We start from the raw sequence: 135,211 nt of genomic DNA, 5'->3' as shown, positions 1-135,211 counted from the left end.
AAATCACTGTTATTAAGTCATGACTGCTGCTGGCCTCTGCCTTTTCTTGAAGGTTATTGACTGCTGCTGTTGGTAACAGTTTTTTTTTTTTTTTCTTGCTTGGGCTTTCCTTCTCTCCAGGCAGCTGAGCTCCTGGGCAGCTCATTTATCTGAGGCAACCCTTGTACCCAGGACATGGTGCTTGCTGAGGTGGCCAGCATGATGTGTTGGAAGTGTCCTGGAGAGGACATTGTAGCAGTTCATACGGTGCCACTTGCCTCCCTCTGGAGAGCTGCCCTGCAAAGCCTGAAAGACTGCTCTCTGATCTGAGGGAAACAGCTACCAGTGTTCCTAAACACCCTGCAGAGGTTAGATCTGTTGATCCTTCTTCTTAGGACAGCAGCTGAGCTCTTTGCTTTGTTGGATCACTTCAGCACAGGCTGGGCACCAGAGGAGCCTGCAGGATGAGCTGTGGATGGTGCTGACTGCTCCTCACAGCACATCTGCAGGCACACAAAGGACCCTGCACTCTTGTGTTTCTGTTATGCTCATTTTGAACATGTAATTTCCACATGGCTATGGGTGTTTGCTTTTTTCCATTAACTCAGAACAGCCATCCCTGAGTAGCACCAGAGACCAAATGAAATGCCTGCCAGAAGCAAATCTAGGAGAGGTTCCACTGTGTTTTGCAAGAGAGACGACAGAGATCCTATTTCCATGGCAGGTTGCTGGAATGTTTGCTGCTCCTGCCCTAGCAATGCTGCTGAGGTCACACTGGGGCTGCAGGCCAGATTTGGCCTGGGTGGAAGCACCAGGCTCTCCTTGGCTTCGCAGAGGACAGTGCCTACCCCATCCTTGTCACTCCTCCCAGTGCTGGATGAGTGCAGGAACCTTTAAGGAAGCCCAAAAATCTGTGGGGCTGAGATTTCACATACCACCAAAACCAGCTTCCAGGTGCCTCAGAGGCTGCTCTGCTGCTGGAAACATCTTTCTCCCCAGGTTGCTGGGTACTCCACATTACACCAGGGTTACCCCAAGGTTACTCCATGGTGAGGCTTGCCCAGAGAGCACTGGGATGACCCAGCTGCACAGCCTGGAAAGGGAGCATTGGCTCTACTCACTCTGAGGAGGCGAGCAGCACCTGCAGGGACAGTGCACAGATGCTAGCCCCTGGGAAGTGTCCAGCCCCTGGAGCTGCTTGGACAGAATGGAAAATACCAAGAAAAAGAAGGGAAAGGATGGTGTCTGACATGGTGTCTGCCCCTGTGGCCTGGGAGCACTGTAATGGAAATTCATTAGATCTGTGCAAAATGGAGACAACACCAAACCAACTGTGCTTTCTGAGAGTTTTTATTTGCAGTAGGTCCAAATCCCATATTTCCTGTTTTGTAAAGACTGAATCTGGGCTTTTAGCACACCTCACTCCAGGTACCTGTGCTGGAGAGTGGCAGCTGGGGCAGTAATTTAGCCTTCACAGAGCAGAAGACAGAAAGTAGTTGAGTACAATGAGCAGCTGGCACATGGCAAGTTTTCTGTGCTGAGGAAATATTTTATGCATTTTCTTCAAGAAAACAGCCCTGAGGAAATGTGTCCCATTGAAGCTTGCTCCTGTGGACTGCCAGAGAAGATGGGTGCCCTGTGGGAAGGTACTGCCAGCTTGGATCTCCCATCCTGTGACAGGCAAGGAGATTGTGGCACGGTGGCGTTTGCAGGTGGGGCCACCTTCCTGTCCCTACTTTACTTTTTGCTGTCACTAATTAATTTTTGACTACCCAGATTTCCCATATTGGTGGCAGTGGGCTGTCCACTGTGGAAACTGAGGCTCTCCAGGGTGATGGAGAGGAGCTGCAGGTTCTCCTGAAACCCAGTGCAAAAGAGCATCTCGGGTTGGTGCATGATTCAGCTCAGCAGCTTCTCTTTGTGAAAATGTGTCATAATTTGAATGTATTTTCCCTCTCCAGGTCTCAGAGTATCATCTTTCACTCTTGCTACTTCTGACATGATAACACTAAACAGAGAGGGCTCAGCTCACGCTCATGTATTACAGTAAATTTCCCTGTGCTCATGGCCAACACTTGAGTGGGGACAAAGGGTTGATCCCTCTCCAAAATCACTGACCAAGTCCACTGCCCTGCTGTGTGGCTCCTGGAGATGTTTGCTTTAGGCTGGGAGACCCCAAAGCTGGAAGCCCCAGGAGCATCCTTGTAAAGGGCATGTATGCCTCCTCAGCTTCCTCACTTGGTGGTATGGCAAACACTGGCCAGGGTCCTGCAGGAAGGAGAAACCCAGGAGGGAGCTGGATGGGAGGCTGCAGTGGGAGCTCCACCAGGGCCAGTGGTGCTGAGCAGCCACAGTGATTCCCCTTCATTTCTGCCTGCCCTGGATGCAGCATCATGTGTTGGGCTTGTCACATCCAGGCAAATTAATTGTTTTATCCTTAATTTGGCACAAGCTGACTTACAGAGCCAGGGTAGCTTCCCTGCTGTGGACTTTCTGGATCTGCCAGATGGAACCCTGTGGGGCTGGAAACGCTCAGCCCTGACTTTGACCTTAATGCACCAAAGATATGGTTATCCTAATACAGCACAGCTCCTCTTGCATCATTACTCCCCACTGCCTATGAGCTTCTTGATAGAAAGAGGCTTCCTCTGGGGGCAGGCACCCACATCACCCATGCTGAGGAGGCTCTGTCACCTCCAGCTTTTCCTCTGTGTGCAAATGCTATGATCTCTGCAAATCTGAATTTCCCTGCAGCTCTCCAGCTCCTTTAATTCCCTCTGTTTTCATAGGGATTATAAAGCAAATCTCTGCACCTAGATTCAGGTTCTTCTGTTTGCAAAGCACTGGGAACAAAGGAGGGGTGGCTGTGATTCCAGGCAGCAGCAGCAGCCTGGTGGGATCCCATGGGAATGAGACTTGGCAAGGGCCTGAAGGTCAGTGCAGGCTCCTGGGGGTGCACACAGAGATCTCAGCGAAGTTGAACAGCAAAGAGGTGCAGGGTAGGAAAAAAAATCAACAAGTGGTGGATTTATCATCCTGGGAAAGGCAAAACCCAAGACAGTGTTTTCTGAGTTTCCTTACTCAAACTCTGCTTGCGTACTTGAACAAGAAGAGGGTGTTGCACTGCAGGCAGCTGGGAGCTGCACTGCATGGGGCAGTAGGAGAAGGAAGAGTCATTTCAGATCCACCACTGGGCAAAGGATGCTACCAATTTTCTTTTCTCCCCCAAAACAACATTCAGAAGATGAAGAGCAAGCACTTTCACTGACACCTAGCAGACACCTGGAAGGACAACTCAGCATCTGTGCAGCGCTGTGGGAGGAGGCCCAGACCTGTGTGAAATGATTCCTGCCGTTGCTTCTGTGCTTGGCAATGCCTGGGGCCGGGGACAGGGCTGGCGCTGCTGCACTAGGCGCTGTATGCAGACAGCAGCATCACCCCCGCTCTGTGTGCTCACTGCTGCTGCTGCAGCCCCATGGCCCCGAGCCTGGCCGTGTGGGGCAGCGTTTGCGACGTGTCCCGGCGATGTGCATCGCCGCCGGGCGAAGGGAGGCTCGGTGCGTGCGTAGGCAGCGAGGCACGGCCCGCAGGGCACAAACGTGAGGGCTTGCTGCCATCTCTTGGCTATGCAAATCAGGAAAGGTGCAGCGGAGTTACCGAGGGTCCTGTGGCAACTTGCATTGGCCAGGGAAGCGTTGCTCATGCACTGCCTGTCCCTGCTCGGTGCGTTTTCACCATTATTCCCAGTAACACCTATCGCTCCCATTGCCAACTATTACTCACCTTACCCATGTGAAGTGGCCCTGGGTTTGATGGGAGAGCACTGACCTGTGCTCACTCTTGGCCAAGGGGACACTGTGCTGGCTCCCAACAGCCCAAGCTGAGCCTTTAGGCAAGCATACTGTGTTGTGGGACACCAGAACCTCTTTCTTCAAAACAAAATCCTTGACCAAGGATCTGTTTTTCACCTTGCAACCCACCACAGACAAAATTTGAGAATGATTTATTGAATGATGGAAAGCCTCAGGCACAATTGTTTTCTTGACTGGTGCACTGCAATGTCTGCAGCCATGTAATTAGCACCTTCCTGGGTTTGAAAACTGAGGCTACCATCAGCAAACAAGTGAGCACTATGTTTTGTATACAGTGCTTATTCTGTGTGTGTTGCCTGGGACTGAATGGCAGCAACCACCACTGAGCACAACAGGTTTCAAAAATGAGCTTCAGAAATCTCACTCCATCCATCACCACAAACCCCAGCAGTGTGATTTCTCTCAAAGACAATGGGTTATGCTTTGACAGCTCCAGGGCACCAGCAGCCATAGAGGATATTTATTGGTATGGCAGCCTTTCTTTTTCATTTGTTTGGGTCCAGATAGCTCATCCATGGTCCTTCGCCTTCAAAAAACAAAAGATAATAGAAATTGTTGGGAAAATGTCAGTGAATACTTTGGGCTGCTGAAGGTGGATGGAGGAAATACAACCTGATGGCTTACTTCCCATGTGAGGCTGGAGCTGAGCTGCCCCACTCATGCTGCAGTAGCATGTTTTGAACCCCACCAAGCTTGCTTCACGTTGTGTGATCCCTTTCCCAGCTGGGAAGCATTGGCCATTGGCACTTGGTTTGACTCCATCACAGCCACAGTTCTGCCCAATGGTTTGTCTGCAGCTGCATGATGAAGGGCTGAGACACCTCCCCAGGGGCTCACTCTGATTTAAACCTCTCCTTTAGTGTGAATACTCTTGGGAGAACAGCACTGTGAAAACAGACCTGAAAAGCTATCATGGGCATTTGTTCTGCAGGTCACTCCTATCCCTCCCATGGCGATACAGCCAATATCTGAGCAGCTGTGAAAAAGGAAAGAGAAATTGCCTGGGGAGATGAGCAGGTCAAACCCTGCCTGGCATTTTGTTGATGCAGACGTGATCCATTTGAATGTGACATCTCTGGCAGTGCCATAAGCTGCTTTCCCAGATATAAGGTTGTCAATATATCACTTTTCTAATACAGAGAAATAAATTTTAGTGGTGCTGCACTGACAGAAGGGAAGGAGGGCAGAGGGAGACATGGATCTGCTCTGAGCTAATAGCCTATGGCTGAGAATATGAATGTTGAACTGGTGCATTTCAGGCTGTTTTCTTTGCCTCTGCCCAAATCAACAGTGGTGAGTCATCACGGCAGGCGCTATCAGCTGCCATGCTGCTTGCAGCGCTTCACAGCACAGACTGCTGAAACCTCCTGCTTTCCTCTGCTGCTGGCAGGAGCAGGACTCTGATCCCACCCATCCTCAGCACCAAAATGAAGATCACTCAGTGGAAATGTGGTTTCAGGAGCCAGAGACTCTATGTTCTGTTTTCAGTCCCAAAAGAAGTGGTGCTCTGCTCCTGTCCTGGGGTGGGAGACTGCAAAAGATTGGGTAGACTCAGGCTGAACAGGATCTGGGGAAGAAGAGCCATGAGGTGGGCAGCCCATGGCTGTGGGATGGCTGGCACACCCCACAGATGCAGCCCCGTGAGGCTCTGAGTGTCGTGGTGCTGGTTTGGATATGGGAACTCTGCAAGAGCTAGCAAAGACAAGGCCTGGGTTTAGCCTCCCCTGCCACCCCTTGTGCTTTGGCCACCCCTAGGTCACCATGGCTGCTCCCAGAACATCCTTCCCTGTAGATACAAAGCCAGAGCTTCCCCTACCCAGCCCCAGCTCAGCAAGGATTAAAGCAAAGCAGTGCTAGGGGGTGCAGGTACATACCCACAGCAGCAGCTACAACAGCAAATGAAACACCCTGGCAGGACTTGGGAAGACTGAGTTTAGTTTACTGTAGAAGGAAGCATTGCAGTAGCTGTTCCAGGTCAGCAGAGATGTTCTTTGGCTTTGGAAGTCCTTGTCACAACAGCTCCCTTCTGCCTCTTGCTTGGGAAGGGAAAGGCAGGTGAAGTTAAAGCAACAGAGCTGAAAGCTGCTGCTTCAACAGAGCCTGGGCTTTGCCCTGTGAGAGCCCTGGCTGCTCAGCTCGGATGTGGAGGACAAGACAAGTTGCTCTGCTGCCCAGGGGCTCCCTGCAATCCCAGCAGTGGGATGGGGAACATGAGCCAGCTTAACCATCGCTGCTAATGCCATCAGCCTGGTCTGTCTCTGAAGGCTTTCTGCCTTGAACACCAACCTCACACATTAGCCAGCCTGGCAGGCTAACCAGATTTCTGCATCCAAAGCTGATGCTGATGGCCACTGATTGGAAAGCACAGGCAGTTAAATAGGAAGGTGTTTCCTACTCATTCCTTGCTCACAGGAGATAAGGCTGCACAATAAGAGGAGTAAGAGGAGAGATGGAGCAGGGCTGATTTAGCAAGGGGTTTGGTCTTATGGTTACTACAGCCTCAGGAATTTGCAAATTAGCTGTGTGGGACAACTAATTATCTTGTCAGGCAGTAAGTTAAATAGTAATTCAGTTCAAGTACATTTCTCTCTCCTTTTTCTTTTTTTTTTCCACTATTTGGAGGCACTTTAGCACCTCTGTGTGCTGTTGTGGTGCTGCACAGGCTGCAGGACATCCATCCCCCCAGCTTTGCAGGAAAGTAGGATCTCAGGTGATACCACACAGCCTTGCTTGCTGCAACAGGAAAGCAAAGCAGGGTAAACAATTGGGGTTTAGGGTTTTTTTGGGCTGGTTGGTGGGTTTTGTTTGTTGGTTTGGTTTTGCTGGGTTTTTTTAGCATCCCACAGGACCCTGAATTACATCTCAAGGATGGAGCCAAAAGACAAGCCAACAGGAGCCTTCAGCCTGCTATACTGGGGCAGTGGTCCACAAGGGCCAGAGCTAGCTAGAAAATAATAGTCTGGATGTTTTTAATAAGAGACACAGGTCTGAGCAGTATGGAAACTTTTGGCTTGTACAAGTGCCCTGCTCTTCAGTATTGTATGCTTCTGAGGTGAGTACCCAAAGCTGTGTGCACTGGATAGGGCATACTTCCCTCCCCACCCCTACTTTGTAAACATTTTAGTTTGTGGGCTCAACCCTACTCTGAGCAATGTCAGAGTAAATCTAAAGTTCATTAAATCTGTTAGTTGCTCCAGGTGTAACAAACTGCAGGATTTGTCCCTGCATCTGATAAGGGATCCACAGCCTGGGCAGGAGAAGGAGATCTGAGATCAATGTTCCATTTTCTCCTATCAGTGCAAGAGTTATCTACTCCATCCACCCCAAGCCAAGGGAGAGGGCAGCAAGGGGATAACTTACACTATTGGTGATCTCAGTCCTAATGAGGCTAAACCCCAGCTAATTAAAGTCTTCCTATTAGATATCCTGTGCTGCTTTGCCCTAACATGACAGCATGGGGAATTCTTAGCTGAAGAAGCTGAAACCATTTCTGTGGAATACCTTCCAAAATTAGTGTAATATGTGATGCCTGATGGGACTGGGTGAGTCAGGTCACCGTGATGGGACTGTGAATGGGCTGCAATTTATTTGCACTAAAGTTTAAATAAGATTGATGGAGCCATAAAAACATTATTGAAGAGGCTTCATGGTGGAGCCTAGGGGAAAAATGAAGAACAGCAACAGGATTTGGGGTTTGTAGCATCCTCCCACCTCCCACCCATGGTGGGGTCATGATGGTGATCACACTGTGGGGTTGTGATGTAGCCCAAGGTGGATGCCTGGGACTTGTGAGGGTCAGCAAAGCTCCGTAAGGAGATTTCTCAGGAGATTAGAGATGGACTGTGAAGTTGTACCTAGTAGAAGTTCAAGGTCAGTCTGAATTTTCTGGTTTAGATCTGAGGTTTTGTCAGAATTGGCCTTGAGGAAGGAGACTTTCAAATCTAGGGAGGGCTGAGGCTTAGTGCAGTGGAGATAACTGGGTGGGGATATGGAGGTCCCAGATGAGTTTTGCTGCAGATCCTGAATAGCTGAGATCTCAGACTGGCCCTTTTCAACTGCAAATTCCTATTCAGTTGCCTTCTAATTCGTTTTGTTAGCAAATACCCAGAGCACCAATCCCAGGAATATTTCCCTCCCTTTCACCCACTAAGGACTTAATGGCCAAAGGGTGAAACTGTTGTGGTCTGAAGGAGCAGGAAAAAAGCTAGCCTGAGTCAACTTGCTGCTCACTTAGGCCATTCATTTAAAACTTCCCATAAGTGGAGAGCTCAAAGTTCTTCCTGCATTCTTTGAAAAAGTAATATGAGAGCAGACCAGAAGCAGCTCTTTGACTCCTTGAGGTGGGTTGGGGCCATAGAAGAGAAAGATGTTTTGCAGCAGAAACCAGCTGAGGGTTACTGGTGCTCAGACAGTTCAGAGGTGGCTTGGGATGCTGTAATACCTCTTGGAGAAGAGCGTTCATGCTTGTGCAGGAGAAACCAAATTCTCTTGCTGGCAACAGTACCTGGAGAGTGCCTGCAACAGCAGAGATGGCAATCAGGAAGGCAAATGGCTCAAGGGTCCAGGCACCCTTGCTGAATCTGAGGCTGTCCTTCCACATCACTTTTTCTCCAGGGCAGCTGAAGCTGGTTCCCCACTCCTCACCCCACCCGTTCTCAGCAGTGCTGGTGCCTCTGCCCTTGGCACTGTGCCACAAACCCCAGCAGCAAACTCTGCCAGGCTGGAAACTGGAGACTGCCCATCTGCCACAAATGCTTTTGGAAGCAGAGCAGAAGAAATTGGATGGATGCTATAATAAAACTACAAAGGGGTATTGGCTTTGGTTTGCTTCTCAGAGATTAAGAAGCTCTTTCAAGTGTCTTGGGATTCATTTATCACCTGGATGTAGACCAGCACAGGCAAGTACTTTTATGGTGCAAGATATATCTAGAAGTCTGTCTTTATACTTCACAGCTGTGAGGTATCAAAACTTCAGCTTTGTAATGATAGTTCAGTTGAGAGCAGCAGCAAGTATATTTGGAGCTGTGGCAGTCTGCAGCCACAGGCTGAGCACCTGTGGGCTGCCAGCAGCTCCTCTTTCACAATGCTCACCACGCTGTCACATCACTGCTGTGCTTCAGGGCAGGGATGGCCTGGGAGGGGTAATGAAATCCTGCTCTAAAACACTTGCAGGCATCCCATTTTGGCTGAGCCCCTTCCATTTGGGTTTGTAGAAAGGTTTAGCAGCAGCTGCTGCCCTGAAGTTTTCAAAGCAGCATGTGTGCAGGTGAAATGTGCAGTAATTTCCTCCTGAAAAATCTCTATCCAACTGTGCTGAGACCTCAGCCTTAGGGCAAGAGCAAGCAAGACCCAGGATACACCAGGATTTCCAGCCCAGGTATTTCTATCATTGCTGGATAGAAGGTGTTGAAGCAGAATCCTTCTGAGTAATTCAGTCTCCCTTTGTAACTGGGTGTGTGAGTCATCAGTATGTTGAAACATTCTCATTTGAGTAAAATCTGGTATTTGTTTCACCAGTAGTGTTGATGTAGAGGAGACATGGAAATTAAGTGCTACATGCTAGAGATCAATTAGCTTTCACTCCCCCTGACAACGATATTGGTATTTGGCACACCTGTGCAGCCACATCTCTGCTTACATGGTCCTCCTGCCAGCTGCAGAGCCCATTTCCTCTGCAGTGAACCTGGAACTGCAGTTTCTAGTTCTGCTCTCTCCCCATTTGAGGTTTTCATGGGCAGGAAGGAAAATCCTGGACAGAGAAAGTGGGTTGGTGTTGGCCAGGAAGGGCTGGAGCTCACCTGCTGTTCCCAAGACCTCACTTCCTTATCCCGAGGCCTCTTTTGGGTAACCAAAGGAGCCAATTCACACCATGTGTGTGGTCTGCAGATGGAAACACATCACCTGCCCTGAGAGCTACACCCCTGGGGTTGTTAACAGCTTAAGGGCAGAAGGAGAAGCACCACCACAGGTACCTCGAAGGGAAGTGCTGAGAGATCTGGTGCAGAGGTTTGCAAGGCTTTATGCTGCTCTACCAGAAGAATTGTAGAATCGTAGAATGGTTTGGATTAGAAGGGACCTTCAAAAGTCATCTAGTCCAACCCCCCTGCAGTGAACATGGACATCCTCCAAGTGGTATTTTGAGCAGTAAAACACATTTCTTGGATGCATTATTTAAAGAAATAGTCACCCTCACATTTAGGGGGTGGCACCTGCCTGGACTTCCCTGTGCCTGCTGTTGATGTTGCAAGCAGATGGAGGAGGCTATTGCTCAATGCCTGTGACTAACACATCCCTCCCCACCCACAGCTCTCATGGAAAATGGGCACCTTCCATCACACCCCATCCCTGCTGGAACCTGGAACACAAAACTCTGTGTGAGTAGACCTTGGCCAAAACACCTGAAGGAAAGTGGGGGGCAGGGGATTCTTTTCAGCCTGATAGTTTCCCTGAAGTGGCTAAGGGGGTGGAGAGGAGCTGCTGCTTATGGAGGAAGGATGTGCTCAAGAAATTTCTTCCTGCTAGAAGAAATAACTAAGAGTCTGTTGTTGGTGGCATCCATGCTGGGCTCTGCCCTTGAGAGGAGGGCAAAGTTCTGGGGGCCAAACAGGTGAAACACAAGTCTCTCTCCTGCCATTTCTCTCTCTTCTGGATCCAGAAAGTCAAACATTGCTGCATAAAGGATACTGGCACCTTTTCCTGGCTTGTTTTCTCTTCCATCTTGTGGCCACATGGATGCAGACTGAGTTTGGTACAGACTAGCTACAAAAGTGATTTCAACTGCTGACAACAATGAACTGAAAAGAGAGAGGCATGTATGTTCTGCCCCTTGTTTACAGCCAACTCACAGATATTGTCATTTCCAGTCACCTGCATGACTCTGCTTCTTTTAACATTAGATATGCTCAGGGGCTCCTGTCCATTCTTTCTTATGTCAGGCAAGGCTCCAGTATGGGCAGGGGAAGGCCATCCCAGTACCCTTCAGCCTCCCCAAGGGGCCGGTGGCTGGGGATGCTGCTGGTGGGGAGGGGAGGAGAGGGCACTGCACCCAGCTTCAGGTGCAGGCTGGGGCTGGATGCACAGTAGCAGCATGTTGGGGACCGTTAGACATGCTGGTCCCTGCCGGGATGCTGGTCCCTAGGGAGGTGCAGAGGAACTTGCCCGGTCTTCGAAGGTGTCTGTGAGCGACAGCAGGGAGGGCAGCAGTAAGAAACTTGACGTCACCAGCTACGGCTGCTGGCTCGGTCTGGCCTGCTGGGGGCTATTTTTAGTGTTATCTCAGCAGTGCCTCCCTGCCAGGGTTTAGTTGCTTAGCAGCCGCTGCGCGGCTGGCGTGACGGGGCCGGCGCGGGTATCGATGCACCCGTGCGGAAATCACCTTGCGGCTGCCACCCGGCCGCTGCCACCCGGCCACTGCCACAGCACCCAGCACAAGGCTGTGAGGGGCTAGGGACAGAGGTTTGCTGCCCCAGGGGCTGATCTTCCCCTGTGTGCAGCAGCCACAATCTCACCGGCCCTGGGGGGCTGTCTGCAGGCAGCAGAGCCCTGGTGCAGCAAAGTCCTTCCCTCTGGGTCTGCTCTGTTTGGGAATAGGCTCAGAATATGCCTCTGCAGAAGTCTCCAGCCCACAGTCAAGAAAACACAGTGTACAAAAGATTGGCAGGATGCTTTGTTTATTCTTTGGTGAGCCATTTTACTTTCAGATAATCTGTTTTCTCTGACATATATAGAATTGCATGTTTCTAAAACTGCCTGCCAGGATTGCTGGTGTCTGATGGTGGAATTATGTTTGTCATAAAGTCAGTGATACCCTCGGTCATAAAAGGGCTCTCAGAAGACAAAGCGAGTTCTTTTCTCAAATTGAAAACTTTGGTGCTTCAATTATATCTGCTTAAATTGATTAAATCAGATTGTTGGGCTACAGACAACTCCATAAATACATTAAATAGAAGAAAAAACTCTTTTAAGTCTCTATGCCCTCGACAGGCTCCTTTTAAAGCTGGAAAAAATCCTGAAATGAGTTATTGTATGTACAAATACAATATACAAGAAAGACTTTTAGGCACTGGTTTCTAAAATGGCAGGAGCCCAATGATACACAATTGTAAGTGTGTCCCAGCCACTGGCAAAGTGATGTCTGCACAGTCCTGCAGCCTTCCAACAGTCAGAATATTGCAGCTCCTCCTAAGATTTAGCTGCAAGAGGTTATTTAGACAGCAAAGTTGTCCTTCAGCCTCTGTTGAGGGATGGTCTTGCTCAGTGGTGGTGTTGCATAGTATCTCTTCTGATAGCCACTGTGCAGAGGGACAGCCAGCATGGCTTAGCCAAGTGTCTTGCCCCAATGAGCCTCCACACAGGGACAGACAGGTTTGGAGATTCGTTGGCAAAGACATGGGCTTTTGTGGATGGGCAAAAAGGGACCTCCACCACCTTAATGCCATCCTTGACTGTGGTCTCATGCTGAGTGCTCTCTTTTGTGAGCTGTTGTAGAACAAGAACTTCCTCAGCAGGGCCTTGGCTGAGGACAGCAGCCTCTCATTAGCACCTTTAATCGTGTTGAGATTCCAGGATAATGCAAAATAATTCCTCAGGAGTAGGAAAGCTTTGACTTCAATGCTGTTGGCAGGAGAGGGTTTCTGCTGCATGTCAGAAACTGTCAGGAGTCCTGCAGCATCCAAACCAGGAATCAGATTCCATCTTAGGCTGTCACCCTCTGTTTGATCCAAATTGGTTATACTGATGTGTGTTTTATGCCTTCTGACCTGTGATCAGGGATAAGGGGTGGGAGATCTGGGTCTCAGCCTGAAAGCTCTGTGCCTACCTGTAGACTTTTTGATTTTGCATAAAAGGAAGAAATCAAGTATGGATTCAGCTGCCTTTGCCAGCTTGGTCCACAGATCATGCATTTTTAGAAAGCCATCCTACAGGCTTGGTGTAACTGGGAGTTATGGGACACTACTCTTGATAAATGTCAGCCAAGAGTTAAGTAGGGTAAGGGAATGGAGTGGTCCTGTGTTTCCTGCAGGTAATGGTGGCAGCAAAAAGCCTTCCCAGTGGCCTGTGTTGCCACCCAGCTATCTGGCAAGCTGGACCATGGCTCAAACAGTTTGAGGAAAAGTGTAATACAGTACCACACAGTAAAGGAAGCATTTCAGCCTGGCTATGGCTTGCACCCTGGAGTAATCTTGACTCACTTAGAGGTTAAATGCCAGTTCCTGAGCTACTGGAAACTCAGCATTTCAGGAGAATCATTCTCTTAATGTATGCTTGAGTGATGGAGGTGTTTCCTCTCCCTTTGTCCTCTCTGACTGATACACAGTAAAGGATGTAGAGCTGTTTTTCCTACCAGTCCTGGGAAAGGTAGATTTGGCAGATAACTGTAGCAATGGCCTGGGAGTCCTGACCAAAGCAGAAGTGTGTGTGGGTGTATCTGCTGTGGTCCTGAAAAGCCATGGAGAGCCTAGTACTGCTGTGTCTGTGCTCCTGTTCCTCCACAAGCACAGGCAGCTCATTTTCACTGTCTGGCACATGGCTGCATGGCTGGGCTGGATCAACCCAGTGTGCACCCAACTGTCTGCACAGGCATGCCCTGAGGTGTTGCTGGAAAGGCTACTCCTTGGGTTTTGGCTCCTGTTAGTCACGTTAGTGCTTGCACACGTGTTGATTCTTTTCAGGCATTATGTGACACTAAAGCATCAAGTTAAGCCCCTCTGCCCTCGTGAGGGGGTGTGAGAGCAGATCTGCATGCTTTGCCTCAAAACATTGCAAAACCAAGCCCATGCTGGGCCTTTTTGCGTTTTTAATGGAACATTTTCTGCATTCAAATGCCAGTTGCCTCTCCCTTGGTGGAACAATGCCTTTGCTCTGCCACCTGCTGCCAGCTGCTGCTATAGCCAGGGCTAGGCTTTGGGGTGCTGCTCTTTGTTGTAAACCAAACTTGAAATAAGAAATACCATCCAGGTGTTTTAGGGCAGAGCTTTATCCTACTACTTGTTTGTTGAATGCTCTTTGTTTTGGCAAGGGTGTCAAGAGTGGGCAAGGAAAGGTTAACGTTTCTCACACGATTCTCAAAGGGAAAGGCCAACTGTGCATATGCCATTCTAGAAATGCTTGGGGCAAGGAAAGGCGTTTTCTGCCCAATTACGAGGCCTTTTTGATGCAAATGCTATGAATGTGTGGTAATATTTGGCCATCTGCTGCTGACAGTAAGAATTGCACGGGCATGGTGGAACCCAGCCCCTTAACGCCGGCTTCTGCAGGAGCCACGGTGGGGACTGACCCCAGCACACCACAGAGGGACTGGCATCAGCCCCACGTGATGGATGGGGGTGACAGCCTCCTCGGGACTTCCTGACATCAAGAAGAAACCGAAATGCATGCTTGGGATCCCCACCTTGGACTGTAACATATTCTGTGGGTGGCAATTAGCAGCTGACCCTGCTGGCCCGTGGCAAGCTTTCCCCAGCTTGTTGAGTACTTGCTGCTTTCCATGGCTGGAGGTGCACTTGCCAAGCACCTGCAACCTATTGGGTGATGGACTGCACACAGGAACAAGGGCACAGTGTCTGAGTGAGAGAGGAGAGAGGAGAGGTATGAGAAGAAAGAAGAAAGAAAAAAACAAGTGGAAAAGGTCTGAATGAAAAGAAAAGGGGAGAATCTTGGTTTGTGTGGTCAAGGCAGTCCAAAGGAGATGGAGGTTGAGGCAGTAAGGGAAACCTGATGAGGGAAAACATGGAGACAAGAAAAGGAGAAAGGTGAGGAGGAGTGGAAGTGAAGAGTCCTTCTTATAAGACAGGTTAGGATCTCCTGTCCAGGACATGATATATAGAAACTCATCCCTTAAGTCCCCTGTGCTCCTCTCTGTCCACATAGTCTATGGGGCAGGGGTTGAGGAGAAGGTGTGGGACTTTTCTGCTCCTGTCCCAGCCCTGCCAGCATCAGTATTTGTGTGTCACACCCTGACCTTGATATGCCTGATGGGCAGTGGGATGCACTGTCCCTGCATGGGCAGAGTGGGGTATTTCAGTGCCCTTCCAGACTGCTGCCTTTCCCCATGGATTGGGGGAAATGGTGGGCTTAGCTCTTACATTCATGAGCTGGAGTCAGTCTGAATGGAGAGCTGGGGCAAACATGCTGTGTGCTGGGGTGGCAGCAGGGACATGAAGCCATGACAGCAGAAGTCTGGTCTAACTTTGCTTCCACTGCTTTTCAGAACTGAAAGAAATTGGTTAAAGGTTGCATTGACAGTTTTGTTTTTCATTTTCTTTCTGAGGCTGCCCACCCAGTTTTGTGTGCCAGTACAAACCAGCACTGCAGTGGCCCCTGCCGGGGTGGACACAGGGACATGGGTGCCCTGACTATGTCACATAGGAGACACCTAGTGCCAAAGTCCTCACAGTCCTGCTCTTCCCTCATCACATGCAGGTACTGCAGGATGTTGGTATTGTGCTACAAAGAAAGGTTGTGTAAGCGGAGGTGATTTTACAGCCTGCCCAGCAGAAGGCAGTCAGGTGAACCCCAACAATATCTAATTATTTTATCCTCTTCCCATCAGAGGAAGCTATCAGAAGTTCTCCTCCCTGCCACCCTACAAAAGGTACTGAGGAGGTGGTTTACGAGATGAAAAAAGAGGACTTGGCTTTTAAATTCACAGAAACATGAGTCAGGAAAGGTTTCTAGAAAAGACAGATACAAGAATAGCACAGGTGGTTTATTTTGTTCTTTCCTAAATATGTTCATTACTGATTTTTCTGCTGATTTTTTTCTTAACAGAGAATTTTGCCCTGTGAGCCCACCCCTAACAGAGACAGGGCCAACTGGCATCCCTGTGACACCACTCCCACCTGTACCCATCAAACCCTGAGTCTCAGCTGTGGTCATGAGCTGGGAACAGAGGATCATGTCCTTCAGTGAGAGCTAGAAATGGGCAAGGGAAGACAACGAATACACAGCAGGGAAGATGAATCAGTGGAGTTCAGTAGGAGTGCAGTCCCCAGGCCATCACTGAGAGCCTCCAGCATGAGGAGCAGTCCTCAGAGTGCATGTCACTGTTAGCCTGGCTGTCTTGTGGGAGAAGAAATTCTCATCATCTGTCAATAGGCATTACCTGAAAATCCCTAGTCCCTGGTTCTGCCCTGATTCACTGCTGCAATGAATTTGTGCCAGGTAGGGACACTGCTGATTGCATCTCTTAAATTTTTTTTTCTTTACTTTCAGCAGTTTGAAAAACCACTTTTATCTTTGAGAGGCAGCACATTGACTCATTTCTGCTCATTTGCTTTCCAATTCAGTTTTCATTTCACGTTTCTCAGCATCACATCAGAAGCTATTTGTCCTGGCTTCAGCTGAGATAGAGTTAATTTTCTTCCCAGCAGCTGGTACAGTGCTGTGGTTTGGACTTAGGATGAGAACAGTGTTGATAACACCCTGATGTTTCAGTGCTTGCACTAAATCAAGAACTTTTCAGCTTCTCATGGGTCCTGGCTCAGGCTCCACGTGACTCTGTGACTGTCTTGTTTCTGTGTTTTGGAAGCCTTTCACCCACATGTTCTCAGAGCAGACTAAGATTGGCTCTACGCTTCCTTCCAATAGGAATATACAGGTGCAATCCTAAAAAGTCTTTCTAAAGATACCTACATACTTATCTATAGACATGTATAAAGATGAAATTCAATGTAGTAGAAACAATGAGGAGAAGATCCAGAAAGTTTCCACAAAGCAGAAGAACCAACCAAGGGTTCATGCATCAGAAAATTTCGTTTCAAGGTGGATTTCAAACATAGAGCACAGGTGAAGATGAATTTCCCCTAGTCCATGGCTGAGGGATCCTCCAGCTGTGGGTGGGACTATGACATGGTGCAGGGTTCTGTGTACTTCCTTGTTCTTAGGCCAGTGGCCTGAGCATCCCCCCCCAGCCTGCAATGGTAAAGGTGTTCTTTTGTGTGTTTGCTGTGGGGAATCACTCAGCTGCACTTCAATCCATTGCTCCCTGCTCTAGAGGTGGCTCCATGGCAGCAACTGCAAAAGAAGCCCTGGGTCAGAGAGAGGCAAGGTTAGACTGAGGCAGACACCGAGTCCCTTCTTGCCACAGCACAAATGGTATTACTCACACATGCTGAACAAGATCTATCCCAGGGCTTATGAAGACTGTCAGCTTTGCACCAGTGGATAAAAGGCATCAAGGAAACCTTTTTTTTTTTTCCTCTCAATGTGTTGTCTTTTCTGGGCCTTGCCCATTTGCCAGGGCTGTGCTCTCGTGCTGAATGCATTTTGAAGCTCTCTTCAAGTGCTGTGTATTTAATTGGCTTCCAGGCAGGCACCTTGTGTGACACAGCCTGTCTTGTTGGCAGTCTGTGAAATATTGGCCATTGTTCTTTTTCATTTGGCACACAGTGTCCAAGTCCAAGCCAGGTCCAAGTCACTGATGACATCATGATCCCTGGAAGAAAAACTTCCTTGAGAAGCAGGGCCAGTAGATGCAGCTTTGGGCTAACTACAAAACAAATCCACTGTTTTTTTTGGGGGGAGGGTGTGTGTGAAATAAAAAATACACTCAGAAAGATAAAAATGAATATATAGGTTGATTACTAGCTAAAGATGTGTTGGATGAGCCCCAAATCAATACAATTGTACTTTTACCCTGTACCTGTGATTGCAGCTGAAGGATGAACCCCAGCACCGAGTGAATTCATCCTTCATCCCCCTCTCACAGGGGCAAGCTGTGGTCCAGAATGACTTGCCAGGATTCAGCAGCTTACCTGAAAGGAGGTAGGTCTCCTCAGCCAGCCTCCTGTCCTGGAAACCCATCATCTCCAGGGCAGACCCTGCTGGGTCCCAGGTCTGACCATGGTTTCCCTTTTTCTTCTTTTTCTTTCTTTATGTTTTCATTTGGTTGGTTTGTTTATTTAAGCTGACTGCTGGTAGCAAACAGTAAAACCCTAGTGTGCTGACACTGCTGCAAGGATGATCATAGATTCCTCCTGGTTTTCAGGAAACATTGAAAACTCCAAGGCAGGGAAGAGTCAGCTGTGAGGAAGGGAGGAGGAACGTGGTAGGAGCTACTCAGCTGTCCTGGGAGACTTGCATCCTTTAGCTAATAACTGAAGTAGGGCCTAACAATGGAATTAATTTTAAATTGCCTAAACAATCAAGGAGCAATTACTTTCTTTAATTACAAGAAAGAGGGAGGAAACAATAGGATTTAATTTCAATAAAATTTCAACTGCCTGGGCTATGATTTTTATGTCACACAAAAGTGACAGAACTTGTTGCTTTGTGCTCTGTGTGCCTGAAAATACTGTGCTTTATCTTCACTGCTGACATCAGAACCCATGGTATGGACTTTGCTTAATACTCAGCACCTGGCTGAAAAATAAACCAGAGCCCTACACTTTGTTTTTAAATTACAATCTGAAGTCTGTACAGCAGCAGTATCTGCTCTCAGTGCCAAAGGTCACTGGGAGAACCCTGCACTAAGCTGAATGATGCCCTGTTTGCTTTGATATTGTTGTTTAATTATAGCTTTTTAGACCCTCCCCAAGTATGGTGATTCTTTTACAGAGCACACAGCTAATTAGATCTCTCCCTGGAGGGGCTGAAGGCTCATCAAGAGGGATGTGAGTGGGACCTTTGGGTACTCTCAGGCTGGAAGAACTTGCTGAAATGTGGGTGAACAGGGAAATGAGAGCAAAAGTAAGAGCTGGATCAGCTGGCTGCTGGAGCACTGCAGGCAAGCTGGTGAGTGGCACAGCTGCAGAACAGTTTTAGCTTGCTTCTCCCTGCTTTTTAAAAGCCTCTGTTTATATTTTTTTGCTACTATTTTTAGCACTATTCCAGTTCGTTAGCTTCTAACCTTCCTGCTGTAATGACTGCTGCAGAAATTGTCGTGAAGAAATTTCTTCTGACTTTGTGAATACGTTTGTCCAACATGAAATAATGAAGGTCTGAGCCAAGCTATTGAACAACAAGGAAAAGACAAAATATTGACTCACCAATTCAGTAAGCATCATCTGCTGGTGTGCTGAACAAGGCAGGGGTCCTATGAGAGAAAAAATCTCCCTTGATCAGGTTATTAAGGAGTATCTCATAAGGCAAAGAAAGAGGAGGACTGGAAAGAGCTGCATGGTCTATAGTAGGCCTGGTAATTTTTGAATACTTGACTTTGCAGCACATGACTCTGTAAGACTCCCATAGGCAGGCACACAAATCCCCACACCTGTATTTCCAATGCATGCAGATCAGTGGCAGCTTTATTGCTGGCATTAGTGGTTCCCTTTATTCTCATCTCGTTGCTTTTATTTAGTATAACCCCTTCTGACGTCCTGAGTCACTTCAGGGGAGGAGGACATGAGGATCCAGCTTTAGCTTCTCCAGGCAGCTCTCTCAGTCCCATGCCTTGGTTGTTGTCAAGGAGATGTGTCTCTGGCATGCATCTTCTCTGTGGTTTCTCCTATGCTTTTCCATTGCTATGGAGACTATCAGAAACTCATTTAGCAACTCCCAGTGCCCCACAAGGAGTGGGTATTTCATAACTCACTGCTCAGAACACAGGATACTGTTTAATTTTTTTGCCTCTCATCTGCACTGTCCGGCCTGGCTATACCAGAGACTGTGCTGAGATGTTTTGAACTGACACAGCACAACTTTAAGAGCATGGCTATAAAAAGGTCTCTTCAGTAGGGGCAGTTTTGAACCTGAGGCAAACCTTGCATGTGGGAGGCAGCTGAAGGCTTGCTTTGGCTACTTGGCATGGATCTTGAAGATCAAAACTCACTTATTCCCCAAGCCTTCAGCTTGCATTCTGCTGAGTTCTTAGGTCATTGCTATTTCCTCTAAAGAGACCATTTCAGGTCAAAAAGTAAGTGCTTCCATGCTGCAGGTGAACCATAGCTCTGGAGACCTTAGGATTTCCTAATAATTTATTTTGAGGAGACATAATTACAGGAAAGGCTACTAAGAAACAAGCAGGAGGGACTGAACTTGCTGTAATAAAAACAGAAAAGCTCCCAAGTTTGAGGACTGGGGCAGAGAACACAGGTATGGTGGTCTTTCATGGATACTACATAAAGCCAAATGGATGAAATCAAGGAAAATGCCTAACTACAATGGGGCAAGAGAGAGGGAAACACAACCAATCTGTTGGCTACCACTGCAGGGCAGAAGAGAGGGAACCACGCAGCGGGGCTGGTGGTGTGGAGGCATGCAGTGAGAGGGAAGATTGGTGACTTGGATTAGCCAGCTCCCAAGACTGCCAGCATCCTGACACTGCAGATGAAGGCAATGTCACCCTCAGAGCACTACCTGAGTTTGTGTCAGTCAAACGGTGGAACTTTGAGTGCCAGGGAATGGTGAGTCAGTTGTGCTAGAAGCAGCAGCATCCCAGCAGTAGGAGGGGCACTAGGAGGAACCTAGGCATGTGCTGGCTCTGTGCACTGAAACCACTCTGACCAGTACAGAAGTGTAGGCTTTACCAAGAAAACACAGACAGAAGAGAAGTTATCATTTGGGGTTTGCAACAGCTGGTACATAGGCAAGTGGTCACTGCTGGGTTGAAGGGCCAGCAAGCAGTGGGTCTGAGCACACCAGAATGTGCTTCCTTCTGGGACAGGAGGGAGAATAATCCTTGCAGCCTAGTCCAACAGAGCCTCAGTACCACGGGAAGACCCTTTCAAAGAGGATGCAAGTAAGCAGGCAAAAATCAGAAATAAACAGGAAAGCCTATAAAATAACAAAGTTCCACATTTAAGGTGAGAGCTATGGCCTCTCTCAAGAGCTTTGTGGCAGTTCCCAGCTCCCTGCCCTGTTTGGCCACTCCAGAGCACAGTCTGCCTTACTAGCATCATCCTCAGCTCCAGTTTACATCCATACATGGGTCTGTGCCCTACAGGAACTCAGGAACAGATGTGCCATCATTTAGCTGCTGGGCTAGAAAGCCATAGGAGGGCTCTGAGTTGGGGATAGTAACTCCATTACCCTCTTTGGGTAAATCAGAGCCCACCCATACCCTGAAATCTGTAATTAGCCAAATAGTCTCCAAATCACCACCTTAGTGCCAGGCAGACCCATAAATATTCAGCAGGCACTAGGAACAGCTGAACTCAGCTAAAAGGATATAAATATATAAATAAAATGAATCAATTCAGGCATTTTACAAAAATGTACATCAGATTTTCATATTTTACTAAGGCACATGATCTGTAATGATGCAGGGTTTGAGAACCCAAAGGAACCACATATAGCCTGTCATGATGCAAATCATTCCATTCACTGCTTTAAAAAGCAGGTATTAACATGTGCAGCTGCTTTAAGGTGCTGATGTGCACTGATCACCCTGATGCACATTGAGCTGGGTTTCCATATGCTGGATATAATTCTTTCAAACTCAGATGTCTTTTTTTTTCCATCATGGATTCCAGATTTAAAGGATGTTGATCCAGCTACATGTCTGTAGAATCATGGAGTCATGGAATTGTTTCAGTTGGAAAAGACCTCTAAAATCATCAGGTCCAACTGCTGACCTAACACCACCGTGCCCCACTGAACCATGTCCTGAAGTGCCATGTCTACATGGTTTTTGGACACCTCCAGGGATGGTGACTCCACCACTTCCCTGGGCAGCCTGTTCCAATGCCTGATCACCATTTCAGCAAGGAAATGATTTCTGATATCCAATCTAAACCTCCCCTGGTTCAACCTGAGACCGTTTCCTCCTGTTCTGTGTGTATGTATGAATACACTATACATACAAATGTCTTTCAGAGGGGTACTTAGACCCAAACAGCAGTTACCTGTGCAGCTCTGGTTCATACTATTCCATTTCTCAGTATCATTTTTTTGTCTCCTCACAGGTTTTCTCCTCAGCATTTCAGCACGCAGCTTGTTCTTTAGCTGTGTGTTTGTTGAAGTGTGCAGCCAGGATTTATGGATTTGTGAATGTGTCATTATGGGGTTGGTGGGTCTGCATGCTTGGAGCTGAATTCCATTTATCTGGAGAGTAGGTGTTTAACTAATGACCACATCAGACAGGGAATATAAATGCAGGGCAGCTTCCAGTGTCAGTGTTACAAAAACATCTGAATGAATGAGCTGAGAGAGCAAAACATTGACTTTTTTTATATTCAGTGAACAGAAACAACATGAAAAAGCAGCATGGTGAAGCTCTATCCTTGTGCATTACTGATTATTTCAGGGTTAACTTCATTCGTTCTGAACAATCACCATATCTGCAAGACTGAGAAACACAAGTCCAAGGAACTGAGAGAACTGAGTCACTGCAAACCACAGGCTGAAACCAACCTAATATTTCAAATAAGAATTTAAAGGAACTTACATGAAAAACAACAACAAATTTGTGTCACTTGGCAGTTTATTTCTAGCTGAATGAAAGGCTGATCCTGTTTCTGGAGAGGCCTTTGGGTTAAAGGGATGTAATGCTGCTGTGTACATGAGCTGTGGTCCAAGGAGATGGGCAGTAGTTTAGTGGAAACTGTGATCTAGAGAATCAGTCAGTGAGAGAAAGAGAACAGAGATGTGCTCATTCTGCTTCAAATGCTGAGACTCCCACTGACTTCAGGCTCTTGGACTCTTCTATAGCAGAATTATTAGACTTAATCTTGTGTTGTGTGATATCAAGGTCTTTTCATGCTAAACATAAGGGAAGATGCAATTTATGCCTAGAAAGCTTTATACAGAGTTTTATAGAGCCACATCTCCTTTTCTACAGGAGAAATCACAAGTATTGGGGACTTAAAAAGTATCACTTATATGTAATTCACCAAAAAACCCTCCAAGATCATGTCAGTGCTGCCTGATGAGATCTGCTGTCTTTCTTCTGTTTGTTTCTGATTAAAATCTTGGAGTCCTCTCTGTAAACATGCAAAACCTGTATTTTATGAAGGCTGCAAAAGAAAAACTTGCAAATTGGGAAAAAGACAGTTTTCAGGGATAATGTATGCTTTTTATGTATGAGAGCCCACAATCTTTTTTTCATCCTGGCCTGGAGATGAGTCAAAGCTGAGTTATTGAAGGAAGCTGTGGTTTGTAAGGCTGTTGTTAGAGAAGCTGGAAATTGTAGTGATTTAGATAGGGCACTACAGGAAGATGATTTGGTGGGTACAGTGCATGTAAGTTATTTGGGAAATCAGATTCTCCTTTACATAATGCCAGACAGCTCTCCCACACTGAGCTTTTCACGGGCTCAGATTAATATCAGGTCTTTGCACTGAACACGTCTGGCAATAGAAGGCAATTTATTCTCACCTGATTGAACTTGAATTGTGCCATCATTTAGAAATGGACACAGCCTTTCTCACAGAAATAACATGCAGTAACAACTATGCAGGTGAGATTTCAACCAAGTAGTGCCTGGGGCCTCAATTGCCCCTGTGGAGACTTTGAACCCTCCTGGGTTTGCTCTAGATAGTGCCAGCTGACTGTGGCCACAGGGATGCCTATCCTCTGCAGTGCCAGGCAGAAGGGCCACAGTTGAACTGGAGCAGGGTGACTTCTGCTGCTGACCCTGGGCTCACCCCAGCTTTACCCAGACCAACTCCCTTTCTTTTCTGCTGATCAGTGTTTTTCCACCCCGGTAGAGTGTTATCAAGCAAACCTGAGGTGTGAAAGACTTCTTTTTAGCTGGTTTCTTAAGGAAGTGGAGGCTATGTGGTCTCCCTAGTAAGAACTTTTGGTCTCATTGCCAACTCTGAGGTCAAACACCTCAAAATGTGAGTTTCCACAAAAACACCCTTTGGAAGGACTGCTGAGAAATGTGTGCAGAACTGACAGTCTGCTTGCCTTCACATATAAAATCAGTCTCCTGGAAGACTGGCCAGGTCAGAGCCGACCAGTGGATGGTGGATAAGGACCTTCTGCTTAAATCTCTGAATCTGGTCCTGTGGCTCCTCCCTGTTGTGTTCTGATCCCATGTTTTATCTCATAAAGATTAGTTATTGAGCTGTCATTCAAAGTATGACCCAAGAAACTTCTCTAGTCATGTTGAAGTCTATTCTATAGGCTTCAAGGAAAGATGGAGAGAAGGACTTGATAATGTTGGGACTTAGAACACATGAAAAAACAAGTGGAAAAATAAGCCTAGAAAAAGCAGATGAAATTAGAAAAGATTAAAGGATAAATACTTTGGGGAAGTTTACTGTGTGTTTCACTTCTCATTGTACTGCACCTCTTAGAGCAATTTTTCTTTTAATGTTCATAGCACTCCATTATCAGCAATAAGCACCAAACTGAGCTAAATTAACAAGCTGGAATCATTACTTTGTCCAGACAAATTCCCCTGGCCTTATTATGCTTTAAGGGCTTGATACTTTCCTGGCTGCTTCTTTCAAACTACCCCTTCCACAAACATGGGATAAACATGGGAGAGAGCACGAAAATTAATGTGAGAGAGCAGTTATATTAACAGATGGAAATTCTCAGTTTCACCAGAAAGGTGAAGCATCAAGTACACTCTTAATTTGTCAAAGGACCTCACAGTGCAATAACCTTTTACTATTGGCACCCGCAGTAAAAGAGAACTGCTTCCTACTCCAACCTTGTCTTCTTTTCTGCAGTGCAGTACAGTGAACGTCAGCTCTGTTCCAGCACTGTGCAGCATTTCCTAATAAGCAATTGCTCCCAGTCCTGATTCAGCTCTTCACTCTTGCAGGATGCAGTGGTTCTCATTAAGCTTTTGCCCAGGCTCTCCAGAAACAATGCAAGCAGCACAAATCTCCCAACAGCTGCCAGTCAAAACAGCCAGCTCTTGCAGCAACATGAAGCTATTCTGCAGCCACGCCGTTTGGCATGCAGATAACAGAACAGCTTGGGCAGGACCTCGGGTACAGCCCTGTCTCATTGAGCGGAAGAGAGAGGACTGCTGCTCGTGGCACACATTTTATTCACCATGAGTAAAAGCATACTTGATTCTCAGCCAGCACCATCTACCAATCAAACATGCAACTGCTCCACAAAGAGTTTGATTTTCAGAGATGTTGAGATGTTTTTTTAACTGAGTTGCTAATGATGCTGTCAGTCCAAGTGGGTAAAACAGTTCGTGCCAGACTATGACTTCCCTTGAAGGCATTCTGTGTGGCTTACAAAACTTATCAAAACATTGCTGCAGTTTCTGCTTTTCTGAAGACCAGCATGGAAACTGTTGCTTTGGGCCATAAAATAAGACTGGATGAGGAACTTAGTGTCATGGTTTAGTTGATTAGATGGTGGCTGGGTGATAGGTTGGACTTGATGACCTCAAAGTTCTTTCCCAACCTGGTTAATTCTGTGATTCTCACCCATTTTTACCCTGGCTGAAATTTAACAGATACAATATGGCTGACTGTATTAACAAAAAAATACTACTTTTCTACCATTTTCCCTTGGGCATTTCAAGACCTAAATATTTAAAGACCTGGAACTGTTTTAGGGGCTGTGTTTGTCAGGTCAAAGTAATTCCAACGATGACTCGTTTAGGGACCAGTCACGTAAATGGAAGTGTTCAGTTTATATATTACATATGATTGTTGCTGGTAATATGTAAATGATATCTATGACATTTAAGGAAACATAGTTAATAAACAGCAAAGCATACTGCTAAAACCAGAAAATGAAGAAACAGCTTATGCACACAAGCAAGGTCTTCTGCAGTCTGTGAAACAATAAATTTATAATGAGTGTCTACAACAGGAGCTCAGATATTTGTTCATATACTGTACATAATGTTACCCTACCCAGGAGACAGAAAATGCCTTAAAGATGTAAGACCCTTCAAGAAATTCGACAGTGCAAAAGTGTGAGTTCTAAGAAACTGAATGTGTTGTATTTGTTGCACTGATGCAGAGGAACACTGTGGAGTAAAAGTTATCCTCTAAAAGACCTTGAGGAAACGGAACAGATGGTTCCATGTGCTATCCAACTTCAATTCAAAGTGGCTTTATGAATACTCAGAATAAGTAAAAAAAAAAAAAAAAATCCCTTAATCTTTTATGTAAAAAGAAGATCAAAGACTATTTTTGTTAATAGTATTCAAATCACAGTGCGTTTATCATGGAATTCTAAAATGTAAGATTGACTTATTTTGCATTGGTAAGATTTTCAACCCCAAACTCTAGAATGTTTAATGTGCCCTGCTATGAGGACTATTTGTACATTGGATTTCTGTGTTAATACACAGATAGGATGAGGAAAAATACCAGTTTGGGGATGAAACAAGAGAGGTCCCAGCAGAGAGTGCACCGTTTGTCCATGATGGGCAGTATCTTTGCTCAGCAGCACGATCTCCATTGCTCACTATACCTGGCAATGGTTTAATGAAGAAAACAGCAGGAATCCTGAGGGCCCTACGCCCATGCGCTGATGGGCTGTGCCTGTGCCACCAGCACAGAGTGTTCTGGGCACCCTGGGCTCTCTGTGCCTGCACAGATTGGCCATACATCACATGTGCTTTGAGTCTGCTACGTCCAGAAAACAGTGCATAGGGCCACTCGATTGAAAAATCTGGTAGGTGATAGGTGAGGTGACTGATAAAACAGAATTCTGCCATTAAGCAGTAGAATTGGCAAGTACAGAGAATAACTGTTCTAGGAATCCTTTATACTTTTTAAGAGGGATCCATCTACAACATACAGGCTACAGGATCTTGGCATCTGGTACGTCCATGGTCTAGTTAAATACTCTTTTGCTCTTGGCTTCTGTCCTGTTTCCAGAAGAGGAAATAGCATCTTCTTCCCTCTCATGGTTGGTGATTATTTTTCTCTCAATCTGTAGCTTTGTTAGGGATCAGAGAAAGCCAAGGGCTAAAAGTGACTTGCAATCCTCAGCACATGCTGGTTTTTCTAGACACAGTGCTTAGTAAGGAAATAAAGTAGTAAGGGCTAAAAGATGCAATATGGTGCTTACTGCCCTCTTTCAGCACATTAAAATACATACAACCTGCACTTTATTCCAATTAAAAATAATACTAAGATTAATACAGCTTTATTTTATATATTTAACAGAGAAATCATTACCATGAATTACAAAGCAGGAAAAGTGTGGTTCATAGTATCTGTCACTCCAGAGCCCTGCATTGGGATGCATGTGGACAGTTTGATGGAGTGGATTGAGCATATGCCCAGGAGTGAGACAGGAGATGTAACTCTGCAAGTGTCATCAATTAATTTAAAACAGATCTTTTAAGCCTATTAAGACTGTATTTCTGTTCAGAGAAGGTCCAGAGTTAGATAATTTATTTATTTATTTATCTTAACAAGACTCAAGAATCTACAGATACAACTGTTATCAGTTCTGGACACCAAGTATCTGAAACTGAAGTCCCAAATTTGAGGACAGAAAATTAGAAGGCAGTTTTGAAAACCCTGGCCTCACCTTCCTTGGGCTTTTTCATTCATGAAGCAGTATCTGAATGGCCTTATCCATCTTTGCAAAGTGGCTGACTGAAATGCGCAGCTAACCAAGTGCTCTACAAATAATTGTTGCTCTGTCTCACAAATTTTGATGAGCATTTTAACTATTATCTATAATGCTATTCAAGGTTTACAGGATCATTATCTTTGTAGAAACAGATCAAGTATGTCTTTTCATTTGGAAACTATATAGCATTTTACTGTTTTAAGGCTGTGCACAACAGCAGTTTAGAAAGCTAAGCATCACTGATTCATTTTACAAATGGAGACAGCTGCACTCAGAAGAAGGATCTGCATTAGACCACACGGACTGCAACAAATACACCACCAGAATACAGGATTTCTGATACAAAATTTACCCTACTGAACACTAAATCAGTGGTTTTAAACTCTTGCTACATGCGGGCAGTTGTTGGTTGTAGCATGCCAGCTTTCTTTGTGCCTCCCCTTGCTAAATTAGTTTGAAAGGTAGTTAAAAATAAATTCCTAGTATTACCTTGTCCCTCAAGTGATTCATGTTGCTACCAGTGGGATACTACTCAGTTATGAAAGAAGAAGAAAAATCATCACCTGGTGCACTATTTGGGGCAGAGGAGCTGCCAGAGTTTGCTGGAAAGGGGGATCAAATTTGCAGCAGATATTGTTGCTATACTTATAAACTCCTAATTTTGCCACATCTTGTGTAATTCTGGATGTCCACATCAATTATAAAGGGAAAGAAAGATCTATCATGGCTCATGGAAGCAATTGTTTTTGCAAACTTGATGCCCTGAAGATACCCAAGTGTATGCCAGTTGAAACGCAGCCTGATGGGCACTGGATGGTCTTGCATCACAACAGCATTATGTGGCAACACAGCTGTGTGACATTTTAATTTTTGTCTTGATACTGACTTTGAAATCTGTACACGTCTTGTGTGCATTGCTTATGGACTGTAAGCCAGCAAGACCATACTGGCAGGATGACGGCTGCCCAGCAGAATCCAAGGGAGGTGGTAGCATGCCATCTGTCTTAGCTAAGCCACCAACAGAACCAAGGCCTATTAGGCACAAGGGAATTTTAAAGTCTCCTCAGGGTTTTCAGTGATCTCAAATCTAGGATATTGTAATTAGAAAATGGCTTTGATCTATCCAGGTTGCTTTGCTGACTAAACTATTATGATTTGTTCATAACTAAGGAAATATTCTATAGCGCAGGCCCCTGCGTGCAGAGGTGAGGATGTCCCCAACTTCTTAACAGAGATTAGCAGCACGGCACGGGTCCTCTAGCGCTCTTCACAGCCTCGGGGCCCTGGCTTCTCTTGAGGCTCATGGGTCTCATGCTTTCTTCATGCACTGGGCACCTTGTTTCCCTCAGGACCCAGCATCTGGGATCCTCTGATTCCCCTTCAGAGCTGGGGACTGAGAAGCTCCGCCTCCCCTCATGCTGCTGGGTCCTCGGTCCTCTGAGAGTGCCAGGATCCCCCCAGGACCCAGGATCCCCCGGATCCGTTCACGCTGGCCAGGCTACCATCCCCTGCCTCCTCTCATACCCAGCGACCTAAGGTACCCCTCACAGCTCAGGGGATGTCACTGGCGCTAACAGGGGATCAACCTCAGGTTCCTCTCCAGATCTAAGGGGCGAGGCTCTCCCTCTCCTCTCACGCCCCGGGGCGGCGACAATGGCCGCCCGCTCCCCCACGCCTAGTGACAAGCCGCACGAACTCCCGAGGCCCCTCGGGGCGGGCAGCCGAGGGCACCCCTCGGCCGGCGGGGAAGCCTCTCCCACGACTACCGGGGGCGGAGCACCCCCGCCCCCGCGCCCCGGCCCCCGCCCTCCCAGCGTGCCCCGCGGAGGGGGCGGGCGGCCCATGTCCGCGATCCCGGCATGCCGTGCGGTCGGGCACTAGCCGGAGCAGTCGCCGCGGCCGTGTCCCCTCCCTCCGGTGTGAGACAGCAGCCGCCTGCGGAGCGCGAGTGAGAAGCCGCCGCCCGCGTCTCTACGCCCCGCTTCCCCCTTCTCATCCTCCTCTTCCTTCTCTGCCGCCGCTCCTGTTCCGCGCCGTTGCCCGGCCGGCCATGCCGTCTCGGGCAAGGTAATGAGCCGCAGAGCCCCGGGGTCTCGGCTGAGCGGCACCGGCAGCAGGCAGCACTACCACCCGCGGGGCTGGAATGACTGGCAACCCAGGTAGGCAGGGCTGGGGCAGGGGGCGCGGCCTGGCCGCCTGCGGGCCGCGGGGGCCGGGGCAGCGGGACGCCGCGGCTGGCCGTTCGGCCCGGCCCCGCCGCCGGGCCTGGGGCTGCGGGGCGGCGCGGGCCGCGGCGGCTCGGAGCGGCGGCGGAGCCACTTCCTGGCTGTCGGGCCTAGTGCGGGCCGGTTCCGGGCCTAGGCGGCCGAGAAAGGGTTGGCTGTGGCCGTGCCCGGGCGGGAGCCGGGCCGGGGCGCGGGGGGGATTTCCGGATCCGTGTCCGCCGGCAGCTAGAGGCGGGACAGGTCTGTCACCGCGCGGGGCTCGGTGGGACCCCGGTCTGGGCTCTGAGCTGGGGGGTGGGAGCGCGCCTTCCTCTCCCCGCGTCTCCCGGTGTCCCTCCTCGCCGTGGTCTCTTGCGGCCCGGGGTGGCTGTAACGTGTCTGACTGGTATCTAGTGTGTGACTACTGCCAGCGGCTGAGATCTCTCTCCCTGCGCATCGCGGTGGGAAACGCTTCCCTTGGAAGCTGGAGCGTTGGGGGCCTGTAGTGAGGTGGAAAGCTGGCGGTTGAGCTTGATACCTGCTTTTTTTTTTTTCCAGCCTGTTTTTCACCTGACAGTTAAAGAGAGAAGATCAGAGGCTGCAGAAGTACTCGTGGTCTTTCGGGGGTTAATAAAATAGCACAGGGTTATTATTCTTATTTTTTGTCTGGGGAAAGTAGTTGAGCTGTAAGTAGCTTGGGGTGAGAGCTTATACAACATTCGATTTTATGGTGTGTTTATACCTGGTGCTTCTTAGTAAGTGAAACTGAAAATCTGTTGACCTCTTCAGTCAGTGATTCATGGAATTCACAGAATCGTTTTGGTTAGAAATGACCTGTAAGAACATCGAATCCAATCATTGTCAAACTGCCAAGGCTGGTGCTAAACCATGTCCCTCAGCACCACATCTCTGGGGCTTTTGAACACCTCCAGGGATGGGGATTCAACCACCTCCTTGAGGAGCCTGTTCCAGTCTTTGAGAGCCCTTTCATAGAGTCATAGAATTGTTTCGGTCTAGTACAGAGTGTATTTCAGGTCTTTATTATTTCTAATGTGTTTGCTGTACTGCTCAGCTTTGCTGTTTTGAGTCAAATCTGTGTGGAAATTTTAAACAAATGTGGTATTTCTTAAATTCCCTTTTTAATGTGGAAGAGTTGGAGGTTTTTTTTTTTTAGCATTTTTGAAAGTTTAACACATTGTGGGATTCTGCTCTTAAACTTTCTGGCAAAGAACAGAGTGACATGCGCTGGGGGGATGTTCTTACAGATGACAGTCCCAGTCACGTGTAATTTGGACTGGGAAAACTGGGTGGATGTGAAGGTAGATCTTGTGCAACAGATGGAACTTTAGTATTTACTATGAAGGAAGTATTCCTTTTGCTTGAACAGGTAGCAGCCCAGCCTCTAGAGTTAATGCTAGAGGCTGTTAAATTCTTAAATGGTGTGTGGAGCATGGTTACTTAAGTTCCAATTTCTTCTCTTATTGAACTACTTCGTCAAACAGTAGTTTTTCTTCACTTAAAACCTCACAAACCTCATTGATTACTTCTTCTTACAGTATCTAGATTTTTAGGGGAGAATGATGAAGTCTGGTCTCTTACTCCTTTACTACTATCTAGCTTCAGATATCTGGGCTGCAGTCTGAATTTCAGGACTCTTAAGTCTTGACTTTCTCACCTGGGAGAAACTGGGTATACATTTTGTGTCTTTGCAGCAGATGGCTCTCATAAATGCTTTCTGACTGGATATATTAATTTGTCACAAGTTGTAGTTGGGTCTAATCTAATTGGGGATGTCCCTGCTGACTGTGGGGAGGTCAGACTAGATGACCTTTGGAGGTCTCTTCTGGGCTGGGCCATTCTACGATTCTATGTTTTAGCCTAAAAAAAAATGCATCTTACAGGCACAGAAAACCAATTTCTTCCAATATAACATTGTCTGCAATAGGTTCAGTTGTGTTAGGGGTGGATGTGAGAGTGTAGCTGCAGAAATGCTTTGCCTGGTGATAAGGCTGGTTTAAGAAGTTAGACTGTTAGCTCAGTGTCTGGTGCTGGTCCGTTCCTCATGCTGCAGTTTGATGCCTCCTTAGCTCTTGAGTACAGCTGCTGTAGGATGGACTGCAAATATAATCATTCCAGAAGCCACAGCAGAAACAAAAAGCTTCTAGAGAAAGTGTGGCAGACTGGATGAGCTCCATAGCATGGATAGGGCTTAGTTCTGTTTCCATCACACTCCTAAGATACAGGTAACACCTCTTCACTGACCCTGTCACTCGTAAGCATTCAACTTTGTCTTTTCCTTTATTAATTACTTTTAACCTAGTAAGAGAACCCAAGAATCAGAAGTGTTCACACAGTCCCAAACAGAGGACTTTTTTGCCCTTAGACAAACCCACAACACCAAATATAACCACGTATTCTTTCCTTCCTCTTCCTTTTCTGTAACTGTTAGTTTCATTTAGCTTAGGTGACATTGCTGGTAAATGCTTTCTTGTAAGGTGTGGAAGAGGGAATTCAGATGGCTGAGGTAATGAAAACTGCAGTAGTTGTGTTTTTTTTTTTTTTCAAGTCCCTAAAGGGCAATAAAAGGAACTGCTAATGCATGGGTATAGTCAGATGGGTTGAGTTTTCAAATGGGCATTTTTGTATGTGTAAAAAGGACTGATTATCTTTGTTAGGTCCAAATTCCTCTCAATTTTTGGTAATGATAATCAACTTTGAGACTTGGGGTGAAAACAGTGTGAAACTGAAAGTTGGATGCCACATCCTTCTTTAAGGGAGAATCATTTTTAATTACTTAGATAATTTTTTTTTTTTTTTTGGTGCTTGCATGAATGCAGTTGTATCAGTCAGATGCATGTGGGCTGCTTTTCCTATATTGTATTGGTAGAGCTGTGCATTACAGGCAAAGAAATTGCACTGAGATATACATCTATATATATCTATATATATATATAGGCATATTTGTTTGTGCACTGAGGTATACCAGGCTCCAGATTAACAGCAACACAAAAACTTTTAGATAAATGTCAGATATATGTGGCAGAGAACAGTGAAGTTTTGTTGAGAAGAGATGGTAAGATCTTATTCTTTCTACTATTTATCTTCATAGTTTTCTAGACCTTTACCTTTTCTTATTTTTTCCCCTTTCCTTTTTGTTGGACAGATCTTGCTGCATTTTCCCTAATATGACTTCTAGGGGAAAAAATAAATTGGTGTGCAGGTCTTGTGTGTAAGCAGAGTTAATTCAGCAGGGGACTAAGGGTAATCATATACTGAAACAAGTAATACTTCACATCGATAGGAGATGCTCTGGGTGGCAATGCAAGTGTTGTGTGCTTGTGGTGGTACTAAGCAGGGATGTGAGTACAGTGTGCACTGTGGCTTTCTTAAGTGAAAGTGAGACAAGGAAGATAAGGTTTTAGTTAAGAGGACCTCTCTGTCTCTTCTATCATAAATGTAGGTTAGCAGTGGAGTGTATGGAAAGGTGAAAATTTTTCACCTCTGAGAAGTGTCTTGCTACTGAAAGTGAAGTGTATCCTTCTCATGCAGTGTCAGTTACAAAGTTTTATTAGCACAATGCCTGCCCAGACAAGCTGCTGCTTAGGTCCCTGTAGGTCTAGACACTGTAAGACAAGACAGTAAAATATGGCTCTCTTTCCAGGTGGTTTATAACCTAATCAGTACAGCAGTATTGGCCAGCACTTTACAACTGAAGGACTCTGTGTTTAATTAAAGACAGAATGGGAAGTATTGGAAGGGAATAAAGAAACTCATCAGAGCAAATGGGTTGAGAAAGTGGTGGTTAGAGCAGTGTGTTTTACGTGGCTGTGAAAGGCAGGTGCATGTCTTCTACAAAAGGCATGAGTGGTTGTGGAGATTCTCTCTTCACAGTGCTGGACTAACAGGTGGAAGGACAGAGTGTAAGGGAAGTTGAGACAGACTATTTCTTCTGTGTTTGCATGTACAAGGTACACCAAGTGTTTGATAGAAATAGGCTGAAACCTTAGTTTGAACAGGTCTGTAGCTGAGAGACCTGGAAGTTGACACCATTGAGGTTTTTGAGCATGTTGCTGAAGTTACCTGAGAATGGGTGTAGAATCATGGTAGGGTGAAAGCTGGTAAGGCTTCTTCATCTCTTCAGTGATAGCTGAGAGAGAGCATGAGTAAAATAGGTGTGTACATAGGGAGAGAATGAGAGGAAAACAGTCTGCTATGCTGAAGGTGACTTAGCGTTATGAGGTGCCATTGTGAAGAGGTCAGTGGAAACCTAGGGAAGAGATTCAGTGAACTGTGTGTAGGAGTTGCTGAACAGGAATGGGTTCAGTTCTGAAGTGGCAACAAGTAATTGACTATGTTGATCAGGTTGGGAAGGTATGAGATGAAAGAGCATCTCTGTGTTTTGGTAAAATGGGGATCCTAAGTTTGTAATCTGAAAGCCTTTGTTATTCATGTGATAACAGAGGAGAATAAGATGTGAGAAAGATGAAAGAGGAGGAAAGTGTCAGTGGGAAGAAAAGGAGTTTGGAGAGCGGATAGTCTTCAATACAAGAAGAGCTGTACTAGATCAGACCAATGATTTAGTTAATATCCTATATATAAAAAAATAGCTATTGGAGGATGCCTATGGAAAAACAAGAACCATATGAAAATACGTGTTTCCCTGACTTTCCTTCCTAATGCCCTAATTCCCTCCTAAGGACATTGGTGAGCTACTATGTAACAAAAGAATGATACAGAATCAAGAGGTGATTTGAAAAGCCACTGTGAGTAGAGGTAGTTGTCCAGCAGTGGAGATGGCAGAACTGTGGCAGGAAAATAGTTAATTATTTCACTAGTGGAAAACATGGCCACTTACACTCCTGTGCTCTCTCAGCACAAAAGCAGGCTTTTGGGTTGGCTCAGCCAGGCTTGGGCTTGGGAGGATGGACCAAGAGCATGGCAAAAGAGGACTGTTGTTGCTCTGCACGCTAGAGGAAGAAAGGTTGGAAACTTGGTGGTAAGCTGCTAATTTGAGTGGATGCAGGGACTTATTTTAAATGTTTTAATTGATAAGATTTTAAGTAATGAAGAATTTGTCTACATTATAGAAATAAGCTTGGCAAATAGATCAAATAAGTGAAATTGACTGACTTCAACAATAATACAACTCATGGGGCAGAGTTGTCTCAGAATAAATCCTTCATGTAGGTCCCGTACTTAGAAATAAAATCAAGTAGACTGACTAAGACAAAAATTATTTTGTCTCAAAATAATACCCATATGGCAGGGTCATTCTGAAAGAGCTGCAGATAATGAATAGAATACACCAGACTTGGACAAATATTCTTCAGGCTTCCAAATAATTAAAAAAAATGATATATTTGTTGATTGACCTATTTTTCTTTTTTGAGATAAAAAGATCTTTTTCTAAACAAAGCCTGTTGTTGTCAGCCATGCTTTCTACAGGCATGCAAACTAGCTACTCACATCGTGCTGATACTTTTGATGGCATGAGATACACAGTTAATTTTTCCTTTTCTGTGTCCCTGGAGAACAAAATTAAGTAGCTTTTTTTTTTTTTCTCTTTTAAGGGAGGATTGCTGGCCATTTTTGCTGATTTAGTGTGAACTATTTTCTTCTTCTGGACTATTTAGTGTGAACTATTTTATTTTTATGAGAGTGAACTATTTTCTTTTTCTGGCTGATAAAGGCAGGTTAAAACTCATGCTGTAAAAAAAAAAAGAATGCATTCTTTTCTGTATAAAAGATACAGCTAAAATGGTGTATGCAGGAAATTGCTGCTGCTGGTGGTGATAATCAGACAGTCTTCCACCCAGAACCAGGCACAGATGAAAACTGTCATGTGAGCTCTTGAAGTACTTTGCTTAGTCTCTATCAATAAGCTTTTCAGGTGGAAATGAAACAGTGTCTCATAAAGTGACAAAAAGGCTTTTGAAGCTGCAGTAGGAGGTGATCATAGTCATGCTGATCCTTGCAATTTTCCATTCCAACTTGGTCTATTATCACATGTGTATTTACTTGTACTTTTGTTTGCCTGTTGCTAACATTCTATGTCATGATCAGTATTAGTGTTTGTTCACATCTGCGTCGGTGCCACCCTATGTAGCTGATCAATTTGTTGTTACATCGGCAGGTGATGCTAAGCATTGCGTCTGTCATATAACTTGCCATCTGCTTGCCACAATGTAATTGAAGTGGAAATACCACCATGTGAACAGGAAAAGTGCCCTCCTGAAATGTTGGAATGAGTTGAGGTAGCCAGGAGCACAGTTCTTCCCTGGTGGAATGGCTGCGGCATGCCTTAAAGGGCTGGAGGGAGACAGAGAAGTAATAAGTTACAAGACTTTGGCAAGTGTCTGTCTGTAGAGTGACTGTGTTTTGAGCCCTGAGTGGCTCTTTCAGAGTCATGAATGCTACTGACAAAGAAAACGGTATTTTACAGAAACATGTTTGAAGAAAACATGCACTCTTCCTGTGCAATGCAGACCATGCTTCCCTGCAAGTTTGCAAAGGAGCGTCCTTTGTCACCAGGGTGTCTGGGTTCCTCGGTAAGGAAGCGCAGGTGACGGGTACTGGGATCATGTTGCCAGGTCTTGATAAGCCCGTGCCACAAACTCCCAGTGCTGATGCAGGACCCTACAGTACAATTTGTAAATTGGCTTCCCACTTGAGAAATGGTGGAGTCACTGGACAGCCTGAAACGCACCAGCCTCTGAGCTGGTGGGCTCTGCTGCTGGGGTGAATCTTGCTACCAGTCGCCTTCAGTTCGTAATCTTCCTTCAAAACAATACGGTCTGTGGCAGCCAGCTGGGTCACAGAACCTAGTTCTCTGGAAACAGGAGATTTGTATGAAGCGTTTTTTCTCTGCCTCATAAAGAAAGGACAGAAATTACCAAGTATCTAAGCTCTACATTTATCGCAGTGTGAACAATGTTTTCAGCAGGAACTATTGTCTCCTAAATTGATACATAGGAGAGGAATTATATTTTTAATTAAATGGTGCTCACCTTTTAGTTGTGTGACAGTGTGGAGGTTAGCTTGCAGAGAGCTGTTCCCAAAGACAGAAGGAAGTGAGCATGTGATATTTTTTTTTCCCAAGGAAACAACACGTTTCTCTATTTTACCACAATGGAAAATGTTATCAAAATGTTCAAAGGCTGTTCAGTGGGAAGTGAGGTTAGCTGGGAGCATGTATAGTCCCTCAGTTCATTTGGTACCCAGAACAGTCTTAAATTGTACGTTTAATCAGCTTGCTTTCAGGCTCAGAATTTCAGACTTAATGCTTGATGATTGGAGGTGATACAGCCTACATCACCTTAAAGATGATGCTCTTTGGGGAGGGGGAGGTACATGAGTAAGAACCTATCAATACTTAAATTTACCAATTGAAAATTTGTTGTCCTTTCACTGAAAGGCTAAAATAATTTGAATACTCCGTAGTAAACTTTGATGTTTCTCAAAGTGAGCTGGAAGTCTGAGTAAGTTTTAGGGCAGGGAGAAGTCAAGGGGTCCATAGCTGACTGAAGGGTTGACCCATTGTGTAGGCACATTTAATGTTAACAGTGTTTGAAGGTATAGTGCAGAACTTTGTTGTTCAACACAACCTAGGTAAATGATGAAGGTCCACCTGTGTAAGTATGTTTACAATGCTATTTGACAGGACAACGACTTTTATAGGGCTTTGCCTCATGGTAGCATAACCTCTTCCAAGCAAGTACTTGACAGAGCAGATGTGAGGCCACAGTGAATGCTGAATGACAAAAATCTTAGAGTGTATATCTAAAGGTCAGTTTGCTTATGGAACAGAGAGGAACAATCCCTGTCAAGCAAATCGAGGGTCAGCCTTTCACTGTGAGAACAGGGCAAAAGAACAATCTTCTTTTGAACCCTGCTCTAAATTGTCTTTTAATATTCTCAAGAGAATGAAGTCTGGGTGTTCTTTAATTACAGTTTTGGCAAATATCAACCTGTTAGCAAGCCTTCAGGCCAGCTTAAGTAACAACTGCTTTTCAAACATTTTAGCTGTGTTTTTCCCGTTTTGCTTTAAGATGTGTTTATCTCCTGTTCCCTGATTTTTGTCTACCAGCTCTAATCACAGTGTTCTCTTGGAAAGTAAAAATCACTTTTTCTCAAGAACGTGGTGTCTGTCCTTACACAAATTGTAGTTAATTTGCAGTTAATAGGGAATGATGCTTTATTAAATAATCAAATGTCCAAAGCTTAAAATAAAAATAGATCTTTGGAGTTTTCTTAGAAAAAGATTTCTGTAAATACTTTCAATAGTGTGATTCCAAGTATACTTGAGTTGAACAGAATTCTGTTGGTACATCCAGTGTGAAGGCTTGGTTTCAAAAATGTCATCTTTTTCCTTAAAAGTTTATTCTGGGCTTTTAAATCAGTTTTCTGGTATGAGAGTGGTCTAAACTTGATGCAGATTTTTTTTTTTTAACCTACTTTTTATCTGCAAATCTTTACTCTAAAAGATAACAGCTCTTAACTTACATTCCAGGTTTTCCCACAGTAAAGCCTATTCTTTTATTCTGCAGTTTTTGTTTTGCAAAATCTTAATGTGTGACTCTTAACATTGATTATTGGTTATGTGCTAGTGACATTAGTGCTATCTAATAAGTGTGTTTACATTGCTCAATAAAGCCCTTATTTTATGTAAATGTTGATGTGTGCATTAGTAGTTACTTTCACAAATGGTAGGCATGGTATATACTTAAACCCAGTTGTATTTTTTTTTCCACTTCTGGGAAATAATTTTTCCTTGTATAGGCATCCAACTGAAGAGAGACTTGAGAATGTCTTGAGAAAAGGCCCTGCTGCACTAGAATGCATTTCCTTTGCATGTTGCTGTGTTAATTAGTCAATTCTAATCCCAGTGTGAATTTAAGGTCACTTTTTAAGAAGCATACAACCTTTTTGGCACAGGAAAATACATTTGGGATTGTCATTTAAATACGTTGCATTTATAAGTGAATGTGAATCCCACTCCTGTTACACCCCTACATAAAAAAAAATATTTTTCTCTTTGTAGAACTGACAGTGCATCAGCTGACCAGGACAATTTAAAATACTCTTCATCCAGAGATCGGGGCAGTTCTGCCTCCTATGGATTACAACCCTCAAATTCAGCTGTGGTGTCTCGACAAAGACACGATGATATCAGAGTCCACACTGACATACAGAATGAAGAAAAAGGTATACAGATTGCTGTTTCATGTGTGACTTGTGAGGGGACATTGAGAGAAAGGCAGTAAACTTGAAATAGTGGAGAACTGTGATTTTTTTTTTTTTTTTAATTTGTTCAGAAAAAGTGAACTAGCGTACAGCTCACGGCCACAGTATCACTATGGTGAGAAATTTATCAGGGATGAAAGAAATACTGTGGTTGATATGAATAGAGAGAAAAAGATGCAGCTGTATTAGGACAAGAATGCAAGAAAAGAGTTACTGCATTAAGAGAATAAGCACTTTTTTCCTAAAGAATAGCATTCTGGAATTGTTTGGTCTGCGAGTTGCAATTTTGTCCTGAATACTATCAGGTGCTTCTGGTATTGAAAATAGACCACCTGATTAAATGGGCTCTTGCTCTGAGAGACTGCCCATTGCAGCTTTACTGCAGCAAGGTGGAATCGTTGCTTGGGAATCAATCTGTATTTTGTTATGATGGGAATTTTAACTTCATATGAACGTGCTGTATGGATCATAGAGTTTTTTCTGGGGTTGTGTTTTGGTTTTTTTTGGTTTTGTGTTTTTTTTTTTTTTTTTTTTTTTTTGAGGCTGGAAGTACTTTCTTTACTTGGAATTTTTAGATACTTCCTAATGTCCTTTTAATCTTTATGAAAAATGAATTTATGTTCTGATTATGAAAATAGTGCCAAATACAGATATTAGATGGGAGAACTTTTTTTTACTTGCAGAGTCACTTTTTAGACTAAGTTAATCTTAGTTGGTCAGGGCAGACTCAGAAAATTCTCACAGGAATATTAGTGTGGGAGTTTTTGTTGAAGAACCTAAAAAGCATTTGCACTCCCCTGCTTCTCTGCATTGTAACTGTCTGCAAAGAACTGCTGCATCTTGGGGGAAGTTACAACTGGGTGCACCGATGCAAATTGATTTTCCTGTAGGTAGTAGGCACTGTTATTAGGAGGCAGGCACATGAAACAGGTATTTGTTTATCTGCATACCTTGAGAGCCTTCAGATCTGGTTAACTTGAAGAGAGAAACTCCCTAGAAAGTGAATGTATTTGATGATGTCCTGCTAACATGGACGATTTTACTGTGTTTCGGACTGGCGCAGGTTATTCCTGTACTTGGAAGTGTGCTGGTATCTAAAGTGCTGGCAGTATAGTGAAGTATTAAGTTTTGGACAAAATCAGTAAAGCAGTCTGAAGTTCCTGGGAAAGTGCTGTTTGAAAAGAATAGTGCATCTCTCTCTCTCCTTCAGGTGCTATATCTTTGAGGGCATGTCTCTGCTAGCTCAGCACTTTAGCTGTGGTTTTTTTCAGGTGTGACTTGCAAAGAAAAGGTTAAGATAGTTGATACTATAAAACCAAATTCCAAATATCTCTAGTTTGTTTTTATTTTTGAAGACGTTTTTGTAACCTTAGAGAGGCAGGATAGTTTGTTTGCTTAACAAGATTTTTTTTAATTTTTTTTTTTTTTTTAAATTCAACGAATCTGGAGTCTGCTAGCATGGAGTTTTTGTTTCAAGAACTTCTAGCTTTGCTGTCCTGGATAAGTCCATGTCATAAGGGCCTAGAATCTTTGAGAAGATATTCTACATCCCACCCCAAGTTTTTGATGTTGATATAATGACTTCCAACCTGATAATTTCTGGACATTGTTCAGCTCTGAAAACTTGCAAGAATGGGAAGTTCTGCCTCCCTTAGCGGCCTATTTACTGCTTTACCATTGTCCTGGTAAATAATTTTCTCATATCCAGTTAGAGTTTCCCTTGCTGACAGAGGAGTTGGAAGATTTAAGTTTTTTAAACTAAATAGAAGGCTTACAGGTTTTTAATCACAGGTATTTTCCCTTCCTGTAACGCTTTCCTCCCTTTTGATTTGCAACTGATGTGCTCAGAGTTCTTACTGCAAAAAAAGATACTGCAGTAGTGTTCATATGTCATGATATCTGCTAAAACTAGTAACAGTGACATAGGTGATCATATTCTTATTTGTTCTCAGATTTAACACTGAAATGAAAATAAATAAATAGTATTTGTATATATTGGGATTTTCAAAAACTTTTTAGACCGGGAGATAACTGAAGTGAGTTACAATGTAGTATTTACAGCCTTACAGCCCCAAACCCTGATTGCCCTGCTACTTTTCCTCTAAATGACATCTTGTTTTCAGCTGTTAGCAAAGATGTATCATTTATATATCAAATGGGAGAAAATAGGTTTGTGTTGAATTCATTTAAGATCATGTCAAATACGCTGTAGCAAGTATGCTCTGGCACACAAAATACTCATCTTTTTTGGGGGTCTGCAAAGACATGTAGTATGAAGTAACTTTTAAGAACTCCAATAGTATCTGGTAGTGTGTCAGTTTTTCGTTAGTTGATGTATGTGATCTGAACAGATGATTATCTGACCCTTTCAGTTAAACTGATTTCTTTGTTGCTTTGAATTTTAGTTACACACTTCTCTTTAGTCATAATTACTGCTTTAAAAAGTAGTTTCTTTCATAGGACAGTGTTGGTTTGTTATGAGAATTATAGAATCATAGAATCAACCAGGTTGGAAGAGATCTCCAAGATCATCCAGTCCAACCTATCACCCAGCCCTAAGCAATCAACCAGACCATGGCACTAAGTGCCTCATCCAGTCTGCTCTTGAATGTCTCCAGTGATGGCGACTCCACCACCTCCTGGGGCAGCCCGTTCCAAATGGGAAAATGATGTTAAGGTGACATGCATGGTAGTTCATGTTTAAAATATTGTAAATCCAAATACACACAAGTCATCTTTAAATGTAATTAATTGTAACAGACTTCACAGGAATTTCTGTAATGGTAGGTTAGCCCTGTGTGCATAGAAATAAATTGCCACTGGTAGCTCACAAGTCCTTTTTATCAAAAGCTTTGCCTTCAGGATGACATTCTTTACATCTACTGAAGTCCAGATTCACCTTGATGTTTGAACTTACCTTTTTTGTCCATACTGTAGTCCTGGTGGGCTGTCTCATTTTACAGAGAGCCACATCTCCTTTTCCTTAGGCATCTTTTATATACTGATACAAGTGGAATTGTGGAAATACCTTTTCTGAAAGAAACCTTGCATGTCTGTTTTTGTTCCGGGTTTAATTTTATTAGTTGATTCTCCCCTGTCTCAGACAGGGAAGGTCTTTCAGAAAGCTGCCTGCATGGCTGCCTCAAGTGAGCTCCTATACGTTGAGTGAAGTGTTGGGAAACAGTTTCACTCCTTCACAGTGCTGCAGAGGAAGAACCTGCCCCTCAAAGTGGTGTGGCAGACTGGAACAGTCTTTGGTTTCAGCGTTTGAATAATTTAAGTTATTGTGGATCTAGGAGTAAATATAATTGCATTACTCAAAAGAACACTTTTGTTTCCTTTTTTTTGGTTGTTGTTACCAAAGATGTACCAATGTATATCTTTAGTGAGAGAATGTAGGATTGAGTTTAAGATGTCAGTGTTAGTGTGTGAAAATATTGACTGTTGTATGTTTAGGGAGAGTTGCTCGTTCTGTACGTGTAAATAAACTGTAGCTTTAAAAATACATTCTAATTTTTTTTTTTTTAGTGGTGGTTTTACTGAGCCTGTGTGGTGTATTTTTCACTAAAACAGTGGAAATTGATACACATGACCCAGTATATGAATGTACCCAACCATGTAGACTAGCAATTTGACATGAAGGACCTTGTAAAATACATAGTCAAAAGTGGTGATAAACCCCCAAATACGACAAAATTGATGTTAAACTCCTATGCTTCACAAAAAGGCTGATTCCATCTGAGTATGTGACCTGGAAACCTGCAGGGCATAACAAAATGTCTTTGCATGTCAAAGTGAAAAAGGAAGGTAAAGAAGGTGGCAGAGAATAGGGCTGCTAGTTTTGCATATGAGTTGGCTATCTGGTAACACAGAACCCTACTAAAGACGTGGTCTGATAGCTTGTTTGAATCTCACATTGGTTTTTCCACAGGTGGCTACAGTGTCAATGGAGGATCTGGGGAAAATACTTATGGTCGGAAGTCGTTGGGGCAAGAGCTGAGAGTTAACAATGTGACCAATGCTGATTTTACCAGTGTTCCGCATGGGAATCGTGCTTTAGCCACAAAAGACATGAGGAAATCACAGGGTAAGGACACCACAGATTTTCAGAAAATAAGATCTCTTTTGGCAACCTCTTGTGTTCAGAATATGAAAGGAGTTCACTACGATGAGACAGTCTACATGTTTGGGTTTGTGTTTTGGTTTTTTTTTTTTTTTGGTACAGGATTAGATGATGTTGATGGAAGCTGTCATCTTGTATTTAGTGTTCCCTGCATTGAGACTTCCTCCATATGTTAGGCATGTCTCAGCTGTGTGCCTTATGCTATCAATCTCTCAGTTTCCCTTAACTAGCTTTTGAAGTGGGTTAACCAGAGTTGTCAGAGATCAGGGGCTCCAAGAAGGAGAATTTACTTTTAAATCTGTAGAAAATAGATATCTGATTTAAAGGTTGTTAATTAACAAGTCCTTACTGTGGGAAAACCTGCAACGGTGAGCTCAACAGTTATCTATTCTCACTGGCCTGCAGGTCAGCTAGTCATCACACCATACTAGCTGATTAGTCAGGAGATGTGTACTCCTGAATCAGCCACAGTTCATGCTCCCTCTTGCTTAGATGAGGGTTAGAGGCTAGGAAGGAACTGGAGGCATCATAAGAATGTGGGCAGGGTCTTTAAAGATGTAGCAAGGAAACTTGGAGTTGCCAGGGGATGCAAGAATGCAGGAGAAATGCTTTTGAGATAAGAGGCTTCACTTTTCCCACGATTTGGTTTTAAATAATAGTTTCCTTAAGAGAAAAGAAAGTTACTCCAAGGACTTCTGAGTGAAAATAGAAACTGTTATGACTAAGCACTGTCATCTATTGCATCACTTAGTATAAGTGGTAGTTGAGCCACGGGCAAAACCTGTGACTGCTTTCTGCCAGGCACTTTCAAAGTGTAGAGGACACAATGTTTCTCCTCAGGGATTTATGTTTCAGAGCAGGTAAAAGGTGAAAGAAGAGTGTTCGATGTGCTTCTTTTCAGAACTACTGAAGTGCAGTTGTCATGACTGCTAGAAAGGACTGATCTTTGAAATGATTTAAACTCAGACTTTATAATCCCATTCTGATGTCTTGATAAAAAAATTATTAATTCCTTTTTGTGTCTTAAATTATGTAGAGGAAAGAGAGACTTCTCAAGTGGAGGACTCTGTAAATAATATGTTTGGTAGTCTGCTTGTGCATGAATTTGCTATTGGTTCTAGCAGAAAATTCCAACTGTCCTATGTATGTGAGCACCTCTCAAAATCTTAAAGTGTTTGGTTGCCTGGAATATAGTTCCTAGGTAGCTGCCTGTGACTGGTATATGTTCTGTCCTCTGGATGTTAGGGCTCACGAGTTCCTCCTTTTTAGCTGTGCAGTCTTTGTGATTCATAGAATCATGAAATTGTTTTGGTTGGAAAAGACAGAGATCCATTGACCTAGCACCACCATGGTCACTAAGCTGTATCCCAAAGTGCCATGTCCACAAGTTTAACACCTCCAGGGACTGTGACTCCACCTCCCTGGGCAGCCTGTTCCAGTGTATGACCACTCATAAAGACATTTTTCCTAATATCCACCCTAACCCTCCCCTGGCACAATTTCAGGCCATTTCCTCTTGCCCTATCACCTGATACTAGGGAGAGGAGACCAACCCCCACCTCACTGCCACCTCCTGTCAGGGAGTTGTAGAGAGCAATGAGACCTCCCCTTAGCCTCCTATTCTCCAAACTAGTTCCCTCAGCCATTCCTCATAAGACTTGTTCTCCAGACCCTTCACCAGCCTTGTTGCCCTTCTCTGGTCATGCTCTGGCAACTCTATTTCCTTTGTGTGCTGAGGGGATTGGTGTAGATTTCAGCAAATAAGTTTGATTTTTCTTATCTTCAAAATCTCGTGGGATTATGGTGCAACAGAGTCTTTTTTTTTTTTAAATCCTTCTATATTCTCATGTTTGATAGTGTGCACTAAGCAATGCTTAAAATAGCTGTCCTCTGTGGGTTAGCATGTGGCTGAGTACTTGCTGGTTTCTCACAAAGTGGAAGTCATACAGATGTTCATTAACTGCTGCTTTGATTAGTGTAGCTTCAGTCCTGCTCCTGGGTAGTTTTTTCTTTTTTTAAAATGTATTTTTAGGTTAAGATTGTAGCTCAACAGCCAGCTAGCAGTTGTTCTCTTAGGGAGTAGTGCCAGTGTTCATCAGATATTAACTGATAATAAACAAAGCTGCTTTTAATAGAGAAATTTGAACAGCATGGCATGTTCTAGCAGCAGTGAAATGTGTGTCTCATTCCAGTATCCTTGGTGGTGGTAGTTTTATTTATACAGTTCTGGTTTTAGGATTTGTTTCTACGTGGAACAGCACAACCACATCTCATAATAAATTACAGGCTACCTTGAAAAGATCACAAACAAAAAGATAAACACAGAGAAGACAAAACTAAAAAGTTGCAAGCTGTGGATGTAATGAATTTGAGGCTTATACTTACTGTTGTCTTTTCACCTAATACTGAAATGTTCACTGACATTTTTAGGAACAGGAGAAGGAAAAGTTTTTTAAACAGCTGGTGCACCCCTGCATGCTGTATGCTTTTGTTCCTCAAGAGAGGAAGAGTAGATCTGTTTTTCTTTTCAAAGCAGAACCTTTCTATGTATCACAGGGTTGCTTGTGTGTAGTCATTCTTGTGCCAAGCTGGTGCAGAAGGTTTTGTTTGTTGGTACTGGCTTGATCTTAGATCAGGTTCTTCGCTTCAAGAAGCAGCTTGCTTTTCCACGAGATCTTCTTTAATTATTATTTGTTGCATTATCTTTATGTATTCAGTCAGAAGTCTGATTTAACCTTACCATGCCACTTTTTTTTTTCCTTTCAATTCCATTTATGTAGAAAGAAATTAAACCCAGGGTTTTGTGTAGAAGTGAAACAGTTCTGCTTAGTTCCAAATGTGTCCTACCCAGGTGTTTGGCTGTCTGCTTGAAGAAATGAAATATTTTTGTAGCTAAAGTAGACTTTATATTTAATTGTCCTCGTATTAGGTTGAAAAAAAAAATTCAGAATGCTTTGTTTTTCCTTTTTTTCTCAAACTGACTTACTGAGCTAACAGATGCACATTTCAGACAGTAGAGATGTTAGTGCTGAGGAGGAAAGCAGTAATGGTGTTTTTCAGAGCGATCGTTGTCTTATTCTGACGAGTCTCGACTGTCAAATCTTCTTCGGAGGATTACTCGGGAAGACGACAGAGACCGAAGACTGGCTACTGTAAAGCAACTGAAAGAATTCATTCAGCAACCAGAAAACAAACTGGTTAGTTGGTTTCCCTTTCCCATAGCACTGGAGTCTTTCTCATTTTGTAGAACTGTCATTTTAAAAATCTGAGTATTGGGATATGTCCGTGAGGAATCCCTTGTTTACAAGGAATTTCTTTCCGCAACAAAGGTATTCCTGGATTGCATTTCTAGCATTCAGGACATTTTTTATTGCTTGATTACTTATGATGTATTACCTTAAAGCAAACTGCTGAGTGCTTGAGCTGTAGGAATAAATATGGTATGCATGTGCATGTTTTGGTTTTTCTGACTGGTCTCAACACCGTCCTCTGGATCCTTCAGTGAGGTAATAGTGGAAAAGGAAGCAAAACGTGTTGTTGTCTTGTTCAAGAATTGTTTTTCTGTATTAAACATGCAGATATTTATACAGTCTTGGAAATGGCTCATCTTAAGAGTTATTCCTTCCAGCTAAACACCTTTGTATGTAGATTCCCTTTCATGGAGAGAGGGGAAAAAATAGGTCTTTGTTTTCATTACTTTTTTTTTTAATGAGTTGTTGAACTCTCTTCATGCCCCCAAGTGTTTCTTAAGAATTTGGGGATGTGCATGTGTGGAAAGTATCCCACTGTGGGCAGATGTTTTTAATGTTGTTTATTTTGAAGTGAAGTATTAAGAGTATTTTATCCCACACATCTCCCCCACTGTTTTGGAGAGCTTAGGAGTTCTCCAGGTATTGGAAAAGCAGGAAGTGATGGTTTAATGCTCTGCCACTCATTTACAAGCAGTGCTGTGATGTTCCAGTTGTGGGTTATGTGTCTATCCATATTTATAAGTAGTTGGTTCTTTCTCTAGTGGTAATTGTGCTCTCTTCCAAAAGACATGAGGCTAAACTTTGTGAATTTTCTATTGCGTGCACTAAGATATAAGCAGACCACATGTAAGCCTAGGTAATGCTTCAGCTTTCCTCTGAAACAAAACCCTTGTTAATAGAAGGGTATGGGAGCTAGATGCTTTCCACAATAACTCCCTGGTTATTTTTTTGTATTGCTTCTGTTATTCTCAATGTATTTTTTCCACATTTTTTTTAAATTGTAAATGCATTTCATTTAGGTTTATTGGTGTCTCAGAACACATTTCAATTGCCATTCAAATATCTAACTTTGTGCTTGACAGTGATCAGAATTTAAAAAAATTGCAGCTGAGATTTTTCTTTCGACTTCTCCCAGCTCACTAGTGAAAACAAGATCAGATGTCGAGGGGTATCCACAATGTCAGGCTTTAAACCATACACTGAACAGTGCTTAATCTGGTAGCTGCTGCAATTCTTGACTCTATTAAATGCAGTTTAACAGAGTTCTTTTCATGATCAGAGTTGAAATTTGTGTGATAGTGACTTTTACCACTTTACTGATTAATACCTTTGTGAAGAAAAGAGAAATGACCTGTTTTTTTCTGGTTACCTTTACTGGGAAGCACTGCTTCATCAATGTCTCATCCCTCAAGAATATTCCATTTCTGTGAAAGCCAGGATTGCCAGAGGAGAAATTTTAATACTTCAGATTGTATTAAATATTCTGATAAAATTGATGATTAATGTAGGAGACGAGATCTTCAGTAGACCCTACTGATGAGCTGTATGGTAGATCTTACATTTGTGATGTGATGTTATCAGCAAGAACTAAACTTAGAACAAACCTTGATAGCAGGCTGCCAGTGTATTTTTGTGGCTACTGTAAATAAATATGAAATACAACATGTAGTATAATATTGCAGTATTGCTTAATATAGTTCTTGCTCGTCTGCAGTGCTCATGGAGAGCATAATAGCATTCTGTTAACCAACAGAATTGGCAGTGGTGTTCTCAATGTGGGTGTAAACAGGCCCTAGTTTGCAGAAGTTATCCTGCTGTTATTACGCTTGTGCCTTTTATGGATCTTGTATTACAGGTACTAGTTAAACAACTGGATAATATCCTGACTGCCATTCATGATGTACTCAATGAAAGGTAAGCTGGATTAACAAAGCAGCTTGAAGATTTCAGAGAGGAAAAATACTGACAGCATTAGGTTTGGGTTTCAGTGTAGAAGTGGATGTGGAGGAACAGAAGTTAATTCACTAATTTTGCATGGATGTAAGATTGCAGCAACAGCACAGAACTGGGGGAGACTCAGTATTCTCTTAGTAACACATTGACACTGTTAGACTGTCTAGAGTGCACTTCACATGGAGAGAATTTGAATGCCCAAGTGTGACTTTTAGTTATCAGGTAGTATGAAGTTTGTCTCAGCTGTATTTTAATCATCTGGGTGAGTGGTGTACTGCTGTGGTTGTCTCATTTGCAGATTGAACTGAAGTTTTTTGCAACCTGATCTAATTAATTTAAAACGAACGAAGAGCATAAGTAGAGGGAGCTCAAGTGTGTGGGAGCTTTTTGGTGGTTAGTTCAGTCTAATTACCCAAATCAGTGGTGTGTTCAGGATTTTCTTCAAGTAGAACATCTTATTTATTGCATTGTTTTATTTAAGTTGGTTTATTCTATAGAATGATATTTCACATATTTTTATGTAGTAGAGAAGCAGTTTCATTCAAGCATAGATTTTGCTGCTTTAGAAAATGTCTTGTTTTGTTCTCATAGTTTCTTGTCTGGAGATTCCACATTTATTTATTTTTTTCCCTCCCTAAAAATACAGTAGCAAATTGCTTCAAGAACTGAGACAAGAAGGATCATACTGTCTTGGCCTTCTTTGTGCTTCTCTGAGCTATGAGGCTGAGAAGATCTTTAAATGGATTTTTAGCAAATTCAGCTCATCCACAAAAGAAGAAGTTAAACTTCTCTATTTGTGTGCAACCTACAAAGCACTAGAGACAGTAGGAGAAAAGAAAGCCTTTTCATCTTTAATGCAGGTAAAACCTCACATTAAAAAAGGTTTATTAATGATTTTTTTTTCCCAGCTCAATACTTGAATCAACATTTTAAACTGGAATAAGTACTGCTATGCTGACATAATAAGTAAATATAATTACAACTGGGGGGGGAATTCTCTGACTAAATGGGGTTCTTTGATTCTGATTAGATTAGAAAGGAATGTCAAGTCTTTGCAGGACGATGTGTATTTTGATGCAACTATTTAGTATATATTGCTGATCCAAGAGGAAGGATCTTGTTGAGACTTAAAGGTACCTTGAGAATCCAAGGTACACAAAACTCAACCTGTTGATTGCTTTGTGCTACCTCCTACTTAGAATTTCTAACTTGAATTATAATTAGATCTGAAAGGAAGTAGGATTGTGTGCAGACAAATCTGGTCCTTTGGCTCAAGTTCTAGGGTCTGTTAGTCTGGAAGTAGAACAGCTATGTCCAGATCTGTGCTACAATTTAATATTTACTTTACAGAGCCAAAAAGCTTCAGCAGGAGAAACAAGAACTTAGAACAATTAGTTGTTCTGTGGCTAAAGAATTAAAGAAAACAGACTCCCCAGGCCTTGGGCCTGCTGTATTTCAAGAAAATGTTGCTTGAAATGATTGTTTTCATGCAGTATATGGGATGCCTTTTGCATTTTTCCTTCTTATAGGAAGACTATTGAGATTTTGTTTGAAGAAAAGTAGTTTGCTAAAAAGTGTTCAAGGCTGAATAAATCTAATACCGTAACTTTTTCACATGCTGTTTTAATAAACTGAAACATACAGTGACTGCTTTGCTTTCTAGCTTGTAATGACCAGCCTGCAGTCCATTCTAGAAAATCTGGATACACCAGAGTTACTCTGCAAATGTGTCAAGTGCATCCTTTTGGTGTCCCGATGCTACCCACACATTTTCAGCACCAATTTTAGGGTAAGGTTGCTTTGTCCTCTGGGCTCTCATTCTCACATAGAAATGTTGGTGCAGCAAATTGGATAATTAACCTTTTTTTCAAAATTGCTTTCCAGGACACAGTGGACATACTGGTTGGGTGGCACATAGATCACACTCAGAAACCTTCATTGACACAACAGGTATCTGGTAAGTGTGGCCAAAGGTCCCTGCTGTTGTCTGGCTCACAGATGAGGTGGATTTGCTCCCAGGAGTCTGGTCGTGCTGACATGCAAGCTGATGTAAAAGGAAAATGAGTTTCTGGCTACGTTACAAGAGACTTTGTTGCTAATTTTTTAGTATGTTTGCATCTTCTGGTTTATGTTGTATCTGGAATAATGGATTACTCTATTCAGGTTGCATTAAACATCAATTATTCTCTGTGACTTTTAAATGTTTTTTTTTTTTTAGTTTGATAGATACATTAGTTCCCAGAGTATATATTGGTATCTTCTGATGTGTACTTCTAGAAAATCTTTGTCCTAAGGATACTGTTCTGACATTTAAGAAATTGGGTAACTCCTTCCTATAGCTATAGCTGTTGTCTGGGAGTTACTCATGGCAAGTCTCTTAGGTTTTCTGTCATAGTCCTAGATTCTGTCCATGATGTTTAACAGCTGTGGGGTAGGACTTAACCTTAAAATGGATTTGTCATGGGGAAAGAAGAGAGAAACACAATTTATTTCTTTTAGAAACAACTTGTGTTGAAATTTTCATGCAGATGACTTTATCTTTCTTCAGCAGTTTTAACCTCAAAAATATGCAACTAAATTTAATTTTTGTATGTTACTTTATTCTTCTGTTTAAATTGACCTGATGTTTTAATGCAGGATGGCTGCAGAGCTTGGAGCCCTTTTGGGTGGCTGATCTTACTTTTTCTACCACGCTTTTGGGGCAGTTTTTAGAAGATATGGAAGCTTATGCTGAGGTAAGTAACATTCTATGGTGTATACCAGAGTTAGCTGTTGTGAATTTCTTAATAAATCCACTGTTGTGATTCTTATGGATGTATTAGATTTGTAAAAAATATGGTGGTTGTTTTCCTGGGGAAAAGAGGATCAAATTACAGAGTGTCCTTAAGGCATATACAATGACAGATCTCCAGGAATCCTCTTGAACCATTTGAATAACATCATGGCCAGGCTCTCAGCCATTGTTGCAGTAAAAATAAAAGTAATTAACCAACCAGGAATGAACACGTTCATTTTAAAAAAGATGTAGTGGATACCTTTCACAGTCTTTCATTGGTGTTTTTTCTATTTGTCCAGATTCAGAGGTTTTCAGAAGTAGTGATTGTTGAGGGGAGGGAGATTCTTAGTGCCTTTTTAGATTAACAGTAAATCTGTCTTTTCTTCTTTTTCAAAGTAACAGATTATATCATGCAGGAAATAATGCAGCAGGGACTGGTAGAAAACTGAAGTATATTCATTTGATGTATTTTGTTTTGACTTTAACTTTTGCTTTAACAGGACAGAGAGTTTATGTGACACTTTTCTTAAAGAGCTTTGGTTTGGGGAAGGGTGTGTTGTCTTTTTCTTGAGGACTGTGTGCTCATATGTGCATATACTGTATTTTATACATGAACATGCAGATCCTGTGGGTAAAATTGTGCTTCCAGCAGCGTGATCCGTTTCACACGAAGCAGAATAAATAATTAGATTTTATTAGTGTACTTACATGTACATCAAGACTTCTGATGGCCCAGCTTTATGAGTTAGGATTCCCAGAGCTCTTTACAGCCTGTGCTGCTGTGACTGCAGGCCCAGGGCTATTAGCTGGTGCCGTAAGTCACTGCTTATCAGCTTGCTGCTGAACTGGACAATGTGCACATTCTTAGTCACGGAAGAGTCCTAAGATAACCTCTGTGAACTTAAATTGTGGAGGAGGTGGTTCCAGTGAGTATGGTTTTATCTTACAGTAGAGTAGACCAGGGCTATATCTATACTCATGAGATCAGCACTTCTGGGAATGTTCCCAGGCATTGATGCCAACTGGCAAGGAAGTAGCCTGCTAGTAAACTCATGGTCTCCAGGCCAAGTTAGCTTCATGTAAACAGTGTGATGGAAATGGCCACTTGAACACCCTGACTCCAGTTTGTGGATGGGAATTGTTTGGGAGAGTGGTAAAGGTGTGCAGACAACTATTGTAACAGTGCAGCAGCATGGGCAATCATGTTCCAGGGGCCAAGAACATCATAAGCCTCTGTTTTCAATTACAAGATAGAGTCAGAGTGCTCTGTTTCAGTGGCTAAACTGAGTGGCATCCCATTACTGATGTGTGACTTGCTAGGCATCATTGTGTGCCTATATCCCATCTTCCTATGTATGTGCAGTTAGAGATACTAGATAGATGTAACTGGATGGTATCTATATGTCTGGAAAATAGATGAAACATTTTCAGTCTCGTATTTTGATCTTTTTATGCATGTGTTATAACTGCCACTGATGTGTGCTGATATATAAAACTCTGTGCTGTAGGACCTCAGCCATGTGGCTTCTGGGGAATCTGTAGATGAAGATATTCCTCCTCCTTCAGTGTCACTACCTAAACTGGCTGCACTTCTTCGGGTTTTCAGTACTGTGGTGAGAAGTATTGGGGAACGCTTCAGCCCAATTAGAGGACCACCAATTACAGAAGCATATGTAACTGATGTAAGAACTCAGGGGGTTCTTTTTGTTTTTCTTTGTTGCTGACATGATTTATCACCATATAATAATGCTGCTGAGTTTGTTTAGGTTTTGTGAATTTGTTCCACTTTAAGCAAATGTATTTCCTTGAGGAAATATACTATAAGAATTGTATGAGATGTTAAGGTATGGATTATGATAATAGCACATGGGAATCACATACAGTAGAAACTCTGTGGTTTTTGGCATTTCAGCTCCACTCAGCTAGATTTATGATTATGTTACCTGTCTTTATGACCATAATGTTACCATTTATTTAGATTGCTCTGATGATATAAAAACTGAATTCAGATGATGAATTTGACGTTACAATATGTAGGGTTTTTTATCCGTGTCAAAATTGTATCAATTAGATCTGATAGCAAAGTCCTCTTGTTCTAAAGCATAGTATAGGATAGTGTAAACTCAGAATAAATGCTATATAATATGCTAAGTAACTGCTGTATTTCTATAACAGCAACTGTAGAGGATGTGAATGATAAAAAAAATGTAAAGAAGGGAAATAAAAAAAAAAAAAAACAAACCACCTTGCAGTCAAAATGTTGTTGTTGTGTGAGCTGCACAACTGGAATTGATGCCCTTGCAGAGCTCTGTGAGGGACAAAACTCAGATAAGTGTATGGATTTCTCAATTAAAGCTAAGACAGTTATGTAACTTGTGTCTTAAATCTGCTGAGGGTTCTTGGAACCCTCAAGGAAAGAAAACTAGACTTGTCTTTACAGTAGGAGTTCTTTTGACATCTGTTGGAGCTGAACAGAATGCTGCATAATGAATGTAGGTTTTCTAGTTGTTTGCAGGTGTTTAACTGAGAAGGAAACCAGGCAGTTGAAGTTTTTTTTTTTTCCTTATGCTTCTGAAGGGTAATGCCGTAGTGTGTATTATTCAGAATGTTCTGTTGACAGAATTTACCAAGATGCAGAGTCAGCAGTGGAACAGGCTATAAAACAACTGAATGTAACAAACCAGTATGAAGTCCTTGTCTCTCTTTCATGTAGTTTAATGTAGGTGTGTTTAACTTTGCAGGTTCTTTACAGAGTGATGAGATGTGTGACTGCAGCAAACCAAGTGTTCTTTTCTGAAGCTGTACTTACAGCTGCCAATGAGTGTGTTGGTGTTCTGCTTGGCAGCCTAGATCCCAGTATGACCATACACTGTGACATGGTCATCACCTACGGATTAGATCAAATGGAAAACTGTCAGACCTGTGGCACTGATTATATCATTTCAGTCCTGAATCTGTTGACCCTGGTTTGTACATATTTTTATTATTGCTGATTTTGCATTGGAAGATGTTATTTTCTGAGCAACCTTGCTTTATGTGTGCATTAGATAAGCATTTAAAACTTCTCTTCTGGATCACAAGCAAGAGATTCCTCTTCTAAATTCCTTTCTGTAAAGCTTGTGGTGCCTGCTTTTTTATGCAGTTGGCTTGTTGATAAAGTGGCATTTAGTTTTAACTTGAGTGTTCATGTTTTGGTTGACTGCTTTTGTGTGTGTGTGTGTCCCTTCTGACCTGGCTGTTGGATGGTGCCATTTTCTTGCCTGTGCAGTTGATAACACCACCTGATGGATTTCAGAATCTTAGTGCCTAATGTATTCTCTTTATTTACTGTGCCATGATCTGGGAAATCAGACTTCTTCAGAAGACAGCTCTTAATGTACAGACCACAAACTGATAAACCCACATCTGTCTAATCATGCAACAGTTTGTCTCAGCTATGGTGTTAAAGCCTTGAAAAAGCTAATTCTCTGTGACTTTTGGAAAGCAAATACAAAATACTTGCATTACTTGGAAGCTGTTTTTTTTTTTTTCCTAGATACAGTATATGCAAGCCAGAAAAACAGTATTTTAATTTTTAATAATCTACTCTAATAGAAATTAATCCACGTAGTTACAGATATTTATCATTTTGTTTTTTATCCCCAGATTGTTGAACAAATAAATACAAAACTACCATCTTCATTTGTAGAAAAACTGTTTATACCAGAATCTAAACTACTTGTTCTTCGTTATCATAAGGAGAAAGAGGTAAGAGTGAGTGAGTTCTACGGGTGTGTTACAACAGCCTTCTAGTATTTCCTAGAGTATGTTTATTAAGCTGTAAAACTTAATTCATCTTAAATATTTTTTTTGTCTACCTGTATATGTGGGAAACCTCTGAGAAGGGCAGATGGGGCTGGTTCTTGGTTTGGCTGTTTAGATTTGATAAAGACTTGGTAAGTTGTCCATCTCACCAGATAAAGAAGCACTTAGCTGCTGTCGCTTTCATACTCGGTACATTTTGTGGATGACCCAGAAAGTAATTGCTAGATTGAGTAAGTAAGTAGTACTGAAGTATAGAAAACTGAAGATAGGAATGTGTATCAGACTAAGTTATTCAGAGATAAAGAAGCAGGATTTTAATTCTATGTTGGTGATTTAATACATTTTATGATTTCATCTCAATCAATTCTGACTCTGTTTTATGTTCTCAAGGTGGTTGCAGCAGCTCAAGGTGTATACCAAGCTGTATTGAGCCTGAAGAACATTCCTGTTTTGGAGACTGCTTACAGGTTGATTCTAGGAGAAATGACCTGTGGTCTAAATAGTCTTCTCCATAGTTTACATCTTCCAGAAGCCTGTTCTGAAATCCAGCATGACTCCTTCAAGAAGCGCATATTCAATGTAGATAATGCAAAGTTTGTTGTTATATTTGACCTCAGTGCCCTAAGTACTATTGGAAATGCTAAGAACTCATTAATTGGGGTGAGTCAAAACTCTGCAGATAAAGTTTGTGCAATAAGTGTAAAACTCTATAGTAGATGTTAAGTAGAAAAGTGCTATCTCACCAATAGTGCTCATGTCCATAATTAAAACAATCACATTGGCTTCCTAACTTTTGTTACAGAAAAGCTTCCAGTTTTAAAGCTTGGCAATCAGGATGAGTGGACTGAATCTCTAGTTGGTACATTATGAAAAACAATTTCTAGGGGAGAGCGTCTTATCAGGGTTATTCATAGATTGGTTCTGAGGTTGTCACAGTAACTCATTTTGAAAAATCAAGACAGGTAAAATCAACTTTAGTGTGACCTCTGGCAGCATATCAGCCATGTGAAAACACTTGTTCCACATCTTTTAGCAGGCTGTTTAAAATAGGAAAGAAAATAGTTACAATTAAGGTCAGAAAAATAGAGTTAAATTATTTCCCTTGGGAAAAAGGAAACCATAGTAATAGTATGGAAATGCTATTTATTGTTGTTCTTTGCTTATGTTGCAATTGTTTTACAGATGTGGGCCCTTTCACCGACTGTGTTTGCACTACTGAGTAAAAACCTGATGATTGTTCATGGTGACATAGCAATCCATTTCCCTGCTGTCCAGTATGCAGTACTCTATACCTTATATTCACACTGTTCCAGGTATGAAGATCAAGAATTTGTTAGCATTTTAAGAGCACTAGGATGGACTGATCTGAATAGAATAGATTTGTTGGAGGGATGAATTAAACAGGTTGTTAGAATTAAATTTTTGTCCAAACTTCCCTAATCAGTTTTTGCTTTGAATTACAGGGAGCCTGTATCGCAGCCAAGAGAGCATATCCTAGCTTAAAATTTGGCATTTCATTTTATTTTATTAGAAGTCTTGTGTTTGAATAGAGATAACTGAGGGAGAGCTCTACTCAAAGTAAATAAGGAAAGGTGATTTTTCTGTTTTGCTCACTGAGGTCTAGGAGAGGTAATGAAATGTAAACAGATTTAAACATGTTTTGGACCTCGTTAGTACAAAACCTTGTCACAGGAAGGGGATAACTGCTTTTACTGTTAACTCTACATTTCTTAGATGTTGTGACTTTTCCACCAAAGGTACCAGCCACAGCTGAAACCAGGTTACTGTGTTGCATGGACTGATGTAAACTTGTATCTTTGCTCTTTAAGGCTGAGGATCAAAACAGCTGGATTTTGACATAATGTGGTTACTGTGTTGGTTGTACATTTCCTTTTGCTGTTGGGTATTTGGGTTAATTCTGGTTTATTTGTTGTTGTTATTTTATCCCTCTCCTGCATAATTTAAGGAAGTATCCCTAATCTTGGTGTGGTTTTATGTGTTCTGTTTTTCTTTGCCTTTTCAGGCATGACCATTTCATATCCAGTAGCCTCAGTTCTTCCTCTCCCTCCTTGTTTGACGGAGCAGTTATAAGCACTGTAACCACAGCAACCAAAAAGCATTTTTCAATCATACTAAACCTTTTGGGGCTACTGCTTAAGAAGGATAACATTACTCAAGATACCAGGTAACTAACATTTTCCTATTAATTTGGAGATTTTTTGTTTCTAGTAGAATGCCTTCATTCAGAAACCAGGGTAATTTTCATCTGTAAAACTCAGGGTAAATTTACCTAGTCAGTTGTTTGGCTTTTTGAAACATCTGTAATGAAATACTTGTGGAAAAAGTATCTGCTAATTTTCATTATGCATGAAAACTAGAAGAATTCAAACCATTATAAGATCTATACAGTAAAAGTGGAGTTACCAAACTTCACTGGAAAAAAGTTCTGCTCACTGCAAGTATCCTTTTCTATTAGTGTTAACTGGGAATGCTGGGGGCAGCTTTCATGTTACAAAACCTGTTTAAAAAGTAGTTACAGATCAACATCTGTAACAAAGTAGTTCAAGTTCTAGTGAGAGCTATCTTTCTGTAGCTATAAATGGTGACTAAAACTTCTGTTTTTTGAAGGAAACTACTTATGACATGGGCTTTGGAAGTGGCTGTTCTGATGAAGAAGTCAGAAACATACGCACCATTATTTTCTCTCCCATCTTTTCATAAGTTTTGTAAAGGACTTTTAGCAAACAGTAAGACACAAGACATTTTGACTTATTAACTGTCTTTTACATGGCATGATTGAGTACAGAAGTGACCTTGTCACTCAGCACTGATAGCTGAAGCTACTTAGCTTTATTTACTGTTCAGGGGTGCTTTGGGATTGTATTGCTCAGTAACATCCACTCCTATAATTTTTCTCCAATAAATCCCTACCTATTACTTATATAGCCATTTAATTTTCTTAACGTTTGTGATTGTGCAAATCTACCAAAAATGTCAGTGATGTGCCAAGTCTTACTTGTAAGATGGAACTTTATTTTATCAAAACCATTCCATAATGTCATGTATTGTTTCGGATTGCAGAAGTTGGCAATAGGAATATGAGAATGAATGGTTTCAGTAGCACAGTGTTAACAAGAGCAGTAAGCTCCCAAGGCCAGGAATTGCTAACATGACTTCAGCTTTTTCTTACTGAAATTCGTGTGTTGTGTATAATGCCAGTGTATGAGGATCATAGAAGGATTCATTTGTTAGCTGTTGAACTTTGTGAGAAGAAAAATTAAAGACAGTCTTAAAACCATCACAAGGGCCCATAAGTAACATGTAGCACGGGTGACTTTTTGTCACTAAACATTTACTTGCTGTAGAAAATCAGTCAGAAAAGTGTTGCTTGAAGCCTGTATTGTCTCCTACTAGCTATGCTGTAAAAGTGTCTGTAGGTGCTCAATAGCTTTTTATTTTTTTTCTTTTTTGTCTTCTCTATTCAGCCCTTCTGGAAGATGTGAACATTTGTCTTCAAGCATGTAGTAGCCTCCATGCCCTCTCCTCCTCCCTCCCAGATGACCTTTTACAAAGGTACCTCCACAGAATTCTGTCTGTTGTTGGCATCATGCTGTTAATGGAAAGGTTACCACTTTTTTTTCCTTTGTGATGCAGGTGTGTTGATGTTTGTCGTGTTCAGCTAGTACACAGTGGTGCTCGTGTCAGACAAACTTTTGGAAAGCTTCTGAAGTCAATTCCTTTAGATGTTGTGTTGAGGTAAGTTGCTCAGACTAACTTGAATGCAGTGAATTGTTTTGTTTTTCTTCAGGGATGCTTATCTGAAAAATGATGCCAATTGATTGTCATCATTCTGTCTTAATTTGGAATCAAAAAGCATGAAGTGTCTTGTTATCCCTTCTACTTTGTTACAGGTTTAAGAACAGTAGGTAGTACAAAAATTAATTAAATCATGATTATAATTGCTGCACTTCTTGCAACAAAGATGAATACTTGTAAGGTCTGTGTTCCCCAGAGTGTCAGTATTACTGTGTCCTGCTATTTATCTCCAAGACCTCAACTCTTAAAGCACTTTGTCTTGGTTCCAGAGTATGCTTATTTCCAATTGTTGCATATATTAGATGTGCGTGTAACTTTTTTGCCCACCTTTTTTGGATTTATTGAAGTACATTATAGCATGAGTTGTTATTTGTTTTTTTTTCTTTTCCTCAATCCCTCTTCCTGCAGTAACCGTACCCACACAGAAATACAAGAAATTTCTTTGGCTATAAGAAGTCACATGAGCAAAGCTCCAAGTAATACATTCCACCCACAGGATTTCTCTGATGTCATCAGTTTTATTTTGTATGGAAACTCTCACCGAACTGGGTAAGAACTTTTTTGAAAACTGATACCCATGGGTGTTGAATTTATAGTAAATGATTGCAAGCTACAGTTAGTTTTAAATTTGTAATTAGCTTTACAAATTACATTGCTTTACCTTCAGTCTTCATTTACACATGTCTTGAAGTATTCATAAATATCTTCAAGTACACATCTTTTTGTATATTTGTCTATGTACATTGCTGCTTGGATATAATAATCCTGTGAGAGATGAGTCTGAGGGCAGTAGGGGAAGCGTGTGCAGTATGAACTTGTTACTATGTCAACTCGTGTAAATGTAAGTGATGCTTTCTTTCAGGAAGGATAATTGGTTAGAAAGATTATTCTATAGCTGTCAAAGACTAGATAAGAGAGATCAACCAACCATCCCTCGGAATCTGCTGAAGACTGATGCTGTCCTTTGGCAATGGGCTGTGTGGGAAGCAGCTCAGTTTACTGTTCTGTCAAAGCTACGAACTCCTCTGGGTAGAGCCCAAGATACATTTCAAACAATTGAAGGTAATATGAAAAATGTACTTTATTTTCAGGGGATTTTTTTTTTTTTTGTAAGCTTGTGCAGCTAAGAGCTTCATGTCAGGACAAGAAGTGCAATGGCTTTATTTTTCAGTGATTATAGGTTTTTAGCATGTTTCAGACACATCAAGAGATGTAACAGCAGAAGAGCAGTTGCATGATTGCCATTAACTTTTGAGATGCTTATACTTCAACATTGCTATACATTGCCACATTTCAATAAAATACTATCTGATAACATTTTTCCCTTGTTTTGCTAAAACATGTAGGTATTATTAGGAGTCTTGCAGCCCATACATTAAACCCTGACCAAGATGTTAGCCAGTGGACTACTGCAGACAATGATGAAGGACACAGCAGCAACCAGCTTAGGCTTGTTCTTCTTCTGCAGTATCTGGAGAACTTGGAAAAATTGATGTACAATGCCTATGAAGGATGTGCCAATGCCCTTACCTCTCCACCCAAGGTTTGTCTGTCTTAGGGTGATGACCTGAAACAGTCTATTGAATGAGCAGTGTTTTCAGTGTTGTTCAGGTCTTCGCTGTGGAACTTCAGAACAATTTCTCAAAGTTTGAGACTCTTAGTTTGTCTGGCTTTGGCTGGGTCTGTGAATGTGTGAAAGCAGGTTTTATTTCTGGACTGTCAGCTTATAGAGTGGTGCAAATCTGTAACATCCCTATTTTGTAGCACTCACTCATTTGTAGATTGTCAGCAGTCCTGTTATGAAGTAACAAAAATATCTGGGGCTTTAATTTGCTTTTTTGAAGAATGTAACAATTATTTATAAACAACATAACCTTTGGTGTAGTTCCAGCTGCAAAACACTCTTTACTGTTAAAATAAGATGTTTAATTACCAGACTTTGACATGACAGCACTATGTAATTAATAGTGAGTTTACTGCAAGATTTGTAGCTTGGCAGTATGCCTGGCCAGTTGTGTGCTGTGCATGAATGGAGTGAGCGATGCAGAATTTGGTTTCTTCATCTCTCTTCAATTGAAAACACAACTGGAGAAGAGAAACAGTTCCTTACTTGGATTGTTAGAAATTGTTAAATACTTTATGTAACTCTTTTGATTCATGCAGATTGGTGTTGTAAAACTTCTCTTTTCTGCCTTTAAAGGTTATCAGGACGTTCTTTTACACCAATCGCCAGACATGCCAAGATTGGCTAACACGGATTAGACTTTCCATCATGAGAGTTGGATTGCTGGCTGGCCAGCCTGCTGTGACAGTCAGGCATGGGTTTGATTTACTCACAGAAATGAAAACTAATAATAGTATCTCTCAGGTACTCTCTTTTCAAACTCTCTATATAGATTATTGCAAAAATATTCCCACCTCATTCTAAAATAATAAAGCTTAGGCAGTCAGTAACTATTAAACCAACGGGTCTGTAAAAGATTGTTATTTAAAGCCACATTTTAAACTTGTGTATTGTCAGACTTTTGTGGTGAAGTGATACTGTACATTGTAGGTTAGGGTGTGCTGTATACATATCATCAAATACTGCACATAAATGAATCTTACAGTTTGATCTAAGAGCTTTCTTTCTAAGTGGAAGGTTCTGATTAAACCTCATGAAACTTCTGTTGTATGAGGCCTTCCCAGTCTTGTGGCAGTGTAGTGTGTGAGTGGGAAGGGGATGTATTGCAAGGGTATCCTTCCTCTACAAGGAATTAGCAGCTAAGTACAGTGGTGGGATGCGTGGATAATGTGGTCAAGCCTTCTTAAAGGGTGCACAGTTTCTTCAGTGCATGACTTGATTTGCTTAAATATTTTATCAGAGGAGCTTGGATAGATATTTATTGCTGCCTGCTTCTTTGTGAATTCTCATATTTACACAGATTTAGACCATCTAGTGGTGGCTGACTACTGACCTTTAGGCTGTGGATTCATAATGGGTGCATATGCAGAGCGCTTCACTTGTAGATGCATATAATGAAATACTGCTTTACCCTTTCCAAGTATTTAACCTTCTATGTGGTATAGCTCTTATTTTGTATTATATTTGTTAAAGCTTTTGGTTTCATTTTAGGGAAATGAATTGGAAGTGACAATTATGATGCTGGTAGAAGCATTATGTGAACTTCACTGTCCTGAAGCTATTCAGGGTATTGCTGTCTGGTCTTCTGCAGTAGTTGGGAAGAGTCTTGCTTGGATCAATTCTGTAGCTCAACAAGCAGAAGGGCGGTAAGTTTGCTCAGCTAACTGGATGGTACAAGCTAGGACTTTTTTTTTCCTTCTTAGTCCTAGTCCTGCCTTTTAAAATTGTGAATCAAGGCTACTGATTTAAGTTCCATGCTAATTAAACTCCTTGTGTCTTTCAGAGATACTTAATGCAGCCAGCACTTTTAGATATTACAACTTTTCATTTTCACTAAATGACCAAGATTTGAATAGAATATAAAGAGTGTTCCTACAGTGGGTTTTTTCTTTATTTTTTTTTTATACACAGCAACATCATGATCATATTATATTCAATTGTCCATTAATTTAAATATATTCAATGAAGTTTCTGACCAGTGGCGTGATCTGATTTACCTGCCACAGTTTGCAGAGAGAGGGACTCCAAGGGAGACATGCTTTGCAGTTTAGTTCAGCTTTGAAAAAGTGGCTTCACATCTATTGAAGTAGAATCTTTGGCTGCAGATAGCAATAAGTGGGTCAATGTTCCAGACAGGGTATGCCTTAATTTTAGTGTTTTCATCTTCTTAAAGGAATGCACCCTTTCTGCTGTGCGAAATGAAAAAGGGACACTTTTCATTATTGATCTGCTGTGTAAAAGGTTTTGAACCAACCAAAACCCTGATGCTTCATGTTTGTAATGATCTTTTTTTACCATTTATGAAAGATTTCTTAAAATAACATGCAGCTTTGTACTATGTGAGAAATTTAAGATGTGAATTGTTGACCTAGACCCAGTTTTACAATCCTCTGTTAAATGCTCTGTAGTTAATCAGCATTCAGCTTTACTCATTCAGACAAAAAAAGTGTTACAGTTGAATGTAAAACTTCTTTATCTCCTTCACTCTGTACTTGGTTTGCAGTTGTCATTAAAACCTGAATGGAAAAGCTTTTATACTATGCTATAGCCTGGAAATTCAGCTGCTGAACTTGTATTCTATGCTAATTGCTTTCTTTTGTTGAAGGTGACATGTGAGCTTTGAGTCTTGTGGTTAAAAAAAAAAAAAAAAACCAAACAAACATTTGAAATAGTCTGCTTACCAAAACCCAGAGCTGGTTCTGTAAAATACTGACTGAAATATTAAATCATCTTTTAAGGTTTGAAAAAGCAACTGCGGAATACCAGGAGCACCTGTGCTCCATGACAGGAGTGGATTGCTGCATAACAGGCTTTGACAAAAATGTTCTCAAGCTGGCCAATTCAAACAGCGTGAATAATGCCAGCCCAAAGCATTCCTTGAATGGTCAGTATGTATTATTTTCTTTTGCAGAGAAATACAATTTTGTAACTGTATGGAGAGAATATTCAGTGATGTAGCCATGGTAGTAATATTTAATTCTTAAACCTGAAAACCTGTTTCTGCCTGCAATTAAATTGAACCACTTAATGCTATTGAAACCAATGTCATGTGTAGATAGGAGGCTTTGCAGTACTGAGGTCTAGCTGAATGAAACTAAAAATAATAGGTCAAATATGAAATTTAATTCTGAATTATTTTTTTCATCATAAATAGCCTCAAGTTATGATATGATTGTATCATCAATGCACTAGTTGCTGAGAGTTTTTAACTACTGAGACTTTGCTGCTGTATTCTGTTTCATCTCTGAAAAGAAAGCTTCTTTGTTCCTAATTTAGTTCTTCTGTTTTCCTGCCTTGATGGTTGTTTACAGATGCAGGCTAAATTTTTTCAAAACCTCATTTGAAAAGGTTCAGTTTGTTTGTTTGTTTTTTCTTGTTAAAAAGACCCCAAAAAACATAAGTGGAAGAAGACTACTGTCCGTGTTGACATATTTGATTGTTTCTCTTCGCAAAAGACATAGATATAGCAATTCTGTTACTCAAATGTAATTTGAAAATATTTAAGCATAAGTATATATTTAAATACATATACTATTTTCTCATTTCACAGGGGAAACTAGAAAAACTGTTCTGACTAAGCCCAGTGACTCTTCCCCTGAAGTGATAAACTACTTGGGTAACAAAGCATGTGAATGTTACATTTCCATTGCTGACTGGGCTGCTGTTCAGGAGTGGCAAAATATGGTCCATGACTTGAAGAAAAGTAATAGTAATACCTCAATCAATCTGAAAGCAGATTTTAACTACATAAAGTAAGGATATCATTAATTTTTTCAACAGTACCTTAGAGGCCAATATCTTAAGTGAAATATTGAAGTTTTAATTAATTTTGGAAAGTGAGTATCGTTGAATTAGAGGCATAATGAGAAGAAAGTTGTATTCTTGGGAGGGGCAAAACTTGGCCATGGTATTTGCTAGCCATATAGACAAGTAAAGAGGTTACATCATTCCAAATAGTTATTGTGGCTTTCTGACTGCTGAGGTTTCTTAATATTCAGTTAAAATACCTTGTCATTGGAAGTAAAAGATACTGAGTTTATTCTACTTCTACTAGCAGACGGTGTGTCCTCTCAGAAACTTCGTAGTAAAAAATACAATGCCTGTCAGTGCTACAGTTCTTTAAAAAGATTGTAATTAATTTATGTGAAGTAAAAAGTATGTGAAGGACATGGTCTTGACTGCTTAGTTTTTATTTTTTTTAAATGGAATTTAGAGCTGCAGTTTATGCATTTGTTCCCTAACCCCTGATATTTGTCTGGTTCAGAAAAAAAATTTGTGACATTGAATTAGTCCATCAAGTTTTAAAGGTCTTTTCTGTTTTGTTAGACAACTTGATTACTTTCTATTTCTGTACTATTGTGGTGAACATAATAAAATCCTTTTGGCTGAAATTTCTTGACCTGAAAATAAAAGCATAGAAGGAAGCTTTGAAATAAAATCTTGCAGGTCTGAAAAGGTGACTACTCCTGTCAGAGAAAGGGACAATTCTTTTTCTTGTTGTGGTAACTCAGTGTTGTGCATTCCATTAGGAGAGTAAGTGCTTGTTATGAAGGTGCCAGTGTGTCATTTTGGAGTGTTCATGGGTTGGTACTAAACCCCACAGTGCTTCTGGTAAACATCACCACTGCTTGCTGTACTATTGCAGAGGTCTGATTGATTTGACTGGTTTGACTTAGTTTTTTTTTCATCCACATAATTACTGGGAGCAAGACACTTTATCATCAGAAAACTCTTGTAAAGAGCTTCCAAGAATGCATAGCACTTTAGTTGTGCTGCTCGTGGGCAGGCTGCATTAATGAGGATCAAAATAATTCAGCAAAAAAGGGGAGTTTTCATATGCTGAATACTTTTCTAATGGAGATACTTAGATAATCCCTTTTTGATACTTTTCCCTTCTGTATTCTGAGCCATCAAGCCTCTTAACCTTTCAGTGTCTTTTTTTTTTTTTTTTGGTGTAGCTCTGTAGAAGTCTAGAATGTCCAAAGTGTTTCCTATAGAAAAAAGGCCAACAAATCAACCAACAGTTCAATGTGCTGGTTCAGGCTGTTAAACAATGTAAATTTGTGTAATCTGTGACCTGCACAACATTCCAGTCTTTCTGGAGTTTTGATCTCATAAACAGAAGAGTTGAGACCATGGCCTCATGAAATTCTGCCCCCAAAATGACTTTCCTGTGCATGTCAGGGGAGAAAGGTTTTGACTTTTGTCTTTAAACTCTTTCAAAGTCAAACTTTACTTCCTGGTTATGGTGGAAGAGCACTATATATAGTGTGATGATAATATGATCACCTTGGTAGCTGGAGAGTTTTGTTTTCCTTTGATACTGACTTTACCCACTTAGTGTACTTCTATTGCCTTTTATTGAGCTATGTGAGAATGGCGATTTTTTGATTAGAATTTGTCCTAAGAGCTCTGTAGGATTTTGAGTTAGGCTTGAGTCTTTCTCTTTTGCTGTATAAGATATTTAGCAACTGGAATGAAGTAAGAAATGTGAATATAAAACTGTAAACATTGAATTGCAGGTCTTTGAGCAGCTTTGAGTCTGGACAACTCACTGAATGCACTGAACAACTAGAATTATTACCAGGAGAGAATATCAACCTACTTGCAGGGGGATCCAAAGAAAAAATAGGTATAAATGCATAAGTTAACATTACTTCAAATACATGAGTAAATATTTCTCCATGTATCTGTCTGTCATTTACAGACTGAAACTTCTGAATGCAGTTTGCTGTGTTCAGTGGACAGACCATAACCTTTATGAACTGAGCTCCAAAATGATGGGCAGTGGTCAGTCTAAATGTTGCTACAAGTGGTATTTTCTGGAGTTACTGTGTTTGTTTATAAGTAATCCATCATCAGTTTTTAATTTGAATACCTATATATTTTTAAAGTTTTTTTTCCAAACTTCCTTACTCTCAAAAATGCATTCTCAGTCGATAACATTGGGCAGTTCTGGTTGGTTTCAATTGTTTAATCTCCATAGACATGAAGAAGCTCCTTCCTAATATGCTAAGTCCTGATCCGAGAGAACTTCAAAAAGCAGTTGAAGTGCAGCTTTTAAGAAGTTCAGTGTGTTTGGCAACAGCTGTAAACCATGGGGAACAGGAGCAAAAGTGGCAGTCAATATCTGAGTAAGTTGGAATGTGCTGTGAGTTAATGCAATATTCTGTGAAAAAACTGGTCTGCTTTCTTAAAACTTCCTTTTTGAAAAGCATGCTCTGTTTCATACTTCAGCAGCTGTGGAAGTTTGCTACCAGTTTTAGCCATTGTGAGTTAAGAGCTTACTGAGGAAAACTAAAGTGATGTTTAAGTTGGAGCTCTGATGTTCTTTGAGTTAATTAAGTGCTGCTTCTGTCAGTTTAATAATCAATTGTCATATTGCAATTCGTGTGTGAGACTAAGATTTTCCCATTATCTCTTTGAAGATCTTGAATTTGGTTTGTCTTTGATTATTTTGATACCACTGTTTACTTTTAAAGTCTAGGTAACCAATTTGACTGCTCGGCTTCTTCTGTTTCAGAAATGTTATTAAGTACTTAAAGCAAACCTCACGAATTGCTATTGGACCTTTAAGACTTTCAACACTCACTGTGTCTCAGTCTTTACCAGTGTTGAGCACTCTTCAGTTGTATTGTTCTTCTGCTTTGGAAAACACTGTATCCAACAGGCTGACATCAGAGGTATGTCTGTGTTTAAAACTGAAGCTGGAGTATCTCCATGTCATCAAGTATTGAATGTAGAACATGTTTATTGGTTTGAACATAGTTAATCATGCTGTAAAAAGCTACCACTCCCCCTTTATTTATTTATTTTTTTTAATTACAACATGCTTTGACCCAAGTTTTTGGTGTGGTTATTTTCTTTTTTAATTTACATCTGAGTTGGATTTGTTCTATGCTTTTAAGTATGCCACTTAGAGTGTTGTAAAGTTCTATTGGTGGTCACTTTTTAGAGAAGTGTCTATTTCTTCTCTGCATTGTGACACTTCATTCCTACAACAGACATGTAATTTACTTTTAAAAGGGTCTTTAAAATATTGATCAAAACCAAATGACTTCAGCTATTAAAAACTCAATGCCAAACTTAAACCAACATAAATGAGCTAGTTCTGATTTCTAGTGATGTTGTTTAGAGAACAGTCCTGTTTGATTCTGAGCTGTGTTATCTTCTAAAAAACGAAGCACGTCATTCTAGAGTTGTATAAAGAATGTTTGTGTTGTGTTAGTTACCAACAGAGAAGTTATTAATAACAAAGAAGAACTTTTTCTCTGCACTAAAATGGCCTTTGGTTTTAATAAATAGAAATACATTTTAGTGAAGGTGTCTGTCCATACAGCTATGCAACTTCTGTGCCTCTTTCAGGACTGTCTTATACCTCTCTTCAATGATGCTTTGAGGTCATGCAAACAACATGATGTAAGGCCATGGATGCATGCACTGAGGTACACAGTGTACCAGAATCAGTTGATGGAAAAACTTAAAGGTATATAAGCTTTCATTTTAGTGTTGTGAAAGGTAAACTCTGAACTTGAACCTAAGTCTTCTACTGAAGGCTCTATTTTTTTCTGTTATTTGGATGAATTACTTTTAAAAGCCAAGTTTTAGTTATTCAGGTGTCTTGCTTTACAGTTATAGCTCAGTGGTCTCAATTGTGACTGTAATGCAGACAGTTTTAAAAAAAAAGAAAATTATGCTGAAATGCTTGGCAGCTCTATATTCACTATTCACTTTACTTGCTCATCTATTCATACTTTAAGTGCTTTCACTTTTGAGCACTTCAGCACTATCAATAACTGGTCTTCTGAAAAACAGTCACAAAAGCCATTTCAATGTGGAGTATGATAAAAGGTACTGGGAGAAAAACCAGAGAAGTAGATTTCTTAGTAGTTAAGAAGAATGCTTATAGTGAAAATTACTCTTTTTGCTCAGCAGATAATCTATGGATGTATTTTTTGGGGGGTCAGGTGGGGTATATAAATGTTCTAAGCAGAAATGAAGTCATCTAAATTTCTGAAGGAGGCGTTAGGAAATAAGAAAGAGCTGAGCAGTATTTTTTTTTTTTTCCTGAGGGCAGAAATTATTTGTATAACCCAGGTGCAACATTGTTTATTCAGTGATTTTTGTTTACAATGCCTTCCTTTCTTCTTCAGAACCAACAGTCCCAATTAAAAGCCATCTAATGGAGCTGGGCTTAACAGCAGCGAAGTTTGCACGGAAGCGAGGAAATATCGCCCTGGCTACGCGGCTGCTCGCCCAGTGCAGCCAAGTTCAGCTGGGGAAAACCACCACTGCACAAGACTTAGTCCAGCACTTTAAGAAACTGTCTGCACCAGGTCAGACAGATGAAAAATGGGGTCCTGAACTTGATATTGAGAAAACAAAATTATTATACACAGCAGGTGAGTATTTGCTAATTATGCTGTAGATACTTGAGCTTTTTGTCCTTATGACCAGACAAATGCCCCTGACCTTGAAGAAATCATAGTAGGACAGGATCACTGGGAACTCATTTCATCATGTTAGCTGTTGTCTCAGTCTGAAGGTGTTTTCACAAGTCTTTTCTTTCTTGCAATTCTTTTATTTCAAAAGGTAATACTTTTTGTAAAAACAGATTGTTGAATCAATAGCTGAATATACTGATTCTCAGAGGAAGTATTGTGAATCACGTTAACACTCTGTTGAAGATGTGCTTTTCATGATATGCAGGTCAGTCAACACATGCCATGGAAATGCTGAGTTCTTGTGCCATATCCTTTTGCAAATCTGCCAAAGCTGAATATGCAGTTGCTAAATCAATCCTCACGCTGGCTAAGTGGATTCAAGCAGAATGGAAAGAGATTTCAGGACAGCTGAAACAAGTATATAGAGCTCGACAGCAGCAGAATCATACTGGTCTGTCTACCTTGTCTAAAAACATATATAATTTGATTGACCTCCCAGCTGTTAATACACTGGAAGAAGAATATCCTAGGATTGAAAGTGAATCTACAGGTAGATTTGTTCTCCTCCTCCTTATTTTTTTGTTAAATTAGTTACTGCTGATTACACTGAGGGATATTGGTAAAGAGTGGGTGCTCCCTTGCTCATATATTTCTTTTCCTAATAGACATAAAAGCACTGTGAAATTTGTGCAATGGGTAGCTATTAATAGTTAAAAACCCAAAACACCTTAATATTGCAATTTTTTTATATCTTTCACATTCTAATTATTCAAGTGATGATGGCCTGAAGAAGAAACTGGAATAAATTTTTTTTGAGGGGTCATGGATTGTATTCTTTCAGTCCCTGTATTTGCTAAAGTTGGAATCAGATCTTTTCAGATTAAGCATTGACAAGGTTTATATTTTGAAGGCTCTTATAAGTGAAAAGCAGTTACCTTAGGTTTTCTCATGATCTTTAATCTATACTTAATTTGAACACTTCTGTTGTTGCAACAAAATGTACTCTAATTCCCAATTTTTGGCAGACTTAAAATGTCAAGATGAAGTTCTTTGCTTAAGCAAGGATTTCATAAATTGCTTAGTTCCCCTCTGGTGGAGTCAGAATTATTTCAGAGCTGTTAATGGATCATAAAATTGTTCAGGTTGGAAAAGATCTTTAACATAGAGTCCAACTGTTAACCCAACACTGCCAAGTCCACCACTAAACCATGTCCCCTAGCACCTACATGTCTTAACTACCTCCAGGGATGGTGACTCCCAGCACTGCCCTGGGCAGCTGTTCCAGAACTTGACAACCATTTTGGGGAAGAAATTTTTCCTAATGTCCAATCTAAACTGGGTTTTGTTTTGCAGCCACTGTCAGGACTGAAAAGTAGTTGTTTCAGAAAGCATTACACTCTTGGGTACTAACTTGACTGAAAAAAGAATATGTTCTAGTGTTACTTTCTATGTTGAATAAATTAGAGGTAAGTTTTGGGTCATAACATACATTGCTCTTTTTCTTCCATGACAGTAAACATTGGAGTTGGAGAGCCTGACTTCATCTTGGGACAGCTGTATCACTTGTCTTCAGTACAAGCACCTGAAGTAGCCAAGTCTTGGGCAGCCCTGGCTAGTTGGGCTTATAGATGGGGTCGGAAAGTAGTTGATAATGCCAGGTAAATTCTTCCTGATGTTTAAATTTATGTGGCACAATTAATGTTCTTAAGATAAACCATAGCTTTGTATTTACGGCTGCTGCTTTTTGTGGTCTGAAATCGCACGTGAGCAGAAAGCTGAATGTTCTCTTGTTTACTTGCCTTCTGTAAAAAAAAAAAAAAAGAAAAAAAAAAAAAGGGGAGCTTAATTCTGAGATAAGGATGAAAGTTCTTCTTCCTTCAAGAAGTTTTATATATACAGTCTCAATGGGTTCAGTAGCTCTACAGATACTAAAATACTGAGGATGAATAATTCATTAAATGTTACAGTCAGGGAGAAGGTGTTCGTCTGCTGCCCCGGGAGAAATCCGAGGTTCAGAACTTGCTTCCAGACAACATTGCGGAGGAAGATAAAGAGAAGATCTATGGGATTCTGGGGCAGGCAGTGTGTCGTCCAGCTGGGATTCAAGTAAGTGCATGTTTGCTTGCTTAAATGTCCAACTTCAGTGTGAACTTCACTTTTTTTTTTTTTCCCCCCTCTACTGTTGTTAAATTTAAAATTCGGACAATACAAGAGTTGTGTAAAAAAAACACCTATTAGCTAAGTGGCAACATAGCTGCTCTATGGACTATGGTAATACCAAGCAGTGGAGTTACCTAGGCAAAAAGTGGATTAGGAACTGATATTGCTTGTGAAAATGGTTGGAGGGTTTAAACAAATCTGTTCTCCTTTTATTTGCATTTAGGATGAAGATATGACTCTCCAAATCACAGAAAATGAAGACAATGAAGAAGATGATATGGTGGATGTCATATGGCGTCAGTTATTAACGAGCTGCCCCTGGCTTTCAGACCTTGATGAAAATGCAACAGAAGGGTTAATTAAAGTATGGAGGAAAGTTGTAGACAGAATCTTCAGTCTCTATAAACTCTCCTGCAGTGCATACTTTACTTTCCTCAAACTCAATGCTGGCCAGGTTAGTGGTTGTGCTGATGAGAAAATCCAGTGACAGACTTCTAAAGGATCATGTGAATTAGATATTTACCTTAGAGGAGTATTTTCTTTCAGGTTCCTCTTGATGAAGATGATCCTAGACTGCACTTAAGAAATACCTCTGAGCAAAGCACTGATGATGTTATTGTGATGGCAACACTAAGGCTGTTACGATTGCTTGTGAAACATGCTGGAGAACTTAGACAGTATCTAGAGCATGGGCTGGAAACGACACCTACTGCTCCTTGGAGAGGTAATTATATGTTTCCTAGCTATTAAAATTAATTTTGATGCATTGTCTTGAAATAGAAGCAGAAAAGTATTGATTGCGCTTCTGTAAAATTTGTATTTAAGCATGATGGAAAGAGCCTGTCTTTTACAGAAGAATTTAATTAAAGATGTTCATGTCTGCCATGCATTCTGATCTTAGAACAGTTAAGCAGCAAAGAATCTGATCCACTCACCCACATGAAAACATTGAAAGGAGGAAGGAGATGTAGTTTGTTTAGCATTACATTGTATTCCCACCCTAAAAAAAAAGATGGGTTTTTTGTTTGGTTTTTTTTTTTTTCCTTAGCTGCAGTTCAAAATGCAGATCAGATAAAGATGTGTGGCTACAACCAGATGTCTTAGGAGTAGTTGTTTGTCACTACACTACTGGTGCTGATTGCTCAGGGACTTCGCCACAGAAGGCTATTGAGTTGAAGTGTGGAAGGCAGCAGAAGAGGAGGCCAACTATTGCAAAGTTGTAATTTCTTTTCAAACATCAGTTTTGCTAACTTCAACTATTCATGTGACTCTCCCTAATGAATGACAGAGATGATGTGCAAAACTCAATTCCTAGTGCTTGGCTAAAGGATTTCTGTACTGCATTCGATGTGACCTGCATTTGATTGGTAAAAGAAAAGAGGCTGTTGCCTGTACCATCAAAGACAGTTAAAAAGTTTTTGTTGGGGAACTAGACATTTCTATTCTCTCAGTTCAAAACCAGCTTGCTTCTTAAAGTAAGATGAAATAAAAATCTGCATCATTTGAAGTAAAATGAAGTAAGTCAGCATGTTTTCTTCTTGTGTTTCTGCAGGTATTATACCTCAGCTTTTCTCTCGCCTGAACCACCCAGAAGTGTACGTTCGGCAGAGCATTTGCAACTTACTGTGCCGAGTGGCTCAAGATTCTCCTCATCTCATCCTATATCCTGCAATAGTGGGGACCATTTCACTTAGCAGTGAATCCCAGACCTCAGGTATGGAGGGGGAAAAAGATGTGCAAACATACTTTAGCTGTAGTCTTCTTATATCCTGAATAAAATGATACTGAGAGGTTTGATTTAATTAATATTTTTTCCTCCAATAACTCTGATACTTTCTATTTTAAGAGTATTGCTGTTATGGGACCTCACTGATACTTTTAATTTGATTTGCCAATAAGTTTTGGTCAATAAGTTTTTTCAGTTTTATCATTATGTACTTTGCCAGTGCTCAATGCAGTATGAGTTCTTCATGCTAAATGAAGTATGGAATGATGTACCTTTCAAGGCCAGAATAACGTAGCTGGTATTTTAATCTCTATTTTTAATTTAGGAAGCAAGCTTCCATCTGCTATCCCTACCTTGCTAGGTAATATTCAAGGAGAAGAACTGTTGGGTGGTGAATGTGATGGAGGGAGCCTCCCAGCTTCTCAAGAAAGCAGTAAAGATGAAACAAAAGTTGGATTAAATGAAGATCAAGCAATGATGCAAGATTGCTACAGCAAAATTGTGGAGAAACTCTCTGCTGCAAATCCAACAATGGTATTGCAGGTATATAATCCAAAGAGCTCTCTGTGCTCGTTTGAACCACAAAATGCATAATTTGTGTCTCTTGTGGGCAGACCTGCTGAAAGTTTGGTGCATCTTTGCTGTAAGGCTGTCATATATTTTTTTTTTCATCTGTTTGTCTACAAAAAAAAGTCTTAATCCTAGTATGCTTACAAGGCAGTGAGTGTTGATTTATTTTATACAGGTTCAAATGCTAGTGGCTGAGCTGCGAAGAGTCACAGTTCTTTGGGATGAACTTTGGTTGGGAGTTTTACTGCAGCAGCATATGTATGTCCTCAGAAGGATTCAGCAGCTGGAAGATGAAGTCAAGAGGGTCCAAAACAACAACACTTTACGGAAGTATGTCTTTGTGTATTTTTCAAGTGGGAATGGTAACAAATGTTTGTTCTTGAGGAAGCATATGGTCAAAGCCGTCAGCAGTGTTGCTGCTGCTGAGTTCATGCTATCCTAGCTGCATTCTGTAAGCCAGTGGCCTTACTTCAAGAACATTTTGATGGCACAGCTAGTACTTTGAGCAAAGAGAAACTGCTGTCTACCTGTGAATCCATATTGAGATTTCCTTAGTAATAAAATGTACATTAAGTTACAGATTGGAGTAAACAGAGCGCTTAAATCTGTTTTCAAAGTTCAGCAAGTCTCTTTCTTTTCCTTCTTTCTCCCCACTTCCTCATCTGGGGTTCTCCTCTGGATGGGTTTTTGGAAGAGGAAAGCCCTGTACTGGGCAGCTGCCTAGGCTTTTGAGAATGCTTCTTGAATTCTATCCTCCAGGCTGATACAGGAAAACAGCAAGTTCCTTAGAGCGGTTTGAGCTCTGAGCTTCTCCTCAGGGTTTCCAATGGTGAAGTTCAAATGTTTCAATTAAACAAAAAAAAAAGGTGTAGTTCAGCAGAACATATGTTTAATGTGGAATGAAATAATCTTTTTTTAGTACTGTCATCCTTGAAGACCTCATTTTACAGATGTAACAGTTGTCATTAATTCTTGTCTCATTTGTAGTCTTTTCTTTTAATGCTGTGAACCAAGTGACTTGGTTTGATGGAGTTAGGAGGAAATGTTGCTGTTTTTTCTTCCTAGAGAGGAGAAGATAGCAATCATGCGTGAGAAGCACACAGCCCTCATGAAGCCTATCGTGTTTGCTTTGGAACACGTGCGGAGCATCACTGCAGCTCCTGCAGAAACCCCTCATGAGAAATGGTTTCAGGATAACTATGGAGATGCAATTGAAAACGCACTAGAAAAACTTAAGAATCCTTTGAATCCTGCTAAACCTGGAAGCAGCTGGCTCCCATTTAAAGAGGTATTATATGCACAGATTAAGTATTCCTCATGCTCTTGATGCAACATGTATTTGACCCCCTCCTTAGTATTGTCCTGCTGTTCTCTTGCCATACCAAAATTGCAGCACGAAGCATTGTCTTCTCTGCTTATCACCACAGGCATGCTAGACATTGAGGCACAGTAATTTTTGCCTCTGTAACAAGTCCTACTGACTGTCTGGATTATTGCATTTCTACCCAATGAAATAATTTGATTCGTATCTTGCATCTTCCACTGTCTTGGGTGCTGTCAGTTTTGAGGACAGAGGGCTTTATTTTTTTTTTTTTACACTATCTTTCTGAAACCTTTGTCATTTGAGTTTAGTGGATTTAAGTATTAGCAAGTTTATACTCTGCTTATCTAAGCGTAATTCTTGGGCCCTGCAGCAACATTGAAGTAGCCAACTCTTCCCAAAGGTACTTTGTTTTTCACTATGGATCTGAGGACATGATTACATTAAAAAATAAGAAACATGTTCACTTGGACATCCAGAGCAATCCTGGTGTTCGTTTTAAAAGCCTTGCTAGACAGAACCTGGCTCTTGCATACAAATGGACTTTTTTTTGTTTTAATAGTTTTCCTTTTGCAGAACAAGCAAGCATTCAGCTATGTAAACAGGAGTTTGCTGAACACTGCTGCCTTTGACCACAGCTCAGATATATATAACTGCAAGAGCAGACCACTTGAGGAGTTTAATTTGTTGTGGCTTTGGTGCCTGTCACCAGGCAGGGTGTATTTGCTGCATAAAGGATGTTTTTTAGTTTTTGCTATCTTTATCCTGAGCTATAAATGGATTAGTAGGGTGCCAAGACTAAAAGGTATTTCAAGAAAAATCTCCATGCTTTCTGGGAGATAACCATTATTAAATCTGTTTGGTGGTAGCTTATTTTTAATGCTAACTTTTAAGTTGAACCTCAGCCTAAACCAAAACATGTCTTTGGAATAGGTGATGCTAAGTTTGCAGCAAAGAGCACAGAAACGGGCCAGTTACCTTCTGCGACTTGAGGAAATCAGTCCTTGGTTGGCTGCCATGATGAACACTGAAATAGCACTTCCTGGAGAAGTATCTACCAGAGACACAGTCACAATACATAGCGTGGGCAGCACCATCACAATCTTGCCTACCAAAACCAAACCTAAAAAGCTACTTTTCCTGGGTTCAGATGGGAAGAACTATCCCTACCTGTTCAAAGGTATGAAACTGAAGTTTTCTTACACAAATTTCTGTCTCTTGTTACAAATATTAAAGTTAGGAAGTTGCTTGGTTGCAACTTTTTATCTCTATGCACGATATGGCCAAACAGTTGAGGCATGTGCTCCCTCTCTTCCCCACCTTCCACTTCATTATATGTTTGCTAGGAATTTTCCTTGTGAAGCTGTAGAGCCAGGGGTGTTTCAGATCCCTTATTTTAATCAGAGTTGCATCAGAGACAGTGTTCTTCCTGCATACTGATTGGATTATCTGGATGCACTTTCTAGAAAGTTTAAGGTAGCACCCAGAAGAGAGCTTGAGAGACTTCATACCTCCTGAAAGGAAAAGACCTGTTATGATAGTAACTGTTGCATGTACTGTTCACAGAGTGAGCAGTCGTAAAGTGGTGATTCTAGTAGGCAAATGCTCTGTAAACATTCAGGTTTGTGCTGAGCAACTCATCCTTTATCTACATAATTCCTGAAGCTATTTGTAGCCTGAAACGAAGTAGGATTTCAAAAAAATGCTGAATTTTGGGCTTTAAGAGAAGACTATATGCAAACTAAACATTAAACAATATTTATCACAGGTTTGGAAGACTTACATCTGGATGAAAGGATCATGCAGTTCTTATCAATTGTGAACACAATGTTTGCTACTATTAACCGTCAAGAGACACCAAGGTTCCATGCAAGGCACTACTCTGTGACACCTCTGGGAACAAGGTCAGGCTTGATCCAGTGGGTGGATGGAGCTACACCTCTGTTTGGTCTTTACAAGCGGTGGCAACAGCGGGAAGCTGCTGTACAAGCACAAAAGGTAACAGCTGTTAATGCCAACTAGAGAACAGTCCAGAAGGGAAGTGTTCTGATGTGCTTGGCACTCCTAATTTAGCCTTAAAATGATTGTTTTTTTCATAACATAGAATGATTCTCTGTATCATATCCTTTGGAATTACAGCAGTTGTTAATGAAACTGCGTGTGAGATGTGTATTACAGTAGGTGATGCTGTTCTGTTATGATAGATTGAGGGGAGAGCTCGTTTTGAACGGAGTTAACCTTGGCTGAAATTGTGTTAGTCATTTAATTTTAAATACAGGTTTTACAGTTATGTATTTGAAATTTACCTTGATAAGAGCAGAGTTAGACCAGACCAACAAAAAAAGTTTATTTAGGCTTTTTTAACTTGAATTTTGAAAAAAATCTGAGCTGTTCAAGTCAGTAGAGGAGTTGCTGTTTCATTTTCACAGAACCCGAGTTTGGGATATTTTTCTGTGGTAAGACATTGCAATGCATAAACTACCATTTTTACCTTTTTACCTCTTCTAGGCTCAGGACTCTTACCAGACTCCTCAGAATCCTGGAATAGTGCCTAGGCCCAGTGAACTCTACTACAGTAAAATTGGACCTGCTTTAAAAGCCGTTGGGCTTAGTCTTGATGTGTCACGTCGTGACTGGCCCTTGAATGTCATGAGGGCTGTTCTAGAAGAGCTGATGGAAGCAACTCCTCCAAACCTCCTAGCGAAGGAGCTCTGGTCGTCATGTACTACACCAGATGAATGGTGGAGAGTTACACAGGTCTGTACAACCTAAAAGATTGTGATCTTAATGGGATGAGGGGCACCAAATGTCAGGGATGTGTTCAAGTGATGGTATTTGTCACTTAGATGAGCCAGCACTGCTGAAGTGTCCTGTAACAGGGAACGTTGGCCATTGTACCATCTGGAATAAAAAATGGGTATACATCTGACATGTTCCTTTGTGACCTGCCCTAAGTGGCCCTGCTTGCAGAAGGGTTGGACTCAATCTTTGGAGGTCCCTTCCAACCCCTAGCACTCCTATGATAGCTCTACATTTATGGTAGTAGAAGTATCAGTCTAAGGCATGAAAACTTTCGTAAACTATCATCAGACAACAAATACAAAACAGATTGAAATAAGTTGGTTTTGAATTGTCTTACATTTAAAATAATGTTTTAAGATGGTAGTCAGTCCAATGTGTTGGCAGAGGATTCCCACAAATAATTTTTTCCTGAAACTCTCTTTAAAGTCGTATGCAAGATCCACTGCAGTTATGTCCATGGTTGGCTACATCATTGGCCTTGGAGACAGACATCTGGATAATGTTCTTATAGATATGACTACAGGAGAAGTTGTCCACATAGATTATAATGTTTGCTTTGAAAAAGGTAATTTAATAAATGCTATATGTTATTCAAATACAAGGTTTCCCTTCTTGTTAATTAAAAGAAACAACTTAATATTTTATCTTGAAGGGAAAAGCCTTAGGGTGCCAGAGAAGGTTCCATTCCGGATGACTCACAATATTGAAACAGCACTCGGAGTGACAGGAGTAGAAGGGGTTTTCAGGCTTTCTTGTGAACAGGTAAGCTAGGAAATCTGCAGAAAACTAAGGGCTGTCACTTGCCAAATGCTGTCTTAGAAATCTATTAAACATTCTGTTGTTGATTTATAAAGTCTTCACCTTTCCTGCTGTGATTTTAATTTGACTTGTCAGCTGCGCACTACAGTAGGTATTTAAGAAGCATGATAATGTCAGATAAATACATCTGCAATTAGCAGTGGCACAACTGCAATTCATTGGGAAAGGGGACTTGTAGCTTGAGATGTAAAGTGCTACGTGTTTCCGGAAGCTTTTATTGTGAAGTTTTGCTTACTCTCTTCCTTCATGACTTGTCCTTTATAAACATGACAGGCTTTTAAAAAGAAAAAACATCTATGAACAAAGGAGAATTTTCTCCCTGAAGTATTTGTTGCTAGAGTCTAGACTTTGTGTGGAGGGCTAGAATGCAGTCTTTAGTTCTAGTGTTGGTACTACAGGCTAGCTGCATTTGGGCATATGGTAGTGTTCTTCCTGTATTTGTAGCAGTCAGGGATGAGTTAGGGATTTCTGTACCTACTCATGTACAGTGTTTTGCATTCAAAATTCCACTATTCTACAAGGATAACACAAGATAGAATGAGTCTGTTTAAAACACGATGCAGGTCCTTCATATTATGCGGCGTGGGAGAGAGACTTTGCTCACCTTGCTTGAAGCTTTTGTTTATGATCCTCTGGTGGACTGGACCGCAGGAGGCGAAGCAGGATTTGCTGGAGCTGTCTATGGTGGTGGTGGCCAGCAGGCTGAAAACAAGCAAAGCAAAAGAGAAATGGAAAGAGATATTACACGGAGTCTCTTTTCTTCAAGAGTGGCTGAGATAAAGGTGAGTTTACTACAATAATTTTCTATCTTATAACCAAAGTAGTTATTGCATTTTAGGAGTGGTGGAAGAGGTGGTTGTTAGAAGTAGTCCATAAATTGTATTGAGCCAAATTGAGTTTGTATTGAGGGAAATGCTTGTATGGAACTTGCAAGTATTTAGTTTTCATTTTCTGTGTGCTTTGTTCCAAAACATTGCTTTAATGTTTTGCCTGAATTTATGAGCTGGAGGAATAAAAGTAGAGGTTTAGGGAGCCGTCTAAATATGGAATGACTGTTAAGCTTTAGGACTTGTAGCATTGGAGGTAGTTCGAGATGAACAATATCACTGAAGAGTTAAGTGCTGCCATATATTACTTTCACTTACCTGTTTGAGTTTAGTGCAGTTCTATAACATCTGTCTCTTGGTTACAGGTTAACTGGTTCAAGAACAGGGATGAAATGCTTGCTGTGTTGCCAAAATTGGACAGTAGTTTAGAAGAATATCTGAACCTGCAAGAACAGTTGACAGATGTAGAAAAGTTACAAGGAAAACTACTGGAGGAGATAGAATTTCTGGAAGGTGCAGAAGGAGTGGATCATCCCTCCCACACGCTTCAGCACAGGTAAAGGGGAGCCAGGAATTCTGTCAGGAATTGCTCACCTCAATACAGATGGTGGTTTAGTCATCTCCTTAAGAGTTAAATGTTAGAAATGTATATACAAGAGAGATTAATGGGTGGGTAAAAGCTATTCTTGAGGTAAGCAAGTCACTGCTTGGACAGGAGAACTATTGAAACTGTTTTCCTACTGAATAATCTGATTTATATCCTGTGCCACATACTCCATCAACATAACCTGTGCTAGTCTGTGTTCCACACTTGACCTTCAAGGCAAGAGATAGAATGTGCTGAATGTGATGTCCCATCAAATTAATCCAGATAATGCAGCTATTGATTAAATAGCACAAAACCCTTTTCATCTATGTTTCTAGCTCTTTAAATTGTTCTTCGTGTTTATTTGGAATAGATCAAGTATTTCAGAACTGCATATATGTACACACATTCAGTATTTTGGAGGAAAACAGAATTATTTATTAATATTGTTAAAAGTTTTCTGTAACTGGTTAGAATATGCTCATTTTCTGATCAACAAGGAGGTTGTGTTGTTTCAATAGATTTTTTCAATATATTTCAGTTGGCTTGTTCTTTCTTGTAGTACTTACTTGATTTTGTGGCTTTAATAATTCAGGTATTCTGAGCACACACAGTTGCAGTCTCAACAAAGAGCTGTCCAGGAGGCAATCCAGGTGAAGCTGAATGAGTTTGAGCAGTGGATAACACACTACCAAACTGCTTTCAGTAATTTAGAGGCCACGCAGCTTGCAAGTCTTCTTCAAGAAATTAGCACACAGATGGACCTAGGTATGAAACAGTGTTTGTGGAGTCTTGTTAATGGTTTGAGATAACTAGAGTTCATCATCAGGAGGCATCATGAGTATCCTCTAACCGATAGACAAGGTCCTCTGTATAATAAACTAAAAACAAAATTAATTATTCAGAGCATGATTTAGAGCACTTCAAGGTTTGTGTGCCAAGCTGTCTGAAGGAACTTGTCTGTCTTTATAGTAGCTGGGTGCAAGATTATTTTCTTACCTTGTGCTCAAAATTCCCAGTATGGATTCTCCATGCCTCCTTCAGCATAAGTGAAAAAGAGCATTTTTGAAAAGATGTTAATGCTTAGTATTTGCATGCCATAAAATGTGTACTTCAGAGATGCATCTTAATTTTTAAACATCTTCCCTAAAAAAGGTCCTCCAAGTTATGTACCAGCAACGGCGTTTCTGCAGAACGCAGGCCAGGCACATCTCATCAGTCAGTGTGAACAGCTGGAAGGAGAAGTTGGTGCTCTTCTCCAGCAGAGAAGATCTGTCTTACGTGGCTGTCTTGAACAGCTGCACAACTATGCAACAGTAGCTCTTCAGTATCCAAAAGCTGTGTTTCAGAAGCACCGAATAGAGCAGTGGAAAACCTGGATGGAAGAACTCATCTGTAACATGACAATAGAGCGTTGTCAGGATATCTTTAGGAAGTAAGTTGACAGAATATTGCTTTGTTTGAAAAACTTAAGTTTTCAAGGAACTTCAGGATTTTAATTTCCTGATTAGAATAATTATTTTGCAAGGACTTATCTAATTATGTAGCAAGATATGTTGTAGTTAGTTTGAAGGAAAAGATGAAACAGTATTTTTTTCGTATCAGATTTTCAGAGTTTAGTCTGTACCACAAAAACAACCCAAGTAACATTGGTCTGTAATGAACAATTGAAGAACCAGGTTTGGAGTTTAGGGTAGTGATATTTAGGGCTTTTAGAAACTTCTAGTATTTAAAAATCACTGGAGTCACTTAAAATTTTATTGAAATGAAAGCAGATTCTCAAGCAGTTCTGTTCTTACTTTGTTCCAAAGTCAGGCCATTTCACCATTATTATTTGGTTGGCTTACATCATCTAGGTTATTTTCAAACATTTACATGGAAACCTTCCTATTTCTTATGTTCTACACATTCTTTGCCTCAAGGACTACTGCTTGTCTTCTGTCCTTGCAAACAGGTGTGAAATATGGTGCATTCTAGGACTTTACAAAAGCGTCTTTAGTTTAGCCATCAACTGCTGTGATGCGGAGTAGGTGATGTAGGAGCTGTTCAAATGCAGAGCATTATCCTTACCCACAAAGCAGGATGCAATTTGCTAGTGCTTGAGAAGGGAGAATTTTATTGTTGCCTACTTTTGCCTTACAGGTATGAAATGCAGTATGCTCCCCAGCCACCCCCAAGTGTCTGCCAGTTCATAACGGCTACAGAAATGACTCTGCAGCGCTATGCGGCAGATATAAACAGCAGGCTGATCAGGCAGGTGGAGCGCTTGAAGCAGGAGGCAGTTACTGTGCCTGTTTGTGAAGAGCAGCTGAAAGAAATCGAGCGTTGCATAAAGGTTTTCCTTCATGAAAACGGAGAGGAGGGCTCCCTGAGCTTAGCCAGCGTGATCATCTCAGCGCTGTGCACGCTGACGAGGTGAGTTGCCTCTGTGACACTTGGTGGTTGCGTGGAGAGCACAGTAGCAGGCGGCTTGACTAAGTGTCCTAACTTACCTAGGCGAAATCTGATGATGGAAGGTGCAGCATCTAGTGCTGGAGAGCAGCTGGTTGATTTGACTTCAAGAGATGGAGCCTGGTTCTTGGAGGAGCTTTGCAGCATGAGTGGGAATGTTACGTGCCTTGTGCAGTTGCTGAAGCAGTGTCATCTTGTACCCCAGGACCTGGACATTCCTAACCCAGTTGAAGCGTCGGAAGCTGTTCACTTAGCAAATGGAGTCTATATTTCACTTCAGGTGATACTTGCTCTTACTTTCTCTTTACTCATCCTCAACCTTCTAAGGCTTCAGCTAAGCCATTCTTAGCAGCTTCTTCCTTGAACAGCTATATGCTTGTTTGTGATGCTGTGGAGATTTTTTTTTTTTTATGGTTCTGAGTCTTGGTTGTTGTATTTGGCTGAGCTGAGCACACATTTTCCACTACCATTTAAGTTTTTATTTGTTGAAAGAAACCATTTTGATCTGTACATCATAAATTGTAAAAACTGCTGTCAAGTAACCATGAGAAAAGTTAACACCATATTGATAGGCATACCAGCTTTCTGTCTTGCTTTCACTCTCTTATTCTGTTGCTGGTAGTTCAGAACATTTTCCAAACTGTTCGGTCTGTGCTTTTTCTGTTCCTGCTAAGCATTAATATGTTTTTACTTGAAACAAGTAGTTTGAAACAAATTCTCTAAACTGATTTTACAGGCCCCAAGAAGGAGAAAAAATCATTTTTAATTTTGAGCTTTAGAAATGTTTCTACTTTAATAAGCAAAGACAAAACACAAGTGGTGACTTAAGTAAAACGCCTGCTGAAGACTTAAGTGGTTTATAAACTGCCTGCTGTAAATTTGCTTTTTAAGGCATTCTATTGGAAAGATGTTTTCCTGCCAACCTGTGTAAATGCCTCAAAATTTTCTTCACTGGTTTCTTCCCTCTTCAAAGCATTGCCATTTCAGAAGCTTTTCAGAACCATACATGCAGTGCAGCTGCCATCTTTCACCCACATGCTTGTCCTGTGAGGTCTTAAACAAGATGCATAACTTACTAGAAGTCAAGACAACCAATCTTTTTGGTGTGTCCTGTCTCATTTGGAAGACAGCACGTTGGTTGGTTCTTTCTGCAGCTGCCTTTAGCCCTCTGATATATTCTGCCTGAGGAAAATTCCTTTATGTAACCTAAGGTTCTGTTTTTTTCTTACCTCTATTGATTTTTGTGGCATGAGTAGGACTCGAGCAAAATAGTCACTATCTGGCAGGTTTTTAATTATTTTCCCTTGTCTAATCAGTTTAGCAAATCAGAAATTCAATAAATAATTTAATTCTCTCTTGTATAGCTACATAATTTGGCAAAATTGATTTGCAGAATGTGATCTCTGTACCACAGGAGGATCACTGCAAGATATTGCTGCTGGAGGGTGCTGTTGACGTAGTTGTTGCTGCCTTGTGCAAATGTTAAACGTTTGGGTTTGTACAGGGGTTTAATACATTCTAGGTTTATTTACATAAAAAGCCAACCGAAAACCAAACAAGAAACCCACCCCAAACCCACCCCAACAAAAAACCCAAACAAATAAAAACCAAACCAAAACCAAACCCAACCAACCAAAGAAACAAAAGCAAAAAAAAAAAAAAAAACCCACAAGAGGAGATTTAGACCCTTGGCTGTCAACCATCATACAGTCCATCATGGGACAGTGTCATACTGAAATGAGAGAGATGATGATGTATATGATATTTTTTGAGAGGGGAAGATGTCTTAGGTGTTCCTACTTACTTCCCAACAGGAACTGAACTCTAACTTCCGACAGATCATTTTTCCTGAAGCACTTAGGTGCTTAATGAAAGGAGAATACACTTTAGAGAGCATGCTCCATGAACTAGATAATCTCATTGAGCAAACAACTGATGGGGTCCCTTTGCAAACTTTGGTTGAATCTCTTCAAGCCTACTTACGGAATGCTGCTATGGGACTAGAGGAAGAAACACATACTCATTACATTGATGTAGCCAGGTAAATAACTTTTTTTTCCAGTTTGGGTTTGAGAGGATGAAGGCTGCAGAAGATTATTTTACCTGAAATAATTTTATCTAAATTTTGACATCCAGGCTTTTCTTGTCCAAGGATACCTGTATTACCTTAAAGTGTGCACATTTCCTTACCGTTTCTTTATCTGCAGTTAACCTGCTTAAAGTTGACTTCTGGTAATCTGCCTTTGCCAAAATAATTGAAGTTATGGGATGTTAAAAATGGGAACTGATCCTTTAGTTTGTGGGAGGAACCTGTGAAAGGGAGAGCTTGTAAGCATGGCACTTCTCATCAGGGCTTGGAGCAGCTTTTGCATAATGAATCAATGATGTGATTTTTAATTTTATTTTTGTTTTTTAAATAAATAAAACCGCACCCAAACCAACAAACCACAAACAAAACCCCAACCAAGCCAAAAGGCTTGTGAATGTTGTAATGTGGGACAGTATCTTTCTGGGGCAGTGCTTGGTAGAAAACTAAGCCAAGTCTCAAAGCTTCCTGTTGAGTAGAAGTGATCGTGCTGCTTCCCTTGAGCCAGTTAGTGTGGCTCCACTAGTGGTACAACAAAGACTTGTATACCAGTTGAAAACAATTTTTTTTCGTCTTAGGTGAATTTTCTTCCTTGTTTACCTATTGGCAAGCTTACTAAGCCTAACAGTTGAGGGTCAAAAGTGTTATAAGGCAAGGAGAGGATAAGGCCACCCTTTCAGGAGCAGCAAGCTGTTAAACCATCTCGGCCATAAGCTGAGCCCTCATCCTCCACTGGTTTACCCCATACTCCATTCAGTCAGTAGTATGTGTGCATATTATCAAACCAGTCCTTGATTTTTCAGGAAGGAACAAGTAATATTTACATCATTACTGTTCATTCCTTTTTTTTACCATGCTCATAGGAAGGGTATGCTCTATCCTTGACCTGTATTTTAAGTTAGCTTTGTAGCTGGCTGTGGGACAAATCAGTTTTAAGAAAACCCTATTTATTCCATGTAGACTAAGCAAAAACATGTACTTTTTTTTTTTTTAAGAGTACTTCATGCTCAGTATGGTGAACTGATTCAACCAAGAAATGGATCAGTTGATGAAACTCCCAAAATGTCAGCTGGTCAAATGCTTTTGGTAGCCTTTGATGGAATGTTTGCTCAAGTGGAAACTGCATTTGGTTTATTGATTGAAAAGGTATGGATTTGCTCTTCTAAGAGTACTCTTTGAGTCAGGAATATGAAAGTTTTAAATAAAAACAAAGCCAATTTATATCCTTTACATTGCTCAGCTAAATAAGATGGAAATCCCTGTTGCATGGCGCAAGATCGACATAATCAGGGAAGCCCGCAGCACCCAAGTGAACTTTTTTGATGATGACAACAATCGGCAAGTTCTAGAGGAAATTTTCTTTCTGAAGAGACTGCAGACAATTAAAGAATTTTTCAGGCTCTGTGGTACCTTTTCTAAAACATTGTCAGGTATGTACATGTCATCAGATATTCAGCATCACTTTTTTCCCACTTCTCATCCCCTGTTGTTTTAAGAAGAATATAAACCAGTCCTGGTTACTGTAACTCATGTTTTATAAATGGCAAGTGTGCAGGAAGGAATCTTGCTGTGTTTATAAGTCAGATAATGTTTTGTTTATAACAAATACTATTTCTTTCCTTTAAAAGGGATCAGCTCACTTGAAGACCAGAACGCAGTAAATGGACCCGTTCAAATTGTTAACGTGAAAGCCCTCTACAGAAACTCTTGTTTTAGTGAAGACCAGATGGCCAAACCAATCAAAGCTTTTACAGCTGATTTTGTGAGACAGCTTTTAATTGGCCTTCCAAATCAAGCTTTGGGACTTACTTTGTGCAGTTTCATCAGTGCTTTGGGTGTCGATATCATTGCTCAAGTAGAGGCTAAAGACTTTGGAGCAGAAAGCAAAGTTTCTGTGGATGACCTCTGCAAGAAAGCTGTGGAGCACAACATCCAGATCGGCAAGTTCTCACAGCTGGTCATGAACAGGGCAACAGTGTTGGCTAGCTCATATGACACAGCATGGAAGAAGCATGATCTAGTGCGCAGGCTTGAAACCAGTATTTCATCTTGCAAGACCAGTCTGCAGAGGGTACAGCTGCACATTGCCATGTTCCAGGTGAGACCACAATACATCTCCAAACTCTCTGTGGAAAGTGAGCTTTAGTTTCTGTATCTGAGCACAAAAAGGATTTTATATTTTGTTGAATGAGCTTTAGAGTATCTTAAGGAATTTGATTTTGAATTATTCTGTAAGTGTGTAAGTAAAAGGTGTTAGAGCTCGCTTATTTTGAGGACTGCCTGCTTTAGAAGATGCAAATATGGCAATATGGCAATTCTTTTTGAGTCAATGCATGCATTTTTTTCAATAATAAAGTCACTTATTAGAAAACAACCAAGGTTGTTCATTGCTTTTCATACTAGCAAGCTTCTCCCCTTCTGTTTTCAATCAGCCTAACTTTAAGAGGGGGGGAGAATGCTTAAAGCAGAGGATAGGCATTGCTGAGTGTTGCCTTCCACCTTTGTTTCGTTCTAATGTATTAACTCTGTGTCCTTGCTCCACTGTTTCCCTCATGGAAAAGTATAAATAGCAGCAGTATCAATCCTGAAAATGTTCTGAGGGTTTAGACAAATGCCATTGGTCACCTTGAACTGTGAGCTGTGTTGTAGTGTCATTGATCTTCATTTTGTAGTGATTTGTAGATTAAGGGTAGAGGCTTTTTCTTTGTGAGCTAATAAACTATTTCATCATAGACTGGTAGGTAAAATCATCTTGGTTTTGTAAATTGTTTTTCAGTATTTATGGATTTTTCCTTTAGAATAAGCAAGTATGTGTAAATCACTTTAAGTAATGGTATAAATATCCCAACCAGCAAAACATAGTTTACAACTACCTGTAATTTAACCCCTTTGTAATGATTTGGACTTTTTAAGCATGCTGGTATTGCCTGACCTCTAACCCTTTTAAAATGCCCTTAAAGTGTGCTAGAGTACTAGAATTGCTGGTGATGCAAAGTATTTTTTTGTCCCCATTATTATATTACAGTGGCAGCATGAAGATCTCCTCATTAGTCGCCCACAAGCTATTTCAGTTACTCCTCCACCTCGTTCTGCAATTTTAGCCAACATGAAAAAGAAACTTCACACGCTCAGTCAGATTGAAGCTTCAATTGCAACAGTCCAGGTACTACTATTTGTGGGGAGGGTAGTTCAGCAGCACATCGGAATGTGACACTAACACAAACTGCAAAATGATCTGTCACCTGTTTTCTTTTTCTTCCCCATTGCAGGAGAAACTAGCGGCACTGGAAGCCAGTATTGAGCAGCGTTTAAAATGGGCAGGAGGTGCTAATCCTGCACTGGCACCAGTCTTGCAAGATTTTGATGCCACTATTGCTGAAAGAAGAAACCTCGTACTGAAAGAAAGTCAAAGAGCAAGTCAGGTACTATACATAAATATATTACTGTTGTCTTGATAAGTGTGTTCACTCTATTTTCTGCTTGGGATTTATGTAGACAATACATTTCCTTATAATACATCAGCATCTAAAGAGCACACACAGGTAACCAAATACTTCTAGGAATCCCACTTTAAAAGCAATATGAATAATCTCTGGGATAGTTGTTGAAAGGTTGGATGATTCTGAAATGATACTGCTGCTGGAACAGAGCAGAGGGGTTTTATTGCTGTATTTAAAATTCTTCCTTCTAAGGATATGCAACAAATGCAGTTTGTATAATAGTTTAATTGGAATGAATCTTCTCACTCTTGTTTTGAATTTTTTTTTTTTTAGGTCACTTTCCTCTGCAGTAATATCATTCATTTTGAAAGTTTACGTACTAGAACAGCAGAAGCCTTAAACCTGGATGCTGCATTATTTGAACTTCTCAAACGCTGTCAACAAATGTGCTCGTTTGCGTCGCAGTTCAACAGCTCAGTCTCTGAACTGGAGCTTCGCCTGCTTCAGAGGGTGGTAAGGAAAGGTCAAAGCAGAGTAGGGAACCTTACAGAATCACTGCAGTCATGAGTTCTCATTCTAAATTAATGCTGTATAGACCTTCTAATGGGCTGTGGATTACCAAGTTTATTCCATCAGCTGCTAAACACTTGGCAGTAGCATCTACAACATAACTGAGTTTTATCTCTGGATACAGATTTTTAAAAAAAGTTTCTATTATTTTTAGGGCACTGGTCTTGAACATCCCATTGGCAGCTCTGAATGGCTTCACTCAGCTCACAAGCAGTTGACCCAGGAAATATCTACACAGAGAACAGTACAAACAGAAAGAGAACAGCAAATAGAAACAGTTTGTGAAACAATCCAGAATCTGGTGGATAATATTAAAACTGTGCTCACAGGTCATAACAGACAACTTGGAGATGTCAAACATCTACTGAAAGCTATGGCAAAGGTATGCCTAAAACTTCATGAAATGTGTTCCTCAAACCCATGTCCATATAGTTAAAGAAAAATAACACTTGGTGCTATTTGTTCTTCAAGTATCTAGAAACAGTGAAATGTGTTCATGCACATGGAGTTCAAAATGTTAGGTTAATTTCATCTCCCAAAGCTTTATTCCTGAAGTTAGGGTAATCAGGCTTTGGTTGAATGAAGCTTCTTCTCTTATTTAGCAGTTGAAACATTTTCTGTGTGTTTACAAACCCTCTACATTGTAATCAGTAAAACTAAAAAATATTTTTCAGATTTATTTCTTGATATGTAACTACTGAAAATGATGATTATTTGTAGTCAAATGACAAACTGAGGGGCTGAAAAGACTCAGAAATGCTCACCTTGATTCTCTTAGCCAAAGTACAGCAAATTGGTGACCTTCTTGCATGTCTTTGTTACAGGATGAAGAAGCGGCTTTGGCAGATGGCGAAGATGTTCCCTATGAGAACAGTGTTAGGCAGTTCTTGGGTGAATATAAATCATGGCAAGATAATATTCAGACAGTTTTGTTTACATTAGTTCAGGTTATGGGTCAAGTTCGCAGTCAGGAACACGCTGAAATGCTGCAGGAGATAACTCCCACTTTGAAAGAACTAAAAACACAGAGCCAAAGGTAAGAGTCACCACCTCTTGGGAGACAGCATTCTGTTACCCGCTTGTGTGTAGCGGAAGCACATCGAGGGGCACCTGCTTGGTGATTGTCTTAGCATGCAGAAAGCTTTTTGCAACATGTGACTTAATTTCTTTTGACTTTTTAGTCAGTCAAGCAGTTGTCCGAGTGCTGATCAGCTCCTTTATGTCTCCTAGTGTCTACAATAATCTAGTGGGGTTTGCATCACCCTTAGTCACCGATACATCAAATGAATGCTCCAGCCCAACGTCAGCTGCTACGTATCAGCCAACCTTTGCTGCAGGTAATGCTTGAAAAAGTGCAGACATTAAAACATCAAGATTTTATCAGAGAGGGGATCATCACTTCTATTAAGTTTTTAAACACAGACAATCTTTATAAGATCATAAAAGCTTGTAAAATCCAAGCCATGCAGCATGCAGTACTGAAATCATCTCTTGATCATAGTCTTTAAGATCTGGATACATTCCACAGAGCCCAGAACACATGGAAGGCATTGTCACTGTCATTTCTGTTGAAATTAGCATTAACATCTATGGTGACCTTCGGAATGAGTTCTGAAATCCTACACAGGCATTCATGCTTGTGAAATTTTCATTACATTAACAGTTAAAAACATGAATGAAGTTTCTTATGAGCACAGATTTCTTTCTAATCAAAGGATTATTCTGCTGTCAATATTTGACCTAAGTGCAGGTTCCTGATTTTGATCAGGAAGAATTGCATTTATAAAACAAAACGATAGAATTAGAGGTGAAGAGAGCCCCTAAAAATCTGCCTAAATACATATATTTCACTGAAACAAAACTTCTTGCTTAGGAAGTGAAAGAAATCAGAAAACAGACTGAGGAGAGAAAAACTGCTGTGGAGTTTGAAATACAAGTTTTATAAATGCATTTGTACTGCAGCACTGATAGCTGCATTGGATACACATTCAATTGTATTTGTTCTTGCATCTTTAATGTATTATTTCTTTACAGCTGTACGGAGCAATACAGGGCAGAAAACTCAGCCAGAGGTGATGTCTCAGAATGCAAGAAAGCTAATTCAGAAAAATCTTGCCACATCAGCAGATACTCCTCCAAGCACAGTCCCAGGAACTGGCAAAAGTGTTGCCTGTAGTCCCAAAAAGACAGCCAGGGACCCTAAGACAGGAAAAGGTAAATACAGGTCTGATATACCAACAAACCCAAAAAACCCAAACCAAAAAGATTGCAAACAAACAAAAAACCACAAACCCATCACAGACAACATTAAAAAAAAAAAAAAAACACACACACACCAAAAAAACCCCAAACCCAAACCACCTCAGTGGGCTTCTGTGCAGGAATATAAAACTGAAATTATTTTACTTTGTACTTTTAGCTGTGCAGGAGAGGAATTCATATGCAGTTAGCGTGTGGAAGCGGGTCAAAGCCAAGTTAGAGGGCCGAGATGTGGATCCCAACAGGAGAATGTCTGTTGCTGAACAGGTGAGTTGAAAACGGTAAAGTTCCAGTCTTGGTCCTTGCTTTTATTCTTTGGTAGTGAGCACATTCTGCAGGTATGCTGAAGTATGCCTGAAAGCCTAGTATCTTACTGCGAATGGGGGGTCCCCTTTGAGATGTGATTTCTATCCCAGTGCAAATCAAGGTGTGCTGCCACCTTGCATTGCTGAATTCATTGCTTTTATCACATGCTTTTGGTTTCTGTAGTGCAGATCATTATCAACTCAGGAACTGAATACACCTCTCTGTTCTGTAGCAGTAAGCTAACATTTGTTACACAGCTGTTGCTAGCCAGGGAGAACGAGAGATTTGTACAGCTGTTTAAAGGGCAGAACACAGGTTTCTGTTTACTGGCATAACATAACCATGATCGTGTCTCTGGGAAGCTGAGTGAGGGGACCCAGATGTCCACATCAGTTTGAGAATGTCGTGACTGTTTTCAGGTTAGGGGGTAGGAATGAGCTGATGCATGATCATCTTTGGTTCCTGCAGTACAAATTCCCGTTTCTTATGTGGACTGCACAAAGCTGTGTAAGATCAAGTTTACAGCTGCTGTAGATTTATTTCTTTTGTCCCTGGAATTCTGTATTTGCAGATGACACTTGACAGCAAATGTTAAGATCACTAAAGCTGGATTTTGAAAAGTATTTATTTTTAATTACTTGTTTGACCTTTTTAATAGGTTGACTTTGTGATTAAGGAAGCAACTAATCTAGATAACTTGGCTCAGCTGTATGAAGGTTGGACTGCCTGGGTATGAGTAGGGAGAAAGCAGATCAGTCTGGTTCAGCGAGGTCAGACATCCACCAGAATCAACTCGGCCTCAGGCATCCGTAGCCGCACCACAGTCGGTGGTGATGCATACTGGGGCTTAATCTGAGGAAACCTAGGAAATCTCGGTGCACTGGGAAGTGAATCCTGCAGGATAGCTGCACTCAGGGATACGCTAAACACAATGGTCTGCAACCCCCACGGTCAAGGGTGGAAGCTCACCGCTTGAGCAACACGGTTTGTCTTTCTGCCGCGGAAGAACTGCAAACGTGTCTGGGGGTTAGCTGCAGAAAGAAATCGGGATGCTACAGACCGCAGAGTGATCTGGAACTCAATTCCACCTGACCCTGTGAACAATTCAGGAAACACCGAACCCTGTTCAAAGAAAAACAGCAAAAGTGGGGCCGTGAAGAAATCACAGCAAGGGAAGATTTGATGCATTCAGATTCTTGTTACTCTTGTTGCGTGGCAACAGCGCTGGTCGAGCTGACCGGTGAGTACGAAAAAAGGCTACAAAATGTAAACTTCAGAAATGGACTGAGAGCAAAGAGCTGTACAGCAGATACACGCTGCATTGGAAGAACTTCTGAGATAGAAGAAAAAGCCTCTCTTCTCTTCTCCCTCTCCTCTTTCCTTTCTCTCCTCCCTCCCAGCCGCTCCTTGCACACACCCCTCTTGGCTTATTCTTGTAGGCTAGGCGTACTTCCAATATCCTTTTGATTTCAATCCTTCTGCTTCACAGTTCAGTCAAATTTAACAAATTTTGTTTGGTCAACCAATTTCCCAAAAGCACTGAAAACAAAGAACATCAACGATTCCTTCTGAGTTGGATGGTCAAACACAAAATGTGATTTTTGGTTTTTTTATAAAGTCATTTCTGTGATTCTATTATGTACAGTTTCTCAAAATTGTCACTGTGCATTTAAAAGTAATGAATCCTACAGGCATTTGATTTCATGTGCACTTCCCTCTGCTTGCAGTGTACACTTTTTCTGTAATTCAAACTGTCCCTCCAATCTCATCCTACTGTGATTGCTGTAGTTTCTTTCGTACAACGTAGCTAATCCAATGTAATCTTTACCTTTTTAAAAACCAGGATAGAGTATCTAGTAGAGTTTTACATTGTTGATGACAGATAAAACAATAAAGTGATGTTCTGGTGGAGGTAGAGTGATATGCTTTTTACTTCACTTTCCTAATACTTTTAGTTTACACTTGTAAATTGTAGTGCTTCAGTTCACAGGGGTATGCATATGATCCAAGAAATGAAGGACTCTCCAGTTTTTGTTCATCTAGATCTGTAAAGATTTCTGCAAAGTACTTTTCCTTTGCCCAACAACACTTCTGTAGATGGTTGTTCAATAATGCATCCAGAGTCAACCTTCCACCAGGTTTGTTTATTTTTTTTTAATTCAATTCTGCACTCAAAATGTGATTATGATTAGAAAAGTCTCTCTAAAAATGACATCATCTTGCTTAGATAAATGTCCTGCTCATCTGCTGGTTGTCTTAAAGACTTCTTGCTCCCTTTTTGAAGTAGGACACCTTTAGGAAAAGGCAACTTCCTTTTCTTAGAGCAAATAAACCCTAACACAATTCAGTTACAACTACAGCATCTAGCAGGTGCTGATAGCTACAGCAGAAATGCACACTGGTGTTCCCAACCCAGATGAATTTGCGTAGCTGTGTATGAAAAGTTTCTCTTTTGTAAGCTTGGTGAATTCATTAGGCACAGTTGCTGAAAAATGACAGAAGTAGAAAGCCACGTTATGCCATTTTAGCCACTTCTCAGAGTAAAAATACACTTTAAATACAGCATTTTTATCATCCAAATATAAGTGTTGAAGGATTTGACCCAAGCCCACCACTGGCATAAAATTCATGGACATCAGTGGGTTTGCAGCAGCTCATCTGGGTCGAAGGCTTGGCTACCTGTCAGATAACTTAACACTGGGCATGAGTAAAAGACAAACTTGCATCCTTTTCAGTATTTGCACTATGCTAACTGCTCTGCCTCCTCAGTAGGTCATAGAATTCACTTTGTCCTCTGTTGCCAATTTTCCGTGGAAATGCACTTTGAAGTGTAAGAATTTTCAGCCGACACCACGGCCTTTTTGCATTCTGATTGCCTGTTTAGCTCCGGGGAGGTCTAACAATAGCCATGCAAATGCATTCCACTGCCACTGCTTCCTGAACGCTCTGCCAGGCCGTGGGTTGCAAGGGAGAAGGTGTTTGAATGCTGCGGTGGAGAACATTCACATGCAGAACAAGACACTCGTTGGTCCGGTTTCTTTTTCTCCAGTTAAGGTTATTTTTAAGAAGAATCTGTTTGGAGTACCACAGTAAGAGAGTGTATTATACATGCTGTTTTATTTCTTGGAAGCTGGGGGGAAGGGAGGGGTAATGCACTCACCTGTGGATCATGTATTATACCTCTGCTATCCAGAAATGAAACGCTTGTGTGGAGATGGGTTCTCACTGCATCATTTAATAAAGTTGTTTTTTTTTTAAGAAAAGATAAAATATGTATTCATAATTTCCTTGTAAGCAAAAATTGCTTATGCCTGTGAAAATTGTAGGGGAGAATGAAGTGCCTAATACAGGCACATACAAACCAAATCCCTGTTCAGAGCTTTGGAGTGAGTGGGGCTGTCAGCTTTTGGGTGCTGCTGTATTTCTCTTGATAAATGCTGACATGGCAAATCAGTGCAGTCCCAGTGAAACCCAAAATGCAGATTCTTTGTGTTTGTTTTTCATACTAAAAGCTGCCTTAGTGCTACTATCTTTGAAAAGATAATGCTTTTTCATGGTCTGTTTTTCCTTTGCAACAATTAATTTTGCCTTCAGCAATTAGTCTATTTAAAATAAACAGTAATACATTCTGTGTAATCTTTCAGATATCTGTAAAAGACTCAAGTCGCCCATACAAACTGTACGTAAATCAGAGGGAAGGGGTGGTGAGTTTTCCAAAGAACAAGGAATGAGACTTCCATAAAAGCACTTGTGACAGTTAATCGTAGTGTGAGGTTATCTGGCCTGGGAAAGGACAGTGTTTCACTGCACAAGATGCAGTGTGAGGGGAATTGCAGCAGCCAGCAGCCCCTGTGACACCACATAGCACTGTCCACCCTCTGATAAACTGACTGGATAATATTTATCCTGTTAACTGCTTTGTGATACCTGAATGAAAAAGCATCATACAAAGACATCCCTTCAGAAATACTGCAGGGGGCTGGAGAGGTGAAAGCTCTGCAGTCCCTAATTTGCTTCAATTATTGATTAGTCTGTTTTGTGCCATTCTCTTTTAGCACACTCAAGTGCTTCAAAGGTTTCTTTGCCCCTACCCTTTTTTTTTTTCACTCTTCCAAAAATTAGCAGACACACCCCTTTATGCATAAAAGAATTGGACTAGGAAAACAGTTTGAAATGGCACCTGTCATCCATCCATCTTGTGCTTCAACACAGCACCCAATTAATACATGCTTGTTGTTCATGAGTATGCTGTTAATTTTTTTTCCAAATACAGACAATGCAGAAAACTACTGTTGTATGTACTTAAATGCATGGCTTATTAGAGCAATTTTGCCATCCATCAAACTCATTTTTAATAACATAAGGAAAAAGTTGGAGACGCATTTATGGTATTAGGAATGATGAATGGGTGGAGACTTAGCATGTAAAATTTGTGTCTAAGTGCACAGAGCAATTAAACTGCTCCTTTTAAGGCTGCTTTGAAGTGAGCTTGGGTGTATAATTCTCTGTGTAGAGAATCTCAGAAGAGGGAATCTCAGCATAGGAAGAATGCATCATCTTGCAGTGGGATCTGTGTCATGCGGTAGAGAACAGAATGGCTTTCTGCAGCTCAGGTAGCATATGGGAGCTGAAGAACAGGTTTTCCATGCTGAGCTACTGTGTATTACCATTGTACATTAGGCGCTGATTTTAACAACCAAAGTGATAAATACATCCACGTCTCCATGCACACATGTCTTTTTGCTGGTTTATATTGGGCTTCAAAAGGTCTGGTTGCTCAGTGAGGAAGACCACATCAAAAGTGGGCAAGCGTTGGACTGGGCTGCCCAGGGAGGTGGTTAAGTCACCAACCCTGGATGCGTTTAACAGTCATTTAGATGCAGTGGTTGGGGATGTAGTTTAAGGGCAAACTTTGCAGAGGAGGGTTATTGGTTGGACTTGATGCTCCCAAGGGACTTTTCTAGCCTGAATGTTTCTGTGAAGGTGTGGAGTAACATGGCAGGGCCCCATGCTGTTCTCTGCATTGCAGTGGCCCAGCTGTGGTGTTTCTGAGCAGTGAGGACGTTCTGCAAGGACTGAGTTTCCTTCTGCCCCTCTGACCTGTGGAGAAACGCTTATGGGAACTGCTCCTCTGTGGGCCTCTAGGGTGGGAGGAAAATCTATAAGTGAACTGGGGGGGGAGCTGGCCTTTGAGACTGGCTGGAAGGAAATGAGAGCATTTGGAGCTGATGGCAACACCTGGTAAGTGCTTCTGGTTTTGTGGTGAGAGTCATGCAAATAAAAGGAAAGCAGGAGGTGGCTGATGATATGAAATAGGCAGAGGAGTGGCTTCTGCCAGATGCTGCACATACTAGGAACAGCAATGCAAAATACTTGTGTGTGTGTGTGTGTGTTCATACTTCCTCAAAAGACTGATTGGAATTACTGCTGGCACCACTTCCTTACATAATTAGGTTTTGTTTGAGCTTAGCCACGCTAAAATTATGGATTTTGCGGGTGGACTCCATTTTGTAGTACAAAATGGTACGCAAAACCACTCCTGGCTTTTAGCAACATGTAAATGAGTTTGAAAGTTGTTTGGGAGTTATCTGCTCTTTACATACAACCTTGCAGGTGTGTGAAAAGCACCCTGTAAGAGATCAAACACTTCAGTGCAGCTATGATTTTGCATTCCAGTGTCATCTTTTCCATCAAGCTCGTGATCTGTGTTGGAGAAGTATGGCAGTCCTGGTGCCAGAAGCGATGTTTTCTTTGTCCTTATTTTGGAAACGCTTTGCATCCCAAGGCCTGGGCTTAAGCTCATTAACACGTGTGACTGAAACATTTGGCAAGTTGAGTCAGAAAATATAAATACATCTTAGTGCCTTTCTCCTGTGTCAATACCATGCTGCTACAGCCTCTGCAAGACACAAAGCATGGTGGGGAGGTGCCTTTGCTATCCGCCTCTGTTATCACTCCGGGGAGGGCGGCGTTGCTGCCTCTGGCCAAGCCGCAGGTGCGACACCTCCCTCGGCGCTCGCCCGAGGCTGCCTGGGCTAGGCCTGCCACCCCCTTTCCCCGGGCAGGGCCGGCCCCGGCCCCCACCCGCCTCAACCACCGACCCCGAGACAGCCGCCCCCCAACGCCCGTTCCGACCCCAGTCGCATTGCGACGGAGGGGAGAAGGCGAGGCAGCTACACGCCGATTGGGCGGCTGTTGCTATTCGAATCCCACCAGCCAACCGGCTGCCGCCGTGCCGCGACAGGCGCTCTGGAATTGGCCCATCTGATTTCGAGAGGGCCAGTCAGAGTATCGAGACGAACTGCGGAGGCTATAAAAGGCGGCGGCACGGCGCGGGAGGGGGTGGTGGTGTACGGGCAGCTCAAGATGGCGGAGGGTGACAACAACAGCGTCTACCAGCTGGTGAGGGCGGCGGCGCCGGGCCGAGTGGCCCCTTCTGGGGCTGGCGGCGGGCATGTGCTTTGTTTCCCAGTGGCCGGGGAAAGCTGGCGGCCGGTCGGCTCTACCGGCGCTGCGGGAGGTGGAGGAGCCAGGCCTGGGAGCGGTTGGGGAGGGCCACTTCGGGCCCCGAGCTTGTAAGGCGCGGGCGAATTCCCTCCCTGCGCTCGCGTCTGCTTGCCAAAGGTTTCTGTGCGGTGTTCGGCTCGTTCCTGAGGGCCTGGCGGGGCTGAGTTGGAGGAGGCTGCTCTGTGCTGTCCCTGGGAGCGAGCACGGCTCTTGTGCTGCTCGCAGGAAGGAGCTAACAGCAATGCCTGGCTTTACCTGGTGTGCAAGGCTGGCGGTTCACGTTCATGTCTTTGCGTTTCAACATCCTTTGGCTCCGCTGTCGAGTGTCAGCGATGCAGGAGAGGGTCAGGAGCTGGATGATGAGCTTAGCTTAATTATATATGTTAGGGGGTGGGCTTGAATACTTGGAAACGTAAGCGTAAGGCTATGTCAGTTTATCGCGAATAGTAAACCTCTGCTGTGAGCAACGGAAAATCGCCGTGGAAACATGTGATGGGGGTGCGGAAGGGAAGCCGTGGAGTGCAGCGCCGGTCGGTGCCGTCCCTTGCAGCAGGGAGCTCCAGCCTGGCAGGCACAGAGAAACGCTGAGTAGCGCAGCGGTGGGAGGTTGGAAGTTCTGCAGAAAAAGTGCGCAGAGCGGCGTTGCCGGAGAGGGGTGCAGCGTTCCCGGGGGATGCAGAAGTTGCTTTCTATGGAAACTCGATCAATGAAAAAACAGTTTTGATGGCTGGGCTTTGGAACGAAGATGGTGTTGACATCTGTCCTAATGAGAAAACAGCTTACAGTAATTGTCTCCTAGGTTGATGGAGGCAGGCTGCTCCTAGTAAAATTGTTTTATTCCCATCTGATTCCCATTCAGTTTTCTCTTGCTTGTCATGTTAAATGCAGACAGAGGTAATAGAGCAAAGCAGCTTGGTATAAAATACCTTGTGGAGAAACGCAGCCCTTTTTTTGTTCTCCTGCATGTGACAAGTTTGTGTTTCTAACGTGAGTGAAACATGAAATAACTGGAAGGTTTTCAGCAGCATGTCAGATAGTCTCCTACTTTCCCTCCCCCCCTCATCCCGAGCTGTAGTTTTCACATAGTTTCCAACAGTATCACACAAGAAAACTATTCTTTGCTGTTATAGCTGCACTCAGCTGTGTTTGTTATTCTGATGGTGTCAGGCTTCTCATTTAAATGTAGTAGACAGCTGAGAATGAAATTTGTTCTGCTGTCTCTGTCCAGAATGTGTGCAGGTCTTGCTGACTTTTCACCTCATAGTACTTGGGCAGTGAGTAGTTCTGTTCATGGTTACCTGAATTTTGTAATCTCTGAGATATCTTAGTAAGCTAATGCTGTACTTGATAGGGCCTGCTTGCAGAAAATGTGTGGAGAGGCATGTAGGAATAATACAGGAAGAGGAATTTGAAGGCTGCCTGATCACTGTCTTGGACTACCTGTGGAAAAACTGCAGTCCAAGTGCCATCATTGGGTAGCTTCCCTCTACTGTGGATTCTGATTTTTTTTATCCATTTTCCACATAATATAAAAAAAATGGTGTTGGGCAGCAACTAGAAAGCTTCAGTTTAGTGTGGTGAAGTTGCCATTTTGCAGATGTTGACACTGAAAACTTGAGAGGTTTTAGCTAGAATTAAAAATTGACTTTCTACTAATCTGAGGGAGGGGGGTACCATAAATGGGAGACTGGGAGAAAACACTTTGGCAAAATCTGGGAGGAGGCATCATTTGGTTTAATAACACATGCTGCTACTTTGTTAGGATTTTAATTATTAAAGTGTCATAGTTAAAACGTGAGAACTTAGTACAAAGCTTACGGTGTTATTGGTAGTGTAATTACTCAGGTACTCATCTGGGGTCTTAATTATGACACTTTTTGTAGCTACTCTGAGTGTGCGAATTAATTTGATACTCTGGGTAGTAATAAAAGGGTTTTCTTCTCTTTTTGTAGGCTACAGAAACTTCTAGCTTGGAAGAACAGTTGCAAGGATGGGGAGAAGTGATTCTGCTGACTGATAAAGTCCTTCGCTGGGAGAGACCCTGGTTCCCCCTGGCACTCATGAGTGTGGTTTCTTTTTCCTTTCTGTAAGTAGCTTGTAGAGTGAGCCTAGAACAGCCATTTCATGGCAAATATCAAACCTATTCAGTAAACTAGTAAGACATCTGAAACAAAATCTGACAGGAAGGCTTTTACTCCAGGTGCTGTTTCTGAATGTGTGTGAACTTTGCTGAAAAGAAAAACCTTGAGGACTGAGAATGGGAACTAACAGGAGACATATCCTCCTCAGAGGGGAGGGCAGAGCTTTCTACACAAGCTGTTTGCCAGTAATAGTTGCTGTAGTTTTTTATCCTACTTGGCTGTATGTTCATTGTGGTGTGTTCGTGTTCTACCATCATCCTTTGGATTCTGTTTCTTAGTCAGATCTGGTTATCTCCTGTTTTTTTGTTTTTTCCTAGCAACATCATTATGGAAATCTTGTTTCTGTAGGGCAAACTTCCCAGTCCTGCATATTTATTGCTGTGTTTAGGATGAGATCAGTCACTTTTGCACAGCTTGTTTTTTAACGTTCTCTGCCCTGCCTTTTGAGAAAGGAGGAAAAGGATGCAGGTAACTTTCAGTCAGCAGGCTAGGGGAAATGTTGCCAGTCTCTGGGTTGGACATGCAGAACTGGCTGGCTGAAGGCACTTGTACCTGCTTTTATGTAACATGGTAGCAGTCAGGGTGACCCCAGCCTGCCTAGGGTAGTTACAAAAATATGTGTTCAACCACATGAGACAGGAATAATCACTCTTCTGCCTGGCAGGAGTTGTATAGGAGCTGGAGAACAATGAAAATGGAATGAAAATGAAAAGTAACTTTTACAAGAAGTAACTGCATGCACTGCACACTGTTACAAAAGCTGTGTTGAATTATGTTCTGAGATGGTACTTCATCCAGAAGTCACTTCTGTTATTTTCTTTCTGCAGGATGATTTACTACTTGGACCCAAGTGTTCTTTCAGGTGTCTCCTGTTTCGTAATGTTCCTCTGCTTGGCTGATTATCTTGTTCCTGCTCTTGCACCTAGAATATTTGGCTCCAATAAATGGTGAGGAAAGCTTGAATTGAAACAGTTTCCTGAGTGTAAATAACTGAACTTTATCAGAATGGATATCTGACTTGCAAATATCAAACAGGAACTTTGTAGAGTCATTGTAGTAAGAAATCAGCAACTTCTATGATACATGAATCAAGGGCGCTAGTAAGATGTCCTTCATTCTTTTTATGAAAGATAGCTACTACAACATACCTGTATGTTCTTTCTCTTCTAGAAAAACGAGATTCTTGAAGGCATCAGCACATTATTTGCCCTCCATTAAAGATGCTAGTTAATTCTGCTATAAACTAGTTTTTAGTAATTAAAGGATGATAGATATTTAGAACTAAAATGGTGAAGAAGGGTGTTAGATTACATACTTGGTAGGAGTTGCAGTAGTAAATAGGAAGAAGGAAAAGAGTAATGCAGAGAGTGGTCAAGAGTGATTGCAAACAGATTGGGAAAAAGGCAAGGCTTGTCTAAGGAGAGAAACTTATTTCAACTGCATTTTGAGTTAAAAGTAAATTTTAGTGTATCTGCTTTAAGATGACCAGTGGATAAATGTCTGTGTCTAATAATGAAGCAGCATAAAAGCCAAAGTAATAGACACTGGTATTAGGTGAGTATTACTTGTGTGTATCACACTGGTATCAGATGAAGTGAGCAGTTGGCCAGTTTGGATATGGTTCTCTTGGGGGTCAACTGGAGGGAGGTCAGTGTATAAAAAAATTACATGGGCAGCTGCAATGCAGTGCATGCCAAAGACAAGGTATAAAACTAACTGAAGCAAATGCCAGGATAAGTACTAGATAAAATTTCACTGCTGGAAAAATGCTGTAGGAGATTTCTTAAATTTCAGGTGAAGTCTTGAATTCTCACTCCTGGCTTCTTTCCTCTAGGACTACAGAACAGCAGCAAAGATTTCATGAGATCTGCGGCAATCTGGTCAAGTCTCGTCGCCGAATTGTGGGCTGGTGGAAACGTCTCTTCACGCTTAAGGAAGAGAAGCCTAAAATGGTAACAAGCTCTAGGAGTTCATCTCTATTGCTGTAGAGATTTCATGTGTTTTGTTTGGTATTGAGTATTTTAGCAAGGCACGTGTCTGAATAAAATGATAATTCAAATCAGAACCAGCAGTTCTGCCTGTGACTCAGTGCCAGTCACTCATCTTATTCAAACCTGGAGTGGCAAGATACCTGACTTCAGACTTGCACACTGTGCACTTAGGAGCATTTCCTTGATGTGAAGATAAAGCTAAACTGGGTTTCTTGGCACAGGTCAGGTTTTGGAAACAGCTTGTTTCCAGCAAACACAGTCTGAGAAACTAAATCTTAGCTTAGGTACATCAGCTGCTGAGCTCCCTGTGCTGAAAACAACTTCAGGTACTGTGTGAGGCTGAAGCTGTATCAGTGGGGATGATGTAGTGTGACAGGAAAGGATATCTGGACAGAAAAGCATCTTGTGAAACTAATGGTCTGAAAATAAATGAGAACATACAAGTGTAGGCTGTCATCTCAAGCCTTTGCACATGGGCTTGTTGTGGAAGAGCCAGCAAATTTCCAGTTTTAAATGTTGGTGTGTGTTGCAGGATATTGAAGGGAGAGATCTCCCAACAGGTCTGTGATAACTATGCCCTTTTCATTTTTTAGTACTTCATGACCATGTTGTTTTCTCTTGCTGTGGTTGCCTGGATTGGACAGCAAGTCCACAATCTCTTTCTGACCTATCTTATTGGTAAGTGTGCAGCATGCAAAAGTAGTAGCTTTTCTGTTAGCTGCTTGAAATCATATAATGCTGGTAGAAGGAATTATTGATTGTATGGGTGTGGTGACATTGTTGCAGGATTATTTTCATGTTTTCAGTCAGTTACTGGGATTTAAGAGCAGTATGGAATTGCAAGAAGCTTGTTGAAGGAATATTAAGTAATTCCTCCTGTTTACTTTTTTTCTCTCTAGTAAGTTTCTTGTTGCTGTTTCCTGGACTAAATCAGCATGGGATCATTACAAAGTATGTTGGAATGGCCAAAAGGGAGATAAACAAACTTCTTAAGCACAAGGAAAAGAAAAATGAATGAAGACTGAAGTGCTGTTCACTCTTGTGAAAGGTTTCCTTGGGAACAGTTTTAAGAATTAATGTATAATTAAGACAATAGAAGTTGTATTGCTCACTGGCTTTTTTTTTTCTTTTGATTGGCTCTCTGATGAAGTGAAAATGCCACTAGCAACTGCTGTGGATTTGTCTCTCACTGTGCTGTCTAGGGTTCTGCAGCCTGCAGCTGCTCTTATGTGGAAGATCCTGACCTTTGATGTACAGAGCTTAACTAAGAGGCCGTGTGAATAAATACCCCAACTCAAAACCATCAGCATGGTAATGGCTGATAACAGTACCTGAGATAGTTCCACTGATGATTAGTTTGTGGCTACAGCAAGTATAAAAAGTTCTGAAAGCTTACACTTCTTGGAAGCTTGTTACTACTGATGCTTGTGGAGGGAGGACAATTAACTGAATAGGAATGATCACAGCTGGGGTTGCATACCCAAAATCAGGGCAGTTGATGATCCCTTTGTCTCACTGATTCTGTTTGCTTTTTTTGGCTGCATATACCTGATTATCTGTGAATAGGGGTCTGGAATATATAAATCTGTAGTTCAGTTATTTAGCTGTAGTGTAAACTTCATTGCACTGAGACTGTAGAAAAAGAGTTAAGGTGTGTGTTACCTTAACAGCTGATTGTCCTGAAAACTGCTGTTGTCATGGAGCCATGTAGCACCTTTGGTTGTATGAATGTTGTGTCTGTATACAGAATCACTTTGATGATGCTAGGTTTGTCTCTGTAAATAAGCCTGTCTGTATTGGTTGTGCTTTTTTTACTATGATCTCTCCTTCCTTTTTTTAAAACTGACCTTTTTTTTCTTTAGAAAGCTAAAACCTGTGTTAATGCATTTTGAAAGTTTACTGTTTTAAAATAAACTCTCTTCAGTGTCTGTTGTAACTGTTGAATAGGTAAATACAGAGTAAAAACACTTCTGTAAGACTTGCTCTTTGTGGATGTACAGAAAATGGTGTAAATGAGTCTCTCATTCAAGGACAGGTGCTGGGAAGGGTGGTGTTAGTGCTGTGTGGTGATCGAGGCACAGTGTCCTTGCAGAAAAACACTTCTGGTTTGAGGCAGCTTGCTGTGAACAGTAAAACTTCTGTTCAGCCATGGCAGTACCCTGGCAGGTCCTGCGGCAGAGGAGAAAGGCAGTGATGTCACCTGCAGCTGATTAACACTGACAAAAGTGATGTGTTGTGGGCAAATCAGACCCCAACCTTCGCAGTAGATCTGAACTGTTGGGAGGTGCTGCAGTGTGACCTTGAAGCTGTGATTTGGAAGTGCTCTGCACTGGCTGTCACTGGTAGAAATGCTGGACATTGGAAGACCAGCAGGGACACTATGCAAGGTCACACAGTTGTCTGTGGGAGAGCTGGTGGCAGTCCCTCTACCACCCTGTCAACGCTCTTTTAGGGTGCTGTACGTTTATTAGAGTTCTGAGAGCTGTGTTCCTCGGTGAAGTTAAGCAGGAACGTGTCTCCTTGGTGCAGCTTTGATCACTCCAGACCTTCAGCTTTCTCCTTGATAGGGCTGGTGTGGCTGCACTCTTCTCCAACATGCATGGCCACATTCAAACTTCTGGGGAAATGTTTGGGGAATTCCTCTGTTGTGTTCTGTCCTGTGAAGAAAAAATTTAAAACAGGAGAGACACACCCCTCCCGCCCCATCCCCCAAAATACAGAACTAAGGAACGGTGCCAGTGAGGTCCTTTTGTTCTTGGGGGTGGGTTGGCTTTCTGGTTGCGGTTTTTTTCTCCCGGAGGGTCCTGCTCTCTGCGGTTAGCCGTGGGTGGGTAGGTCGGTGCGTAGCCTGCAGTGGCCTTTGAAAGCCGCGCAGACGTGTACGCCGCAGTACGGATCCCGCAGGCCTCAGGGAGCGCATGCCTCCCGGCTACGCGCTTTTTGTCCCTCCCGCCCTGCGGTGTCCCGACTCGCTGCGAAGCGTGCTGGTTGCTATAGAAACCCGGCAGCAGCGTCGCTCCGGAAGTGCGAGTCCGGCTCTCGACCAATGAGAATGACAGACCTGGCCCGAGTCTCCTGCGGACGTAAAGTCTCGCGAGATCTCGGGGGGCAACTTGCAGCGCCTCACGCTCATGGCCCTCCCATAATCCCGCGCGGGCGCCCGGCCTCTTCCTTTTCCGCCATCTTGCTGCACCGGTGAGTAGGGAGTGTTACTGTGTCCCGGTTGCTATCCGCCGCTTCCCGGTCCCATCCGAGCCCTGCGGCCATCTCTGTTAGCCTTTCCGGGGCTATGAGGATGCGTCTGACCGGACCGGCCAATTTTTAGCTGCCAGCGTCTCCCCTAGCACTCTTTAGAGCCTCTGGAGTGGAGGGTGGGGGGAAACCCTCCTGCCTGTGTCTCTGCTTTTTGCAAACATGCGGGGCGGGAGTCGAGGGCGGAGGCTAACGTGGCAGCCAGGCCCGGGCCAGTGCTGTGGGAAGCCGGGCTGGGCAGGACTCGGGGGAACCGGGCCGCGCAGTGTGCAGACTTAAGTAAGTGAGGATCGTGCAGCGAGGTCTGGGAGGAGGTAGCGGACGGCTTGGGGAGCGGACGGTGGGCAGGGTTCTGGGAGAAGGGCGGCCCTCGGGACTAGGGGTCTGGCTGCAGTCGCCGTGGGGATAGGAATTAGCTAGCCTGCTCATCTGGGGGCCCTTGACTGAGTGGTAAAAGCCCTCGTGTGCTACAGGACCTGACCGTTTTGGGAGTAACTCTGCGGCCCAGGGCAGGAGCACCTTCCTGGCTGGTGCTGGCAGCGCACAGGCTCTTAATAAGTGGGGTGACTACCATGTCATGTCTTGCGGTAATCCAGTTGCTCTTGTTTTGCTACGGGAATGAAGAGATAATGCGCAGTTTCCTTTCCAGAGTGCTGTGCTGTGCTTGTATCCTGCAGGTTTTTTGTGGATAAGCAAGTGCAGCTGCAGTCATGCCATGTAATGCTTAGTTTTTGAACAGTGTTAGTACTATATGATTGGGTTTTAAAAGCCAAAACGGTGCACCTGAGAAGGGTGCTGTACTGATGGAATGCTGTCTAGATGGTGCCTTTTAAGTCTTCATGTGTGCATGTTGATAAAGTCAAGTTTGATGAAGTGTATCAGGTTTCCAAACTTGTCATGATAGTTGGCAATCCTCTTGAGTATAGCTGAGTATGTGATTTGATCTCCTAATTAGCCTAAAGATGGTTTTTAAGGTTTAATGTAGATTTCTGTCAGTCTTGGATCTTAGAGATCTAAAACAAACCCTAAAAAAAACGGTGCTGAAAGGCTGCTGTGCATAACTTATTCCTTCTCATCTTGCCCACAGGCACCATGGTGCGCATGAACGTTCTGGCCGATGCTCTCAAGAGCATCAACAATGCAGAGAAACGTGGGAAACGCCAGGTCCTCATCAGGCCCTGCTCCAAGGTCATCGTCCGCTTCTTAACCGTCATGATGAAGCACGGTGAGTCTCCAGTGTGCAGTGCTGACCTGTTCCTCGTTCCTGACTTCTGTGGATGCTCCTCTGTTCAAGTGCTCTTTGACTAAGCCAGGATGATTTGCCTTGCGTTGTGCAACACAGTTCAGTTTTATTAATGTAGTGAAGTATTACGTATTTAATTTGTCTGTTTGCTCATCTTCTGTAGGTTACATTGGTGAATTTGAGATAATTGATGATCACAGAGCTGGGAAGATTGTTGTCAATCTCACAGGCAGACTCAACAAGGTAGGATTTGTCTTCCTGAATTCACTTCTCTAGGGAGGTGTTTAGATGAGAGGGTTTTTTTTTTTAATGTTTGTCTACTCTGGTTCTGAAAGAATGAGTTGTTAAGAAGGTGGTATGTGTTGAATCCATGTAATATGGGTGTTATCAGTGCTTAGCAAATGATTTCTCTAATCATAATGGTATGAATGGTTAATTACATTTGTTTTAAACTCTGAATATGGAAGGTGTTTTCAGGGAGGTCTGCAAGTACACTGTGCTTCTTTCTCTTTAAAGGCTTCCTGGCTACTCAGTGGTTTCTCAGGTCCTTTGATGTTTAAGCTATCTAGAAGACTTGCTTTAAGAGACAGGAACTGAGTTGCATCCCAGTTGGTGTTTAATATAGGTGTACATGTTGAGAATACAAGCCTTTCTGCTGGCACTAGATGGGCTTGGCTTGCAGCTAAGGGAAAGTTGAATGTCAGGTTAATTAGTGCTTTTAAGGTACCTCTGCTATTTGAAGTGTTCATGGGTGTTTGAGAAATATTTGAAATGCTTTTGTTACAGAATGGTCAATTGTCTAGTTGTGTGATGACATCCTCTGCATAGTTGTTTCCAGTTAAGCTTCTGTTGTAAAGAAATTAAAAAAGAAAAGAAAAACTTGGTTAAAATAAGTTAGGGGCTGTCTCTGTAGTGAACAAATATTGCAGCTGAAAATGGCTTGGGTTATAGTAGGAGGAGAATTCTGACACTACCCAAATAACTGGTGTGAAGTGTCTGATAAAAATCATGTATACCAGGTTTGAGCATAGTGTTCCTTGAACTCTTGTGGGATGCTCTGGTAACAGACCTGCCAGGTTGCAGCTGGATGTAGTGTTTCTCTCAGTAGCTGCAATAAGGGAACAGTTACTTGGTTCAGAGAAATGGCCATCAGTGCAGGACAGTGTGCTTCTGTTTTGCTCTTGGATATTTATGAAGATAACTGGAACCAGTGAGGTAACTGGAGGTGCTTGGTGGTAGTGGTCAGTAATAGGATTAACTTGAAAACTTCACTAATCCATGTTAATTTCTTCCTGTTTAAAATGTACAATTACTTTTCTGCTGATTATGATGATAAGTAGAATATCCCAAAGTAATTGGTGGATTTTTGATGATACAGGATGCTTGTCTTTACTGGTTTGTCGTATGCTGTTGTGCTCTTCCAGGTGTAGCCATTTGTTAGTTTAACTTAGGCAACAGTGCAAGTCCCTCTGTTTAAGGAAGGAGGAGGAGGAAGAGGCAAGGAAGCAACACCTGAATAAGTGTGTGAGGGTCTCAGCTGAGAGGAGGCACTCTTCCATATTGTGGGTAGCAGAGTGAGCTTCTTGACACTCCAGTCTTTTGCTGCCAAGTATATTTTAATTGCAGTTGTTAAATTCTATCATCCAGTGAACTGGAATGGCAAATGTGCAAATCCAGTTTGTAATTGGATTTTGTTTTATAGTGTGGTGTGATCAGTCCCAGATTTGATGTTCAGCTGAAGGATTTGGAAAAGTGGCAGAACAACCTGCTGCCTTCACGTCAGTTTGGGTGAGTATGGAGCAGTGGTACATCTGTCCTGTGTAAAACTGCAGGGTTGTGCTTTATGCTTTCCTGCTGGCTTGGCCCTTTCTTTCTGATCAGTCTGGAGGTAGGCACCAATCTAAAAAGTCCATTTTCAATGTAGAGTTTTAAAGGGCCACTGCTAAGCAAGTACTTATTTTTGCCTGGCTTTGGTCAATTCTCATTTTCAGTATTTCTGCAGTTTACCAGGAAAAGTAGAACTTCTCTTACTGGTTTTAACTCCCTGTTAGTGGCCATTTATAGACGGGAGAGCAATCGTGTAAATTTAAGCTTTGTGATGGTGTATAAATTGACTAGATATTAAGTGATGAGATGCTTGGAACCTCTTATTAAACAGACCTCCACAACACAGAAATCTGGCCACTATGCAGTATATTTTTCCTTCCCAAAATTCACTGTCTGGAGTAATAGATCTCAGTGCACCAGGATGACAGAGCTAGAAGAGTCTTCAGGGGCTCAGCCAGCCTGTCCTGTCAAATGCAGATTAACCATTCCTTGTCATTTCTGTTGTAAAGCCCCAGTAATAACCTGCTTTAGCTGAACCTCTACAGCTTACTAGTGTGTCCTGTCATACCTTTAAAAGTATTTTAAAAAGAGTGGTGGCACAAGAGGTGGAGCAGTGTGGATGAAGGTGCTGATAAACCACATTTTGGCAGTAGCAAATGACTGAGGCTGCTTCAGTTGTCAGCCCAAATCCAGATCCTCATCTCCATCACTGCACAGTGTTCAAAACACTGAGAGACAAAGCACTTGGAGCTGAGGAGCTGTCTGGCACCATGGCAACTCTACCTGCTCTGAAGAAAAATGTCTGCTTAAAATAGAAGCAGACTTTGTCTAGGAACTATGAAGCTGCTGTTGCCACATCAGCTGAGCTGACTTTACACTGGGAACATGCAAGGAAACTTCTTGCTGAGACTTAAATATTTGGAGAACAGGCTGTGAACATCCTTTGTGTGCTGCAGAGTTGTACTTGTGCTAAGTTTCTTTCATTGTCTGGTAACCCCATGTCAATTTGCTAGGCCCCATTCCTTCGGAAAGAGATCTTGGGTGTTATGAATGAAGTTAGTGCTGTCAGCTCTGCAGGAGACTGGAACAAACAATAAACTGAAGATTTGTCTCTCTTAACAGGTACATTGTACTGACAACCTCAGCTGGCATCATGGACCACGAGGAGGCTAGGCGAAAACACACAGGAGGCAAAATCCTGGGATTCTTTTTCTAAACCTTGTAAAAAAAAGAGGATACTTAATAAATTGTTCAAATGGACTTTGGTGTTTCCAGTTGGTATTTCAATGGCTTCCAACACTACCTGTGGCAGTGCTTGTAACAGCTTAAGCTCCCAACTTCAAGCGTTCGGGCTTCACGTTGTCTCTGATCACAGCTCTTACTGCTGTTAATTATAAGACATACTCAGTATTTACCACTTGAGTGGCAATCACACATTATTGCACAGCAGTCTTAGCAGGAGAACTCCAGTGTTAAACTGCATGCTTGGCTATGGTGGAGGGTGATCACCTCTTGGGTGTTAGAGACTTGTGTCTCTCTAGTTCCATCTATGTGACTCTGTAGTTGTACCTTTTGGTTAAATGACAGACGATGCCTTGCCAGAAGGGATTTCCTGTTTATGGTGTAAAGTGTTCGTAGATGTGGGATTGTGGAATAATTAAGATGATTGAAACTTGATCGGAGATCGCAGGCATGTTCTACATCTTGCAGTGTAAGGAGTAGTTTGGGGAGGTGAATTTTTCTTCAAATTTCTACTCTGAAAGTCCTTTGAAAAATCAGAGTTTTGGATAAAGAGGTTCCTGTGCAACACAGTTTTGCATGTTGCCATGAAAACAGAGCTTGGGGATTTCTTCAGGTCTTGGAGTGAGGAAATAAGGATATCTGAACTTGCAGGTAGTGAATATTTAGTGTGTTGGTCTTTGTTTCAGGCACAACATCATTGTGTACTTGATAAAAAAAGCTTATTTCAAGGCAGTACACAGAGTAGGTGACTTCTGAGCTGGATAGCTACCTGCAGATGGTAGAGAATGAGAAGCAAGCTTCTGCACTCGTGTGTGTTGTCAGCAGTTGCAAATCCAGTGCCTTGTTTCCCTCTGGAGTCTCTTGGGAAGGAGCCTATTGAAGTGCAGCTGGCTTGCTTCAACATACTTTAAAGCAGCTGTTGAATTTGTGGTTCTTCTGATACAAAGAGCTGGAAACAAGTTATCCTTGGTGTCCTGATGCTTGGTATGTAGTATGGTGTCTTGAAGGTGATAACTGACCATTAAGTTTTCCAGAGAGTTTTGTAGACAGGCAGCATGGTCTTGGCTACCATGACACTGAGGAGCAAGAAGAGAGCTCTGAAAGCATCCTTACAGTAAATGTGGTGGTGTGCACTAGCATCCAACAACACACTGGCAGCTGAATTGAGAAGAGCAGGGCAATAACACAAGAGGCTGTCTTGCCTGTTGTCTCAGGTCACAACCTGTGAATTGTAGGTAGCATCAAAATGTGATCAGTATGCTTCTCAGTTTGAAACAGATTCGTTCAGATAAAGATCTGGAAGCTGCATTACAAAGAGTAGTTATGAAGTCAAAAGAAGTCTGTATTGACCCCTGCTTATTGTCAGATCAAGCTAGTTTGTTACAGGGTTTTTTCTATCCTTCATGGAGACAGTTCTGCAGTAATAAGCACTGATATACACATGAGCTTTTGTGTTTCTTGCTCGGAATAACCCTGAAGATCATACCACTCTATGTCCTTCACTATCATAGAGGCTTCTGAAGGAAGAGAATTGCTGTCTCAGTGGATGGAGCAGTTTGAAATACCCTGGCAGGTCATTTCACAAGCCAGCCTGGTGGCTTTTGTAGAATTACTAAATAGAAATTTGGGTTGCAATGTAAAAAGAATGACTTGGAGGGAGGCCTGCAGCAGCAGGTGAACCTTTTCCATGGTACAGCTAAAGTGTAACCACTCCAGTTTACTACACATGGAATCTGATGCAGCTGGTCTGAGTTCACAAGGCCATCTTGGAGCTTAACATCTCACTGATGAGAGCTTTGCTCCTGGGCAATTGCTGCTGGCTGAGATCCAGGGAACTACTGAAGTGGGACTTGCAAGCTGATATGCAGGGTTTTGACATGGCCAGCAATGGGACTGCTTTAAATGGATTTGCAGAAATTTTTTAAAGTCTGAAAGTGGTAGGGTTTGGTGTTTTGTTTTGTTTTTGTTTTTGTTTTTTTGAACCATAGTGATGTTTTCTGAGCTGAGGGCTGGGAAAGCAGTGTGTGGGTAAATGTTAACGATCACTTTGGGTAATAAAAAGATTAACAGGGAGAGGTGAGGGGGGAAATTGCACCAAGCTGGAAGTGTGGTAGGGGTTGCAACTGGCAATCAAGGCAAAGTGTCAGTTTAGAAAAGGTGTTTGGTACCTGTGGGGCAAAGGGGCGTTAATGATGGAGGAGTCCCCTATGGGAAAGAGGCAGTTGACCTTCACGTGGGGATAACTGGGAGGGTGAGGGTCTGTGCTGCATACCCCTGAATTGCCAAGCTTCACCTCTGATGTTGTCCTGGATATTCTACAGTCTAAATGTTGAACGAGTGTGGAAGTGATTGTGTCACCTCCAGACCCTTCGAGGTGTAGATTCTATGAATCTAAAACTTCACTGAGTTGTGACAATCACTAAATCAAAAGTAGTAGGGAAAGGGTTGGTGACCCAGCTGTGGGGTCCAGCCTGGTCTCACTTCTGCTGTCTGAGATGAGTGTTTCCAGGTGCTTACTGCCATGGCTCCTTATGCCCGGTGTTTAAGAACAGGCTGCAACCTGGTGAGAGCACTGCGGTGCACCAAGGCTCACTCAGTACCGCATTGGGAAGCTGTCAACAGATGGCAGCAGCTGGCTGCCAATCGCTGGATTCTGAGAGCAATCTGTGTGAGAGGAGCCACAAGAGGGCTTTGGCATTGCTGCAGGCGTCCCTGCTCCTTCTGCAGAGCTAAATATCCTGATCTCTACTCTGCTCTAGTCCACAAAGACAACTTTTTCTATGTGATGCATTAGAGGTTGATTGAAGGTCTGGGAGGTGAGAATCAGTATGGCTCTTCAAATATGCCAGTGGGGTAAAAAGCCAGATGCATGGAAGTGGCTTTGAGAGAAATACACTTTCTGCTCCTTGTCCTTTTGTTTGTTTTCTGCCACAGGTAATTCAGTCAGCTCTGCCCCCCCTGAAAGTTACTTGCACCAGAAATTCAAAGTAGTTAAACCTTGGTCTCTGGGGTCTGAACAGCCCTTATCTTGGTGATGCTTGCATGCCTGCTGCAGCCTAGATGAAAGTCAGCAATGACAGACAAGGATGTGTGTGGTGGAGCCACAGAAAACAGGGACAGAAAATGGGTTGAAGTGGTGAGCGAGGCGTTAGACCTTGCCCCAGCAGGTTTGGCACTGGGTAGTTATTTGACAGCAGTGAAAGAATGAGAAGTCCCTCATGGCTGAGGTGGGGTCTCTGGCTGCAGGGTGCAGGAGTGGGGAGTGTGCTAAGGGACATGTCAGGATGTGCAGATGGGGCTGATGGTAGAGGATGGGAGACATCATGGATTTTGAAAGCAGCTGGCACTGACACAGGTGTTATTTAAGAGTTTCTCATTGAAATGATGAACCCTCAAATGAGAAGGTTTTGGTGTGTCTCATCTAATGCTATTCATCTAATTTGGATTTAAGACAAGACTTGCATTGTCTTGCTGCCAGTTAATGTAACTATCAGGCTCTCAGTAAATACCTGGATGGTTTGAACCCCAGTTTGGTTCAGAGGATTAATCTAGCAGAGCCAAGGAGTTTCAGAAGCTGGTTGCCTTCATTCTCACTCATGCCCAAGTACTGCCAGTTTGCTCCTGTAGAGTAAGAAGGAATTAGCTATTTTTCTTCTAATTCTCCTCCTGTTCACCATATCCTTGCTCTGGTACACTGTATTTTCAAGTAGATTAATTTGGGTTTGGTTACAAATATTCTTATAAAGAGAGAAGTGCTGATGTGACAAGCGACAAGAATAAACATAATTGCTTGATAAACAAAGGTGCACCTTTTGCTGGGGAAAGAAAAAGATACATTCCTTGACCTTCCTTTCTCAGGTGAAGCAAATGAAAGCCTATCCCTGAAAGCATAAAAGATTTCCACTTAGTTTTAAGTTGATCCTGTCTGATTTGTTATGATGTGTTTATCATTAAAACACTCATCTGTGACACCTTTCCTTCATACCCCGACTGTGACACTCAACTGTTGAAGCAAAACCTCTGTGGTTTTTGGTTCCTGGGTTGGCATCAGGGCAATAGTTGTTGGGGGGTTCTAGCTGATCAGATTTTAGTGCCACGCAACAGCATAATGCAGCAGGACGTTTGGGGTCATCCAGCTGGAAACACCCAACCGCCACCATTTACACTTTTTATGGTGACATAAAAGGTTATTAAACTGGTTGCCAAATGGTCTGTAAAAGCAAATGGGTCAGGTGCATACTTTAATGACATGAGTAGCTTGTTCTCCTTGTTCTGGGCTGTAATTCTGATCCTCAGGATGCCCCAGCTCATCAGTCTTGTGACTGTGATGCTGTTGGTGCAGTTGTGCTGGTGGGATGGATGTGGGCCTTGTTTGGGATGAAAAGGGAAGGGTGAAGTTCCAAGTCAAGTTAGTTAGGTTAATTGAGGGGTTTAGCTGCTAGTGCTGCACTTAGTCGTTGTGTATGCATCCCTGCAGTGTTCTCTGCTTCTGGATAGGGTGCCCTAGCAGGGTCTGAAACCCACCCCACACTTCCTGCTGACCAAGGAGGTGCTTTTCTGCACAATTTGGGAGTAGTGTTGTGTGAGGGCAGGCCATGAAAACAGAGAGCATTCCCACTCCTCTATAATCCACCGCTATTCCCTCTTGGGGCTTTCATCCTTCATAACCAAGAGCTGATTTGTTTCATATTTCATTCATTTTATTTATTGCACCCACTCTCTAAACACATCGTGCTACCCCTTCTACAGCAAGCTCTTTCCAGAAGCTTGCCATCCCCTGCCTGTGGTCTCTAGGTGTCTCTCTTGCCCTAACACAAGGAAACATGAAAAAAGCCAGAAGCAGCAAAACCTTTGGCGTGTCATCTTGGATAGAAAGTCTATGTGCAGCACCCCTCCATCTTCACCTCCCCACCTAGATTAGAGTGGGATTTGCCCCTTCTGTTGTGGGGAGGCAATGTGGCATACCCATTCTTGTTGTCTTCCACTGATGCAAGTAAACTGTGCTCTCAGCTGGACCAGGCTGTAAGCAGGGAGAAGCAAGGATTTTATCTGGGAGCAAGAGAAATAAAACAGGTGATGAATTAGGTTAAAAGAAAAGCTGCTGCTGCGACCCACCTCTGGGGTACTTTCCCAGTCTCATTAGCTCTACAGATGGAACCTATCTGGTGTTTCATCCATTGTTTTGTGCAATATAAGTTTGTTTTAGAAAGCAAAGCCCAGGAGCATCAATGAGAACCTTAGATTTTTTTTTTTGCTATCTTTACAAATCAGGTCTTTAACCATAAGAATGAAAACAATTGTGGGGAAAATGAAAGGATTTGTTTGCTTTTCTCCCCACACCTCTGCAGTTCACATGGATGCTCTGTCTCCTGGCTTGTGACTACAGGCCCAGCTGTGTTCTTGCATAACAGGATCCTTGACATACAAGCCACAAGTCTGCGTGGGCTGGTAATTAGTGCTGGCCCTCATTCAGTCCTTGGGATGTGTTCCTTAGGGCAGCAGCATTAGCCCCTCAGTTAAGCATCTGCACTCCTCAGATTTGAAACCATTCCTGTCTCACTTGTGCAGGCTGTGGGATGCAGACATTCCTGGTGTTTGTGTAGAGATTTGTGCTTGCTCTGGTGTGGATGGGCAGAAGTCAAAGCCTTGATAGCTTTCCACAACTGGTGGAGGGCTTCTGGCTCAGTTCTCTTTTCAGTTTAATGTGAACAATGATTACAGTTCACCCCTGGTAGCAGGAGTGTCTGAGTTTGGTGTCACGCCTCAATCACTGTTTCTGAAAGAGTCATCAGGCAAAAGACGAGATGTGTGTGGCAGGACCACTCTGTTTGTCTGCTGCCTGCCAGGCAGACATTGAGTCTGGGAGGGAAGCAAAAATCAGGAGACTGTTCTTAGCTCTGAAATACTTCTCCTGAGTGATATTCAGTCCTCCCAAGCCTTTGATGAGCAGAGAAAGAATCCCTCAAGGGAACAGCTGAAGTTGCCTGGAGCCATGCTTCCTGTCATGGCTGTGGAAGCTGCAGGGCAGCTCTGAGGGCAGCAGGCACCAGGTGAGAGCAAAATCCATGTGGGGTGGCAGGGAGCTGGAGTCAGCCATATGGGAATGTATCAGAGCTTGAGTGAAAAGGACTGAGCCCATTCACCTGATAGAGCTCCAGCCCTGCAGGGGAGGACACAGTGCTGAGAACCACAAACCAGGTCAACCCTGTTCCTACACCTAGCAGGGAGAACTCTTCTTGCAAATCGTCAAAATATCAAAATGCAGCCCTGTGCTGGTAGATGGCAGCTCCAGAAACAGGCACAGTGAGAGCACAAAACACTCCCTGATAGCTGAAATAGAAAGAATTAATCTGTACAAAAGTGTGCTTTAATTGCTAACTCTCTCCTGTCTGCTGAAATCACTAGAAAGAAAGGTCTCCTCCTTAGTGATGAGCAGTTCCAGGCAGAGCAGACGTGATGGGGGAAACATGTTTGGAGTAAACACTGATGTGAATGACACTTATTAGCTACAGTGTGGTGTATTTATTTCTCTGTAGTTAGCATAACAGCACAGCTTGATACCAGAAGGGCTCTTTGCTCCTGCCTGCATGTGCAGGTGTGAAAGCAAGGAGGGCTGGTTCTGGGCAGAATGCAGCTGATTCCCCTGTCTCTGCAGCTAGCACCCACCTTTGGATGCCATCAGTTCTTTCCTCACCCATTTCCAGGCCCAGTGGTTGTCTACCTGTGGCAGCTCTGCTTCTGGGTGCTGCTGAGCTCTTATGAGGATGAGGCATCCCTTGCTAGCCTTCCCCCAGGACTCCTGACAGCCTGGCCACTGCCAACAGCCTTAACTTGAGCTGTGACTGGAGTGGGAGGGGAGTGGAAACATCTCAATTATCTCTCAGGAACTTAATTAGAGCTGTGTGGGTGGCCAGGTGAAAGCTTTATTGTCTTCTGAGGAGTTGGGTACTCCAAGTGGAGAGGGGAGATGGAGATAAGGTTGGTGCTTGAGTGTGCAGGTTATCTGCCTTTCTGCTGAGGAAAACCTGCTCCTCTTATTCTTGTCTTGCATTTCTGTGTTTGTGTGCTGGGTGCTTTCAGCTGCCCCCATACCTGGTGCTCTTAGTGGGAGTGGTGTTGAAGGCTCTGCAGGAAGATGCTTGTTGCTCACTTGCCCAGAGCCTGCTCAGTCATGCTGACTGTGTCAGGGTTTAGCAGCCCCACTCCTGCTCTGCCCCTTCTCACTTCATGGAGTTAGGGGTTTGTCACCCTGAGAAAGCAAGACCCTGCAGGAATTTTAAAAGCATTGACCACTTCAATGAGGAATTCCCACTATGGTTTCCATTTCTTCCCCAAGGTCACGGACTGAGGAAGGGAAATCTTTGCTGAGGGTCCCTGTGTTGGGCAGGCTCTGGATGTCAGCCAGTGTGGGAAGGGCCCCTCTGTGAGAACCTCCAGGCAAATCTTAGAGCACTCAGGGGTTCAATGGGAGTCATCTTTGAGTTGTTGCTGTGCATCAGCAGTAAGGTTTCTCATCTCTTCTGCATACATTTTACTGTAGGAACTTGTAGAAATGGACAGTCTGGAACCTTTACTGTCCCATTTAAACTCTGAGTGAAATGGCTTTGCAGAGCTGCTTGAGTAAGGAAAGACAGCAGAGTGGATGGACAAAGGAACTGTCTGAGCTCTGCTTCCTTAAGGAAAATCATGAGGCATCTCAAATGAGGAGCCAAGAGCTTCTCAGATCAGCTATGAATGCTGAGTACTGTCTTGGGAACTGTCTTGGAAGCCTTTTTGTTGAGGGGAATAAATATATTGTGGCAAAAGTATTTACTTGCCAGGTGTTTGCCTGCCTTACTTGTTCTATATTCTGCCATTGCTGAAATGGAAGATGAAAAACCTTAAGACACATGCCTGGGAGTAACAAGCTTTCCATTCTTGCCAAGTTCATTTGATTCAGTGCTTGCTTCAGAAATACCATAAAAATGCCAGGCCATAGCTTCAAATATCTCATTACCAGGTGTCAGGCTGCTTATAACTTTCACTCAGTGACTGTTGAGGTTAGTTTGGGTTTTTTTTCCTGTTGGCTTTCTAATGAAAATGCCAAGGGGGGGGGGTGGGGAGGGGGAATTATTGAGCAAAAAATAAAATCTGCTGCTTTGACTGAAAATAAAAATGCTGAGCCAGCAGTGGCTTTCAGTAGTGCTTGCTCTGACCATGTATTACTTCACAAGCCTCTGTTGGGTGGTGTGAGGGTCTTGTACAGGTGTGGACCTGCTGTTTTTCAGCATGCTGGGAGGTGTTGCAGAACTAGGAGCTGAGTGGGTATCTTGTGCCAGCAGCAGGGCCTGACAAGTGGGCAGGGAGGGAAAAACTCAGATGCTGAGACCAGAGCACAGACATTAGAGCATCCCTGCAGGGTGTGAGCAGCATGGCCAGCTGAGGGGACAAGCACCTTGTTGGACCTTTTGGGGCTGCTTGTGACCTGTGTCAGCATGGATTCACTGTTTTAATGCTGTTGCCTTCTCTTATGGGGTTGTCTGCTCCTCAAGCTTTGGGTGCTAGTGCAATAAGCAATCTGAAAGAGCTTGAGACGTTTCCTGGCCCTGTCTCATATGTGCAGAGGACTAGCAGGGCTGCTGTGGGCACAGCTGAACTCATGGTCTGAAGCATGAGCAACCAGTAGTGATGCTGGGAAGGAAATGTGGGAAGGTTGATGCAGAGTGCTGCTGGGGAGGGCCTATCTCCTCTGCCTGAGAGCTAGGAAGTGCTTCTCTGGAGACCTTAGTCTTGGTTAGAGATTCATGTGGTATCTTTAGAAGACAGAATGATGCTCTGGAAGGACAGTTTTAGCCAGGTCTAGCTCTTACTGACTTTGGCTGGCATTTGACTCTCTTTAGTCCTGGACTTCAGCAATGCTTCCCTGCTGCCTGGACATCTGCCAGTGCTGGCAGCAGAAGTGATGGTTTGAGGATCTCAGTACCATGCTGTCAAGGATGGAGGTGAATGTACCACCACCTGCTGGCTGCTGGAAAGCCTGTGATCCCATAGCTGTCTCTTAGTGAGCTGTGCCCTGGCACAGGAAGGTCCCTGCTGCCTGGGGCACACAGATAGAGATGCTCACAGGCACTGCAGCACCACCCTGGGAGGTCAGGGTGCCATGGAGAAGCCTGCATTTGTGAGAGGTTTCTGTGGTCCTCTTCAAGGTTCAACTGATAGGTACTTTGGGCCTGTGAGAGGCTGCAGTCCTCTCCTTACATCAATGCTGGCATTTTCCACCGCAGGGAAAGGGATCCTTGGAGATGTGGCAACTGCTTTGCAAATAATAAAGCACTTAAAGCTATATGAAAAGCATCTTGCATGGAAAATCAGACAGGGCAGGCAAAACAGCACTTACCATCAACATAATGCAGCTGAAATCTCTTTCTTAGAGATAATAATCTGATTCTCAACAGCAAAACTAAAGGACAAAAGCTGGAAGAAGGCAGAAAGCACAGTCGTGGGAGTGAGTCTTGGTGAAATGAAAATTAAAAACACAATGAAAGGCATAGAATTGCCTTAAGTAAAACCAGAGCTGTCTGCCTAGAGCAACAACTGAGATTATATGGGAAGTGTGTGGGGAACCAGGACGAGTGTGGGGCTGCAGCAGGGTTGGTGCTGTGCCAGCACTCAGCCCCGAAGGAAGGGGGCAAAGAGCCCCTGCTTAGCCTTGAGAAGGGTCCAGACTTCTGGTGTCCCTCACAGTCTGTGAGTCATTCAGGTCCTTGCTTTCAGCACCCACTCTGAAGGATAAAGTAATTTATAGTTTGTCTGAAGGCTAATGTCTGATCCAGGCCAGTGATGCTCCTGCCTGGTGAAGTTCATCCCTGAACTGCTGACCTTTAATGGACACTATGTCCTGCCCTGGCCTTCCTCACTGAAGCTCACATTTAAAGGTCTGTACAAGTCAGTCCTCATCCAAAGCTCAAACAATTGATGGGAAGATTTCCACTGGCACAGTTCCAAACCTCAGCAGGCTGTGACAAGCTCTGAGAGGCAGCACTGCCAGCTGAAATGAGTTGGGAGCAGCCCAGGGGGGTTGGTTATTGTCCCTTCTGTGTGGGAGTATGGTCTCATGCAAATGAGAGCCACAAAACTGAGCTCGAAGTGTTGTTTCTAAACAGTCATTCTTGACCTTCATTTAATAACAGGTATCACTTTTTAAGTGCTAGAGGAGATGCACAGCCTTTTGTCTTGTGGCTGTTGCAGGCTGACCTTGATGGATTTGTTGCACTAAGTGTCATAAAAACCAACCTGCTCCATAAGCTATCTGCTATCTCCCACCACCCCAAGAAGCACCTGGGGCCCTTTTGCTCCCCACAGACAATGGCACACAAGAGGCTTATGCAATTCCCCTGCTCTGCTGGTGGCTGCTCTCTTCCAGAGCTGGCATGGTATTTTTAGATGCAAAGGAGAAGTGCCTCCTAACTATATGCTAATCACATTTCCAAAGCTTCAGCTGATATTAAAATGATTCAAGGGCTGGCTGAATTCACTCACTTTTGTTTGTTGCCTTTTGTATGCTGTGTGTAGCTTTTCATATGACTATGCCTACTTTCTACCAAAACCATGGTTTGGGAGCTGCTGTGCAACAAAGGATGTTTTTATCCTTTTGGAAGATCTTTTGAGTTATCCTTGGCCCCAGCTATCTGAAATACAGACTCATGCACATATATTCTCTCAGCAGGCAAAGAACAGAGGCAGAAATAGACTTTACAGCTCTGGCTCTCAAATGTTATTAGTCAAAGGGCTACCTGACCTTCAGGCAAAAAAAATAAAGCTATCTGGGAACCATCGTATGTGGTGCTGCCACCCTGGTGTTCATTTATGGCCAAATAACTTCTTTATAGGCTTTTTTATTACTACTATTTTTTATTAGTTTTGCTTGCCCTTTTGTTTACTTGCTTGCCTGGATGGGAACAGGCTCAGTAAATGACTTTGTCTGTCTTCATGGGTCACTGTCTGCTGTCCCACACAGCACCCTTGGGCCTATGGTGAATGCAGGTCTGTAGACCTCTGCTCTGCTGATCTCATGTGGTGTCTCCCAAGCTGAGGAAAGCAGCCACTCTTCCACAGCCCCTGCAGTGCAATGAGTCCTTCTCTTAGCAAAAAGAGGCTGCAGGCTCAGCCCAGCCCCCAGTCTGACACCAAGGACACATTCCCAGATGCAGTCCAGCACAGAACAAACTGTCTGTGCACCTGTATGGATGAGGAACAAGAGGGAGTGCTGTGGCTTGTCCCAGGTTACCAGGTGCTGGGCAGGGAATGGAGAGGAGGTGGGAAGAGCCTTCCCTGGTGTTTCTAGAGCTGGGGTGCTGCTTGTGCAGCTGATGAGGGCTGTCAGCTGGGGTCATCTCTCTGCAGAGCTAGGTGGGGCTTTGGGGATATCCATGTAGAAACTGGTGTTTCCAAAGCCAGGCCTTCTGCTGGCAAACCAGGGGCTGGTTTTGCTGTTCTCAAGGCAGGGGCTGCTGCCCTCCCAGGCCACCTTTGCCTGGTGCAGAGGAGCATGGCCGGGGGGCACTGGGCCACCCTCTCAGGCATTTCGAGGTCTCTCCCTTTGCCAGGAAGCTCTGCTGGTGCTCTATCCTAGCCCATGGTCTCAAAGATGGGCCAGGCTTGCATGTGCTCCCTGACTTGGACATGGTTGGAGGCTCTGCCTGTCCCTTGGTCCTCTCTCAAAAGCTGTGGTTTGCTGTGAGTGACTTGCATGGGAAGAGAATGGCCTCCTGTGGCACACCTGGCACAAACACCAGCAAGTGTTATGTTGATTCCCTGTGCACTGAGGTGTCACTCAGTTTCTGACACCTTTCAGCTGCCCCTTTTTTCCTTCTTTCAGCTCAGCAATCACCATCTGAGCTTCAGGATCTTGTGTGTCCTGTGAGAGGTTGGGTGCTGGTGTGGCTCCTGGCCCACCTAGCTCTTAAAAAGCCACAGGACCACCATCAGTGCCAGCTCCTGGAATGTATGGCCATGGCCAGAGATGAGGCTGCACTGCAGGGGGATGCTGCAGGGCATCCCTGCTTTGGCCAGAGCAGCTGCAGGCATGGCTCTGCTGCTCCTGTGTTGGGCCCAGCCCTGGGTGCCAGCCCTGCTCCTGCCAAGGGCTGGACAAAGCTGGCATGGAGGGCAGCTGCAGGGATTTCAGCTGTGCTGGGCTCCTGCTGCTTCACAGGCACTGAGTCTCCTCTTGCTTTTTACACACCACCTCCAGACCAGTGGCCTCTTGGTTCATTGTGTCCCTTCTGCCTGGCCACAAGAGCTGGTCCAGCCTGAGACCAAGTGGGAGCAGCAATGCCAGTGCCCCAGAAGGGCAGCAAATGGCTCTGGTGTGGTCTCTGACAAGGTCCCTGCATTGAGGTGATGAACAGGTGACATTTTGAGAGAACTTAATCTTGTGTAACTCAAGCACCAGAGCAAGGGACTTGCACTGGCAGAGGCTTTGTTTGGTGCTCCATCTCCTCCCTGTGCCACTTTTCTTCCTTCCCTCCTTTCATCCTCACCTTTCTTGGATCCAACTTTTTATCCTGACCTACAGGGACCAAGACAAAATGCTTCCACTGCTCAGGAAGCTGCTGAGCTTTGGATTTAACGTGTTTAAATATTTAACATATTTAGGGCTGAATTAAAGCAAAGGGAGACAAAAATTGGGAACAGATGGAAGAGTACAGTGTGTGCATGCGTGTGTGAAGGAATAAAGGCAGTGCTTCCAGAAGCACAGGGAAAAAAAAAAAACATGGGAAAGAAGACAGAGAGGGCCTGGTCCCTCTTTGTTGCCATATCAAGCACACTGTGACTAATGGCAATAATTTTGCTCCCCCCATCATTACTTCTAATAGAAGAATAAAACTAATTGTCATCTGCCACCCACTTTGCTGTTTGTAAAGCAGCTTCTCTTAAATAGTTCTTCTGGATTGAGTTCAGCTGTCAGAAGGAGACACTCTTTTCATGGGCTGCAAAATGCATTTTAGTCTGAAGGCAGCTCAATGCAAAGGTCACCCCATCACAAACGTTTTCCCTCAGCAGTGAGTATAATAATGGCCAGAAAAAAAAAAGGCATTTTGCAGTCTATTCTTCCCATTTTACTTGATATTTTGTAAATGGTAGACAGCTGGAGACTAAATCCCCTTTGATGGGCAGAACTGAGGGAAAATGTTTTGTAGTGTGTTTTGGGTTTGCCCCTCCTCTCTTCCATGCTCTGGTATGAGCTCTGTACTAGGTCCTTGTGACAGGTAGTGTGAGCCATAAAAATAGTGGGAGACAGAAGAAAATTCTCTCTTGTTTTTCAGATTGGCTGCTGTTCCTTAGGGTGTTTGGGTGTGTTCCTGGGTGTGCTAGTGTTTTACTGCTAGTTTTGCTCCTGGATGCTTAAATTACTCTCCCTGTTGGTGTTTCCATTTTCTTGACACGTTCCAAATATGACAAGACTTCAGAAGGCAGCCTACAGAGTGAGGGAGAGCATGCTGCCTGTAAATACCCCTGCAGACAATAGGCAGAGGTCACAGAGCAGTGGGAGGGAGGGTGCCTGCTAACACTTCCACAGGAAAGTCTGGTCAAGGCAGTTTGAACTTTTAATTGCAGGGGTGCCTGCTCTCTGTGTGCTCCCAGACCTGCTTGTAACACAAACTGATGGTGGGGAAAAAGAGCCTGACTGCCTTCACCTAAGCATCTGAGGGCGAGTGTTTCATGTTCAGAGATGTAACTTGCATGCTTCACCCACATTGGTAGAACTCTGCTATGCTTTGGAATTGTGGAGGGAAGTTTGAGTAAGGCTTTAGTCACCCAGGGAGGAAATGGTTTTGCCGCTGTGCTGCCTGGATTCATCTGTGGCAACCCTTGCCCAAAGGACTGTGTGCTGACAATGGCAACAGTGGCTCTGCACTGATGAAGCTCCACTCTCTTTCTATGCACAGAGATCTTAAAGAAAAAGAAAAAAAATAAAAAAGGAAGCACAAATGGTGCTAAGCCTTGAGATTTCAGACCTGCTGTCAATGGAGAAGTCCCTGCTGTAACGGTGGTTGGTGATCACCGTTCAGCAGTGGTGGTAGGTCACCCTCAACTGACAAGAGGTTGTGCTGCTTTGAGGAAAGATGAATGCTGTCAGCCTGCAGGGAGAACCAGGGCTTGCCTCGATTAAAGCAAAGCAGTGTCACAGTAGTGTCCTTGTATGGTGCTGTAGGTAGACCCTGGCCTTTAGTCTCTGTGAAAACAGTCAGGGCACAGCGACAGCTTGGACATCTTAAACATCAGCCTTCAGCTGGGGGCCTGGGTGCAGAATGGACCTGGAGTGCCTGAATCATTAAGCCTGAGCTGTTATTGTTTGGCCTGTTTGTGAGGAGCAGTAATGGATGAAAATTTGTGTTGGACCAGTTTCTGAGGCAGAACAGGGTGGCTGGGATAATGTAGACCACACCTCACCTGCAGGCAGGTACTATCCAGAAAGCCCCAAACAACTTCTCTCGTGGCAGGAGCATTGCTTTTTCTCAGCCACCCAGCAGAACAGAAAACTTAGAAGTCTCTCCAGGCCTTATTCTATTCTTAAATGTTAGATTTCCCTTTTTTAAAGGGCAAGTGTACCACATGTTAAAGATTTTCACAAGTGTGCTCTGAAAGCAGCAGAACCTGCTTTGTTCTCTCATGCTAGCACAAACGTGTTGACAGGGTTGGACGTCGAAGCCCCAGGCTGAATTAACTGGCCTGGAATTAGGCAGAGGATGTTTTGCAAGGGTGTTCCAGCTGGGGAAAACCACAGAGTCTGGTCTCTTCTTGCTTCCATGCTGCTGCTGTGTAGTCCAGAGAGCTCCTTTCTTTTAAGTTGTGTTGCTTATGGCTGAAGAACTGGGATAAAGGAGTCCTTACCTTGTCTCTGGGTCCCTCGGTGGGTGACAGTACCATGAGCTGGCAGTGGCCACCAAACAATGTCTGAGTAGAAGTACAAGGTCCAGGCAGTGCATTTGTCCATCTCTCTGATGTCAGGGTGGGAGCACAATCCAGCCCCTGGATGCTTGCCAAGCCTTGCTCTAGTTGACATTTGTCCTTTGACCTTCACGTAGATGCAAATTCCCATTTCTCTGTTCCCATGTTAACTGAGCACCTCAGTAAAGCCAGGGTAAGAGATGAGTGAGTTCCTGATGAGCTGTGCACAATTCCAGAGACTCAGCCCCTCTGGAGGGCTTGCTCCCATTCAGGCTGCACCTTCCCTGCAGGATTGTCTCCTGTGTTTCCTGTAATGGTGGTTCTGTCTCTTTTCCCAGATAAGTAAATTCTTGCTGATATTCTTCTGTGCCTGGGCTACCTGGGATGGACAGCAGGAACTGCAGTGTGAATAGAAGCTAAATCACTTGAGTGATGTCCACTCCACTGCTTTCTCACAGGTTTCTACATCCAAAGGGGCAGAGAAGTTCTCCTGTAGTTTGCCTTTTAGGGATGGCTGACCTTGAGGCTTTGTCTTGGTGCTGCATATTTGCAGGAATTTGCCACATCACACTAAGTCCAGGAGTCCTGGTAGGCTTTTGCAGTATGCCTGAATTGCCTTGCTAATCCTGGGAAATCTGCCTGCCTAGCCTGGGGGAGCTGGCCCACACCCAAACCTACCTGCTGGAAATGAAAAGGCCATTCACACCCTAGGGGGGCTCTATAGGCTTGGCCAGTTCCAGAAGCAAAGCAGAGGCAGATAGACATCTCTCAGCAGCAGCTGGTGGCTTTTTGCTGTCTCTGGTGTATGTGCTGCAAAGCAAGAGCCAGGAATGTGTGGTAGCCATGTGAAATGAAATAGTTGATAACTGGGAGCACATTTTCCTGGGTGGCTCCAAGGAAAATGACTGGGAAGGTCAGGATGGCTTTTGCATTCTGCACTCAAGTTACTGAATGATCTGAGGGCAGGCCAGGTGAAAGGAACGAAGGCAGCAGGCACCTCTGTTCTGGTTTTCTGCTGAAAAACCAAGCATGATGATCACAACACTCCACAAAGCACTGTGGCGTTTGAGGTGGAACATTGTACATGGGTTAAATGTGCTGCCTGCCTGTGATGGAAGCCTTGCTTTCCATTGGGGCTGGCAGACACCTTGTGCCACAGATTTCTCTAGACAGAACATCAACACCTTCCATTTCAGGTCCTTCTCCATAAAAATGGACTTTGTTTCAGCCAGCAGCAGTGATGTGAGGATATGTTTGTTGATATTCTTGGAGCCCTCATCTACCTTTGGGAGAGTGCTGTGAAAGGCTTGAATGGGAAATTCCTCCTGTCAAAGCACCCCCATAATTAAACCAGTCTGTTTATTCATGACTTGAGGCAGGCTGATTATTGTTTTCTTTTCCTAACCTTGATCTAACAAATCATGCAACGTGATCTGCCACACTGCTGCTGCTCCCTGCGTGCTGGGGAGGGTGGACACCTGGGGTCAGTGGAGGCAGAGTAGTGGAGTGGAAACAGTGGCCTCACTGGGAATTTCCTTTGAAGATAAAAGACCTGCACAGCTATTTGTGAAAGGCTGCTTTTGAAGCAGCAGCGTGGGTAGGTTTGTTGTCAAGCAGGAGCCATTATAAAAGCAAATAATTGCAGGTCGGCCAAGCGCTTCATGAGGACCCCTGAGCTGTGTCAGGTCAGCTCATCCAGCAGCAGCACTGACTGCATTGCTGTGTCACATGCTGGTGGTCGCTCTTGAGAGACACAGTTGGTGCAGGTGTTGCTCCTCCTGGGTAAAATGCAGGCTCTTGCCCCCTCCTGGTCTTGTGGGGCAGACATCACACGTAGCCAAGTGCAAGGACCATGACTGATGTGGGGAGGAGAAATGGGGGAGGGTCTCTTGGTGGGCTGAGTTTGGTAGGAGGAGGAAGCAACCTGCTGAGGAGGAGTGGATGCCTGAGCACTTCATCTTCCAGTGCAGACACTTGAGTCTTTGCAAGACATAAATAATGGAAAACGTGTGTGATTTTCTCATTGGGTCAAAGCCAGCAAGCCCTGATGCTGCTGGAGGAAAACAACAATTTGAACAGAGATCTCTTCAAGCAAGATATTCCAGCTCATTAGAAAACAACTTATTGTATGCTTGAGTGGTGCCTGTAATGCATAAAAAGAAATGGCTCACTCTTGCACTGGAAAGCCTACAGCAGAATGGTCAGATATGGCCTCATCTCCTCATGCTGGAAAATTACTGCCACTTAACTTGGTGTTTTTGCCACCTTAAAGTGATTACTGGAGATTCAGTGATTTGGGAGCAAGTATAAATGTAGCTCAGCTGATTATCAATTTGGAGCAGTCTGTTGGTTCAAAGTGTGGATAATGACTAGAAGAGCAAATGATCAAGCCATATTGTCTGGCTTTTTCACTGGCCTCTTCCAGGTGTCTGGAAGGCTTGGGAGGAAAGGATTTCAAGTGAATTGTGTTGCCTGGACCTTGCATTGAATGCAGCTACAGTCTTGTTATTCACAGTAGAGAGTTCTGGGCTGGTGCCCCACCTGGTCCCAGTGACAGACACTGCCTTAGCGTTTAGGGAATGTTTCTTTGGTTTTTTAAAAGAGAGTTCATGTTTTTCTGTTTAAATGCAAATACTTCTCCTTGACACCCTGCTTGAGGACAAACAAGGTGATTGCTCCTCGTGGCTATGCTGGCTTCCTCGTTTAAATCTCCTGCTGTAATGGTAGTCAGATTAAAAAGAAAAACAAAACAGAACCCCCAAAGGCTGGGCAGAGGTGGGACGTTAAACACAGCAAGGAAATCCTGTGTCAGCCCAGAGCTTGTAAAGGCAAAACCATCACTTGGCAGAAACAGCTTAATAGGCTTGTAAAATCTGGCACCATCAAAACCATGATTTGGGTTTTATCAAAGCATGGCAGGGGAGCCTTGAGAAATGACAGCTGTATTATCTGTCTTCAGATCATTCTGAGAGCGACATCAGGAGCAGGCTGGAAACAGCTCAGAAAATGATTTCATATTGAGGGTTTGCTGGGGGCAGAAATGCATAGGGGAAATTGAAATGAAAGAATTAATAACAGTATCAATACCTTTCCTACAGCAGCTATGAGGCGTGACATGAAAATGACTTGAAAGTTGTCATCTACTGTGTATTTTATTCCCATCAGGAAGGTTTGAGGGATGAGAGAGGAATTCAAACAAGGCAATTAGAAGACTGGAACGTGTAGGGGAAAGGAGGAATGGCTGGTGTGTAGAACCTTTCAGTGTAATTTTCCCTGTCAGGCACAGGGGCTGGGTCAAATTCTGATGCAGTGGAGCAAATACTTGAGCAAGCAGGTTTCTGGAGTGGCACTGGTGACTGGAGTGGCACTAGTGACTGGAGTGGCAGCTGGTGTGCACGAGGGTGGTCTGTGCAAGATGCTGATCACTGTAGCAAGAGACACAAGACAGCTCTTCCTAGAAGTGTATCCTAGAGGCAGAAGTCTCCAGCTAGGGTTTCTCATCAGCAAAACCTGTGAGTCTTTGAGTATGATTCAAAGTCACTGAAGTCATCACCAAGACTTCCAATACCTTTTCTGGGCTGTGGACCAATTCTGCTTAGTCCAGTCAGTGTGGGTGTAGGGAATGGTGAAATGTCCTACTTTTTTGCTGTCAGTGTGTGTTGACTCTTAGCCATTTGCACTCATTTCTTTTTCTCCAAGATGACTTGACTCACAGGCAGGAGTTTCCTGTACTTGTCTCAGGTTTTGGGACTCTGGGCCCAAACTGGAACTCTCCACAGCTACTGGAAAAGAGAGCCCAGCACGTAGGTTAAACCATTTATAAATGATGGCATGGCTGAGGCATCCAAGCTCTATTTCTGCAAGTGACTTAGTCACTTAAGAAATGAAACCACACTGCAAATTTCTCCCTTCCTGAGGTCCAAATGTTTTTCAGACATTACCTAAGCCATCAGGCTGTGATGGGGCAGACTACTGTGATCCCATTTGCCAGTTGCAGGTCATTAATGTGCCTTGATTTTCAGACTTTCCCAGAGACAGTTTCTCTCACAGCTGCTATTCCAGCTCAGCCTCCGAGTCACCCAGAATGACACTGGGTTTTAACCAACATTTAGCTATATTTTTTGCCACATAGCTGGCCAAAGTCGCAGTGTTTCCAAGGTAAAAGGGAAGAAGTGAAGCTTGCTGTCTCCATTTTCTGAGTTAGCAATGGTATGTTTGGGGGCTTCAGAAAGCTGATCCTTAAAGACACCAATGAAGAGAAGGCACTCGTGTGAATGCAGGGTGAACGCCAGCAAAATGTGCTCATACAGAGAGGAGAGAAATAGTCTGAGATGAGCAAGTCAGGCACTTGAGCAGGAAGTCAGTCAGTGTCTTCTCTCTTGCTCTCAGAGCAGTCTCTGAAATGAATTGGTAGCTCCTTTGTTATGGAGATAGGTACAAACACAGAGATGTGTGCTTTGAGATGGAGCACAAGCACTGAAAGGCAGCTCCTGTCTCTACTGGAAGAGACAAACTGAGGACTGCCAAGCAGAAGGAAGTTTCTAGGGAAGCAGGGAACCGATTTAAGAGCTGGAGTGTGGTTGGCAGCCTGTGTGCCTGTTGGTGCAGTGCTGCACTGGTGACAGGACTGTATGCTGCTCAGTTCCAAGCCTTGGCCCACAGCAGGAAGGCTCTGATGCTCTAGTTCTCAGAGACCACAGTTCCTGAAACCTCAGGATGATTTTGCAGCTAGGGTTGCTTGTGGGGTGGGAATGTGCTTGACACAGAAGGAGAAAATGCCTTTTCAAGGGGAATGAGTCAGTGTGTTCACTGGTCACAGCACTTGATGGCTCTACTTGTCAAAATAACCTCTTGTGCACCCCAAGTAAGGGCAGACCTCTGTGGCACCAAGTCCATGAGTTTAGGTCCTTTCTCCCTTTGAACATTTCCTTTTCTTCTTCAATATGCAGTTGGCTGGGAGTTATTCAAAGGTAGCTTCAAAAGATCAAAGTCAGGATCCAGTCTTTAGAGCATTCATGCCTCTGCCATTCAGTTTATGCAGATATTAATGAGGTGCATTTTATATGGCCTGACATTCCTGTCTTCTGTTTACTCTAACGAGGCTGTTCTGCTGTCCCTCATGTTTTAATAAGCAGCAGAGTCTCCAAGATCATGTTCTACAAAGATATTTTTCCACTTTAGGATTAGCAGGAGCAGAACCAGGAATGATAATTTTCACAGGTATACAACACCAGGATCTTGTGTCTGATGCCTTCAAAGCAGTGCATTCTCCTCTACTTCGCCTACTCTGCATTATCACAGGTCTCAGGCTAACACATTTCTTGGCCTTTTATCTCTCTAATTGTTTTCACAAGTTCATTAATGATTTTGCCAAAGCTGTAGTGAAATTCAATGACATGCTCATAAACTTTTAAAGGAGAATACACAGGGCTGGTGATGGGCAAAGTCTCATTAGTCTTTTCAAATTACTCCCAGCAGGTTTTTCTGCAGATCCAGACTCCTTAGGCACATAAATCTGCTTCTCCAATTGGCTGTGCTGATTGTGTGACAACTGAAGTTTGCCCTGCTTTCAAGTAGCCACTAAAATCACCTTCCTGAAGCAGATGATCTGAGAGCCAGAACAAGGCTAAATTCTGGGTTCTTTTTTTTTGGTTTTTTTTGTAGTCTGTGGAATTTCTTGGGCTATTGATGTCATCCCTGCTTTGTTTCCTAGAAAACTGTGATACTTCCTTGAAAAATAACAGTTTCTCTCTGAGCTGGGAATATGGAGGTGATAATGCAGCATCTGCAACACATGTTCAGGCCAAGGCTTAAGACAGTGTGGGAGTTTGGCTGGGACAAGATTAAACACAAATTGGTAAGTGTGGTCTCTATAGACAATATGTTCTGACATGTGCACAGGTCAGGGAGAAGAGCTGGGTACAAATGAAGGCAGCTGCAGTGTCTGTATGAAACCATGCAGCACTCCCATGGGAGATGGTCCAAACCCTGGTGAGCTGTGCCAGGGTCATGCTTGGCCCCAGTGAGGAGGTTAAAGAAATTGGTGTTAGTGATATTCTTCAACAGGGCTGTGGGCATGAAGCAGTGAAGAGAGGGAGAGTCTCCTACCACATCTGCCTGATAGAATGCAGTAGGATGTGGGGGCAAGTGCCCAGGGCTTCAGTGCCAAAGTGTCCATGGCAGGAGGGGGGCTGGAGGCTGAGCAGGGTGGGCGTGCAGGTGCAGAAGCTCGGGGGAACCCAGACCAGAGGCTCACTGCTTCTGCAGAGCGCAGGAGACATCCTGAACTGCTAGAGCAGCACATTTCTACCCTCTGTTGTCTCAAAGCTGTCCTTTCTATGCTGAGATACAGAATGGAAATGATTTCCCAAGTCTTGAGAGTGTTTTTCTTTGAGCTCATCTAGATGAGAGTATTTCTTAATTGAAGGATTTGATTTCCCTTCTGTATGTGCAGTTGACGTGACACAACGAAAATACATTTTATTTATACAATAGGAACTTAGAACTGGGGTAGGTGATTAAAACAACCAATTTTCACTTTGCTAGGAGCATAATGATTTGTGACCATGATATTCTTGCTGGGTGGGCTTGAAAGTAAGCTAAATATAAGGATGGATTTAAAATAAACACTTTGCTATGCAGGCATTATTTGGCACCTGACACTAGAGATCTTGAAAGAGTTTCAGTTGAATTAGGCAGGGGATATTAATATCTGTTTTGGGCCTTAATGCTCAGAATTGCCTGAATGAAGAACTGTCTGGTAGGGTCACTTCAAAGGGGTGAAAAAAGCCTTTGGGCTGTGCTCATTGTGTGTTGTGTTGTCACATCTCCACTTACAGCTACTCAGCACTGAACAGGCATTCTCACACTAGGAAGTGAGGAGTTCTCGGTGACACATTGACAAACAAACCTCTTTCCCCAGGGAAGCAAAATAAGCACAGCCAGACTCAAACCCAGGCACAAGCTGAGCCGACTTGGGTTTGCATCACTACCAGTGACAGACAACTCGCTCTGCAGAGTGCTTAGCACACAGTGGAGCTGTCCCTTTCCTGCAGCAGCCTGCACACCTGCCATGGACTGCTCTTGCACAGCCCTCTCCTGGGAAAGGGGTTTCAGCTGTATCTCTGCTTTTAAGGCCTCACTTTGTCTGAGACTGTGCTGAAGTTGTAAATGGCTGTTTCTGGTTGCTATAACTGACAGCTGCCAAACCCTGAACTTCTGCACAGCACTGCCTGGATCCCAGGAAAGTGCAGCCGTCAGCCCTGGCTAGCCCCGAGAACAAGACGCCCAGCTGCTGACGTTTAACCTCAGCTACTGAAAAGAGCAAAGCCTTTCCCAAGGTTAATTGCTCAGCTGCAATGTTTTGAGCTTGATGCTGCACGTGTAGGAGCCTCCTGACCTGCTGAGCACAGCTGGGGGTCGTTGATGGCCTTCACACCTAACCACAGCCTCTGCCTGTTCCGCGGGCTGGTGGGAGTGGAAAATTGGGCTCTGAACACAGCTGGGGATCCTTCTGCTCCCCGGGGGCCCACCTGTGTTGCTTTCACTGTGCTGCTCCCTGCTGCTGCCCTGAGAGGGGCAGATCGCTGTGGCTGTGCTCAGGCTTGCACACCCTCGTGTTACTTCTGCTGGCTGCTCGGTCTCTGGCTGCTTTGCAGTTCTTCTGGGATCAGAAATCGGGAGCTCGATGTCTGGCAGAAAGGTAGGTCCCAGGGAAGTGCTGGTTTCAGCAAGTCTCCCAAACTGGATTTTGTTGGGCACTAACTGGAACTGCAGAAACAGGATTCTGAGTTTCCATTTGAAAATCTGTTTGGCAAATCTGCTTGATTCTGTAGTAATGTATTCAGATGAAACTCCTCCAAGTTTGCTGCTGTTGCTTCTTTGTGAATATGTTGAAATCTTGACCTGACATCTTGGGATTAATTGGAGAAAGGCAACTCTCTCTCTTTTTTTCTTTCTTACTCTTATTGGGTTTGGTTTTTATTTGTCCCAGGATAAACAAAACACAACCACAAGAACCACAAAAGTTTTCCACACAAATCTTTTGAGCCTTCATTATCTGAATGTCACAATTTCCAGTTGCTTATCACTTTGGCTATTTTAGTCACTTTTTTAGTGCTTAGTTTGATTCATTGTTCTCAGTTTGTATAACAGAGCAAAATTTTCCTTTCTGACAGCATAGTTGTGCTCCTCCATTACTGTGTGCAAGTGTTCTGAGATCTTTGCATGGGAGGTACAGTTCAGTGGAAAACAATTTGCAGTTGATTAAGTTATTGGATGAATTCCTCCTTTGTTCTCTCTGAAAATGGCCTGTGAGCAGATTGCTAAATTCTGAAAATGATTGATTACAACGAATTGAGCTTCTTCCTTAGATAATTCCTGGTCTGACCAAAACAAACAGTTCACAATGTGCAGGTGGAATTCATCATTTCTTAGCTTCTTGAGTGGCTGATACCTGGAGAGAGGTTCCCTGTTCAATGTGCAGCCAGGTAGCACAAGACATGACCCAAAGCTTACTTTTAATCTGTGCTTGAATACTAAGATGTTTGGTGGTGACCTGGGTTTTCATTATCTTGAGGTACTGAGCCCAAAGAACAGGGGATGGGGTTGGGTTAAACTTTGCTTTCAGGTAGATATTTGCAAAGGGGAGGTGGCTGGCTGTGTGGATAGGCCATGCAGTGGGATTTTAGGAGGGTGGGACTGGCCCCTGTAAATAGGTAATCTTAAAACTCCCAAGTACTGTAAGAGGGAGGACAAAAAAAAAAAAAAAGGACAGCTCTTCTGTGGAGCAGGGAGAGAAGAATAAATGAAAAGTGCTGTGTGGCTGGATTCTGGGGAATTAGGGAGCCCCAAGATGTGGAGCTGGACCAGGAGGCTGGAAAGGCAGGACAGGCTGGCCAGGTAGCTTGTGTTTGGTAATGCTGGTAGAGGTTGTGTGGCAGTGCACTTGACTGCCAAATCATCACCCAGCCTGTCCAGCTAGTAAATATTACAGGGGCTGAAAAAAATGAATGAGAGCATAACAGAAAATGTCACCAACTGTGCCAGCAATTGAAAAGGGCTGGACTCAGCAATGTGCCAGTGGCAGCCCTTTCTGTCACTGCTGCAGCCACAACTCCTCTGTGCTCCTTGCAGGCAGCTGTCAGGTATCTTGATCTGCATTCCTCTGCTCTTGGTATTTGGAAACAGCAGAGGATGCAAAAATAGACACCAGTTTTTGCTTTATGGCATTGTGTCACGTTCTCCCTGTGCCAGTGTTGTTGCTTGACTTGGTTGGAGCTTTTTATCTGTTGTATTCTAAATCTCTTTTTTTGCACTCTTTTTCCTCTTGTTTCAAAGAGTTGAATGTGGCCCTGCTAAAATCTGCCTAAGCTGGCTCACCATGGGCTGTTAACACAGAAGTGAGCACCAGCTAAAACAGGTGGAAGCCTTGGCATTCAGATTACTGCTGCTGTGCTGGTCTCTGCTCTCAATATCTTTGCCCCCTGTTAAAGCAGTGTATGCCAGTGCTGCTGCTGGGTAGATTCTCACTGGATGTTAGGAAGAAGTTTTTCAGCGTGAGGGTGGTGAGACACTGGAACAGGTTGCCCAGGGAAGTGGTGCAAGCCTCATCCCTGGAGGTTTTTAAGGCCAGACTGGATGTGACTCTGAGCAACCTGATCTGGTGTGAGGTGTCCTTGCCCCTGGCAGGGGGTTGGAACTAGATGATCCTTGAGGTCCCTTCCAACCCTAACAATTCTATGATTCTATGCCACTGGATCCACTTTGTCAAAATGCTGTCTGTCCTTCTACATTAGTGCAGCTCCCGGACCAGCCACCCTGGCATCAACAGTTAGTGTATTCTGCCTCTGTTAATTGAAATAAACTAAAAGCATTGCATGTTATCAGGGGGTTTAAAAGCATATGAGCACACTGCTGTCTGCCAGCCTGTTCCCACAGCTGATCGTTGTTGACTGATTTGTGTTGTGTGTTTGTAATGGTTGCTAAATTGAGAGTAAAACAGGAACAACAGTTAGTGAAACCCAGAAGATTGTTTGCTTCTCAGCTGTCTTTGGCTCAGTGGTAGCTTATATCTCTGCCATCTCTCTTGTGAAGCATTAAAGAATTGTCCCTTGCTGCTTGGGTGGTGGAGTGAGAACTGGTGGAGCAAGAGTCAGTAGATGGCACTGTTAGACCCTGCTGGGGAGGGTACAGGGCAGGTGAAGAGTGCAGGGGCAGCTCTGAAAGAGGCTTTGGTGTTTGCATTTGGCTTCTTTTCTGGGCAAATTTGTTGTAAGTAGCAGGTGGACGTTTTACCCCTTAGTCTCCCCTGCCATGGTGTAATGGTGAGGTTGAGAGAGCGCATCAGGAGTGTTTTGGCAGAGGCTCCTGCTGGAAGGGTCCAACCTCTGAAGGTGTTTTGTACCCTCTGCTCAGGCACCAAGTCAGACAAAGCAGTTGGCATTAACTCCACAGACATCTTGCTGCGTGAAAGGTAACTGATGAAAGCGCCCAGCTGGACTTAGCAAGGATAGGGGATGACATTTTAGTTCTGATCTCTGTGGAGGTCTCCAGGGTGTTTCTCCAGGGGCAGGGGGAGCTGTGGCTGCTGGGGGAAGCAGCACAGAGGCAGCCTGCTGTGGAGATCAGCACTGTGCTCTCCTGTGTGAACCTGGCTGGTTCTGTGTGGCAGCAGCTCTCTAATACTTCCAAACTGCAGCATGGCCTTCCAAAGGACAGCCTGTCCTGTGCTGCTGTGAGACAGCCTCCTTGCCTAAAGGCTCATTCCTAGAAAACTAACCAATATTGCTGTGAAATGAGGATTTGAGGCTTAATAGTTACCATGGGAGCAGCTCCAGGAGTCCCTCTGCTGCACAGTCACTATCCTGCACCACGTTTCTCTTCTCCTTGCAATGCTTTCCTGCCAGCTTCTGGACACCGAGCCTGGCATCACCTTCCTCCCTGCACTGGAATATTGGCAGCGGCGTGCAGTGCTTTGGGGATCTTTGACTGCTGGCTTCCAGTGACATTTGGAGCAATCTCTGTGGCCAATGTGAGCTACTCCTCTGTGCTGAAGGATATAAAAGAGACTGCTGCATTTAATATATTGGAGCACATGAGACAGGGCAGCAGTTTGTGTGATTTATTGGGGAGACAACACCGTGCCGTAGCATGTTCTGTAAGCAGAGGCACAAACAAATCATGCTGCACCCTGCTGTAAATTTCCTTTACTGCTAAAGTGCCTAAATTAATAAATGCAGCAGTAATGGATTAATTCAAACAATAGGTTCTACCCCAAGCTGCTTGGCCATTAAGTCTCCTTCTTTGGAGACTTTCAAAACCTGCCTGGATGCATTCCTGTGTGGCCTGCCCTAGGTGATCCTGATTTGGCAGGGGAGTTGGACTAGATGATCTCTAGAGGTTCTTTCCAACCCCTGACATTCTGTGATCTGGGCAGCTTTGTCCCTGAAAAGAATATAGGACTTCAGATAATGGTGACATGGGACAAAATAACATGTCAGTTAGGGTATGGCCTCATAGCCTTGAGTCTGCAGGAGGAGGTTAGTCCTGGGAAGACTGGAGAAAGGGGTTGCCTCAATCTCTGTGCTGTAGGCCACCCTTTCTGAACCACTTCTGAATCCTACAGGAAAGACTAACCTGCATCTATTGCTGGCTATCACCCCTT

The 135,211-nt window shown here is 42.8% G+C and overlaps 3 protein-coding genes across 3 annotated transcripts; all 3 read left to right on the top strand.

Moving 5' to 3' along the window:
- The first annotated feature begins 29,318 nt into the window (after positions 1–29,318).
- Positions 29,319–92,337, top strand: SMG1 (SMG1 nonsense mediated mRNA decay associated PI3K related kinase). Its single transcript, XM_054391142.1, has 63 exons — positions 29,319–29,407; positions 38,493–38,656; positions 42,627–42,782; positions 45,879–46,015; positions 47,925–47,983; positions 48,669–48,882; positions 49,686–49,811; positions 49,907–49,979; positions 50,660–50,757; positions 52,307–52,480; positions 53,540–53,764; positions 54,444–54,545; positions 54,993–55,262; positions 55,785–55,915; positions 56,626–56,787; positions 57,231–57,349; positions 58,088–58,175; positions 58,257–58,358; positions 58,827–58,967; positions 59,281–59,480; positions 59,765–59,961; positions 60,619–60,786; positions 61,534–61,688; positions 62,781–62,926; positions 63,593–63,794; positions 65,565–65,674; positions 66,029–66,176; positions 66,566–66,725; positions 67,408–67,528; positions 68,196–68,444; positions 68,752–69,036; positions 70,000–70,144; positions 70,454–70,592; positions 70,870–71,100; positions 71,193–71,370; positions 72,199–72,360; positions 72,698–72,915; positions 73,118–73,272; positions 74,008–74,230; positions 75,197–75,443; positions 76,032–76,261; positions 76,772–77,020; positions 77,492–77,630; positions 77,718–77,827; positions 78,448–78,666; positions 79,077–79,267; positions 79,893–80,065; positions 80,453–80,732; positions 81,440–81,712; positions 81,794–82,028; positions 83,563–83,789; positions 84,830–84,980; positions 85,075–85,264; positions 85,463–85,932; positions 86,860–86,997; positions 87,104–87,256; positions 87,608–87,787; positions 87,999–88,226; positions 88,669–88,880; positions 89,075–89,181; positions 89,879–90,058; positions 90,264–90,370; positions 91,068–92,337. The coding sequence occupies exons 1-63, from the start codon at positions 29,319–29,321 to the stop codon at positions 91,143–91,145; spliced, it is 10,989 nt and encodes a 3,662-aa protein (XP_054247117.1). The 3' UTR covers positions 91,146–92,337.
- Positions 92,338–96,775: 4,438 nt separating this feature from the next.
- ARL6IP1 (ADP ribosylation factor like GTPase 6 interacting protein 1) lies at positions 96,776–102,965 on the top strand. The gene is made up of 6 exons (XM_054391075.1): positions 96,776–96,811; positions 98,869–99,002; positions 99,885–100,004; positions 100,892–101,009; positions 101,642–101,726; positions 101,948–102,965. Exons 1-6 carry the CDS (start codon positions 96,776–96,778, stop codon positions 102,064–102,066), a joined length of 612 nt encoding a protein of 203 aa, XP_054247050.1. The 3' UTR covers positions 102,067–102,965.
- A 1,249-nt stretch (positions 102,966–104,214) lies between these two features.
- RPS15A (ribosomal protein S15a) lies at positions 104,215–108,624 on the top strand. Its single transcript, XM_054391121.1, has 5 exons — positions 104,215–104,243; positions 105,388–105,525; positions 105,707–105,786; positions 107,246–107,331; positions 108,493–108,624. The coding sequence occupies exons 2-5, from the start codon at positions 105,393–105,395 to the stop codon at positions 108,584–108,586; spliced, it is 393 nt and encodes a 130-aa protein (XP_054247096.1). The 5' UTR covers positions 104,215–104,243; positions 105,388–105,392; the 3' UTR covers positions 108,587–108,624.
- Positions 108,625–135,211: the final 26,587 nt, after the last annotated feature.

The sequence above is a fragment of the Indicator indicator genome, chromosome 22 (genome assembly GCF_027791375.1).
Source record: "Indicator indicator isolate 239-I01 chromosome 22, UM_Iind_1.1, whole genome shotgun sequence".
Classification (NCBI taxonomy): domain Eukaryota; kingdom Metazoa; phylum Chordata; class Aves; order Piciformes; family Indicatoridae; genus Indicator; species Indicator indicator.
Note: the sequence above shows the minus strand (reverse complement) of the source record. Positions and strands in the feature narration are given on the sequence as shown.

Excerpts from the sequence above, each read along its gene's own strand:
- SMG1 (XM_054391142.1), top strand. The coding sequence starts at position 29,319 with ATGAGCCGCAGAGCCCCGGGGTCTCGGCTGAGCGGCACCGGCAGCAGG. Across the intron at positions 57,350-58,087 it reads TAAAGGACTTTTAGCAAACA|CCCTTCTGGAAGATGTGAAC; the intron begins GTAAGACACAAG and ends TTCTCTATTCAG. Across the intron at positions 58,176-58,256 it reads CCAGATGACCTTTTACAAAG|GTGTGTTGATGTTTGTCGTG; the intron begins GTACCTCCACAG and ends TTTGTGATGCAG.
- RPS15A (XM_054391121.1), top strand. The coding sequence starts at position 105,393 with ATGGTGCGCATGAACGTTCTGGCCGATGCTCTCAAGAGCATCAACAAT. Across the intron at positions 105,787-107,245 it reads TCACAGGCAGACTCAACAAG|TGTGGTGTGATCAGTCCCAG; the intron begins GTAGGATTTGTC and ends TTTGTTTTATAG. Across the intron at positions 107,332-108,492 it reads CTGCCTTCACGTCAGTTTGG|GTACATTGTACTGACAACCT; the intron begins GTGAGTATGGAG and ends CTCTCTTAACAG.
- ARL6IP1 (XM_054391075.1), top strand. The coding sequence starts at position 96,776 with ATGGCGGAGGGTGACAACAACAGCGTCTACCAGCTG. Across the intron at positions 100,005-100,891 it reads ATATTTGGCTCCAATAAATG|GACTACAGAACAGCAGCAAA; the intron begins GTGAGGAAAGCT and ends TCTTTCCTCTAG. Across the intron at positions 101,010-101,641 it reads AGGAAGAGAAGCCTAAAATG|TACTTCATGACCATGTTGTT; the intron begins GTAACAAGCTCT and ends TTCATTTTTTAG.